Source organism: Phoca vitulina, unplaced genomic scaffold (genome assembly GCF_004348235.1).
Source record: "Phoca vitulina isolate PV1807 unplaced genomic scaffold, GSC_HSeal_1.0 scaffold43, whole genome shotgun sequence".
NCBI classification, from domain to species: Eukaryota; Metazoa; Chordata; class Mammalia; order Carnivora; family Phocidae; genus Phoca; species Phoca vitulina.
Window position 1 is genome coordinate 4,034,256 of NW_022589746.1, and position 128,947 is coordinate 4,163,202.

General features: G+C 40.6%; 2 protein-coding genes across 4 annotated transcripts in view; one reads left to right on the forward strand and one right to left on the reverse strand.

Annotated features, from left to right (window-relative positions):
* Window positions 1-35,834, reverse strand: part of PCNX2 (pecanex 2) — a 304,545-nt gene extending 268,711 nt beyond the window's left edge. For all 3 annotated transcript variants that reach the window (XM_032430306.1, XM_032430305.1, XM_032430304.1), the window contains exons 1-4: window positions 35,440-35,834; window positions 7,255-7,460; window positions 6,540-6,660; window positions 5,821-5,857 (exon numbers count right to left, since the gene is read on the reverse strand). In XM_032430306.1, the coding sequence (XP_032286197.1) occupies window positions 5,821-5,857; window positions 6,540-6,660; window positions 7,255-7,460; window positions 35,440-35,592 (517 nt within the window). In that variant the 5' untranslated portion in view covers window positions 35,593-35,834. The remainder of the gene's footprint in view (window positions 1-5,820; window positions 5,858-6,539; window positions 6,661-7,254; window positions 7,461-35,439) is intronic.
* Window positions 35,835-57,616: 21,782 nt separating this feature from the next.
* MAP3K21 (mitogen-activated protein kinase kinase kinase 21) lies at window positions 57,617-115,325 on the forward strand. The gene is made up of 10 exons (XM_032430317.1): window positions 57,617-58,692; window positions 74,774-74,954; window positions 79,115-79,263; window positions 80,065-80,240; window positions 87,956-88,196; window positions 95,504-95,626; window positions 106,921-107,071; window positions 107,427-107,524; window positions 110,462-111,247; window positions 112,574-115,325. Exons 1-10 carry the CDS (start codon window positions 57,864-57,866, stop codon window positions 112,972-112,974), a joined length of 3,135 nt encoding a protein of 1,044 aa, XP_032286208.1. The 5' UTR covers window positions 57,617-57,863; the 3' UTR covers window positions 112,975-115,325.
* The last annotated feature ends 13,622 nt before the right edge of the window (window positions 115,326-128,947 follow it).

Here is a 128,947-nt window from a genome sequence, read left to right on the forward strand (position 1 = left end):
TCATAGATTTTTCAAAACATTTCTAAATTGTATCTGCAATAATACATACTTATGATGGTGGCTGAAAGTGAGCTCTGTCCTTCTCCCAGCTTCCCTCTATCTGTTAATGACCCTGCCATTCCCTAAGTCTCTTAAGCTTGAAATCTTGGGGTAATCTTTTCGTTGTTCTTTCTTGCTTAGCCTTATTGTCATTCAATCAATAAATATCCTCAATTTTCGTTCACTTCTATCATGAAGACTATTCTCTGGGGGCTTACTTACTCTCCTCTGCCACCAGGCGCACTTTGTAGAAAGAATTGAGTACAAACTCTGGACATAGCTCTCCCACCTGGAGTGCTCTTTTTCTTCACCCACTGAAGACCCCACTCAAGGCTTTTTTCATATCCCTCCTTCAACATGTAACTTCCCCTGATCACCTAAACCAGAAATAAGCTCTCTTCTGAACTCCTTAAGCAATTAATGTCTATAGAACTAAACTTTACTTACCATATACTTTTTAAACTATAGCTTTATTTATATAAATTATCTTCCTAACTGGATCGTACAGAGTTCTAGAAAAACAACCATAGTTCGTACTCACTGAATCCTCCAAAGAAACCAGCCAGTTATTTTATCCACACTCAAGAATGTTAGCTGACGATAACAGTGAAGATCATTTTACTTTGTAGCAACCCTATGCAGGTTTTCCTACTATACAGAGTAGATACCTTTTCATGGAAATAGAAGAACAGAAGGGTCAAGAAACTTGTCCAAGTTTACCACGCTACTGATGGAGCTGAGTGTAGAGCCCAGATCCTCTGAGTCTTGATCTGACCCTCCTCTACTCCCTCACATGGCCTCTCTCTCTATCTATGTGTATGCCTCCTTTACTTTGCCATTCAGATCTCAACTTGAATATTGTCTCATCAAAGAGGTTGTCCTTGACTGACCAATATCAAGTGCATTTGTTGAGAATATTGCATGAGAAATCCAAACCACCAGGCAGGGCCTCAGGAACAAGGTATTGGGTTGGGTCTATAGAACACATTCATAATGCATTTTTATTGCTTCATTACCTCCCACACCACACAATTATGATTGTACAGATTAATAAGCCAATAGGACCATTTCCTGACATAAAGATGAGAAGAAAGAGCACCCCAGGTTTTAAAACAAATAAGGACTTAATGCAAAGACCCTGTGATGGGAACTCACTTGGCATGTTTGGGGAAGAGAAAGAAAGTCCGTGAAGCTGGAGTAGAAAAAGCAAAGGGAGAATGAGAGCAAGAGAGATCAACAAGGCCAGCAGTGTGGAGCTTGGATTTTATGCTAAGAATAATGTGAACCCAGCAGGAGTTTTTCAAAGGAGCACATGATCTGAATTAGGTTGTTAAAAATAACCCTGCCTACTGCATGAGGGGTAGACTGTGGTGAAGTATGACAAAATTGGAAGAAGAGAAGGGCACTACAAGACCTCTTCTTCATAAAGAAAAAAAAAAAAAAATGGAAGAAGAGAGACCAGGGAAGAAGCTGTTGCAGTTGATGAATAATGGTGTTTTGGACTAGGGCAGTAGTGGTGGACATGGAGAGAAATAGACAAATTTGAAATATGTTTTGGAGTAAAATTGACAGAACTTGCTGATGAATCAAAGCTAAAGGTAGTGAGGGAAAGACAAACAAAGGAAAACTCCTTGATTTTAAAGCTTTGATAATGGGATTGGTGCTGGGACTGTTTATTGATAAGGAGAAACCCAGAGGAAGTACAGATTTAGAGACAGCAATGGAGAGATAAAGTGGTGATCCATTTAATATGACTATCAGACATCTTATCCAGGAGGAAATAGGTGTAAGCAGCTGGATGCATGAGACTGAAGTCCAGACAGAGGTCAAAACTGGAGAAACAGATTTACTCACCATCATCACATAGATGGTATTTAAAGCTAGATATGAGATCGCCAATGGAGACCTAGTATCTAGAGAAGAGAAAGGGGCCCAAGACCAAGACCAAGGATACTCCAGCTTTTATATGTCAAACAACAGAGGAGGATCAATCAAAGGACACTGAGAGGGAAGACAATCAGGAAAATGTAAAAAGCCAAGAAAAGAAAGCCAAGAGAAGAAAGTTGGTCAACTACAACTTATTGCATATACATGAATAAAGTCATACTGTGGCCTATAAGTGGGTCTTTTGTGAATACATTAGCACGTCACACCTCAGTACCTGCTTAACCCTAAGTAAAAATGCAATAATGAATTTCCTACCTGGAAAACCAAGAAAAATAGTTGCCCAAAATGACTCCACCAAGATATTGCTTAGCAATGAAATCTAACCAAATGTAGTCATTTGTTTTCTATCCTTGACACTTTAACTGTAAAAACATACTATATTACTAAATATATATATATGTCAAGAAAGACACTATGGCAAAACTATATGATTATGTCACTAGATGCAGAAAAGCCTCTGACAAAATCCAGTACCCTCTCATGACAAAAATATTCGACAAACTGAGATAGAAGAGAATTTTCTCAACCTGATAGAGGCTATTTATGAAACACTCGAAAACTAACATCATATGTAATGGTGAAAGACTGAATGCTTTTCCCATAAGATCAGAAACAGACAATGATATCCACTCTTACAACATTCAATAAACATTGTACTGGAAATTGTACACAGAGCAATTAGTCAAAAAAAAGAAATAAAAGGCAACTAGATTAGAAAGGGAAAAGCAAAAGATTTCTATTCACAGATGATAATCATTCTGTACATAGAAAATCCTAAGGAATCCACTAAAAAAACTTAGAACTAATAAACATTCAGGAAGTTTGTACAATAGAAAATCAATGTGCAAAAATCAATTCTATTTCCATACACTAGCAATAGACAAGCTAAAATGAAATTAAGAATACGATCCCAGTTATAACAGCATCTAAAAAAAATAAAATACTTAGGAATAAATTTAACAAGAGTACAAGACTTGTGCACTGAAGACTACAGAACATCATCAAAAGAATTCAAAGATCCAAATAAATGGAAAGACATCCCAAGTTCATGGATTGGAAAACGTAATATTGTTAAGATGGCAATTCTCCCCAAATTTTTCTACAGATTTAATACAATCCTTATAATATCCCAGATTCTTTTTTAAGAAATTGATAGTTCACATGGAAATGTACAAGACCCAGGATAGCTAAAATAAGTTAGAGACTCACAGTTCCCAATTTCAAAACTTATTACACAGCAACTGCAATCAATATGGTATGATGATGGCATAATGGTAGATATATAGACCAAAAGAACAGAATTGAAAGTCCAAAAATAAACCCTTATTGTATGGTCAATTGATTTTCAATAGGATGCCACGACAAGTTGATGGGGGGGGGCGGGGAAATAGTCTGTTCAATAAATGATCCTAGGACAACTAATAAACATTATGCAAAAGAATTAAGTTGAAGCCTGACCCCACATCATTCACAAAAATTAATTCAAAATGGATCATAGACCTGATTATAAGAATTAACACTATAAAACTCTTAGAATAAAACATAGGGATAAATCTTTATGACCTCACATTCAGCAATGGTTTCTTATATATGACACCAAAAGCCCAAGCAACTACAATAACAAAAACCATAAAGTGGACTTCATGAAAATTAAAAACTTTTATACTTTAAAGGACCCCAATAAGAAAGTGACAAGACAAACCACAGAGTGGGAGAAAATACTTGCAAATATATCTGATCAGGGACTTGTATCAAAAATATATAAAGAACTCTTACAACTCACCAATTAAAAGACAACCTGATTAAAAACTGGGCAAAATACTTGAATAGACATTTCTCTAAAGATAATGATGATGATGAAACATCAATATCATTAGTCATTAGAAAAGTGACTAATTTCATGCAAATCAAAGTCACAGTGAGATACCATTTCACACCCACTAGAATGGCTATATTCGAACACATAGTCAATAACAAGTATCATCAAAGACATGGAGAAATTGTGACCTTCATATATTGATGATAGGAATGTAAAATGATGCACCTGCCTTCTAAAACAGTCTGGTAGATCCTCAAATGGTAAAACAGAGTTACTACATGATCCAGCAATGCCATTCTTAGGTATATAGCCAAGAAAATGAAAACACATGTCCACACAAAAAACTTGCACAATGAATGTTCACTGAAGCATTATTTATAATAGCAAAAAAAAGTGCAAAGAACCCAAAGTTCATCAACTGATGAATAGATAAATAAAACGTGGTACAGTCATTTAACAGAATGTTATTTGGCAATGAAGTGAAGTGAAGCACTGATACAAGCTACAACATATATAAACCTTGAAAACATTATGCTAATTGAAGGGAGCCAGTCACAAGAGATCACACATTATATGAAATGTCCAGAATGGACAAATCCATAGAGACAGAAAGTACATTAGTGGTTGCCTGGGGCTGGAGAAGACGGGGAGATTGAGGAGTACGGCTAAGCAGTCTGGGGTTTTTTTTCCAGGTAATGAAAATATTCTGAAATTGATTGTGATGATGGATATACAACTCTGTGAATATACTAAAAGTCATTGAATTATATACTTTGAATGGGTGAATTGTATGGCATCTGAATTATATCTCAATAGACCTGTTTAAAGAAGAACACCATTGTGCCTTTAACAACGAAAAGAACTGAATACTAGGATGGTGTATTATGAGATTGGTCTAAGGAAAAAAAATTGCTCCAGTGCAGTGTTGTTGAAAAAACATTGGACTTAGCAGTCAGTTGTGGGACTAAATGCCACCTGTACAGTTGACTTGTTATGACTCAGAATGAAATGATATATGCAGAGCCTCTACTGTAATTCCTAGTACAAGGAAGGAAGGAAGGAATTGTTTCAATTGGAATGGTGAAGTCAAAAGCCCAGAACAAACATTGAAAGGATGTAGAGTAATACTGTTAATAGCTTGATCTGGAATAAGTAGTCTAATATGACAAAACAATGTGTGTGTGTGTGTGTGTGTGTTATGAAACTTTGTGGGTAACTAAAATAGCTGAAACCTAACTAAAGTTCACTTTTTTTCAGTAGTAGTAATATAGAAAAAAGAATTTGAATAATCCTTTACACATTATTGTCAGGGAAATTAGCTGAGTGATGACAAAAGAAACTTCATTTTAGGTTTTCAGACCCAAGTGCTAATTTCAGCTGTTTTCCTGAAGATAAAATTTTACACTACTTTCAAAATTTAAATAAAGCATACATTTCTCTTTACAGTAGCACTACAAAAAAATAAAAATGCAGAGAAAGGAAGTAGTTAATTCAGGCCTCCAAAAGCTCTTTTCTGAGTCTTCTGAAGGCAATCAAAAGATAATAAAATGAAATCTTTGTGAAAATGGAAAATAAAAATCTGGGGGCTTAAAAGAAAGTTCCCAGAAACAAAATTGGCAACTTGAAGGAGATGCGGTATACGGAACACAATATCATTTCCTCTGTCATTTTTCAATGCAAGTACTAAGATAAGAAGTTTGTATGCCAATGGTGAATTAATCCAGTTTTTTATTTGCCATTCTGAGCCACATGAAATAAGCACAAACTGGAGAAAGGAAAATGACATAGGATTCGATAAAACATTCAGTTTAAAAGTAGGCGCAGTGTACAAAATCTGATGAAAAACAATTAAAATTAAGAGTTGAAGAAACAAAGTTGAAATAAAACTATGCAATCTTAGGTACGGTTCTTATTTTGAATTAATTCACTGGCATTCTGTTTTCCAAAAGTTCTTTTTCACTTCACTGAAGATAATGCTGTGATCAATTATTAAATGGTGATAATAAACACTCTACCTTTGAGATCTTCCACTGTTTCCTGTGCCGGCAACTCCTAAACAAATGGAAGAACAAAAATCAATATGTGACTCAGCTCAGTGCCCATTTCCAGGCAGTCAGCAGGCGCGGAGTGGCAAGCTACTCGTTTTCCTAATGGCACGTGGGGAAGAGACTATATAGTGTCCACTCTGCGTAAGCCTCTAATAAAATGGATAGCAAAAACGAATACAGAATATAGGTAAGTGCAGATAACCAAGCAAGACCACTGTACTGTGATAAAAGGCGTTTGATAATTAAGAAAGTAAAAAGGAGAGAGAAGAATGTGCTACCGTGCATGACCATGAATAAAGCCCAGTAAGGTTCATCTAGAGCAAAGGGGTTTATTGACTTCCCAAGGGACAGCTGTGATTTAATGTGGAGTGGTGCAGTTGATTCCAGGGGAAGACAATGAATGACAGCAGAGGGGAGAAGGAGGTCAAGGTCTGCTGATAGGTTCTTCGGGCCAGGGTGGCAGGCCCGGCAGGGGTAGGCCGAGGCGGTGTGTCCAGCACCTGACTGGGTGTTTATCTCATGGTCCAAGGGCTCCCCTGAGGTCACTTCCATACTCTGAGATGTGGCACACCACCAGCCCAAGGGCAGTGTCGACAACTAGAACTGCTACCCTTGCACGCTCCCATTTTAGGCATGATCAACACTACGTGACAAGAACAGCATGAAACAGAAAAACACACACTGACCAGTGGCCCAGATGAGTGATGAGAGTTTATGCTTTGCCCTCGGGAGCTGCAGCGGAGGGGAGGCGTGGAGAGGCTTCGATGAGGCTCTTCCTTTTTGCCATTGTTAATCTGCCTGTTATTGCTAATGCACAGAAGAAACACAAGAGCGGTGATATTATCAAATAGAACTATGACTTTGTATTAGTCCTTAACCAACTCCTTTTCCTAGAATCTATTTTGTAATATTCATGGTACACAAATTTTGTATTTAAGGGAGAATAATAAATATTCTTTTAAAATAAGACATGCTTTCTAAAGGAACTATCAGAAATAAAGACAAGAATAGTGACAGTGACACTCACGAATCACTTTTAATTTTTCAGTCTGTGCAATGTATTACTTCTATATTAACAAACACAAATGTTCTTTCTGAAAATACTCTGGCATGCACTAAGCACTTAGATGACAAGATAAAAACACTGAAGTCAAATATTTGGCTGTGTTAAGCCTAATGCAAATGAATTCCAGAGCACAACATAAGGTCAAATGAATAGTTAAACCATCTTGATTATCAGTATCAATTTTATGCTTAAGTGTATGCTTCAAGAGAAGAAAAATGTACATATTAGTGTCTGCCTATACTGGTGTGTTTTCATAAACCACTAATAAATGAAAAAAAATTTAACCAAAACTAAAACATTTGAATTATGAACTGACACATTAATAGAAATGTTACCTTGGAATTTTGTGATTAGTTATATGTTCCTTGTTGGCCTCTTTGTCTTTATTTGGCTTTTCTTTCTTTCCGGAGGGCCTCTGCTGAATTAATTCTCCTTTATCAAACATGAGGTGTAGGCGATAACTGACCAATTTGATTATTGTGAAGAATATAGTCACTGAACTGCAGTAAAAAAATGCAGTGATAGCATTTGGAGGAAAAGCCTAAAGAAGAGAAAAGAAAGAAAAAAATTCATTCGTTTGCAGGATGATCTTTTGTTTTAAATCTGAAAGCATTGTTGGACTATTTATTGAATACAAATTGGGCAAGATTTCAAATTTTATTGGCTTTACAACTTTTCCTGGTTGCGATACCTGAGGAGAAAGAAAGAGCTGCTATCTTTTTTATCTTTTTAAAAACATCTTTCTTGTTTCTCAGGTTCTGGTACTAGTCGAGCTGATGACCAACATTTCATTTGCAGGCAAGAACCCCACAGAACAGAAGGTGTTTTATATTCAGCCTCTCCATGTCCTTCTAGTTCTTTTCCAGAACCTGATCTGGCCTTCCTGCACGCATGCTTGTAGCAAAGCCCGAAGAAAGGCCTTTGAGATGCTGTTTCCTTCAACAAAGCACAAAAAGCCTTGTTGAGAACAGAAGAAAGAAGGAAGGGAAAAGGTTAATGTAACATCTCCTCCCTCCCTCCCCCCTCCCTCCTTCCTTCCTTCCTTCCTTCCTTCCTTCCTTCCTTTCTCCGTCCTTCCTTCCTCCCGTGCTCTCCTGTTGGGTTAACACCATCAGGACATGTATTCCCCTAGTGGTTTGATGCAGGCAAGGGGCCACAAAAGGGCACATTGCTTCTAAAAGGAAGATAGTTACATTCGTGTAAAAGGATCTGAACATGGAGATCATGGTGAAGGTCGGTTCAATTCTGGCCAATCCCCTCAAGAAACAAAAAGAATCACTAGCATCCATGAAACTGTCCTACTCTGTAGGATCCCCCACATACCTTCCTAGTTCTCTCCCAGGACCATGGACGATTGCAGGTTCTCTAGTCCTTCCTAAACTAAATTCTTATCTTTGGAGATTGAAATAGATCCCAGGGTCTCAAGATGATATGAAGGACAGCCTCAATAAAAAGCAAGACCCTTTTATCAATGCATCTCACTAAAGGATCTCAAGAAATCCAGTGATAAGTGCAGTCTCTCCTTCAACCTGAACCTGCTGGGCCTGTGAACAACATAGCCCAGCCCAAGTCTGCTCCCATGCAGCCCCTGCACAACCCACCATGGTCCCATGATAATCCATCATCTAGGTAAGACCACTCCAAAAACCACATGGCCAAACAAAAAGAATAAAGGAAAAGGAAAACTGTCACCAACAAGTAAAAGCTGGAGTGAAGAATTTTCACCATCACTAACTTGCTTTTACTTCATGGGAAAAAGGTCCACTAATAAATATAAATTAATAAATAAGTGAATGAAAGATTGATTAAATAAAACAAATAGATAGATGATAGATAGATAGATAGATGATAGATAGATAGATAGATAGATAGATAGATAGATAGATAGATATGAGAGAGAGAGAGAAATAAAGTCAGGTTCCCTACCTGGAAGCAGATAAGTTTCCCATTGACACACATACCTCCTGAGGAGAAGCTGTGATGAACTTCAAGCAATACAGAGAGGAATTAAAAGAGAAAGAGTGATGGGGCCACTAATAGTCCCCAACACTTTTTCTTAACATGTCTATATATTTCGGGTCTAAAAATTTCAGGCTAAAGCTAGAGAGTGAGTTTGAAGAAACTGATAAAGGAAGAATAAAACCCAGCAAATGTCCAGAGAATAGATTAGCATCCTATCATACACAAATTATATTCAAAAGTTGTTTAGATTATAAAAGTTGTTTAAATTATAATGTAACTTGGGATTCATAGTACTCTGATTAGCGGGGGCCACAGAGAGAATTCGTACTCACTAAATATTTCATGTGGCCCCATGCATTTCCCAGCTTCCCTTGCAGTCAGGCTGGGGTCATGTGACTACTTTTGGCCAGTGGACTATGAGGAGAAGTGGCTGGTGTCACTTCTAAGCCTAGACAATTATGAGCTAGGTGCCTCCTCCATCTCACTCTTCTCTTTAGTTGGCAATATCAGAGGCTGTATTTTTAAGATATTCTATCTGCAAGATGACAGAGCTTCCTTCAGCCTGGGTACCTGGGTGACATTGGAACAAGGCCCTTACAGACCTGAGACAGACATGTCTAGAAGTGAGAAATAATCCTTCGATTCATTAAACCTCTGAGATTTGGGGGTTGCCTGCTGTGGCAGCTAGCACTGATTCACGCAATACTGGGGGGTTCCATTTCCATGAGGAAGCTTCCATTCAAATTATATTAGAAAAAAATGGGGGAAAAACCCTCAGGTATTGGGAAGAGAATGCTAGGGAAGGTGAGAGAGGAAAGATTAAATATGGATATTTGGATAATTCATTTGGAAAGAAACTGACTTGCTACAATAAGAAGAGGTATTACTTTTCAGTTTACCCTAATAAATATGGAGGTAGCACCAGCTTGGTAGTGTTGAAATTAAGAGAAGGCAAGACAACGTGGATGGAACTGGAGGGTGTTATGCTGAGTAAAATAAGTCAATCAGAGAAAGTCATGTATCATATGACCTCACTGATATGAGGAATTCTTACTCTCAGGAAACAAACTGAGGGTTGCTGGAGTGCGGGGTGGGGTGGGAGGGATGAGGTGGCTGGGTGATAGACATTGGGGAGGGTATGTGCTATGGTGAGCGCTGTGAATTGTGCAAGACTGCTGAATCACAGATCTGTACCTCTGAAACAAATAATACAATATATGTTAAGAAAAAAAAAGAAGAAGAAGATGAAGATAGCAGGAGGGGAAGAATGAAGGGGGGGAAATCGGAGGGGGAGATGAACCATGAGAGACGATGGACTCTGAAAAAAAAAACAGAGGGTTCTATAGGCGAGGAGGGTGAGAGGATGGGTTAGCCTGGTGATGGGTATTAAAGAGGGCACATTCCGCATGGATCACTGGGTGTTATACGCAAACAATGAATCATGGAACACTACATCAAAAACTAGTGATGTAATGTATGGTGATTAACATAACATAATTTAAAAAAAAAGGTAGATATAAATAAAATAAATTTAAAAACAAAAAAAGAGAAGGCAAGAAATTACAATGAGGTTTAGTATCTAGTTTGCAACCAGGTGAGAAAAGGCTCTTGTCTCCTTTATAAAGGACCACTGGCACTTTGTCACATCCCCAAAAGCCCATAGACCTCACCAGGCCATAGCAAAAGACAGCGATTTTACTGAAAATTTCCAGGGAGAGAGGAAAAAGTTTTACAACATGCTAGAGATGGCACATTATTCCTCCCCAAACTCCCTGATCTCCTTTAAAACCTCTCCCTTCAGAAGACCCTGCAAACAGAATCTAGAATCCTCCCAAATATCCCTTTTTTAATGTCATGTACTTAAGCTCTGCTCAGGCTTCTCCAATTGTACATTTCCAGGGACATCACTGAAAATTACTTTCAAGGTCATTTTACTGCTGACATCATCATGCTCAGTCAACAAACGATCCCCAGCTCCTAGGATTTTCTGTCCTTATAAGTATGAATGCAAGGAGAGGAGGAGGATTTAGGAAGAAATATGTCAGGAATGAGCAGCTTTTAGCTCTCTTTTAATTTATATCACAGATTCCACACACACCCCCATATTAGGTATATTCAGATTTTGAATAGAGGTTTGTTTCAGGGAAATCACAATTTTTTTGTTTCCATGAACTTATCATTTTAACACATTCTAATTAATAATAGGAGGCAATATTTTTTCAAAATTATATCCTTGGCCAAAGAAAAGTTGTATGTTGTTCCCTGACACATTATTTTTTTTTTTTTAAAGATTTTTTATTTATTCATTTGAGACAGAGAGATACAGAGAGAGAGAGAGAGCATGAGCGGGGGAGAGGCAGAGGGAGAGGGAGAAGCAGACTCCCCGCTGAGCAGGGAGCCCGATGTGGGGCTCGATCCCAGGACCCTGGGATCATGACCTGAGCCGAAGGCAGACGCCCAACCATCTGAGCCACCCAGGCGCCCCTCCCTGACACATTATTAAGATAACTAGTGGTATAATAACTCATTTTACCAAACTTTTTCTGACAAAATTTCATGAAAAAAACAACATGCTGTTACCAATTAAGCAATTACAAATATATCTGCACGGTTCAGAAAACTGGATTTCTTGGGATTTGGCGCCATCTAGAAGAATCTGTCTGCGTGAACACCCAGACCATCTGCAGTCCCCTCAGATGGAACCCACCTCTGTTCCTTGAGGTTCACAGCTCAGGCTCTCTCATAGAGTGTACCCACTCTTTTTTAAAAAAATTGTATTGTGGTAAAATATATATAACATAAAACTTACCACCTTAACTTTTCTTAAGGGTACTGTTCAGTGGCATTTAGTACATTCACATTGTTGTGCAACCATCAGCACCATCCATCTATGGAACTTCTTCATCTTTCCAAACTGAAAGTTTATACCCATTAAATAGTAACCCCATTTCCTCCTCCCCCAGCCAGTGGCAACAAACATTCTATTTTCTGTCTCTATGAATTTGACTCTTCTAGGAACCTCATATCATTGGAATCATACAGTATTTGTCCTTTTGTGACTGACTGGATTATTTCCCTTAGCATAATGTTCTCAGGGTCCAGCCGTATTGTAGCATGGGTCATAATTTCTTTCCTTTATAAGGCTGAATAATATTGCATTCATTCATTACACATTTTGCTTATCCATTCATCTGTTGATGGACATTTGGATTATTTCCACCCTTCATTTATTGTGAATAGTGCTACTATGAACATGAGTGTGCAAATACCTCTGCAAGACCCAGCTTTAAATCCATTTGGATATATATCCAGAACTGGAATTGCTGGATTAAACAGCAATTCTATGTTTAATTTTTTGAGGAACCTCCATGCCGTTTTGCATAGTAGCTGTGCCATTTTACACCACTCTGGTTTTTCACTTCAGGTTAATGGGTTATTACTGTCCATCTCTTGAGTAGCCTGGAGAGATTGATAATCTGGTTAAGTGAGTACTACCCATAAATAATGCTGGTATCCAGTGAGAATAAACCACTTCTGAGGGTTTCCGTGTGCAGACATAAAGAAGGGCCCTCTTGAGGATTCAAACTTTATCAGTGTGTATTTCATAAAGGTACCTCATCAATGTACTTTCACAAACTAATTTTGAAGAAGACTTCTGGAAATGCTTTTTTCATCTTAAAAAAAAAAAAAAAATGAGGGAGCTAAAGCATAAGTGAGTCATCCTTCCAAGCTGGTAAGGACATGTATCTCCTCTCACCTGGAAGTTACTTACCTAGCCACTTCCATGACCTGACAGAGAACCAAGGACTCAGAAGAAAAAAAATGTTAAATGTCTTCTGGGCAGTCAAAACACATCACTGTTATAGAGAAACTCCTCTCCACTCCTATGGTTTCCAGGAAAGGGAACCGTTCCCTCTACATGCTAGCCTCTGTGCTTCTGGCTCCTTCCTCAGTGATTTCTGACCAGTGTTTTGGGGAGCAGGAACTGGGCATGCTATCCCTTCTGTCTCAGAACTAAGCCCTGATCGAGGAGATCTGTGCCTGGGTGGCATCTCTCCATACTGCATGGTTCCAGCACGGTTCCTAAGTCAGAGAGGCTCAGTGCTTCCCACACTGCCCCTGAACAGCTAGGTAAGGCTCCATGACTCTAGGGCTCACAATTAGGAAGTCCACCTACCTGCAGATATAACACATTTCCAAATAGCTTAATTTGCAATAAAGGTGATACCTGAACTCCATCTGCTTGACTACTGTCTCCCTGGAGTGGCTCAGAAAAAAGAGGGGCTACTTACTGGACTGCCAAGTCTATGCACAAAGGTTATGACCTTGAGTGGAAGGGTAGTCACTCAGAGCATCATGTGGAAGCTTTGTGCTCTTCCTGTAGGCATAATTCATTTATGTGGCACATAATATGCCTAATGGTATCCTAGCCCATAGCAGAAATTAGAAGGGGAAATGAGGAATGAATACAAGTAACCACAATAATGTAACAAGACATGCTAAATGACTGTGTAAATAGTGTTGGGAAATTACAAAAAAAAAAAAAAAAAAAAAACCTATGAAAAAGCAAGTCACTTGTGTGGTCATTTTCTGAGACACAAACACGCTTCAGTCATTCCCTGAGGACATCATTACAAAAACATAATGTCCAAGAGTACAAAGAAAATGTTCAATGGTATTCAGTATCCTATCAGAGAAGGCAGGGAAATGTAAAACTATCAATGTGGTTAAAGTAAATTGAATTTTCCTGCTTTTAGGTTAAGCTTCAAGTAATTTAGAAAACGTTTTTACTCAGAGTATGTGGCCTAATGAATAAGGCATTAATCCGCTAAACATAACATGCTGTCTCTGACAGGGATCCACCACCAAGGAGTGCTCAGATGGTTCTGCCCTGTGCCACTGTATTCCCTCTGGCTGTGAGGAACTGCCCCGTGTGGGTATCTGTGCCATCTGGGGTAGAACCTCCTCTTTCATGTTTCTGGAAGCCTAACCAGCTCTCAACTATTAGAAGATCCTAGGTCATTCTAAAAAGACAGGGTGCAGACTTAACAACTGAATTTTCTTATCTGCTTCAGAGGTAAGAGAGATACCCCTCTTGTTCATCCATTTTGTCAAATTAGGAGAGAAGAGCTTTGTCCGTCCAACCATCCATTCCTCATTCATTCATTCAATAGACACATGTGGAGTGTTGTGTCAAGGCATGAGTTTCAATGACTTCATTCAGGCAGGATTTTTGAGTCCTATTGAAGTAAACTATAACTCCTTCGGAAGAGGGAAAGTCAGGCCACAAGACAGAGAAGCACAGTCATTTCTCCGCATCTCTATATGTGAAGGAATGTACAGGTTTTCACATCCTAAATAACAATTCATTACCTATTTCATGAAGTTCCATTATGAAAAAACAACAAAAAACACATTGAATACTATCTCAGAAAATCTGGAACTTAGGATTTTATCTTGAAACCAGAATGAGCTCAGCATTCCTGTGGGTACCAGGTAGAAGAGGCAGACCTCTGAGAAGGCATGCTGGTGTCAGAAACTCCTGACAGAATTTCAGGCGAGGTGGGGAGCGCCCTCCAAGCAGTACCCTCAGAAGTAGACCACCCTTGCAAATAAATACTTGCCGAAAAATGGTGAGGTGAGTAGAATCAAGAAATCTGACTGGTTCTCAAAAGACAGCCCTCCTCGTGCCTCCATCTTGCTGAGTAAGATGCACAAAAAGGAGAACGTCACACGTTCTCTTGGGCCTGCTACTTGACTGCTTTGGGGTCTGCTTGCCTGTTTATCAGATCTGCCCTGATTTCTCTGAGCTCCTGGGCCTCCTTCTTTGTGTGCAGCTTTCACGAGGGCAATGTGCTGGGTACAGAAATGGCGAATGTTTGGACTGACAAGGCAGTGCTATAGAGAATGGTAAGAGGGAAAAACAGCCAAAGGTTGCAGAGGCAGATTTGAGGCAGGGGCATTAAAATGAGAATCTCTGTGGGCCTGAATGCTTTGAAAACCATTTAGAAAGCTGGCACCTGCAAGTGCCTACTCCTTTCTCTCTCTCCTTTTCTCATAAAGAATATTTATGGCGGACGGCTCAGTCAATGGACGCCTAGCCCAGTCAAGAAATCTAGATGCACATTGTCTTTTCCATTTCAGATGGTCACAGTAAGAGATGACACTTCATTTCCATGTTTAATGTGCACTGAGTTAAATAGGATGAACCAATCAGTAAACTCACTGAAGGCAAAGTGATGTCAATCTCGATGCAGTGATAAGCTCAACCAGGAATCTGTATGGATAGTGAGTTTGAATATCATTGACTATCAATGCCGTGTGTTTCTAAATAGAAAGAAAAGTGTGATTTCAAATTTACAGTGAGATTTAATAATGCAATCTAAACTATACCTGATCAATTCTATATTTGATAGATAAATCTAAGCTTACACATTCATTTTTCATAAGTAATTTTAGATTCCTCTGAGTTTTTAAGTACCCTCAAAACCCAAATGACAGAGAAAATGTTTAGTGTCAGGAAATTTCAAATGTGTTTCAGTTAATATTTAAATTTAATGAATCAAAATATTACATCTCTTAATTCTCAAGCAATAATCTTCAACATCAATTATATGAAAAGATTAAAATCAGTCAGTAATACAGATTTTTAAAGGGAATAGCAAGACAAAAATGAATTGAATTTATAAACCTTTTCTTTATGCCCTCGGCTTCACAAACACGCAGAAGCTGCAATACTGTCTGAATCACAGAATGGGGGGAGCTCACACCTCCAGGTGAGAGGCTGAGCTAGAAGGGATCCCTGTGCAGGCTCCAAGCCCACCTGCAGATTTTGCATACCTTCCCTTGCTCAGGCTGCTTTTCAGCATGCTAGGCAGAAACTGGGCATTGTATGTCTCAGAATCCTTTCCCTCTACCCAATGGCAAGTGTCTTCAGTTTAATTCTTCCATAGCCCATAGCTACCAGGGACTGCCCAGTGGGCTTCTGCTCCTTCCTGTGCAATGGTGTTTTTCAATCAAATGGAAGTTCTACTGGCATCTGAGGTCCAGCAATTTCTCATTGCACAATATGTTCAGCATGTCTGGCCCCCACTCTTTAAATGCTATTGGTACATTTACTTGAAATGCCACTGTGATAAAGTCATTGAGATGAACTTCCAAATGTTCCTTACAAAAACTGCCAAAGCTTCTCGGGGGCAGTGACTTCTCCCAATCTAGGACCATTTTGCCTACTTAACTATAACATAAGGAGTAGATATCATCACACTGCAGTGAGGGCCACTAAAGTCATGGACATCACCCGCTGGTATCCTATAATGATCCACCTCAACCTTTTAGCCTAGAGTTTCTCAACCCCAGTACTACTGACACCTCGGGCTGAGTAATTCTCTGTTGTGCGAGCTATCCTGGGCCCCGGAGGATGTGGCAGCTTCCCTGGCCTGGACACACGAGGCACCAGTAGCAAGCCCTTCAGTGTGGCAGCCCAAATCGTCTCCACACATTGCCAAGTGTCCCTGCAGGGGGTCCAGACTTGACGTCCTCACTGAAAACCACTACTTAGCCCATAAATGTATATGTGATTACCTCGTACCAAACACAGAGATAAAAACATTGTCCCTGTATTCACAGAGTTCAAAGTCAAAATAGATGAGGAGACAATTACAAGATAGAGCAGGAAATGTGCCATTCTGGTCCACTGAGGTGCATCTAACTCAGACTAAGAGGTGGGGGTAAGAGGCCAAGGAGATCATTCCAGAGCAAGCGGTCATCTGTGAGAACTTAAAGGACCCTGAGACAAAGCAGGCAGAAGGCATACCGCGTGGAAGCACAGAGCCTTCCAGGAAGAATACACATTCCAGAATAAGACACGTGGGGCACTCCAGTGGGAGCACAGTGATAACACATGAAGAGTCTCACACACCACATGCTTAGGAATTCCGTCATCACTATGAAACAAAGAGCGTAGAAGACATGGAAGCCAAAAGTTGCTGTCTGTAGTCTACAGAGTCATCAGAGTGCATGGCAGGCTGGATGGTGGAGCAGTACTAACCACGGAGAGACCAGACAGGGGCTGACCTACTTCAGAACTGTTGGAGAGTTTAATGAAATCATCTGTGTGCATGCCCACCGTACAGCATAAACTGTGATTTTCCACAGAATCGCTGCAAAAACTGGAAAGTACAATCTAAAGTATAAACCATTATCTCTGCTCTCCTATGTCAGCATTAGAAACTCCAAAGACATCTCTAGAAGAAACATCTGAGACCACCAGCATCAATGGCAGGATTGTTGGAATAAATGAATAATCTTGTAAGGTAACTACTGGGAAGGAGCTACCATATGGTAAGTTGTCACATTTTTTTTTTATTTTAAAAAGTTATTATTTATGGAAAACAGTATGGAAAACAGTATGGCAGTTCCTCCAAAAATTAAAAATAGGATAACCATATGATCCAGCAATTCCACTTCAACCCAAAAGAAGTGAAAGCAAGGTCTCCAAGAGATTTTTGTGCACCCATGTTCATAGCAGCATTATTCACAATAGCAAGAGGCGGAAGGCACCCAAGTGTCCATCCAAAGATGAATAAACAAAATATGGCATATATGTATATACAATGAACTATCATTCAGCCTTAAAAAGGAAGGAAATTTGGATACATGCTACAGCACAGATGAATCTTGAGGACATTATGCTAAGGGAAATAAGCCAGTCACGAAAAGCCCCCAAGTACTGCGTGATTACACTTACATGACGGATCCACGGTAATCAAATTCATAGGAAGGGAAAGTAACATGGTGATTACCAGGGACTCAGCAGAGGGGAAGAGGGAGTTGTTGTTTAAGGAACACAAGAGTTTCAATTTTGCAAGATGAAAACATTCTGGAGATTGGTTGCACAACCATGTGAATATACTTAACACTACTGAACCATACACTCAGAAATGATAAAGATGGTTGGGGCGCCTGGGTGGCTCAGTCAGTTAGGCGTCTGCCTTCGGCTCAGGTCATGATCCCAGGGTCCTGGGATCCACTGGGCTCCCTGCTCAGCAGGGAGTCTACTTCTCCCCCTCCCTCTACACCTCCCCACCCCCTGGCTCATGGTCTCTCTCTCTCTCTCTCAAATGAATAAATAAAATCTTTAAAAAAAAAAAAAAAGAAGAAATGATGAAAATGGTAAGTTTTAAGTTATGTGTGTTTCACCACAATTTTTAAAAGTAATTATTATTTTATAGCACTTGAGATTATGTATAGCATTTTCCACCTGGGAAATATGAACACGTGAGTATCCTCTGCCTAAAAATAGAAGTTCAGTGGGACCAGTTCCTCGGAATGCCTGCTGATTCTCCCGAAGATCTCTTCAAGATCAAATTGCATCCACTCAAGTGTCCACTGCCCAGAGTAAGGTAGAGGTAAAAGACCCACATAGTTAGCTGGACCACAGAAGGGACCAAGCTGCCTCCCTATTTACTCAGCCTCTCACAAGTACATGCTGAATACACATTCTGTGCCAGGCGCTATGTTTGGTCTGAGGGAGGGAGCCGTGAACAAAACATGCAAACGTCTGTCTGCAAGGAGCTTCTGTTACAGCACGGACTAATTACAGATAATTACAAAATGAATTATTTTGGTCCAACAAGGGGACCTAACCTAGTTTGGAGTACCAGGGAATAATCCTATATGAAACTGGTATTTAACTTGAGCACTGAAGAATGAACTAGAGGTGGGGCGCCTGGGTGGCTCAGTTGGTTAAGCATCTGCCTTCGGCTCAGGTCATGATCCCGGGGTCCTGGGATCGAGTCCCACATCAGGCTCCCTGCTCAGTGGGGAGTCACTTCTCCCTCTCTCTCTGTCCCTCCCCCCTGCTCGAGTGCTCTCTCTCTAATAAATAAATAAAATCTTTTTTAAAAATGAACTAGAGGTAACTTGGAGAGGTGAGTGGGGAAATTTCAGGTCATGGGAACAGGTTCAAAAGCTATAAAGCTGCCTCAGAGATATGAAGAAGCTCTGTGGAGCTGAGCCCTGGGGAGAGGCGGGAGGAGAAAGGAGTGAGATGAAGACAGGAATCCAGGAAGAGCCAGAGGCCAGCCTACTGCTGGGCCCCTTCACGGCTGCCTCAGCCCTGCAGGGAGGCCCCGGGGCACTGGCTTATTCCTCTCCCCTCCCCTGCTCCCCAGTGCACCAGAAAGTCCCTCTCAAGCACCATTTTAACCACATCACTACCCTATGCAAACACCGGCACTCAACTCTCTGCAGCACTTCTTAGAATCCTTCCAAAACTTTTCATGGCAAGGCCCCCTTGAGCCTCCAGGCTCTCGATCACTGTATGACAAGGGTGTGCTCTGGGGTCCTCCACTGAAGGCAAAACCCCAACCAACCTGGCCTCAAAGAGTAAACTGCCTAGACGGTGAGATGAGATGAACAGACATAAGGTGGCATACAAACAATACAGACCGGCACACAACTGAAGGGCTCACTCAAGTCAACTGTCCTACAGCGTGCGGCTGTCCAGTTAGGGGTAGTGGAGAAAATGTTAGAGAAGGGGAGCTGTTGTCAAGGGCCTCACAGGGAGGCTGGGCTTCGACCATGATGTCGGAAATAGATAACACAAGACATGGGGCAGGAGTCTAGGGAAGGGCGGGTGCTGGGCACATTCCATTAACACAGACTCAACAGGCAAAGCCATCAGAGTGGTTTGACTCTCAAGGGAGAGAGAAGATAATGAACTGCAGAGCTAGACTGAAGGAAAAAGAGGGAAATGAAGCCATGCAGAGAACACTGAGAAGCAATGAATGACAAGTGCAGGATGAGGAATGCCAGAATATCTTTCTTTGCACCATCCCTGGTTATGTTTACCATTCTTTATTGATCAGTGGGTTAGTAAACGGTGCAGTGTACACTGGGTGTCAAGCACACTGACTTCCAAATCAGCTATTATTTGTGCCACTCACAGAAGGTTATCCCACTTTCATGGACCCTCCTTACCAGTCATTCTAAACTCCGTGAATGCAAGGGCTGAGTCTCTCTGTACATCCCGCACTGCCTGACCCAGTCAGCACCGTGCCCTCTCTTGGCTTCAGCAGTTATGCCCGGCCCTGGTCTCCCTCATGTTCTAGGCTCCCAAACAATGGCAAGGACAAACTGTGCTTTCCTCGGGAGCTGACAAAGCCAAGTGCAGGGAGAAGTCACAAGAAGCAGCTGACTCATGGTAAGCTGCTGGGGCTTCCACCCTGGGCTACTTTAAGGTCCTCCTGAGATGACAAGTATGCAGAGGGAGAAAGGATCCTGCAGCCAAGACAGCACATCAAGGAGACCAGCGCCCTGAGAAGCAGTTTACGATCATGATGGAAAGGGGGACTTAGGCCCCCATCTCATGAGTCAGAGAGAGAAAGAATTCTTAAAGAATTGTGCTTAGTGGTGGGACTATGGAGTACACTTCTGTGAGAAGGAGTGCAGATATCTAAGACCTGAAGGTTTTCTGACAACCAAGAGATATGAAAAGGATTGTATGTCTCTTCTTTGGTGCAGCTCTGCTTCTCCATTTCTTTGCAGCTGGACACATGGATGCCCTCCACTCTGTTCCATTCTGGAGCCAACCACAGTCCAGTTGCAGGTCTGGGAGCAAGTCTTGTTCACAGAGCAGCTGCTCTAGGTAGTAGAGATGAGCTTTTCGGCATCCTGTATAGCTTCCATATTCCAGCATTAACGTCTGGTCCTCCTATAGGATGCATCCCACTCCTAAATGCATATCAATATATTATGATCTCATGGGTGCTTAAATGGACCCATCGTTGATGGGCACCTACAGGTTTGCCCCCATAGTCTTCTAACATAACTCTAGTATTCTACAATAGCTTCTTTGACTTTAGACTCCTCTTCTACATTTTCTGGCCCAGACCTGGGATGTGCCATTTCTCCAAAGAGCCCTTGTTCATTTTGGAAGGAAATGGCATTTAGAGCCCAGAATCTGAGTGTGAGATTCACACATTCTTATTGGGTTATCATTGCTTCTAGGTGTTTTATTTAATAGAGCTAAAAAATACATATTTTTAAGAAAAAAATAAATCATGATTTCAGTTGGGTATTTCCAATTCAAATGAAAAATTATAAGGTTCTATGTAATTTTTGGGATTTGATTTGTATGTTTTCTTTTATTGTCAAAATCTTGATTCCTCAAAATAATAACATAATTTCTTATTTTCTTTACATATATATATAATAAAATTTCAAAATAATAATACAAAATTTTATTGAGGGCAGTAAGAAAACTAAATTCAATTTAAGATTTCTTTGTGGTTCTCTTATCTTTAGATTATACCCCAGTAGCCTAGAAGCTCTGTGTTTATTTTTTTAACGATTTTATTTATTTATTTGAGTGAGAGAGCAGATCGAGAGAGAGAGAGCGAGAGAGCACGAGCAAGGGTGAGGGGCAGAGGGAGAGGGAGAAGAAGACTCCCCACTGAGCAGGGAGCCCGATGTGGGGCTCGATCCTAGGACCCTGAGTACACAACCTGAGCTGAAGGCAAACACTTAACCGACTGAGCCACCCAGACGCCCCAGAAACTCTACGCTTAAAGTCATTTGAAATATTTTTTGAGTGTGCCACCAAACTATGAAACAAGTTCATTTCTTGTTTCTAGCTCTGTTGCTCTCCCCCATTCTTTCCCTCTGCTTATTTTTTATTAGTTTTTTAAAATTTATCCTTTTGTTGTGTCTTCTTGAAACATAAGCAACTGGATATATGCTTCATATTTCCCTCCTCCTTTTTAGTCTATACATAGCTTTCCTTTTTTTTTTTTTCACAAGAGTGGGTCCTAGAGATCATTTTTATAGCGGCCTACTTCCTCATCCACATTTTTATAACTGTACAGCACTCTGCTATGTGGACGTATCATAATTCCATCAACCAGCTCCATATCAATAGAGATCTGTTTCTAGTCTTTTGCTATAACAAATAGTGCTTTGGTGATTCACCTTGTACATATATGCCTCTAAATTTTTGAGAAGGGCTATTTATTTAAAATACATTAGGTGGGGATTGCCTGGGTGGTTTGGTCAGTTAAGCATCCAACTCATGATTTCAGCTCAGGTCATGATCTCAGGGGCTTGAGATCAAGTCTCACATGGGGCTCCCCCCTCAGCAGGGAGTCTGCTTGAAATTCTCTCTCTCTCTCTCTGCCTCTCCCCCCAACTCGTGCATGTTCTCTCTCTCTCTCTCTCTCTCTCAAATAAATAAATAATTATAAAAAATAAAAAAATTAAGTAATTAGGTATTATCTTTTAAATCTCTGCTATCTAGATATGCCAAAATCACGTTATTTTAATGTGTACTCCTTGGATTATTAGTAAAATAATCATTCACATGTTTATTGGTTATATGTGTATGTACCTATGTATATTTCTGTGTCAACTCTCTGTTTATGTCCCTTTTCAAGGCGTTTATATTTCTTTATTTATTCTTACTTATCCATAAGAGCCATGTAAGGATGATAAGTGCCATGAGGACAAGAGCCAGATCCAACTTGTTCTCCATTATACTCTCAACACCCAGCCTGGTATCCAGCAAATAGTTACTCAAAAATATTAGTGAATAAATCAATATTTATGATAGCAATGCATGTCTATATGTTTTAAATTTTTCTCATCTTAACAATTTTGCCACTTGGGGAAGTTATTTGACCTCTGTAAATCTGTTTCTTCTGTGAGATGAGAATAATAGTTCTTAACAGGGTCGTTAATTATTTTATTAATACATTTTCTAAAATGTAATAAGCACTCAAATGTTAGTGTCACTTATTCTCACCATCATCATCACTCTCAGCTATGCATCATTCATCAAACCGTGGAATAAAAAGTCCAGATATGATGTATTCATGACAGAGCAAAGGGCAAAAGAGCAAATGTCTTTATTGTCTGTATAGGCAGTTAGGAGTGTTAATAATAATACATAATAAGAAAAAACAATTCTGAAATAAGCCAAGACAGTTGTTTTTTTGAGAAAATATTTGTGTCAGGGATATTTCCTATAGGCAGGGATTTTGTTCTTCCCTGATTGTCTAGTATCTAATTGCCATCTTGAAAGGAAGAAGACATTATCAAAAGATGAGGAAGACCAAAGGCAAAAAAGGATTGGTTCTATTGATTTTCTTTTGAGAAGGTAAAGATTTGGGGGAAGAGCTAAAACATATGCATGATCCAATACAAAAAAATTACTCAGGTCCCTCACAATCCAAAACTTCCATATTTAAGAACAATCAATATCAATAAATGAGTTAAAATCATTTTCGTTTGATCCAGTGGTCTTTTTAAAGTACAAGTTTCCCATGATGGGGAAAAAGTTTATAATTATTACACAAATGCCACAAAAATACATAATTGCCACATAAATAATAAAACAAAGATTATCCTGGAAACAACAGCAATTTGAACTTCAATGAAATCCAGTACAAAGAATAACACCTGGGTTTTCAAACTCCATTTTTAATGATCTGGATCCTGGCCACAACGTTGCAGTGAGTATACTGAAATAAGCCTGACCACAAACTGTATATGCACTACCAAAACTGTATCTTTTCTTACCAATTAGATTCCATTAGTGGAAAGAGAAGTTTGATCATCCCTTGTGTACAAAGTACTACACCAGGGACAAAGGGGAAGTCAAACTGCATCCCCACCCTCAAGATTCCTGCAGAGTTGGTGGAGAGATAAGCCTCTCTTGAATCCAAACTTCTCTCCAGATATTGTGCCATTTCTCTGCTCCCTGCATGAAAGAACCATCCTTACCAGCTGTCTTCATTCCTTCACCTCCCTTTGCCTCTTAAACACACAGCAATCTGGCTTCAACTCCCCAGCACTCCACTGAAAATGTTCTTGTCAATGTCTCTAAAAGTCAACATTTAATGCAAGACGCCATGGTCTCCAGTCTTTCCCTTGCCTCACCCATACCACCTCTTTGCCCTATGTCTGCATAGAGAGCTCCTTGGACCTCACCTTCTGAAACGTAATAAGCACCCAAATGTTAGTATCACTTATCATCACCATCACCATCACCATCATCTATGCATCATTCATCAATACCATGGAATAATAAATTCAGATATGGTGTTTTGAGAAGAAGCAGAGAACAATAGGGCAAATGTTTTTATTGCCTGCATAGAAAGGTAAAGATTTGGAGATCAAATCTTCTCTCTTTCTACACATCTTCTCTAGGAGCTCTCACTCAGTCCCTTGACAGTAAATATAATCTCTACATGGATGATTTTCAAATTCTTATCTCTAGCTACTATTGCTTCCTTAAGGTCCCCACACCTGTATCTGACTATCTACTCAACATCTCCACTTTGATGTCTAAAAGAAAACTCCAAACTAACATGTCTAAAATTAGATGTTTGGTTTCCCAACCCTTTCCACCAACTCTCCTGTCCTACCTTTCCCATCTTAGGCAATGGTAGCTCATACACCTGCTGCTCAAACCAGATAACCTTGATTCCTCCCTCATCCTCACTCCTCCACCCCCAAAACAAACTTATCACTAAATCTTATGAAAATACATTCACATGTCTCCATCTTAATGCCACCACCGTCTCTTGGCTGGACTACTAAAAAAGGCTGCGAACTTCCCCTTCTATTCCTGCTCTTTCTCTAATCTACTTTCTACCCAGCAGCCAGAGAAAATTTTTTATAAAGTAAAACAACGTATCTTTGAAATGTGTTTTCTGAACCATGTTAAGGTTTTATACTTCCAAAAATTATTAAATCAACAAGGATGAAGGGAAAAAATTAAAATTATATACCCACAGGTGGACATAAACATTCATCAAACTGACAATATACCTACAAAAACAAATCGAAAAATAAAAGAATGAATCCTATACAAATACCGAATCATTATGTGGTACACCTGAAACTAATACAATTTTAAATCTGAATTTAAAAAAAAATTTCAAAGAATTAATCCAATTAACTTTATTTTTTTTAAAGATTGTATTTATTTATTTGAGAGAGAGAGAGAGGGAGCTCACGAGTGGGGGAGGGGCAGAGGGACAAGCAGAATCCCCACTGAGTGGGAGCCCAACACGGGGCTCAATCCCAGGACCCTGAGATCATGACCTGAGCCTAAGTCAGACACCTAACCGTCTGAGCCACCCAGGCGTCCCAATCCAAATAATTTTAGAACACAATACTCTCATTAGCACACTACTCATATATTCTTAAAGAATAATAATAAAAACTCAAAGCAAGCTTGAACTTTACTGAAAGATTTTGTTTTGGTCCTGGTATGGGAGTAGTACTTCCTGTGTATATTTCATGTTGAAAAAATGATATTTTTGGCAACCAGAGTTCTCCTTGTGGGAAAAAGTAGATACAAATGTGAAAGGAGTAAAGAAGAGGAAGAATCCTTTGATTTGGATCAGATTAAAGGTTTCAGAATAAACTCTCAATAGATAGATGGATAAAGAAATACATAGATAGACAGACAGACAGACAGATAAGCTCCCCCAGCTCTGGGACCCAAAGTAAAGAAAATCTAGCAGTAATGAACACAACTACTGCTGCCCTCAATCTTGGTTTCCAAATGTCATTCCCCACTAAAAGGATCCAGATTCCTTAGAAAAATGGCTGCTTTTTCCAGGGCTGGGTTGGGAAAAGTATAAGCTAGACCTGGACTATCTTGCTGAGCCAGAAAGCCAGAAAGTACTCAGAACCTGCTGGGGGCATATCCAAAGGATGCAGGAACTGCTCAAAGTCCCACTTGCCAAGTTGTGTGTAATTTGAATATCAAAAAGAATGATCATAGGAACAGATTTTAACCCATTGAATTAAAAAAACGAGTCTAGGAGCACTACCAAGCACAAGAAAACTACAGGGGCAGGGGGAAAGGGAAAGCTTTTCTTTACAGAAGAATACCAATAAATAGAAAATCACTATTTTGCAACCACCGTTGCAATAATTATTTTAGGCAAGAATCAATATATATTACCACCACTGAGTGAAAGATTTGGGTGAATACAATAATATATACAGCCTCTAGATTTCTCCTCACAGATTACTTATTAAATACAAAGGGACAAATAGGTACCTTTATAATAGATTAATGTAGGTGACAGCCCCTTAACCAGTGACCAAACTTAACAGCACTAACAGTCGGAGGAGGATGTCACATGCCAGTGATGTTATGCATGACAAGGATACATTACTTATGCAGATTTCATGCCAAAAAAAGCATAATCACACATCTAATCTCAAGGAAATGATCCAAAATATCTAAATTAAGGACCAGTCTACAAAACATCTTTCAATGCCACAAAAGAAAACAAAAAGGCTTGAAGAACTCATTCTAGAATAAAGTGCGATTTAGAGACATGACAACTGGAAGCAATGTATGATCCGTGACTAAATCCTGGATACAGAAAAACAAAACAAAAAGCTCCAGCTATGTAGGGCACAATTGGGAAAACAGGAAACTGGATGGGAATTATACATTAGACAACATTAGATCAATAAAACTTCTTTTGTGCATGATAATTATGTGGGAGAATGTCCTTCTCCTTAAGGAATAGCTGCTGACGTTTTTAGGGAGAAAGTGTCCTTTTTTTAGAAGTTTTTTTTTTTAATTCACTTATTTAAGACAGAGAGAGAGTGCACATACAAGCAGGGTAAGGGCAGAGGGAGAGGGAGAGGGAGAGAATCCTCAAACTCCCCACTGAGTACAAAGCCCAACACTGGCTCCATCCCAGGACTCCAAGATCATGACCAGAGCTGAAATCAAGAGTCGGATGCTGAACCAACTGAGCCACCCAGGCGCCCCAGGGAGTGTCTGATGCCTGCAACTTATTCTGAAATGATACAGCAACTTATTCATGAAATTATCATGAAATGAAAAAATGGATAAATATACGAAGAGAATAATGAAGCAAATGTGGCAAAATATTAAGAATTGGTGAATCTAAGTGAAGAGCATATAGTATCCATTCAGTATTTTTGCAACTTTTTTATGCACAAGAAACTTTTTGAAAATAAAAATTGGGGAATAAAAAAAATAACACACTACTACAAATTTGACCCAAAAACACAAAAGAAAACAAAAATGAAAAACCAGCATCAGTGTGTCTCACTATATTGAGAATTTGATCCAAATTCCTCATGGTCTACCCATTTTCATTTGGCTAACTCCTTAGGCATTTGTCAGGTCTCAGATCAGAAGTCATTTTCTCTGAGAAACCTTCCCTAAATACGAAAGCCAGGATGGGGTCTCCCATCTTTACTATACAGCACTTTGTACTTCTCGTATAATAATGATTATCATTGTTTTATTTATGTCTATTTGCCTCTATCTGCTGACTTCATGAGGAGAGATACTAATCTATCTTTTGTCTGTTGTTACCCCAATATCTATCAGAACACCTGGCACTTAGTTTGCAATCATAGACATAAGTGCTGTCCAACAAATACGTCCAATTCCTCCCTGGACACATGGTACGACTGCCCTTTCCTCTCCCTTTGGAGTTAGGTATGACCATGCAACTTGCCCTGACCAAGAAGTCTGAGTGCAGAGGTAGTTGCCATTTCCAGGCAGGATCTTCAAGAGTGACTGCACGGCCTTCTCTTTTTCCCTCCTTCCATCACGGTGACTGGCAATGATCAGCCAGGGTGAGGATGATGGGGAGCAGACCCTTAGCCAACCCAAAATGGAGGTTCTATTAGCCTAGGTGCCTACATGCCTACAATGAGCAGGACCCCCAGCTAACCATGCCCCCCACCCCCTACTAATCATGTTGGACATATAATGTGAATAAAAAATAAACTTGGTAAAGCTAAAGAGATTTTAAGGTTATTTGTTACATCAGCACAAACTAGAACATCCTGACTGATACATATATGTTCAAACACTCAATGAAACTTAATACAAATAGCCAAATATTCACATTAGGGTAAAGATCATATGAAAATCTAAGTATTTCATAGGAGACAGGTCAAATAAATTACCCTTTATGCCTACAGTGGAACTATGTAAACATTAAAAATAATGATGTAGCTCTTTATGTATTGATGTCTGAGATGTTCCATAAAGCGGAAAAATAAGAATATATGTCCAGACAAATGACTGCATACGTATATAACAAAATACTCATTTGGAAGTGTTGATCAAAAAGCCAAGATAGGATAGAAATTGGATTCCAACCAACTTCTGGATCAAACCACATCTAGAAACTTCTAAATGGGTTATGAAAATGAATTAGATGACTCTAAAATCTCTCACCCAAAATGAGGATGCAATACAACCCAGAAGGAGAGGACTTGTGGAGATTTTTCGAAGGGACCAATGGTATTCAGTGAGTCCTGTGTCTGCATCTGCCCCAATCAACACAGAAAGGCTACAGTGGGACCACTCAGAGACCTACTATGGGTCCCCCCACAATCTGGGTGGGGAGTGGGAAGGACAATTTGAGTAGTGTCTGACTCCTTCCCAAAAGAGCTAAAAGATGCGAGACCAGCTGGCTCACTGCTCTGATGGAGGGACAAAGGGGAAGTTGCTATGTGTGAGCTTGGCCTCCCTCCCAGGGTATGATGGGAGAGGGTATGTGAGTGTTCACATGGGCTCTGTGTGCAAGTCTGCAGGAGTTTGCTTTAGAGAACGTCCCAAAGGGCTGCCAGAGTGGGGAGGCCCTGCAGAAGCCACTTCGGTGAACTGCCAATTCTGAGAGACGGGAGCAACCAGGCAGAACACAGATGCAGCCGCCTTCCTCAAAGAACTGAAAGGGACAGAGCACTGGCAAGAAGAACAGGGTCTCTGAAGGACCCGGGGAAGGGCCTTGCCAGAGAGGTTCAGCTGAGAATACATGCCATACTTCCAGAGCCCAGAGCCAGCTTACCACTGTGCCAGTCAACAAAGAACTTTCCAGCTCATCAAGACTAAAGGCATCAGAAACATCAACCAACGTGTGAGGGAGGAGAGTGGGACACAGCATGCCATCCTTAGACCCATTCCTGCCAGTAGAAATGACTGAATGGTTGGAGCTTTGATTACCGTACGGAACTGGACATTCTGAAATCTCAGTCAAGTCTGTGGTTTGTTCCTTAAAGCAACTATACGACTTTTATTACTTGTGAGCTAAAGTCCTCGGGCTTGCGCATGCTTTTATCCAGTAGAGAAAAAACCCTCTATAGAGAGCAAACCACAAGGGCAACAGAGAACAAAGAAGGTTGCTTTATGATTCAACCCAGTATCCCCACACCAAACTTGCCCCACCTGTGTATAAAATGTCCTTGGAACAACACACAGGAGGCTGTATGTGGTGCTGGCCTCTCGGACAAGAGGCAAGTTAACTTCTCACTAGATGGTCTTGTGCACATTTTCAGAGTTTGTATCTCTTCATGCCAACGTGCAGGATGTAAATGCCCATGTTGTGAAATTACCCATTATTAGGTGGCTGGCTGGCTGGTAAGAGCACCAACGGCTGGGACTCTCACTTTGGTTACGTCACAACTGCTCACACATCCTGATGCATGTTAACTACCCTCTCTGTGCCAATACCATCACCTGTAATATGGGAGTAATGGCAGTGCCTCTCTGGGCTGTGGGGACGAGATGGCTGAATGCACGCAGAGCTCTCATGAGAAGGCCCGCCTTATACGTGTTTGGGGAGCATTGGCTGTTGCTACCACCTATTCCAACAGCTTATAATAATACACTAAACGTTAAAGGGGAAAGATTCATCAGAAAACAAGGGAAAAATCTGAGTACCACTAAGAACTGTCCATTTTATTCTTCCATCGGATGTGGGAAAGAGATTCAGACAGGATAAAATGGTTAATACTTAAAAGTAACCATCTGAGAAACCAAGAGCTTAAAATCAGGAAAACAATCATCACTTGATAAGTGTCAACTTCCCTGCAAAAAAACAAACAAATAAACAAAAAAATAAACAAAAACAAAACAAAAAAAACCCATCAAGGGTATTAAAGTATTAGACATCACAACTGGAAAAACTAATGGTATATCTGAGGAGAGCAGCATCCAAATATAACTAGTTACTAATTGGGGAGAAATCTCAAAAAGCTCTAAGGGAAGTGGGGGTGGGTTGGGAGACATAAATTTAACCACCAGAAAATTAGTCATGAACTTGAAATACTGGAACAGAAAGAGAGGGAGAAAGAGCACTATTTTTGGAGGGTGCTTCAGAGGCCGACATCCCAGGACGAGGCAGGCGCTAGTTCCGTGGCCACAGACACAAAACACAACCTGCCCACAACATCCATGTGGCTAAGTGGCCGAGGACAAGGATGAGCAGGAGGCATTTCGCAGAAAGGTGGCAATCATCACTCAGGATAGGGGTTATTACCCTGGAGAGACCGAAGATGACTGCCCTGGGATACCCCAGGGATGGACAGACCCCCCTAGTAAAAGGGCTGACATCAGGAAAGCAAAGCCATCGTGGATCCCAGACCTTTGCATACATAGTCCAAACAGCCATCTGGAGCAGCAAAATTTTAAAGACAACTGCATGGGATGGCGTTGAGCCCAAATCTAGAAGGCTTGGGTCTGCACTTCTTCAGAGGCCCAGGGCCAGGAAAGAATGCCTTTAAGCATCTGCAAGGTGTAGCTGCCTCACCTTTAACCCCTGTTTGTTGCAGGCAGGTGAGGGCAGGAGGCAGGTGAGGGCGGGAGGCAGGTGAGGGCGGGAGGCAGGTGAGGGTGGAAGGAAGGAAGTTCAGACATGCAAGTAAGTTATGGGAAAGTACAAAGGATCAGATGAGAATAAATAAGCTCCCAAAGGTAGAAAGACCAGATAACCAGCTTCTCAGAGTCAAAAGAGAGAGAGTATGGTCCATGTGATTCAATAGCAGAAAAAGCCTTTACGGAGAAATTGAGTATAAATACTAGGACTGACCAGGATGAGAGGTAACCTTTTGGGAAGAGCAGCAATGTCAGGTACATGTAACAAAGTGACAATGACCAAGCAGACCCAGCCAGGCCTGCCATGTAAGGTTGTGCAAGTTGTGTTTTGCACAAAGGCTTCCTCCAGTTGACAGGGTCAAATGGTGACTGAGGTTTAGTCCCCAAGTCCTGAGCCAGGAAAGGGTCACTTTTTGAACACAACATCTTTTCATAATTCATGCAAAGGCATTTTAGATGTTAGAAGTGGGAGTGGAAGGAGGGGTACAAAGAAATATAAAACCTAAGGAAAAATAATTATGTACCCGAATGGAGGACTGGCTCCAGACTATAATAGCAGAGTGGTTGACCAGTTGTAACAATACCAGGCAGCAGACATAGAATGCTTACTTTATGTCTAGTGCTACACTGACACATGATAGATCATTACAGCAATTGGAAATGAAGTGGTTCCTATCAAAGGAAGACTCCAACACTAAATTAAAAAGCAGAACTGGAAACAGAGCAAGAGTAGCTAAAATAAAAGAGAATGAGGGGCGCCTGGGTGGCTTAGTGGGTTAAGCATCTGCCTTCAGCTCAGGTCATGATCCCAAGGTCCTGGGATCGAGCCCCGCATCGGGCTCCCTACTCAGCACAGGAGCCTGCCTCTCCCTCTCCCACTCCCCACTGCTTGTGTGCTCTCTCTCTCTCTCCCTTCTGTCTGTCAAATAAATAATAAAATCTTTAAAAAAAAAAAAAAAGGAAATGAAAATGAAAGGCAACATAAAGTTAGAGTCATAAGATAAAAGACAGGCTTTCTCTTTGAAAATCGAATATAATTTTGCCCTGCAAAGGGTCTTGAAGAATATCAAGGTTCCACCCCATTTTTTCCACTACTCAACACTTCGTCTGCTTGGGTTACTCATACTGCCACTGGGATAATGAGAATGCCACTTTATGTGGACCTACTGTTTCAGGGAATTCAAATGCTCTCACATGTACCAAGTCTAGCAGCACAGTGTTGTGCGAAGGCCAAGAACTCGGTTACAACAGGACCTCAACTAAAATTCCAGATTTTACCCCCTTGTCTAGATGACCTTAGGCAAGTAACCCACTCCCTCTGGATTTCAGTTGCTAAATAACTAAAATGAAACACACACTCCCCATTTTACAGATGCTAAAACTGAGGCATGCAGAAGTGAAGTAATTGACAGGTGGTAGAGCAGGGATGCCTTTTGACACTAGCCTAGAGCTGTCAGAACATACACAGGGTCAGAATCATACCCGTGGTATTACTGTTCTAAAGCTCCATATGAATTTCCATTCATTATCTCAAAAGAATTAGTACAAGAACATGTGTAATAAATGAAAGTTTAAGTATCTCTAATGACAAATGCATCTTTCAGTTTGTCCAAAAGAAAGTCACACTGATAATAAATCAAAACTCTTTCCAAATTGTCTTAATGCTTTTAGTTGAGCATTTCCCCAAAATATGTAAATAGCTTATGAATGCTAATAAATAATCTACTTTCCACATTATCAACCAGGCCTACGTAAACTCTAGGGCTCAGAGATAAGTTTGCCTCAATAGTTAATAATAAAGTTTTAATTTACAAACTCAAAGTCCCCATTAAATTAAAAGGTGGATTTTCCCTACAGTAGAACTATCTTGATTAAACATGTTTACACTCAAATTGTGCAAAAACCAGAAAAGTCCAGGGCCCCTTAAATAACAGAACTTCAAATAAGCCCTTGCTATCAGTGAGCAGCGAGGTAGCTTTTCTGGACTAAGTTCCTCTAAGTGGAACAACCTGAAAAAGATGTTAACAATCGCAGGCAGGCACTGAAGTGCAGAAGAATATATTTAAACATCAAGACCTAGAGAACAGAACCCTCATCTGGAGAAGGAGGGTCTTTTATTGCCAAAGTCACTTTCAGAGACCAGACAACCAGAGAAATAAAAGGCTAACTTGCATTTTTGGGAAGATATATTAAAAAGTAGCATAATGACAAATGCACTCCCATAAAATTATTCTGTAATACTTGAAAGCACACTGGCAAAAAGATACAAAAATTTTGGCATAACTGGTTTGATCCAAAAAATCCAATGTAAGAGTAGCATTATTTAAGGTATCGGGTTTTTACTTTCTAAACTCTTGAGATCTAGACAAAAATTATTTTAAAATAGCATTAAAGAGAAACTTAACTAAGGACAATTTCCTATTCACAAATACAAGTTAGAAATCAAGCTACTCAATAAAGCATAATTAGGTAGAAATTAAGGGTTCTGATCACATTTATACATCAAATCTCAAAAGGAGTTACATAAAAATGAGCCCATATGCCTAAAAAAATCTGTAGGAATATACATTAAATGCTAATGTGGTTGTTGCTGAGGAGTGGGATTGGAAGTAGAATATATATTGCTTTCATGATCAGAAATACTCAAAATATATAGTAAGGTAGAAAATATCATGCTGGATGGAACAGGAAGAGAGGCAGGTTGATTTTATTTCCACCAGTTTATTATATATGAGCTAACTGTTAACCAAATGCAGGGCACTTCGCTAGATGCAACAAGAAAAACCAAGATGAATCAACAAAATCAAAACACATGCCCTCAAAAAGCTCATGATCTAGGAGTAGAGGTAAAATACAGGTTCCAACAACTAAGTACAAAGCAGAACTCAAAATGTGCTATTGTACTAACAGTAAATACAGAATGGTAGAAGGGCAAGAGAGAAAAGAAATTAATTCTAGCTGAATGGAAATCAGGGAAGCTGAGACAGAGAAGGATGGAGAGATTCTGGCAAGTGAATGATGAGAGAAGGGGAGGGAAAAAAAGCCCAGTTCATATTGAGCAGTCGCTATGTGCCAGGTACTGAGAAGTACTTTCATTCATTCATTCAATCAACTATTCATTTATTCAATCAATCAATCAACGTTCATATTTGCCCTATAAGGAGGTACTATTATCCCTGCTTTACAAACCAGGAAGCTGAAGCTTGCTCAAGCTCACATAACTAGTAAGCAGAAGAACCAGGACTGAACCCAACTTTGTGTTCCTCATCACTCAGTTATGCTGCCCCTCTAGACAAAGAAAAAACATCAAGATCTATAGGCCAGGAAAAAATAATGAACAAGGTCATAGGAGAAGAAGTAAACTTAGATTTATTGAAGGTATCTATGGATCAGCTTCTGTATCTCCATACCTTTTATATGAAAATTTACTCACTTTTCCTGTGATATGATCATGATCACATCCATTTTAAGGCTGAGAAAACTAAGGTTTAGATAGGTCAAACATCAGGCCAAACAGCTACTATGCAGCAAAACAGAAATTTAAACCAAGTCTGAGAATCCAATCCTGGGGCAAGCCAGACAGATGGATAAAAGTGTCTCATTTAAGCTCCAAAACAACACTGTACATCTGGTAACATTATTTTTCTCATTTTACAGCTAAGAAAATGAAAAATAAGATAAGGTATGTAAATTCTCCAAGTTCACCAGAACTGGTAAGAGGTGGACCCAAAATTTAAGCCTGATTTCAGAGCCAGAATTCTGACCCTCTGGATAAAATGCCAGAAAGAGTAAACAGGAGCCAAATCATGGACAGCCTCTAATGTCACACTTGGAATCGATCAGCTGTGCAAACTTACTGAAGATTTTTGGTGGGGAGAACATGATTAAATTACATTTTAGGAATAAAGTTCTTCAAGACACATATCAAAATTAGATTCCTTGGCACACAACGTTTAATAAGACATGGAGCACCTTACCTTTACAGCTTCTCAAATAAGGTTAATCACTGTTTCAATTAGGTATATTTAATTTACCCAAGAAGGTTATCTCTGTAGTGGTTCTGCAAGCACTCAATTATGGTAACCCTCTTAAAGCATCAAGCCCCAACTAGGTACTGTAATACTTGGCATAAACTACATTAGATTTTCCCATTATTCTATCTTTCTATAGATTTCTTCACATAGTGGTGTAGAAATTGGAAGTTAAGTAATTGATAATTGAAACTGCCTTCTCAAAGCAAAACAGGAAGAGAGGGAGGGGGCAAGAAGATCAACAACTGAAATAGGTTTGCTTTTCACAATTCATTTTGCATTTTGGCTATCATGCCCAGCTAACCAGCCAGGAGGCCTAGGATTTTCCACTTCCAAAACAGGTTCAACATCCCCCAGCGACAAGCAGAGTCTGACTCATCCTAACAGCCAGCATCAATTCTTAATGAGTCCCAGAGCTCCCAAAGTCCTTTCTACTTTTCCTGCCAGTGAGTCCCTGGCCCCCTTTCCCTCTGTCCCAAATTCCTTAAGACCTTCCTCATTTCACCTCTTTTCTTTTAAACTGAGGTGTAACTGACATACAGTGTTATATTCGTTTGTGGCGTGTAACATAGTCGACATTTGTATACATTGCGAAATGGTCGTCACGATAAGTCCAGTTACCATCTGTCACCTTACAAAGTTAATACCATATTATAGACTGCATTCCCCATGCTGTATATTGCATCCCCACGACTTATGTATCTTTTAACAGTACGTTTATACTTCTTAACCCCACCCCTTAAGAATCACTGCCAAGCCGTTCCACCAGGAGGCAGACACGCAGGTTTTGGTGGCTTTCTCCCGTCTTCCCTCCATCCTCACGTCTCCCCGGCTCGAACCTCCCCACTCACCAGATGCAGGGCCAAGGGCAGCAGAAGCAGGAAGAGCCACAGGTAGAGGTGGCAGCTGTTGGTAAACTCGCTCTGCTCCGGGTCGTGGTACCAGCCGCCGGTGAGCGCGGCCCACACGCCCTGCCGGAGCAGCTGCAGCGCCTGGGACACCATGCCTGCGGCGACCCGGGGCCGGCGCGCCCCGCTGCACGCCGCCCGCCGCTGCCGGTCCCCGGGCGCGCTCGGCTCTAACACCCAGGCCCCCGGGCGGCGCCACCGCCGCCGCCGCCGCCGCCGCCGCCTCCCCCTCCTTCCGCCCCGTGACTGAAGCTCGAGCTGCTCTTCGGCCCGGACCCGCGAACCGCGGCGCCGGACTCGGCTGCTGCCGCGGGGCAGGTGGGCGCCATGTCCGAGGGAGGAAGGATTTTCCCATAGTTCTCAGAGGCGGCCGCTTAGAGGATGCTCCACAGGCTCCGCCCAGCGCCCGCCCAGACTCCTTCCAATAGGCCTGCCGGCGGGGTGGAAACATTTCTGAGTCCCTCCAGCCTCTCTTCTTTGGCTCTGCCCGCAGCCCCCTCTTTTCCTCCCCATCCTCTTATTAGGGGGTCTGAACGGCTGAAAAAAATCAAAGATGTTCTCATGCAGAAGAGACAAACCAAGACCCGTTCTTTTCCCTTTTCCCCTTTTGCTTCCTGCACCAAAAATATTTATGTAACCAAGATCCTGCCACACATCATTCAATGTAATTTCTCCCCCCTGAACACTGCCTGCACAGGTTCATTCTCCTTAATTAACCGCTGACCTCAGACGTTCAACTAGTCAGCCTACGCCCTACCTGTGCCTTTGGCACTGACCTTTTCGCCTCCCCGACCTTTTCCCCTCTTCCCCTCTGTTGTCCAGCTTGGCAGATAAAGAAGATAACCACCTTCCTGGAATAATTTCAAGAGCCTCAGTTAGACTTGTCTTTTTATATTTTGCCTAGAACATAATCCCAGTCATCAATCGACTACTTACAATGTTAGCCTAAGTCTTTCTATACTGTTTAGATAGGAAGACCCACTAGAAGACATCAGGGAACTAATAACCTTTAAGCTTTTATATTATTTTATAATTTATAGTAGATAAATTTCAAATTCTCTTCTGAAAGTGGGTTTTGGACAAGAACGAGATAAATGGGAACTCATCTTTAGAGTGAGGAAAGGAAACTCTCATTATTAGTCATTGATAACTTCAAGTACATGAGTTTCAGATTCTTGCAGAGAACAGGTTTTGGAAAGGGAGGAGATAAAAAGGAACTTGTCTTGATGAGGAATGAGCAGAGGAAGCCCTGTGTGAGTTAGGGCCTTTGGGCAAGAGCAAGGATTAGAAGGTTCTGTGGTCCCCAAACATGCCTTTCCCGTGTCCTCTGTCCCAAACACATCACATCTCTTCTCTGATATGTGCACCTGTGTATGCCCTGCCTATGTTTTGGTCTGCAGCAGCATTTGCTCGTGGCTGCCTGAGCCAGGCCCATGAAAAGGCATGTCAGGCTTCCTATGCTGAAATGAAATAAGAGGAGGTCCACCCTGAGGAGCAGGTCTGGAACGTGAAAGTCCACAGGGTGACAGCAAAAGTCTCACACTGGCATGTATGCCATCAGGCTTAACAACTTTTTCATCTGCTCTGCATTCATCTGCAGGAATGACTAACCAAAATGTAATAATGCTGCTTTCTGTGTTGGAATAATAATTTTTTCAAAGCCAAGAGGACACTTGTGATATGGCTCGATGCTTGAAACCTACCAGGTGCTCTATAAATATTTAATGAACAAACGAATCGATCAACTCCACAGGAAGCCCCACACTAAAGGATCACTTTCATGTGCATGGGTCCAGGGGGAATGGCCGTGCAACAGGTCTGTTCCTGCACCGCAGGAACATTCATTTGCACCTGATTCATCAAATATTTATTGAGCACCTTCTTTCTGCCAGTCATTTTGTTGCAGACTGCGAAAGCAAATATCAAGAAAATATAATTCTTACCATGAAGGAGTGCACAGACTACAAGAGGAATCAGGCAAATCAAACAAGACTTGCAACAAAATGTTCTGTGTACTATAATAGAAGTGTATTTATGTGTCCTGTGGTAGGAGGTCATCGAGAGGTCGTGATCCCTGATTGGACCTGAGAGGAGGGCCAGGCTGGAGAAAGCTGGAGTCTGGAGGATGTGCAGCTGCCTCAGCAAGCCCCACAACAGGCAATGGGGGAGGGGGTGTAACAGCGGGGGTAACACAGAATACCCTGACTTCTCTTCTCCAGACTTCCGGTCTCCTACTTCTCCCTTCTGTTGGCCAAACCTACCTAGAAGTCAGAGTGACCAGAAGCCCCGGGAATGTAGTTACCTGCAGTAAAGATCTGAGCAGGTGAAGGGAAAGGCAAAGTGATTTCTATAAAATGTAAATCGGACCTGGTTACCCCTTCTTAAAATGTTTTCCATCACATGCAGAAAAAACAAACAAAAAAACAATTAAGCCCCCTCCAAGCCTTGACTTCACCAAATCCCTACAACTTCTCTCTGGAACCAAACTACTTACGTTATCTTTGCACACACCGTGTTCCTTCATGCTTTTCTGCTTGTGCTGATACTGTTCCCTCAGCAAGACAACATAGGCTCAACATATCTATCACACACACACACACACACACACACACACATGCATGTGGGATCTTCATTGGGATTGTAGCTGAGTCTACTAGCCAATTTTTAGAGAATTGACATCTGAATATTGAGCTTTTCCACTGATGAACAAGATGTATCCCTTCATTTATTAAGACCTTTCAAAAACATTTGACAGATTTCTATGTAGAATTCTTGCACATTATTTATTGGCACTCCATGTGTGCCATGATCTAATTGGCTAGGGCTGAGGGAAGCAATGTAAAACTGAAATATTATGGAGCTGGGATTAATTGGGGTTGAAATATTAAAATTTATATGGGAACTGGAACAGCACCCCTTCATGGCCAGAAGCATATCCAGGCTTCCTTCCATAGGAACTGACTGCTAAGTAAAGTGTGTTTGTCTAGCAGTCCCTAATGTGGGCCATACAGCTGGGACCAGGGCAGTGACTCAGCTATGTTTGAGTTACCACAACATAAGCACTGAGGTTAGGTGGATGGCTTGGCAGAGCAGTAAAATTCCTAATGTCCTTGGCTTCCCAAGGCTCTTTCACTACCTTGCCCACCAACTGCAAAATGGATACTGACACTCTAAAGATTGTTCCAGCAGAGGATGACAATATGGCTATGCCAAAGAGCAGACCCTAGTGAGCAAGAACTAGTAGTCTAGCGCCCTGGACAAGGAAAAGCTGATAGAAGCATCCATGCTAGGCTTTACCCTGGTGTGCCTGCCCACTGACCCTAGTGAAGAGGTCATTTTGCTGCTCAAGGATCCATGTTGTTCATCTGCCAACCTGCTTCTGGTTCATGGGCCCCAGTGAGGCTCATTCTTGCTCACTAACTATTCTGGATAAAAGACTCTTTGGGCTCCAAGAAGGCTCTGAATGTGGGCAAATGGAAGAAACTGTATCAGCTATTGATTAATAGGATTTGTCATAGAGGTAATATTAGCTACTTTTCACAGTGGTAATGAGGATTAATCCTCATTAATTTAGAGAACCTCATTTATAAATATGAGCAAAAAATAAAAATGTCTAAATTATCAAAATAATTAAAAAAATCGAAAGCTAACCATTCTAAGAAAATGGTCCCCCCTAAAATAGGACACATGAGAAAACAAGAGAGCTCCTTAAAAATTATAATTAATAGGAGCACCTGGGTGGCTCAGTCGGTTGAGTATCTGACTCTTGGTTTCAGCTCAGGTCATGATCTCATGGGTTGTGAGATTGAGCCCCATGTCAGGCTCCGTGCTCAGCAGGGAGTCAGCTTGAAGTTTCTCTCCCTCTCCCCCTCCTCCCCCACATTTTCTCTCTCTTTCTCTCTCATCTCTCAAAGATAAATAAATAAATCTTTAAAAATTATAATTAATATTCTCCGTGAGATTTAAGGGAATATGGGATTGATTAAAAACAAAATAACAAGACATTAATAAAAAGGAGAAAATGGAAAGTAGAAGACAATTTTGGCTATTAACAGAGCTTGTGATCGTCACATACAAACATTTTCAGGAAACAGAGAAGGAAGAATGCTATCAACTCATTCTATGAGGCAAGTATTTCCCTGATACCAAAACAGATGAAGATATGACAAGAAAAGAAAGCTACAGAGAATTCTTTATTCCTTTATAACCAATTAAGCATTTGAGTGTGACCCTAATGTCTGTGTTGCAGAGTACCACAAATACCTGCTACACTCTGGTGTACTCATCCTCAGAGCTACTGGAAAATACGTTTGATCAAAAAGCATTATGGACCACAGGGAACAAGCTCTGGAAAAAAAGAAAGGGAAAATAAAAAAGAATTAGTGCATAACAGCTCACAAAACAGCCTAGAGAATAACCAATCCAGATGGAGAATCAAGAATACTGCATTTTGAATGCGGTATCTGTAACAATTTTAGGTCTATTTGAATATTTCACTTCTTTCGACTTTTTGGTAAATTGAATTTTGAAAAAGAATTTGTCCATCCCATCCACATTTTCTACTTTATCAGCATAAGGTTGTTAATACCATCCTTTTGTGATTTTTTTAATACACAGTGATATGTGCCTTTTCATCCCTAAAATTCACTCCTTATTCTTTTAGGTTCACTCATCAGGGATTTATCAAGTTAACCAGTCTTTACAAAGAACAGATAGTTGATTGTGTTGATCTTCTTTATCAAATCTTTGTGATTTTGTTAATTTACATTCTTAATTTGTTTTCCTGGCTTTTATTGTATTTGAGCTTAATTTGTTCTTCTTTTTTCTAACATCTTGAGGTGGATGCTTGGCTCATGTGGTTTTTGCCACCCCTCCTAATATAGTTGAACCTATGTAGTTATATATATAGTTAAAACTATATAGTTAAACTTATGTAATTAAATCTATAAATTTTTCTCTAACCATGGTATTAGTTATATATTTTATTATTCAGTTCAAAATACTTTCTTGTTTCCATTGGGCTTCCCTTTGCCCATGGGTTATCTAGAAATATATCGCTTTAGAAATATATATGTATAAATATATATGAACATTTAGTAATAATCTATGATTTCGCGTTTAATTCCAGAGAACATACTCTGAATGATTTCAGTCACTTGTTGAGACTTGATTTATCGCAAAGAATATGGTCAGTTTTGTAAATCTTTGTAGGTACTTTAAAAGAATGATTTATCTGCACATTTAAGGTGCAGTGTTCCACAAATGTCCATTGATTAAATCTGATGCTCATGGAGTAGGCATTATTCTTTTTTTAATTTTTAATTTAAATTCAATATAGTTAACATATAGTGTATTATTAGTTTCAGGGGTAGGTATTATTCCATTGTGAAGGAAGAGAAGGAGGAGGAGAAGGAATAAGAAGGAAAAAAAAGAAAAAACACAGAGTAGCCTTTACTCATTTGTAACACTAGGTGGCACCAGAACACTGCTTCAAATACAGTAAAAATAAAGTACATTGTCATTATCACAAAGCAGGAGAGTTTAAACAAAGGGTGAATTCAGTACTCCAGAAATCATGTCCCCAAAATAACAGTTCTACTTTTCACCTGTTTAGTTTGTTCATGTCCTGTGAAAGTCAGTGTGTATTGTGCGTGTTTTTGTGACTATTATTATTTAGTTATTAAATTACTGTTTTTCTTAATTTTCTGTGCAAATTAGTGTCCCTAAAGAACAGAATAGAAATACTGGAACCCAAGGTATATTCTAAATTAATTAAAGAAATTTTTAGGAAAAAAAGAGGATTTTTTTCCCTAGACATTTAAACAGTACATCAGGGCCCCACCCCAAAATGACCAAAAAACAGTAACAAAAACAAAAAACCTGACGTTAAGATGGATCCTAAGGCAGTTGATATCTGCAGCCACATAGTAAGGACCTTGGTGAACTCACCCTCCCACAAACACAATGAAAACAGAGGCACAAGCGAAACGGTCATTTCAGAACCCTGGAAATTAACCAAAGCCATGGATTGAATAGCAAATCACCTATCCAAGAGAAACTCTTGAACTTCGGTAAGATAGTGGGGTCTGTGATATTTTAACAGGGGCTATTATCATCCCTTCTACATCCCAGGCCCAGTGACCTGCCCTACAGAAAGAGAAGAGTGTCCTTTAGATTTAAATGAAAGGACACCAGACAATCACTTGAATCCACCCAGAGAAATAAGGGACACCAGCAAAAATAACTACCCGGGTAAATATAAAAACAGTATAAACATACTTTCATTTATAATTCCTTTACACTCCTATCTGTTTTAAAAGGCAACTGGAGGGGCGCCTGGGTGGCTCATTTGGTTAGGCAGCTGACTTTGGAATTTGGTTCAGGTCATGACGTCAGGGTGGTGGGATCAAGCCCCATTTCAGGCTCCACGCTTAGTGCAATCTGCTTGTCCCTGTCCCGGTGCTCCTCCCTCCGCTCACTCTCGCTCTCCCTCTCTCTCTCTAAAATAAATAAATAAATAAATAAATAAATAAATAAATAAATAAATAAAATCTTTAAAAGGCAACTGTATAAAGCAAGAATTACAAAACTGTGCTAATGTGGGGCTTACGATAAAGATGTAATTTCTATGAAAAGAATAGCATAAAAGAAGTGGGAAGGAACAGAGTTATACGGGAGCCAAGTTTTATGGTGGTGATTTTAATCCCTAGTACAACCACTAAGAAACTAAATTTTAAAATTACAGTAAAAGAGGGGCGCCTGCGTGGCTCAGTCAGTTAAGCGTCCAGCTCTTGATCTCTGCTTAGGTCTTGATCTCAGGGTTGTGGGTTTGAGCCCTGCATTGGGCTCCATACCCAGCATGGAACCTGCCTAAAAATATATATGTATACATATATATTTTTTAAAAGATTTTAAAATATAGTAAAAAAAAGAGTCAGGGAATTAAAACGGCACACTAGAAAATATCCATTTAGCAATAAAGAAGGCAATAATGGAGGAATAGAGTCACAAAAAAGACATGGAACATATAAAAACAAATACCAAAATGGCAGATATAAGTCCTACCTTATCAGTGACTACACTAAACACAAATAGATTTAGCCTGCAAACAGAAGGCAGATGGGCAGAACGGATTAAAAAGAATAATCAAATGATATGTTAATACAAAACACACCTCAGATTCCAAGACAAAAATAGGTGGAAAATAAAAGAGTTGAAAAGGATATAACATGCAAACAAACAGAGTCTGAGTGACTATCCTAATATCAAAGAAAAAAATAGACTTTGAGACAACAATTAAATGATTGTTACTAAGAAAGAGATGAACATTTTACAATGATAAAGGATTAATTTAAGATTTAACAAGTATAAAAACATATGCACCTAACAACAGAGCCCCATCACATAGGAAACAAAGAGTGACAGAATTAAAGAGAGAAATAGACAATTCAACAATAAGAGTTGGAGAGTTCGGTAACCCACTTTCGGTAATGGATAGAATAACTACACAGAAGATCAACAAGTAGATAGAAGTCTGGAATAACAACATGTTGTGGATGTCCTATATAGGCAGCATCAACTCCCATCCGGAATTTGGTCTGGATGTCCAGATCCATGATGCCACACAAACACCAAGAGAGCGTGAGCATTTTATTCTATAATTAGGTTTTCTGCAGAAAGCAGAGCAGGTCTCCCCAAGCAAGTCTGTAAAGGGATCCAGAGAGTGGAGAAAGGAGAATGCATTTGGGTTTTTTTTATGATGAACGAGTGGGACCAGGGTAAGAGTCCCCACATATGGGCAAGAGGCTTGCATGGTTTGAATCTCCTGCTGTTGCCAAAGGAAGGACTCCTAGTCCTTATCAGATTGCCCAGATGTAGGGAAAGCAACAGTGAGGGTGAGGCTTAAAGGCTGTGAGCAGTCAGTAACAACTGTTGGTAGGGACATGGAGGAATTGTAAGACTCATACACTCCTGGTGGAAACTCAAAATGGTACCACTGCTTTGGAAAACAGCCTGGCGATTCCTCAATATTAAACATTAAATACCATATAACCATCTGTTAATTACCATATATACCAAATACCATATAACCCATCTATTCCACTCCTAGGTATATACTGAAAGTAAGTGAAAACATATATCCACATGAAACTTGTACATGAACGTTCATAGCAGAATTATTCATGATAGCCAACAAAATGGAAACAAACCAAATGCTCACCAATGGATGAATGGATAAATTAAATGTGATATATCCATACAACATTATTTGACAATAAAAAAGAATGAAGTACTGATACATGCCACAACGTGGATGAATTTTGACAGTACTATACAAAGTGAAAGAAGCCAATCACAAAACACCACGTATTATATGAGCCCAGATCCAATGACATGAAATGTGCTGAATGAGGAAATTAATAGAGAGAGAAAGTGACTTAGTGGTTGCTTGGGGTTGCGGGTGTGAGATCAGGTAATGCAAAATGACTGTTAATGGGTATGGGGTTTCTTTTCAGGGAGATGAACATGTTCTAGAATTAGAGAGTGGTGTTGGTTGCACAACTTGTGAACATACTAAACATCTCTGAACTGTGTGCTTTCAAGGGGTGAATTGTCTGGTATGTGAGTTATACTCAATAAAGTAGTTTTTAAAAAAACACATAAAACTGGGGCGCCTGGGTGGCTCAGTCGTTAAGTGTCTGCCTTTGGCTCAGGTCATGATCCCAGGGTCCTGGGATCGAGCCCCACATCGGGCTCCCTGCTTGGCGGGAAGCCTGCTTCTCCCTCTCCCACTCCCCCTGCTTGTGTTCCCTCTCTTGCTGTGCCTCTCTCTGTCAAATAAATAAATAAAATCTTAAAAAAAAATAAAAATAAAAAAACACATAAAACCAAACCAAACTATACGCTTAAAGGTCTCTGACCGTTCACACTACAGTGAAGAATTTGTTTCGATTCTGAGGTTTCATTTTCCCTTGGGGTGTTTACCAATTCTGGCAAAAGTAACTTTGAGGAAGCTGTGATGATAATGGGCACCCAGGGGGCTCCCGGGACGTGAAAATGTTCTGTATCTTTACCTGGGTCATGATTGCAAGGGTGTTTGCTTTCCGGTAATTCATTATGCTGTGTATATATGTTTTATGCATTTCTCTCGATGAGTGCTCTACCTTAAAATAGTGATTTTTTAAAAAAGAAATAGATTCTAGTAAAGTTATCAGATGTCAAAGATGAAGAATCTTTGGGCAGCTTAGCCAAAAAAAAAAAAAAAAAGAAAAGAAAAGAAAAGAAAAGAAAAGAAAAAAGAAAAGAAAAGAAAAAGACACCTATTAGGGGAAAATATTAGATTGGCCTCAGAATTTTCTTCAGAATTAGATAATGTGAAATTTGATGACATCATGGTTACAAAGTTCTTTGGAAAAGACTGATGTAAGTTTTTGCTACCATCTCAGAATTTTATATAACACACAGTAATGGCTTTCACTGAATAGTCTCCTTGGGCCAGGCACTATTATTAGCATTTTATATGCATTAACTCATTTTGTCTACAAAGCAACTCTTTGAGGTAGGAGCTATAATTAGCCTCATTTTATAAATGAGAAAACAGGCATAAATAGCATAACTGATATTTATCAACTAGGTACCCCATTTAGATAGAATATATCACCATTTCAGACATTCACGGAGCATTCACAAATCATGAAAGAAAATCTCAGTAAGAAGAGGAACAATACAAACAGTATTTTCTGATCAGAATTTAATAGAAGTAGAGGCTAAAAACCCATCTAGAGAACAAAACAACCTCTGTCATCCAGAATTTTTAAAAAATTACTTCTTAAAATCCTGTTGGTTCAAAAACAGAGGTAAAGGTCACAATAATGGAATACCTAGAAAATAATAAAAACACAGTGTATCAGGGGTGCCTGGGTGGCTCAGTTGGTTAAGTGTCCAACTCATGATTTCTGCTCAGGTTGTGATCTCAGGGTCGTGGGATTGAGCCCTGCATTGGGCTCCCTGTTCAGCAGGGAGTCTGCTGGTCTCCATCTCCTTCTGCCCCTCCCCCTGCTAACTATCGCTCTCTTGCTCTATCTCTAAAATAAATAAATATATTTAAAAAAAAAAAAAAACATGGTATATCAGAACCAATGGATACAAAAAAAGTAGTGCTCAAAGACAAATTTACAGCTCCAAATAATTATGCTACTAAAAATGTGTACAGGAGACCACTGGTTGTCTATGAACAATGGTTATTGTCCCCCTTCTTCTGAAACAATGTTACACAATGTGTTTGTAATTCTAACCTCATATTTAAAACCCATAGATAAGTCATGTAACATACACGACCTCCAAAAAACCAACAACAAAAGACCAACCAGAAATGGGTAAAGGAAAAAGAACAGATAGTTCACAGAAAGAGTCATTCAAACGACTCAAACATTTGAAAAGATGTTCAGCCTCAATCACAGTAAGAAATAGAGTTTAAAACTGTGGAAGATGAGCCATCCCTATCAGCTGTCCCTTGTTTTTTGCAAAGAGCAAAGTTCCATGTCACACTGTGTTGAGGAGGATGTGGGGAAACATTTACTGATGGGAATGCAAAGTGATAAAACTTCAAGGGGGGACCATTTAGCCAAATCCATCAAAACAGCGGTGAACACATCTTTCATTCAGTGATCCACTCCTAGAAACGGATCCTACTTGTGTGCTGGCACTTAGGCGAACGGTAAAAGTATGAGAATAGTCCCTGCAGCACTTTTCATGACAATAGAAAATAGGAAGCAACCTAAATTTCCATCAAAGGATGCCATTAAGGTACAGCATACAGTGAGTACTATGTAGCGGTCAGGGAGAAAGAGGCCACTTTCAATGTCCTACTACTAAATGATACCCAGGATATACTGAGAGAAAATAGTTAGGTATAAAATAATGTATAAATAAATGTATATTTGTATGACTGTATGTCTTTACAGTTTAACGCTTTGGCAAAGAAATGGGTGGCTGGGGGACTGGAGGGTGCGGGGGAAATTTAGCTCTTCCAAGTATCCTTTTGTATCTATAACTTTAAAAAAATATGTATGCAGATAATAATTAGAACACACATGGAGGATTTTCTAGATTCCTTCTAGATGGATCCTAAACATGGCAAATGTTAAAAGATAGAGGCATCTAATCAAGAGAACAATAAACTGAAAGAATATTAATGTCACTTGAAAAAGCAGGCTTGGAATCCATCTAAGTAGGAAAAAAAAACAAGGTTTCCCATACAAAGGTTAATATTAGGGAAAATCAAAATCCAGGACAAGTGGAAGATGGGGCTCGTATTTTTTCAAGATGTTTAATTTCAAATCTTTGAGAGGCTGAGGTTTTGTTTTGTTTTGTTTTGTTTTAAGGGCATTCTTACTGTTAGTCTAGAAAACCAGTTTGCCCAAGAGCATTATCAGATAAGAAAACACCCCTGAAAGAGATACTTACTGGAAGCATTCCCTCACTGAACCCTCAACTTTATCAAGTGACTTGAGAAAAGATTAGAAAGACTTTAAATAATCCTGTGATTAAGTGGCAACCACAAAGCCATGCTTTACAGGGCACAAGACCGTTTTCAAAGGATTTCACATTGATTAGCTCCTTCAGGATAACATAACCAACCCAACAAGGTAACAGTAATACCTATAAAATCAGGAAGTCCCCATCATGACGCAGATCCTGTGGCTTTGGGCCCTGGAAATTCTTGCTGAGAATTGGCAGCAACAAGAATGGATTAAACCAGAGTAGTTATAACTGGTACGTTCCACATTTGTGTTTAAAGCAAGGAGAGGTCACCTGGGCTAGTTGAAGAGTTCTGAAGACATTTCTGCAGAGATTTTCAAAAGACTGAGAAAAGGTCTTCACGAGAGAAACCTGAACTACATGGATCAGAGCTGAATTAGCCTATGCTTAAGCACTAATTAGAAAGAAATGCTTGGATTTATTTAGTGTTACTCTTCTAAGAATTTCAAAAGAGCTGTTTCATTTTGTTATTTCATTAATGCTCATGGTATTCATCAACTTCTTAAGGGAGCAGGTTAATAGTCTTCCAATCTTATATATAGATTAAAAAACTGGAGAGTGGAATCAAAAGTTGAAGGTCACTACAAAGGTCAGTGGTGTAAGTTGGCTTTTGCTGTGTATCCCAGTCTGGTTTAGGAAGCTTACAGATCTGATAACACAGGAAAATAGATCTGATATGCAGGAAACCATCATTTTCATAATGAATAAGATAAAAGAGCACTACAGAGTAAGTTTGTTCAGAGTAGAAAAGGCAACTCACAAAAGGAGACCCATGAGTCAAAGAATCAGACATTCTGATCAAGAACATTAATTTACTGTATGTTTTGTAATGTAAGTAGCAAGCTACTGGCACTTACTAAAAAGTAAACGTGGCAAAAATAAACCTATTATTCTACGTTTTTTTCACTATGATCTTAGAATGATGACTTGCTCTTTTTTTAAAAGTCATCTCTACCCTTTGTGTCCTCTGTTTAATATTTCTAGCAGCTTATGAAGAATTAGTCATTACATTTGAAAAGAGTCCAGTAAATTATAAATAAAACTAATTTTGATAGGACAACATGTACAAAAATGGTAACTCAGAGTGGAATGGCAACCTTCCTATCTCGGGTCCAAGGTCATGAGCTTTGTAGCTTTACTTCAGAAGAGATATCTTCAAGGGTTCAAAAAAGACCTTGGCTTTGGGAAACGACTCAGATTTTTACATTGTTGTGTTAGTCGGTGAAGCAGTTCATTGTCCATTCGGGCAGCCCTGATTGTAATCTGTAACTTTCAGCATGGACAGGCAAGATTCCAGTCTTGTCCAGTGAATAAAGTTACACAAATTCTAAAACTCACGATTATGCTAAAGCTGAAAGCCAACGGATACTTGGAGAATGTCTAGTAACCCGACGCACAGACTGAATCCAAAGCTTCACCACTTACAATACACGTCAATAAATGTTAACTTATCATTGTTGCTATATCATCATCATCTGCTGTTATTATTACTCATTGAACCCCACATCTGTAAGCTCATGAAAAGGAAGCCAGAGAACCAGATGCAAGACAAAAATGCTTCATTGACAACCTCAACACATTCAAAAAGTACATCTTGATGCTTTTTACTCACGCTTCATTTATACTTACTCAACTACAATATTGAAGTCATGAGTTGGGCCTTCCTGAGAGCATGAAAGTCAAAGTGTACTGTGAACTCCCTTGTGGTATATGTTCAAGTGATCTTTCTCCAGATAATTGTTGTCCGATTCCTTTATCTCCATCCAGTTTTGTTCTGATCTGATTTCACCTTCCGAACAAGGCCACCCTGTCCACCCTACTGAAAATGACATGCACCTGTTCATTCTGCCTTTGCCCCCATTCCTGATCCATGTTTTCTTGTTCTCCTTTTTATTTTTATATAGCAGTTATCGAATTCTAAAGGACTATGTAATTTATTTATGTATTCTATTTCCCATCTACTGCTTCTAAGATATAAGCTTCATCATGATAGAGAACTTTGTTATGTTCACTTCTATATCCCAAGTACCTTGATTACTGCCTGATACTCAAAAAAATCAAGTGTTGAATGATAAGTCTATTCATTCTCTGTATTCTTTCTATCTCAACGGCAACTTATCTGTATTGTTGCTTGGTTTTATTGTAGCATAGTTCATGATAGATAAATAAGAAATCTGATGACACCAGGATAAAGTTATAATTTATGGCACATGCGCATAATTCTGTTTGCTCAAAAAGCATCATGTTTTGAGATGCGATATTCCCAAGAGCCTTGGCAATTACCATTCCAACTTTTAATTCTGACCACCTTGTGAAATTTTTAAACTTTTGTTGGCAGGTGAAATCGATTTGGGGTATAGGAAAATAAACCAAATGGAAGCAGAAAAAAAAGGATAAATATACTTTCTGTTTTTTCTTCTAATGCGTCCTTCATGAACAGTAACTAATATTAAAATAATATGAGCTAACATTTATTAGCCCTAATGAAGTGCCAATGCTTTAATATGCTAGCTCAACAGATCTTCAAAACATCAGGGGTAAAGATATATTGTCCTACCATATATTGTCCTACCTCCTCCTCATGTTGGGAGGAGACAATGGAAGAACAAAGATCCAGTATCATCTAGCAAGTGATGGCAAAATCAGGATTGGAACCCAGGACCGGGTTAACGCTTGCTGTCAATCACAGTGGTATAGTCCCTTTTGTTGCTCAGCAGTTGATGACAGGTTATACCAAATTATACCACATTAGTAAAACATCACACACACCATCTCCTAAATGTAATTCGAGTAAGTAACAACAAGCGGGATTTGCAAAATTCCAGGATATCAATCAAAACACTTGTTGTCTTAAAAAGATTGGCACAGGGGCTCCTGGTTGGCTCAGTTGGTTAAACGTCTGCCTTCAGCTCGAGTCATGATCTCAGGATGATCTCAGGTTCCTGGGATCGAGCCCCACATCAGCTTCCCGCTCAGCAAGGAGTCTGCTTCTCCCTCTCCCTCTGATCCTCCCCCGGCTTGTGCTCTCTCTCACTCTCTCTCTCTCTCAAATGAACAAATAAAATCTTTAAAAAAATAAAAAAGATTGGCACAGTACCGGACAGGAGCAATTAAATTGAGCTGTTAATAGTCTTCCTAATATTCTTTTTTTTTTTTTTTAAGATTTTATTTATTTATTTGACAGAGAGAGAGAGAGACACACACACAGCGAGAGAGGGAACACAAGCAGGGGGAGTGGGAGGGGGAGAAGCAGGCTTCCCGCTGAGCAGGGAGCCCCATGCAGGGCTCAAACCCAAGACCCTGGGATCATGACCTGAGCCGAAGGCAGATGCTTAACGACTGAGCCACCCAGGCGCCCCTCTTCCTAATATTCTTTATTTCACATCGCAAAGTATATAGGTCTGAAAAAAAATAACTAAAAATTCTGGGAAACAATTTTTGAATCCCAAATATTTTTCCATTTTTTTAAAGAATTCACACACACAGTTCTTGGAGGAATTTTTTTTTCCTCTCCCTGCCTTCCCGCCTCTCCAGGGTTTGTCACTTCTCGTCATATCCAGACACCCCAGCCCATTTTTGAACTTCTTTCTAATCTGTCTTCCTTTCTCAGTTCCTCCCAAGAAAACACCCTTTCCTGCAGTTGAGTAATCTCAATGGCCAGTGTCTGGGAACCTGGAACAGCCAGTCACCTTGCAAACAACCTCTCTTCTCACTGACCCCCACTAGCTTTCAACTGCTCTGTCATTCCACACATTCCACAAAATATGGCCCTTTCTTACATGCTGTTTTCTCGTATCTGTTAGTCTTGGCTCTCAGACCCTTGATGGCAGGGGCAGCTGTAGATGAATTTTCACCACCTTACTTCCTCAACCCTTGTTTATTCCACCGTAGACTACATTTCAGCTCTACTGAAGCTGAATTTTTAAATGTCAGCGTATTTCATGGGTAGATTAGACAACCCCCGTGCCGCCCCTCCCAAGAAAGGGATGATCTTCTCTGCTATTAGCTACTGAAGTTCCTTCAGGTAGGAAACTGGAAGTGAAAGCAGGTGGGAGAGTCAACATTACTCTCTCAGCATTTTTTTTTTTAAGACTTTATTTATTTACTTGACAGAGAGAGAGAGAGAGCACAAGTAGGCAGAACGGCAGGCGGAGGGAGAGGGAGAAGCAGGGAGCCCGATGCGGGGCTGGATCCCAGGACCCTGGGATCACGACCTGAGCTGAAGGCAGATGCTTAACCAACTGAGCCACCCAGGCGCCATAACGCCCCTCATTTAAATAAAAGCCTAATCAACAGAACTGCTTTTTTTTTTTAACCCTCCCTTTAACTAGGACAATTCTAAACTTCTCAAATCTCAGGACCCCTTTACATGCTTATAAATTATTGAAGACTTCAAAGAGGTTTAGTGTGTCTGCATATATTTTGTGTATTTGTGTTCCAACTACCAGTAATTTCTGTATTGGAAATTAAAACTGAGAAAATTGTAAAATCTGCATTTATAGTTTTATTTTAAAGTAACAATAATAAACCTATCACATGGCAACATGTAACACACTTTTAGGAAAAAAAATTTTTTTTTCCCAAACTGAGACATATAAGTAAGTTGACCAGTATCACTTCAGATTTTTCTAGATCTTTTTTCTACTTGGCTAAATAGGAGATAACTGCATTCACTTCTATGCTTCTGCACTCAACTTGTTGCAAAATATTGTGCTGCTTGAAACAAAAGGAGAAATTCCAACCTCAAAAAGATAAATGATTAGAAAAAGCAGAAGCATTTTTCCACTTTTTATTCTGAGGTAATTATAGATTTACATGCAGTGGTAAGAAATCATACAGAGAGAGCCTGTGTCCCCCTCTTCTAATTTTATCTAATGGTAGCATCTTGCGTAACTCTAGTACGATATCACAAGGACAGCAACACTGATAACATCCAATCAACTGACTTGGGTTTCATGTTTTACATGCATTCATCTGTGTGTGCATGTGTATGTGCTTCTGTGTACGTGTGTGTGTATTTAGTTCTGTGCCATTTTTCCACATGTGCACAATCGTATGACCAGCACCCCAGTTAAGATACAGAACAGTTCCATCCCACAGGTCTCTCCTGCCACCCTTTTATAACCATAGTCACCTTCAGGGTGCCTGCGTGGCTCAGTTGGTTAAGCATCTGCCTTCAACTCAGGTCATAATTCCACGGTCCTGGAATCCAGCCCCACATTGGGCTCCCTGCTCAGTAGAGAGTCTGCTTCTCCCTCTCACTTTGCCCCTCGTCCTGCTCATGCTTTCTCTCTCTCTCAAATAAATAAAATCTTTAAAAAAAAATAACCATAGTCACCTTCCAATCTCTCTCTCCAATGCCCTAACTCCCAAACACCACTAATTGTTTCTAAGGCAGAAGAATTTTTCATAGCCTTCTCAGGGAAGATACTCTCTGATACTGTTCAAAAACTGGACAAGTGGTGCTCTTTTAAAGACTTCAGCTACAATGTAGAATCTGAAGTCATTATCGGTGAATCATAATCTGCTTTGAATGGTCTTTTTTCCATTCATGATTTTGTGTTACCAAAAACATATTGGTCTTTGGGAAAATATTGGTTCACTGAACTATACAGATCTTTCAAATGTTGGCTTAGTTCCTTATACAATACCAAGAAAGCACATTTGTTAATGTCACTACCAATCCTATCAGAAAAGGCTTTAAGTGTTTGGAAAGTTATGGAGCTTATGAAAGCAGCTACAAGTTTTCCAAAATCCTGATTTTTGCTTGGAAGCTTAAATTTTATCATTGGCAACAGATACTATCAGTGGTTTTCCATGAAATAATAGTCTTGCTCTGTTCATTTTCTAGGAAATGTCTCTGAATAACTACAATTTGTTTGTCACGCATTCTTTCAAGTAAAAATGGTATTCCATGAAAAAAAGTGACTAGGTTGACATACAGCTCAAAGGATCACCCAAGTGTTTTTTCTTATACAGCGATCATATTTGGGTATGCAGCAGAATTGTTTTATGTTTCCCATTATGTCACAGTGAATCTTAAAGACCTATACTCAAGAGTGAAGATTTGGGGGTACCTGGGTGGCTTACTCGGTTAAGCATCCAACTCTTGATTTCAGCTCAGGTCATGATCTCAGGGTTGTGAGATCCACCCATGCATGGAGCCTGCTTGAGATTCTTTCTCTCCCTCTCTTTCTGCCTGTCCCCGCCCTCCCCACCCCCACAAGAGTGCACACGCGCATTCACACGTTCACTCTCTAAGAAAAAAAAAGTGAAGATTTAATTTAATTTTTAGTTTTCACTGCTTTATCAAGGACATTTCAAAGTAAACCTAACATTTTTTTTTTCTTGATTTGCTACACTAACCGTCAGTGCAAATGTCAACACAGTGAAAAAGGCAAATAATATTTTGGTATAATTATGAAAATAATTTTGGCCTTGTGGACCCCCTGAAACAGGGATCTCTTGGGGCCCACAGACCACACTTTGAGAACTGCTGACCTGATAATAGGGGTAGTGGTAATTAATTAGAGCAAGATTCCCAAAGAGAAGATGATCCTTAAGGGCTGGTTCTTCTTCCAGAACCAACCCTGATAGATAGAATTTTTCAAGAAAGCAATTCCATATAGCCATTCCCTGTTTTCCCTAACACTAACCTGTTCTACTGATTCCTTTTAATTTTTTCCTCTTGCTTCTTATTTTTGTCACCTTCCATTTAAATGTGTTTGGCACCAAAGTTCTGTCTTAGCTCTCTGCTTTTCCTGTGTTACTACCTTCTTGGTAGAATGCGCTGGGCTAAACAGAGTGGGCATGGTTATAGCACACATCTCTAGGTAGTGCTCTTTCCCCAACTGTAAGATTTGGGGGGTTAAAAAGAAGACAAAACAGTTACAAGTGATGAATTTTAGGATCATCAAGCCCCATCAGGACAGTCTGCTGCTGAGAGGTCCCAAATGGGGAAAAGGTCCCAGGGGATCACAGTGCTGGAGGTTCCAGGAGGGTTTAGAGGATGAGTCTTTGAATTGTGGTGTGGACAGTTATAGTCACTTGGTCTCCTGTTAGTATCAGGTGTGTGAGTAAAACGAGGGCTCAAGTTTAGCTGAGTTAAAAACCTTCACAGGAGCGCCTGGGTGGCTCCGTTGGTTGAGCGTCTGCCTTCGGCTCAGGTCATGCTCTCGGGTCCTGGGATCGAGACCCGAGTCAGGCTCCCGGCTCCCTGCTTCCTGATCAGCAGGGGGGAGGTGAGGAGTCTGCTTCTCCCTCTGCTCCTCCCTCCTCCCTGCCTGTGTTCTCTCTCTCTCATAAATAAATAATATCTTTAAAAAAATAAAAGGCTTCACAGACTCATCCATCTGGAACTGGAGAGGGGGTTCCTGGCAGGTAGCAGGGTCCCTGAAGGGCACAAGGAGACTGCTAGGGTGAACAGAACTGTCACATTGCTCACACAGGCCTTCCAAATAAAGGGCACACACGGGTCCTCCTGCTCTCTGCGTGGCCTAGAATATTTCTCTACAGTGTGAAACATTGCCTTAGAAAATTACTTCCAAAACTCAATTCCCTCCAACCCCGGTCTCCTGAGTCCCTGATTCTCTGATATTCCCACTGTATGACTAGGTGCCCCCAAGTCATCCCAAATTCAACATGTCAAAAAATAACCCTAAAACCATTTTCTAGGTCATTTGACATCATTTCCTCCCACCTACTTGCTTAAGTGAGAAACCTGGGTAGGGTTCCCGTGAACACTTCCCACAAGCCCTTATCCACAATTCTAAAACCAAAAAGCTCCGAAAACCAAAACTGATTTGGTAAGGTGGCATCAGAACTCATTTGGCAACAAAACTTAACTTAAAATGACATGAGGCTCTTTGTGGTCTTTATTTACCTCACTTGGTGAGATTATTTTAATATTTGGGGGCATAAATATCAATGTGTTTGTTCATGGGGTGCTGTCCCATCCCCAATCGGAAGAGTTAATATTAAAATATGTACTATATTATTAAATATCCCGCAAATTCTAAATTCTGGAACATACCTGGACCCCTGAGTTTGGGATGAGGGGCTGTAGGCCTGTAATTGGTGATGAAGTCCTTTCGATTCTTCTCTGAATATTGCACCTGGCACTTGTCTATTTCTTTCCCAATACCAGCGCCATAACTTCCAGGCCCCCTCAATTCTCCCTTTTACTGTCTCAGTAGTCTCCCTCCTGGTTCTCTTGCTTCTCACCTTGCCCTAGTCAAACCTATTGCTTCCATGTTTGCTAATTTCATCTCTAGACAGTTTCAATTTAATCCTATCACCACTCTGTCCTAAAGCATCAAGGCTCCCCACCACCCCCAGCCATGTTATTCCCCACCTCATTCATTACAGTACGACCTTCTTGATATTTGCCATATCCATGTGCCGACTGTACTATTTTAATTATGTTTTAAGTTGACCCATTTTTTTTTTTTTACTTAATATGTTTGCGTAAGAATCTTAATTTCATTGCTGCAAATGGAAAACCCATAAGGCTAGTCGTACACAGAAGCCAACCATAAGTGTAAGTACCAGAAAAACTAAATGATTAGAAACTGTGTTTGCCAAAAGGTCTGACCACAGACTGGCTCATTCTCATTATTGAAAAGGGATATCAATAATAAGAGCTAATATATATTGAGAACTTACTATGTGCTAAGCACCATCCACCCCTTTACATCCATTACCTCTTTTAGTCTTCCCTATCACCCCCTATGAGGTAGTTACTATTTCTTATTATTCCCATTTTACAGTAAGGAAATAGCCACAGAGAAGTAAAGCAACATGTTCAGGGTCACACAGCCAGTAACAGTATAATTTGAAGGACTGAAAGTAAACTGGAAAGGCAGTGACTTTCTCATTGTGTTATTATAGGGCCTATCTTCATAAAACCCAAATAGCCACTCCATTCGCTGGTGGTGAAGGACCCACACGTCAGGAGACTCTGGCCTACTACAGGACATTCTCTTTTCTTTAGAATTTTTGTAATTGGGCTTTCTTCTTTCTAGTCCCATCGCTTGCCATAGTGATCTCTCGGGCTCTAGCAGCACCCTGAGCCTGATATTTATTTGTTCTCTCTTGTCTTTGCTCACACTGCTTGGGATGACCTTCTTTCTCTTTTTATTAATCCTAGTCATACTCTGCTCAAATGACACACCACAAGGCATTCCCCAGCGACCCCAGGCAAAATGAAGTGCTTCTTTACCTTGAGCCCAGGAAAACTGGTTTATTCTTCTGTTGTGGAAGTTTCTCTTTTCTCTTACCATTCTCTAGAGAAGGGGCTTCATAACCTCCAATCCTTAGCATAGGGTCTTACACAGGTACGTGCTCAATAAACATTAGTTAAATGAGAAGTATTGACACCTGGAGGGGTCCTTCCCACATCTCCATCAATATAGACAGAAGATCCACGTCTGTATAGGCCTGTCACGATCAGAGCAGAAACTGTAAATGGGGGTAGAACGGGGATCATGGGGCGGAGGAGGGAGTCTCCGTGAGTCTGGGCTGGGCACTGCTGTCCTTTCAACAGCGCAGGGAGGGGAGGTGGGCTATCTACCCCTCAAAGATGATTTCAAAAAAATAATAATGGAAAAAATGACAGAGAAGAAAACATGTGCATACAAGAAAAATCCCAAAGTTCCTCCTTATCGCTAGACTTGAAATGATACCTGCCCCCAGACATAAAAGTTTCACTTCCATCTGTGTTAGGAGGCTACCGTTCCCTGCAGAGAGGGAACGGCGAAGGGTGGAGGCCCGGCTTCCCAGAATGTTTCTGTACACAATTGGTCCCGCGCGCTGCGGGTTAACACCGGTAAATGAACAGTCAGCACACCAAGGACCCCTGGAGTTTCTGTGCACGGACTCTCTTGCTCTATTCCCCGTTTCTGGGAATATGTACGGCCCAGGACTCTAGCACCCAGTCGTGGCCAACGCTTCCTAAACCTGAACCTATGGGTTCACAGGGGACAGGCAGTCCTTTCCCACTCTAGGAACCAGTAAAGGCAAACGCGGGATGATGTGTCACGAAGAACGAGCTTCGGGGTCTATACAACCTGCAGCTCACGGCGCGGTGATGTGTAATCTAGTCAGTTCTGGGCTGCTCGGTGGATTTCGACCGCTCGCAGTCCGGTAAACCTGTCTGGAAACGCGCTCCGATGCGTTCCGCCCCCAGTTCTGGGATGCACAGTGACTCTCCCAGAACTGCAACCTACTCCCTCGCGTCACGCCCCAGCGCACCGGGTCCTCTTCAGCCGCGGCACTGGTTTTTAGAGAATCGTGGACTCCCCAAAGCCCTTCCCTTGGCTTAGTTTAATTTTTCTCGAAAACCTCGTGCAGCCCGGCTCCGCCTCCCGGGCCGAAGGGGCGCGGCGCACCCTAGCCCGGGAGCGTCAGCAGCGGGGCGGCCCCGGGCCCGGGGGTCTGGGCGGGCCCCGAGGGGGCGGGGCTGGCCGGCGCGGTGGGCGGGTCCTGGAGGGGCGGGGCGGGCGGGCGCGGTGGGAGGGTCCTGGCGGGGCGGGGCGGGGCGGGCCCGGAGGGGCGGACCCAGGCGGTGGCTAGGCCCAGCCAGCCGCAGGCCCGCCGCAGGCCCAGCGCGCCACCATGGTGCGACAGCGCCCGCGGCTGTGGGGACCGCTGCAGCAGCAGAAGCGGACGAGGCGGAACGGGGGCTGAGGCCGGGGCCTCCGGGTAGTGGGCCCGTGAACCCCAGCGTCCCCGACTCCCCCTCCTTGCCGGACCATGCACGCCCCGAGCTGCCCCGGAGGCTGAGCCCGTCGCCCAGCTCCGCCGTCGCCCTCCCGGCCGCCCCCCCCATGGCCTTGCCGGGCGCCGAGGGCGCGGCTGACAGGCCGGTATCCCCGGCCCGGGGGGCCCCCGCCGGCTCCGCGTCGTCGTCGTCCGCCTCCTCTGGCGGCTCGGCCTCCGCCTCGGCCTCGGCAGGAGCGGGGCTGTGGGCCGCGCTGTACGACTACGAGGCGCGCGGCGAGGACGAGCTGAGCCTGCGGCGCGGCCAGCTGGTGGAGGTGCTGTCCCAGGACGCCGCCGTGTCGGGCGACGAGGGCTGGTGGGCCGGCCAGGTGCAGCGGCGCCTCGGCATCTTCCCCGCCAACTACGTGGCGCCGTGCCGCCCGGCCGCCAGCCCCGGGCCGCCGCCGCCGCCGCCGCCGCCGCGCCCCGGCTCGCCCGTGCACGTCGACTTCGAGCGGCTGGAGCTCAAGGAGCTCATCGGCGCCGGCGGCTTCGGGCAGGTGTACCGCGCCACCTGGCAGGGCCGGGAGGTGGCGGTGAAGGCGGCGCGCCGGGACCCGGAGCAGGACGCGGCGACGGCGGCCGAGAGCGTGCGGCGGGAGGCGAGGCTCTTCGCCATGCTGCGGCACCCCAACATCATCGAGCTGCGCGGCGTGTGCCTGCAGCAGCCGCACCTCTGCCTGGTGCTGGAGTTCGCCCGCGGCGGAGCGCTCAACCGCGCTCTGGCCGCAGCCAACGCCGCCCCGGACCCGCGCGCGCCCGGGCCGCGCCGCGCGCGCCGCATCCCCCCGCACGTGCTGGTCAACTGGGCCGTGCAGATCGCGCGGGGCATGCTCTACCTGCACGAGGAGGCGGTCGTGTCCATCCTGCACCGGGACCTCAAGTCCAGCAACAGTAAGTGGGCCGGAGGTGGTGGGGTGGTGGGGGTGGGGGGACGCAGCCTGGCCCCGCGAAGCCCACCTCGGTGCCAGCCCTGGGCCGGCCCCTCCCGGCCTTGAGCCAGGTGGAAGGAGGCGGGGGTCAGCCTCCCAGCGCCCGCAGCACCCTCTGTGCTGGCCTTCCAGGGCCGGGAGCTTCAGCTAAACCTTGGTTACTTGCCTTGGGGCAGGTGACACACTTACCTTGACTTTGCTTTGTTGCTTTTTTGGGTGCCTTTAAAAAAAAAATGCAGATCAGACTTGCTTGCTGACTAAACAATCTTCTGGAAAGCTCACGGTGCAATCTTTGGCCTTTAGGTACAATAAGTGGGTCATTTTAAGTGGAACTGCAAACCTGAGCCTTCCTCGGATTATGAGGAACCCATGGCCCTCCTCGGCTTCATCAAACCCCTCCTTTCCTTCAGCTTTACAAGTGCTGAATTGAGGTCGCTCTTGGCTTCATGTCCTTTGACATTTTCAAAGACTTTTCATTCAGACATCTCTGCACACGAAGTATGCTTTTATCATTGATTTGGTGGCTTGGGTGTTGATGGATCGTCTCCAGACAAGAAACACCAGTTTGTGCCAACATGCACATGTAGGCTTAGAGCGAGCTCGTGGTCCTTTGCACAAGTACTTGAAATCTTGAAGACCTGGCCTGTATCGTTTACTTTGTTGATAAGTCAGGGTGGATTTTCTAGCTGTCAATAGAGAACTGACAAATGAGCTAAACCCGAATCCTATTAAATTTCACCTTATAAAAGAGCTAATGGGATGGCCGTTTAAAGTTGGTTCTTCAGGGCGCCTGGGTGGCTCAGTCGGTTAAGCGTCTGCCTTCGGCTCAGGTCATGATCCGGGAGTGTTAAGCATCTGCCTTCGGCTCAGGTCATGATCCGGGAGTCCCGGGATTGAGTACCGCATCGGGCTCCCTGCTCAGTGGGGAGTCTGCTTCTCCTTCTGACCCTTACCCCTCTCGTGCTTCCTCTCTCTCTCTCTCTCTCTCTCTCTGTCTCAAATAAATTTAAAAAAAAATAAAATCTTTAAAAAAAATAAAGTTGGTTTTTTAACGTTGAAGATCACTTCGTGTTCTTAGGATGGGATGAAATCGCATGAAAGATTAAAAATGCAGCCGGAACTGGCATTGGCCTACCACAGCTGCATGTCTTTCAATCTGGTAAAACCTGCTAGGACAGGCGCTAACCCAAACGGAAACAGTGTCCTTCCCCAAGTCTGAAGGAAGAAGAGTGACAAGAAGAAATGATGTATTTGTTTTGTGTTTGTGTAGATTCTTTTTCCTATTCAAAATTCTTCAGCACTGAAAGCTACTTGAAAATGACGAGGGTGGCATTTTCATTATGGGAGTCAGAATATTTAAGTGTTGGTAACTACATGTAGGCATTGGATACTTGCTTTGGATTTTATTTTGTGCCCCCTGCTAACCCCCAATATAAATTATAACCTTATAATTTAGAGGACAACTGCTCAAGTGTCAGAAGCAGATTCAAACAAGCTATGGCATAAAAGAGTGGCATGGTAGCATGTGTTCTTAGAGTTGGAACAGAGGCCACATAAAGGACTCCAGAATTACTTACTTTTGGACTGTGTTACGGTAAAGACATAGCACAGTTTTCAATGTACTTTTTTTTTTTTTTAAAGATTTTATTTATTTATTTGACAGAGAGAGAGAGAGCGAGAGAGGGAACACAAGCAGGGGGAGTGGGAAAGGGAGAAGCAGGCTTCCCGCCTAGCAGAGAGCCCGATGCAGGGCTCGATCCCAGGATCCCGGGATCATGACCTGAGCTGGAGGCAGACGCTTAATGACTGAGCCACCCAGGCACCCCTCAATGTACTTATTTTTGTTAATGCTTCAAACCCTACAAACTTCACTCCCAGTTGGTGCTTATTTCCTAAAATGTGCTTTCAGTGAAAGATGTGTTTAACTTGCTGCCACAGAACAAGGCCTGTGTGCCCTGTCCTGGTCCTATAGGCTCTCTCCGCAGTGATGTCCTGCAAGCCCTTCTCTGCTGGTTATTTTCTGCAAAACCAGGTTATTTTAAGGACAACAAAAAAGAGCATCATTGCTTGCATTTGTGGCAGTTCTGTGATACACATGGAACCTGGCTTCTACGACTGATTCTGTTGCAGGACATCAAATTACCAACACAGGCAAACGATCTGGGTTAGATTGATCCTTAGACCAAAAAAACAAAAGGGCCTGTAATGATTATTTTTTTCATTACGCTTACTTGGTTTTGTTGGGTTGTGATAATGCGTGAGGTCCATACAGTCTGTCCATTAGCATGTTTGCTAATGTTGGTAAATGCATAGAAGGGTAGATTAACCCATGTTCCAATCATAAACCTTTTTATATGAATTAAGAACTTTCAAAGAACTAATACTATTAAAGAGGAAAAAGAAATAACATGACCCTGGAATAATAACATGGTTAAATAGTTTTTATTGACAGCAGGAAACTTGAACAGCAGAACAGAGATGGTAGATATGTCATTTGGAGGTGCTTATATGGTGCAACTCAGTTTTTTGAAAGCCTTTCCATGCTCAGAAGAAATTGCCAAACTTCCTGGAGCATTTTAATTTCCATAATTGTCAGGCAAGGTCACCTTTGCTTTAAATTTTTGCACTTTAAAAAAGACATAATTGGCTTGGTCACTAGCCTAGCCAAATATTTGTTACAATATGACCATTACTATAGTTTTTAAATGACTATAACAGGAACATTTTGCATAGGGCCTAAAATATGCAAATCACAGTGCCTTGCACATTGCCTTATCCTCGCTCTCTGGTGTTATTTATTCAGTGAATAAATGCAGACACTTTGGAACTTCTTTTGTGGTACATGAAACCATGACTTCTTGTTTAGACTTTCGAGAACAGCAGAAACCCTATTACAGTGTGTTTTGTTTGAATTTATTGGTTATTTGCTAATGGTGGTAGTGAGTTAATGATAATGTAAACAATTGATTTTAAAAATCAATATTGAATTTTATCTTCATTCTGGAGTCCACAAAGAGCCAGTGTAAAACTACCTGGAACCAAGTTAGTTGAAATTACCGTTTAAAACAAATGTTTAAGTTTGGCATAGGAAGATATGGTTCTTGACATGTTTTCTTTCCTCTTTTCTCATTGGTCTACTTTTAAGTTTTATTGTATGTGGGAGACAATGTTTATGTTAAAATAATAGCTGTGTTGTGATGGTACAAACAACTTTGTTCCTTTTCTAACAGCAAAAGATTGAAAGTTGAACCAAATTAGCAAGTTTTAAGCATCATTTATGTTGTTAAAATATGCCAGGCTCTGGCACTCCCTGGATGTAAAGTGTGTAGAAAGTACTTTGCCAAGTCTATCCATTTGCAACAACTAGAGAGGAGTATGAAGCAACTTTGGGTTCCTGTGAGCATGACCAGTTTTCTGTGCATGCAGAGAAGAGAGAAAAATCACCATGCATTTGTTCAATATATCTTGAGCCCTTCCCTCACCCCCAGTCACTTCTGGACCCAGGGACACAGTGGCGAACCACATGACAATATCCCTGTTGGCACTGGGCGTAGTCTAGCGGGAAAGATAGATGGTAGCCATGCAATGGCAAATACTAGTAAGCATGGGGGGTAGATGGTGATGGGGCCAAGGGTGAGGGTCCCTAACAGACTGGGGTGGTGGACAGAAAGTGCTCTGAGGAGTGACACGGAGATGTGGGTGAGGAAGAAGAATGAGTCAAGCAAAGATCCTGGCAAAGAGAGGGTGAGGGAGAATGAGCCTCACTTCCCGGGGAGCAGAGGGAAGGCTGGGAGGCTGAGGCAGAGGGAGGAGTAGAGGTAGGCATGGTGGGGCTTGTGGTCATGACCCACATGGGTCCCACTCTGAGTGCCATCTGTCCAGAGCCTGGGAGCATTCTGTGCAGAGGAGTGGTAGGATCTGATTCCATGTTTACAAGATTCCTCTGACCGCTCTGGAGGATGGACTTAAAATTGGCCAACGTGAAGGCTGTCGATGTTGCTCCCTTCAAAGAACTCGGTGGTTTCACCCAGGCTGGTAGGAACAGGGAGTGGTTTTCAGGGAGGTTACCAAGAAGGAGTGAAGATAAACTAGTACGATATGTGAATTACTGAGGATGGTTTGAATTATTAGAATTTAGTCCATGTTTTGTTTATTCCGGCATAATTCAGTATTGAAAAAAGATTGTGTGGCATAATTTTTTTTTTAATATTGCATACTGTGTTGTGGTGGCGGTGGTGGTTTTAGCAAAAATAAACATTCCAGGAGAAACTGAGCCACAAATTCTGGTAGCTACTTACTTTTATATTTTTTATTTCAATGAGTAAGCATCTTTTTAGCTTGACATTTTTGTAACCTTCTGGGGAATAATTATTATATGTATTATTATCTACAATGGTATTTACAATAAATAAATAGGCATAGTTACATTTAGTATCAAATGCAGTTTAGAGCTCTTAATAAAACTACAAAGGAATCTAATTTTTGGAAAATTTTTTCTCATTAATACAGTGTAAATAAAGGAACTATTTGAGAAAATTATAGGAAATGTTAATCTCCAACTAAGGTGCTTAAATTGCTCATTGGAGTGATTTGGAGGAGCTATTAATTGCGCTATTATCAGTTAAAAGACACACATCTTCTTTCTCCTCTCGTCTGTTCTTTTATTCCAGACGTGTAGCTTCATGCCATGGCCTCTTCCCACTCCAGGGGGCACAGGGAGATCAGTACAGATACCCCAATGGTGGCAAAGGCTAATCTGCTTCTGACACAAAAAAAGCTAAAGGATTTATTTTTAGAAGAAGAGCAATGACAAACGGTCCCCACATCATCCCCTACCATTTTCATACTTGCATATTAAAAATAACAGGCCACCACTCATTTTTTTCCAGTTGTAAAGGGGGGAGTCAGTTATTTGGTTCTGGATTATGCAAACTCACTCTTCACTCTACACATCTGAACGTGTTTGTAGTCATCATCAAGTGTATCAAAGCACGGTGAAGGAACGAGGAGAGGGGAAGACCACTCCATCCATTTCAGAAGGTGTCTGTGAGCCCTGCTTTCTCTTCTCGCGCAAGCATGCAAGTGTTGAACTTCTCCAGAATGGTGCAGTTACTGGCAGGAGCATCGCCTTCAAAGTCCGTCAGACCTGGGTTCGATTATTGCTATCGTCATTTACAAGCTGTGTGACCTTGGGCAAGTTGTATAACCTCATTGAGCCTGAATTTCTTGATTTCTGAAACTGTCTACTGAAGTCCTGTCTTGGAGATGGACAGAGTCCCAGAGGGAAAATCTGTTTGATGTTTCTTTACCCCATCAAAGGCATTCGTGGAAAAACTGGCATAAAAACATAGGGCTTTTTTTTTAGGGAATCAAGAGTAGTTGGGTGCAGCTAGAATGAAAGATAGACAAGGGGTTTTCTGGGAAGGAAACAGGCGTTTAGCATGTGGCCAGCAGTGAGTGGGTGACTTGAACACCATCCTAACACGGATAGACTAACAAGAGACAATCACTGGAGGTTTTGAGGAGGAAAGTGGTCTGCTCTGCTGAAAGATTAACATCTATACAGAAAAAAAAAAAAATACAAGCTTGGGATAATTTGCTTTATGACTCTACTATCGTAGGTTATCAGTGGGGCAGTAAAAATTACAATACTTAGACATTGGTTTGACGTAAGTTATTTATCGTTTATGACCGGGACCTAGTTTTTATAATCAATATTCATTTGGTCAGTTAGTAAAGGGCATTTTCTCTCTCTGATTCACCAGAGTTAGAAAACAGTGACCAGATTTACCATGCCAGGCTGATGATTTTCAGTCCACATATCAGAGTGACTGTCCCCAAACCTTCCCCAGCCCTCAGGACCTCCAAAAAAGTGATACACCTCCATAAAGGAGTGTTGGGGGGCAGAGGAAGGGTTCCTAGACAGGCTGGCAGAGTTGTGCTGGTTTTATTTTGGGGCTTGAAACAAATTTGTACAAGTGACTTCCAATGTGTGTGAATTTAGTTATTTTTAAAAAATTCATCTTTTTCAAATACTGCTTCATCTCAGGTGCTTTAACTAAGGAATAGTCATATCAGGCACAAGGGCTCACTCGTATCTAATGCTCCCAAGGCACCGGGTACTGCCCAACCTCGATCCACACTTATTCTTCACAGCTCCTTTTTGAGGTAGGTACTTTATTCCCATTTTACAGATGGAGAAGCTGAAGCCAGGGTTTAATTGCCTTTATCAAGCTCACTTGGCTTGTCAGAGAATTGAATCAGAGCCTCTAATCCTGGAACTTGAGCATTTATCTTCTCCATCTACTGCCTGGATGAACAGTTCTCAAATATTTGTTATCAGGACCCCAAAGAGCTCTTGTTTATGTGGGTTATAGCTATTGATATTTACCAACTTAGAAACTTAAAATGATACATTTAAAAATGTTTAATAATATAAAAACAACAGACCCATTACATGTTAACATAGCATTTTTAATGGGGAAAAAAATCTTATTTTCCAAAAGAAATTTAGAAAGGGGAGTGGCATTGCTTTACCCTTTTGAAGCTCACTTTGAAGGCAGACTTAATAGAAGACAAGTGGATGTTCATATCTGCTTCTGAATTTAATCTGTTGTTACCTTAGGGATGCCCAAGGGTCCCTACTTTGAGACCCCCGAGGCTAGATGATCAGTTCTATTGGTATAGAATGGCACTCTAGAGGAGTTGTTCCTACGCCTAATGTAGCATCAGAAGCTCCTCGTGAGCTTTTAAAAAGTAAAATTCCCTGTCTCACTTTTGGATGTTCTTATTTGGTTGACCTTGGTTGGGAACAAGCAATGAATTTTTTTTTCCTACCATTTTATTTAGAAAATCTTGAAATATAGAATTGAAGGAACTTGAAGTGAGCACTGACATACTCACCACCCAGATTCTACCATTCATGTTTTACTGACTTGTTTTAACACAAATCTAACCCTATCCATCCATTAATCCATCTGAGCTTTTGATGCAGCAATATGTATTTTTTATAAAGCTTCTGGATGACTTAAATGCAGAGCCAAGTTTGGAAACTGCTATTCGAAGGACCAGATTTGTGGGTTCCTTCTTAGGGTTATCTGGGTTGATCTATAAATCCTTCCATGAACCCAGACTGTATCTCAAATCCAGTTAAGTGTCTGATGAAATTGCACAGTTGGTCATGGAAGGCACCAGGTGAGAGTATGGGTAGCTTTTTCTGGGCTTGTGTCTCTGGGGAAAGGAATCTCTCTAAGCATTTGTTCCTTTAACATTGGGTGACAAATAGTGTCATTGTGGCGTCTGAGGTTTGCCCTCTGACTCCACGAATCACCAGCTATGGATTCACAGGCCTGACTTCCTGAATAGGGTGATGTGAGGATAAAGTGAGATAGGTACTCTGGGGTTGGCACACTTTTCCTATAAAGATCCAGATAATAAATATTTTTGGTTTTGTGGACCATAAGGTCTGTGTTGCAACTGGTCAGCTCTGCTGTTGTAGCCAAAGGCATCTACAGGCAGTATGTGAGCAAATGACTGTGGTGTGTTCCAATAAAACTTTATTTACACAATAGGCACTGGGCTGGATTTGGCCCATGGGATGTAGTTTGCCAACACCTGGTATATGTCAAAGTATTTAAAAACTGTAAGACACAATCTAAGTGGAAGTTGGTGACTATGCTCATTTTTATATATTGTTTAGAAACACTTTGAGTGCTTTAAATATCTCCTAATTTGTGTGTGTGTGAACTCATTGATACTTAAAAGTTTTCTACAACTCTTTATAACCTTAAGAACGTTATCATTAGTCATTCTGCAATATATAGTGCCCTGTAATCACATGTTTGTTCATCTTGCATAGGGGTGAGGGTCTTTTTGATTTGGCTAATTTGCTTGATTGGGGCCAGCCAGCAGTATGAGGAAACAGTCTGGAGCTTTGTTCTCTGCAGGAGTGTTGCCATCTGTGTGCTTTGGCAGGTCTGCTTGTAACTTGGGTTGATAAGTTGAGGGTCAAGGAGGAGGCATGAAGTACTATGTTGCTATTGTAACTGTTTCACTACCAGGTTTCATTACTAGTTGCTTTTCTAAGCTATTGGAAAAAGACCAAATCACATGCCATGTGGGGAAGTATCTTGATTGCATATAGGAATGTTTGAGTTATTACTGGCTTAAGGCGATTTGAAGGAGTCCATTTAGTTTCAGGTTTTCTGCAAATGTTGAATCAAATAATATCAGATATATGGCTTTCTGTTTACTAATACCTTAGTGTAGAATATTGTGGAAGACTTCCTCAGTTTGCTTTGCATCTACCTTGTGAAAATACTAAGGGGACACAAATATTGAACTAGATTTGCACACACAATGAAGTGTAAGAAGTTTTCTCATTAAAGCTGAGCATTGTATGCATCCATGAAAAGGTTTGTACAGTGACTTTTCTTTGTGGCGCAAGAGCAAGATGAAGCTCTATTTTAACCGACCACATCTCTATTTTCTTTAGAGAAGTCCATCTTGTGCACTATGCACCAGGAACCCTCTGAGGCTTTTGGTGTTCAGTAGTGAGCAAAGCAGAAACACATTACTCCGCTCCCGGAAGTTACATGCCAGTAAGCAACACAGACGTTCAAACAAGAAATAATAAAAGATGTAGCATGTTGGAGAGTGGGTAAGTGCTTTAGTAGAAAAACTAAAAAAGTAAGATCGAAGAGGGTGAATCTGTTGAGGTGAGCAGTTGAAATTTTAGGTTGGATGGGTAAGGAAGGCCTTCCAGAAAGGGTGGCTGATCAGGAAAACCTGAAGAAATGAGGGAATGCGTCATCTGGGGAAGACCACTGTGGTAGGGGCAACAGAAACTGCAAAATCCCCAAAGCAGGAGACCAGTGTGACTGGAGAGAACTGAAGGAGAGCAATAGGATGTGAGGGGGTGGGGGGTCAGGTCAGGCAGGGTCTGGTAGGTCTTGCAAGACCTTTGACTTTACCATGACCCTGGAGAGTTTCGAACTGGGGACTGGGATCTGATTTGCTTTCTAGCAGGATTGTGCTGGCTGCAGCGTTGACAAGAGATCGAAGGGAAACCAGGGCAGAGGTGAGTTTGGGAGTCATCTGCATCCGGCTGGTATTTAAAGCCCGGAGGTGGGCTGAGATTATCTGGGGAGTGAGTAGATAGAAAGACCAGAGATCCAAGGCCCTAGTCCTGGCGGTCTGCAGTAATTAGAGATCAGGGAGATAGGAGGAATCAGAAAAAGGAGCAGTTAGAAAAGAAAGGGAGCCCCAGAGAGCCATGGATGCTCTGGAGGTCAGTGAAGAACGTGTTTCAGGGAAGAATGATCAACTGGGTCAAATGCTGCAGACGGACAGGAATTCAAAATAAGTATTCTGTTGTAATTCTCTTTAAAATAGTCTTCGTTTCCTAATACTGTTTCGGGAGTGCAGAGGTGAGTTGGTTTTCTGTAGTAGCAGCTGACTTCATGTGAGAAAGCTCATAACTCATCTTCTTTGTACTCATTTTTCCCCCTTATAGTATTTATGTACCCATTCATTTAACAAATATGAATGGTTGCCGTGTAGCATCAGTAAATCAATACATAAAGTTAATTAGGTGCAAATTTTATCCTCCAGTTGCTTCTAATTTAATCAGAGAGATGAGAAGAACAGGTAGGGTAAACATGATGATAGAACTTCAGGGCATTAGAAATGGGAACTTCTAGCTGAGGTCATGCAGGAAGGCGCCCAACGGGAGAAGGTATTTATTGACTCCTGTAATACTGGAGCAGGAGGGGAGTGAGGAAGTTGTTCTTTTTTTTTTTTTTTAGAGAAGGGGCATTAGAGATTCCAAAGGCTGATGGACTTGAAGTGGTCTCCCAGTTAACACCATGGTGGGAAGGCAGTGCCGGTCCCCTGATGCTCATGCAGGAAGTGGGGTGCCCGCCCCATGTGGTTTTCATGGAGGATGGGATGGGAGAGTGTTCTATATGGCAGGTGCCCAGATGCAGTGCTGTGTTTTTCAGAGGTGGCCAGTGGTACACAGAATTGTTAGGATGCAGGGTTCATCGTAGAGGACACGGGATCTGGAGAGGTCATTTCGAATGAGGTCCAGAAGGGGCTTGAAGGCCACGGGGAAGGTTTGCCTTTGCCTCCACAGACTGGTGAGTGGGTGAGTGGAGTGTGTGTTGGGGGAGGCAACATGGTGCCAGTGAGGGATAGATGGAGAGAAATACGCGAGATGTGGTGCTGTTTGGTAAGCTTAGCACTTATTCCTTATAGGTGGTTATTTTCAGACTTGAAATTCTCAGAGTAACTTTCCTTAGGCTGAGAAAAGTGTGTTCATTAATACTATAGTCTTCCACATTTTGCTTTTCTCAGACCTGTTTTCTTTCTTATGACTTTTTTTTCCTGATAATATATTCCTAGTTAAAGATTAATTGAAACTAACCCCATTTGACTCAAATGGAATTTGGACACAGCAATCCCATAAATGTTGAGAAAATAGAATGGATACAGTGTAATTGCTTTTAAAAAAATATACATTATATGCTATAATTCTGAAAATAGCAATGTGGAACTTCAAAGGAGCCGGAAAAACCACGTGCCTCATGGTTGAGTAAGTAGAGTAAGTAAAGGTTGTAAAGGCTGATTGTTCAAGAACAGGGCTAACAAGGGTCAAAAATCTTCACTGAAGTCTCACAAAAGGGGGCTCAAACACCCGTCGCTAGGTTACCCACAAGAATTTACCATTTCTGTGGCCAAAAAAGTTTTATTTGCCTGGTCTGTACATTATAATTTCTGGTGGCAGGCTGCTGTGCTTGGGCTCTTCCTGGAGAAGGGCAGGAAGCGGAAGTTGGCGCCAACCTGGAGTCCTCAGGCTGAAACCTGGCCAGGTGCCCGAAGCTACCTGTCGGGACACTGGCTATTTTTGGTTTCGGTCACTTTGCCCAAAAGATAAGGAATTTCAGGAATTCTGCTGAACACCTCTGAAATAGAATCCAAAACAATGGGCCTTTCATGGACCTCTAAACGTTTGGCATTCACGGTGTTATTTTAACTTGTTTTCTGTGCAAAGTGTGGAGGCACTTAGCTCCTGTGGAAATTTGGACTGCGGGGGGGTAGGGCTGACGCTCTGAAACCATCAGTACAAATGCTGCTCATAGCACATTGTGCCCTGACATTTATTTAGAAAGCGATCAATTTTAAGTATTTTGTTGTTAGTTCTCACTTTTATTTCTGTTTTCACTTATTTTCGGGGCATTCTTGGCCTTTGCTTCTCAAGGGCTGCCAGGTCTTCCTGGGGTCTGGGGGAGGGACAGTCATTTTTATGCCTGTTTTAATCAGTGCTTCCTCATGCCTTCCTATGTGGATGTTTGTAAGGGTGAAGGACACATGGGAAAATGTCTTGGAAAACAAAGTTTGATAGAACTACAAGCCATTTTGAGCATTAATTTGGGGTTCTTTTTGGTGGTAAAAATAACCGTTGTTTAAAAGTGAAATTAGTAGTAGTGTGAGTGGAGAAATGTAATATTGTTGATGAAGTAGCTGATTAATTTGATTTTTTTTGTTTGTTTCTGTGGTTTAAGTATTTAGGGTTTTAAGGGACTAGATATTTGTTTTTCTTGATATTCATGAGGAGTAAGGACTGAGAAATATACCTTAAGCTGATGTGGAAGGAAGGAACGTTCAAAAAATTAGTCTCTTCAGCAATCTACAAAATGAAATATCTGGTTGTTTTGCCCCCTTCTCACAACCAGTAGCTTTATCAGTTTTGCAGAAGATGGGAAATCGTCTGCAGGTGGGATCTGAAATCTGACTCTGAATTGTAGCCACATGCTTTTGGATAACATTTCTAGACTGAACTGGAGATTACAATTCCCACTTCACAGAATGGTGTGAAGGTGAAAAGAGATATTAAATGTGTGAAACGACTATACATAGAAGAGGATCAGTAAGTGGTAGGCAATATTCTTAGTATTAGAACTGGTGATAATTATCACTAATATCAACTATTTCATTGAGCAGTCAATGTAGAGGATATTTTGTTAGGTGATATTGGGGGGCACAGGGGAAATCTGTAAAATTCAGTTCCTAGGAGTAATATATATTTATATATATTCATATATAATTTAGGGCAATTAGTCTTATGTAAAAAGATAATGGACAAAACAACATAATATGTGGGTAATGGATGATTGGGAAGATGAAATAGTCCCTATTTTGTACTATGCTCTGGAAGGTTTTCCTAAGGCATCTGGGCCTTGAGAATAGGTACAGTATAGATGGACAGAAAGAATAAGAGGCTATTCCAAACAGAAGTGAGTCTCCCCCCCCACCACCCCCCTCCATCCTTCACTTTATAGTATAGCGTTGAGATTACAAGCAGGAAAAATGGTAGAATTTTGGCCTTGCTACTTATCAACTGTGTAACCGTGAGCAGGCATATAAACCACCTTAAAGCTGATCATCATCTATGTAATGGATATAAAAATAGAATGGGTGGGGGGCGCCTGGGTGGCTCAGTCGTTAGGCGTCTGCCTTCAGCTCAGGTCATGATCCTGGGCTCCTGGGATGGAGCCCCGCATCGGGCTCCCTGCTCAGCAGGAAGCCTGCTTCTCCCTCTCCCACTCCCCCTGCTTGTATTCCCTCTCTCGCTGTCTCTCTGTCAAATAAATAAATAAAATCTTTTAAAAAAAATAGAACAGGGGCTTCTTGCTCTCTAAATCTCATCTTTAGAAGGTCAGTGGGGAAAGAAATGTTACAACACAGCAATATTTATTCAGTATTGGCAACTTATGCAAGTCCCCACTCATGTTTAAATCTAGTGTTGGCTCTCTCCAGTTGCATTAACTCTTTGACTTTTATGACTTTAATATTATAAACATTTGATGATATAATGCAAACACAATACGAATCCATTGCAAAGTGAAATTTCAAGTCTTGAAAAAGAGGATTCCCCAAAGTCCATGAAAGTGATTTCGAAAGACTTACTAAAAACACTTTCAAGCCTATTGATAAAGGGTGTGTGTGTGTGTGCGTGTGTGTGTAATCTTCACAAAATACTCTTTCAGACACTATTCTAAGCACCTGATATGTATTCGTCTCTTGCTCACTACAGCCTCATGATGTACCTACTATCACAATTCCCGTGACAGGCAAAGAAACAGAAGCAGGGAATCCGAACCAAGCAGTGTGGCCCAGGAGTGCACGTCCTTCCTCACTCCACCATACTGCCTCCACTGAGATCAGGTAGTAATTCTCCACTGATAGGAAATCAGAAAGAAGAGAATGGGCACCTGAATGGAGAGAGATTTCCAAAGGATAAAGAAAGCTCTCCTGAAAAACTGATAAAAGCTATCCTCTAAGCAATGTTGACAGTAGTTAAGAGTATATGTCTCTGGGGTCAGACTGCTGGAGCTTCACTGCTCCTTAGCCATGTGACCTTGGACAGCTTACGCAACACCTATGTCTCAGCTTCCTTATCTATAAAGTACAGATAGTAAACAGTAAATACCTATTGTATTGCGGCGTGGGCTTTATGATTAAAATAGCCGTAAATGCATTTGACAGATAGAATATACTTGGTAAATGTTCATTATTCTTATAACTAACATTTGGGAAAATGGTCCTCTTTATGATCATGTTCCAAAAATCAAAAAAAGAAGAATGTCTTATGCTATTCTCCAATTTTGTTTGGATAATTTATTCTAAAAGACCTCCCACACATGTTTTGTTTTTATCCTTCTAAGAGTTAGCACATAGTTACAACAGTGACGCAAACGTCCTTTTTTAAAAAACCAAAAGATGAAATAGACTTATTTTCATTTTATTTTTCAAGGTAAAACCTGAATAATAATCCCACATATGCCCTCTTTACTCTGAAATTTGGATTACTGTTTAAGTGGATTCATTCTGTTGCTTTATTTTTTTCAGTACTAATTATCTTCAGATAATGAAGGCCTATCCCTTGGGATTTTTGTGACGATTGAATGAAATAATGGATATGTGCAAGACATCTAGGAAAACGCCACACTTGTTAGCGACTCTCTTATTCGTTTCTTGTTCATTTCAATTAGATGGGATTGGCATGAGCAAAGGGCAAGTATAAGAATGTGCATGTTGTGTTCATTTGAGAGCATTCAGCACGTGCTCTGAATAAGATGAGACACAGAGTAGATACGTGAACAGGAATGTGAATTGAACATTTTGTCCCCATCGTCCTCCTCTCCCTACCAACTTTCTCTCTCTCTCTCTCTCACCCTCACCCTCACTCATACACTCACTGTCTCAGAGCTAACAGTCTGGAGAAGTCAGAGGTGAAAACAAGTACTCCTTGTACCTTATGCTTTGTAAGGGCTGCAATAGAAACACAGGGTCACGTGAGTGTGGAGGCAGGAATCATTTCCTTTGCTTAGGGGTGTTTGGAAGGTTTCACCAAGAGGGCGCTATTTGGGCTGGATGAGCAGTTGAAGTGGAGGAAACACATGGTGTAGGGTGAAGTGTAGGTTCTTGTGCAGATGTAGAGGCTATGGTGGCCGCAGTTTGGGAGAGAGCCATTCTCTCTGAGTTACGCGGAACCGTGGAAGTTGGTGTGTCTTTAATGCAGGTTTATTACCTGCATTACATACAGTAGAATTCACCCTCTCAGGGTGTTCGGTTTGATGAGTTTTGACAAATATGTATATATATATAATCCTGTAACCACCAGCACCACCACCACCACCAAGATAGAGAGTTTGCATCACCCCAGAAAGTTCTCGTGTGTAGCTTTGTCCTGAGCCTCTGGCAAGCCCTGATCTGATCCAGAATACACATAGAATCATCATCTGTAACCTTTGACATCCGGCTTCTTTCACCGAGCGTGATGGTTTTAAGATTCATCCATGGTGTTACGTATATTGGTAGTTTGTGTGTGGAAGGTTTAAAAATTAAGGAAAGCCCTGCCATTTTAGGACAGTGGATCTGCTGGTAGATGCATTATGCTGTCTGGTTAGGATGATCGTCATGCCTGCGTGTGGCAATGAGGCCAGAAGTGATGTCATGGCAGGGGAAGTGGACGCGGCGGGGATTCGGTTGAAGTGGAACAGTGGAGCTGGGAGTTGGAATGCAGGATTTTAAGGAAGGAGTGAGAGAAGGTAGCAAAAACAGTAGGTTTAAAGCCATCACTTTGTAGCAAATGGGAAGGAGGAATCTGGTTAGGGGGCTGCATTAGAGCCCCATGGAAAACCCAGGCAACTTTCTGCATGGTTGTAGGCAGAGGAGAATCAACCAGGGAGAGGAGAGAAGAGCCCCAGGCGCTGGGAAGGGCGGAGTGTGCGGGGGCAGGTGGGGAGACAGGGAGAAGCATGGTTATTTTAGCTACTGTTGCATGAGAGCTGAGGCACTGACTCTGGTGGAAGTTCTGCTCCCGGAAGTTGCTCTTGAGCTCTGGATTTTGTCAGGAGGCTGGGGGGCTAGGAAAACAGGCATCCGAATGATGTTTCTCTAAAGTTTCTACTTCTTGCTATAGTTTGAGCTTTACTAAAGCAATCATATCTCATAAAATACCTTTAGGAGTTAAAAATCTATAAGCATTTTGCAAGTTTACTATAAGATACTGTTTGATAATAAGGATTTATGGTGACATGTCATCTGCTTGCGATACTCTTGAATAGCTTCAGTAGAAAAGGCTCTGCATTTAGATCAGGACCTAACTTCTAGGAAGAAAACAATATATTCTTACCAGGGAAGCTCTCACAGACTTCTGACCCTATCCATGACACCTCAGTAAGTGTTTCTTGCCCCTAGAAATCACTTACTTTCTCATGAAGAGAAGCATTCATAAAGAGTGCTAAGCCATGTTGTGCCTATGGATTTAAACCAACCAAACAAACAAAAAAACTTGTAACTGCAGGCACCAATGACCCAGTAAAGGTGATGATTTGGTGATGTAAGGAAGGCCAGATGGTAAAATACTCTGCTGACTGAGGTGAAGGCTCTGTCTTAAATACCAAGGAAACAGTGTGACTAGAAAATTATAAGAATATGAAAATAGCCCACCTTTGATTTTTAAAAAATTTTTTTAGTTTTGCTGCTTGAGAAGATAGAGCATGATGACTTCTGCAATAAAACGTTGAAGATTACAGATTTCGGGTTGGCAAGAGAATGGCACAGGACTACCAAGATGAGCGCAGCGGGCACCTATGCTTGGATGGCGCCGGAAGTCATCAAGTCTTCCTTGTTTTCTAAGGGAAGTGACATCTGGAGGTAAGCACCATGCTTTTTGCTTTTGCAGATGGCTGCAGAAAATGGTTGCTATGCTTCCTTTAAATGAGTCCCAGAGTTTTTAGAAACTGAGCATGACAGAGAATACAGGCCTTTTCTTCAGTACACTCATTGGAGATATCTTCTCTCAAAATCTGTTTCTTTTTTTTATGGTGATTATATATCAATAAATAAATATTTATTTATTTATTTATTTAGGTTTCAGGAGTAGAACTTAGTGATTCATCACTTATATATAACACCCAGTGCTCATCACAAGCACCCTCCTTAATGCCCATCCCCCATCTAGCCCCTCCCCCATCCACGTCCCTCCATCAACCTTCAGTTTGTTCTCTATTCTTAAGAGACTCTTATGGTGCCTGGGTGGCTCAGTCAGTTAAGTGTCTGCCTTTGGCTCAGATCATGATCCCGGCGTCCTGGATCGTCATGATCGGCGGGAAGCCTGCTTCTCCCTCTCCCTCTACCTCTCCCCTGGCTTGTGCTTTCTCTCTCTCTCTCTCTCTTTCTGTCAAATAAATAAACAAAATCTTTAAAAAAAAATGGGGGGTCTCTTATGGTTTGCTTCCCCCTCTCTCTTTTTTTCTCCCTTCCCATATGTTCATCTGTTCTGTTTCCTAAATTCCACATATGACTGAAATCATCTGGTACTTGTCTCTCTGACTGACTTATTTCACTTAGCGCAATATACTCTAGCTCCATCCACCCCATTGCAAATGGCAAGATTTCAATTTTTTGATGGCTGAGTAATATTCTGTTGTGTATATATACCACATCTTCTTTATCCATTCATCAGTTGATGGACATTTGGGCTCTTTCCACAGTTTGGCTTTGTTGATAATGCTGCTATAAACATTGGGGTGCACATACCCCCTTTGAATGTGTATTTTTGTATCCTTTGGGTAAATACCTAGTAGTGCAATTGCTGGATCATAGGGTAGTTCTATTTTTAACTTTTTGAGGAACCTCCATACTGTTTTCCAGAGTGGCTGCACCAGCTTGCATTCCCACCAGCAGGACAAGAGGGTTCCCCTTTCTCTGCATCCTCGCCAACACCTGCTGTTTCCTGTGTTATTAATTTTATCCATTCTGACAGGTGTGAGATGATATCTCATCATGATTTTGATTTGTATTTCTCTGATGATGAGTGATGTTGGGCATCTCTTCATGTGTCTGTTGGCCATCTGGATGTCTTCTTTGGAAAAATGACTGTTCATCTCCTCTGCCCAATTCTTAATTGGATTATTTGTTTTTTGGGTGTTGAGTTTGATAAGTTCTTTACAGTTTTAGACACTAACCCTTTATCAGATACGTCATTTGCAAATATCTCCTCCCCTTCCATAGGCTGCCTTTTAGTTTCGTTGATTGTTCCCACATCTGTTTATTTCTAACTGTTTTGCAAGTACAGTTGTCTGATTTTCAGTAAAAGCAGCTAGTTGGAAGAGGGGAGAGAGTTGCTAAGTTGGTAAAAGTTGACAGCTGAAAACAAAGTAGGTATTCGGAAGAAACAAAGCATGAGATTCTGTGGCAAGGAGTAGAAACTAGCGGCCACGAGAGCCACCTAACTGTGGAGCCAAGGGTCCGACACACCTGGAGCATGCATGAATCTGGGGAAGCATACTCGAGCCCTTGGACGTCAGGGTGTGGAAGCGGGGGTGGCCCCCGCTCTGAATTGCACATTGCTTTCCTCTAGGATCTCCCTTTATAACGTTCACAGAAGAATAATTTTATTCCAGAGAGGTTACTTAACTCTGTGCAGTGGACTAGTATTCTGGGATATGGACTGGTGCATTAAGTAGCATGTTCACTGGTCATCTCTCGCCCTTCTTCCTCCTTCCTGGTTATTACAGCACAAAGTAACTCAGACGCTGTCACTGAATTTTTACAATATCTCCTGAGATTACCGCACTTCCACAGAGTAGGTAACCAAGGCACTGGGACATTAAGACATTTCCTCGGGTTATAAAGCTAGTAAGCAGTTATACTCACATCCCAGGCCTGGGAGCCAGGTTCCTGCAACCACAGCCCTTGCTTATCAGGCTACCTGAGTTCTCAGGAGACCGCTTTATTTATACTGTATCCTACCCCGTTTCGGAGAACAAAAGAAAATGCATTACATTCTGTAAATAGCCCCATCAAAATAGTTCTGTTTTTTCCATGTTTGTTTTTTTTTTTTTTTAACACATGGGTTTTTAACATAAGCCGTCTGCTCTCTAGAAAAATGACCTGTCTTGAATTATTTGTTCGCTGAAACTCCCAAGAAGCAAAGTTATGTTGTTATTGTTTATTTTAGTTTTGTTATGTGCTAAAGAGAATAGCAAGGAAGTGGCTTTGAATTTAGACAGTTTTCAGTTATCTTCAGGATTTTTTTTTGTCCCTTTCTCTGAGGTGATTTTTGTTGATTGATCTATGAGTTAAATTTACTTATTCTTACAATTAAAGTGTCTCTGCTAAGGCACTGTAATGTAGGTAATTTTTAAGAAACTAAACAGGTAATTACCTTTGGAAAATACTGGATCCAACTTAATTGCTAATAGTGATAGCATTATATAATTTAAAAGCCCTGTATTATATATTCCCCTTTTTTTCAATATAAAACAGTGCTTTGAGATGGCAGAGCAGACATCACTTTTACTTTATAGATCAGTTAATTCATGATCGGCTGTTAAGGGTTTTGTGAGTGGAGACGTAGCTAGTAAGTAGTGATACTCCCCAAACTCAAGTCTGCAGCTTCCAGATGCAGCTGCCTTTCACTGGTGCCCTGGTCCTCCACCTGCTCAGGGAAGGAGCCCTGGACCCAGCACCCTCAGGACTCAAACACCTTCACTTAGAGCTGGTAGAACATCAGCTGGAGGATCCCTGAGGCCCCACTGATTGGGCACATTCTGTCGTTTCTAAATTCTTATTCTGAAAGTTTTCAGTAGATAGCCTAGGATCCAATAGGCACTGATGAAGAGCTTTTTAAATGAGAGGTTATCATATCTGGGATGACCTGAAGTTGGAGTCTAGAGAGTTTCCAGCTCTTTGCAGACCAGGTCTTCAGAGACGGCTTGTTCTATTATAGTCGTGATGCTCCGAGTCCCCATATCTCTTTAGATCAGAAGATAATCAGATGAGACTCAGACATCAATTCCATAGCCAAATTTAAATGCTTTTTTTGGTGTTATTCTGAGCTGTTCTGCCTTTCCTTTAGGTGTATTTTACTACCTTCTGTCTGCTATCTTTAAAATGATGCTTTAATGTTCTATATAAGCAACAAGCTATGAGAAATGAGAATTAAGTTACTACTCTAAATTTCAAACTTTTTTAAAACTTAAAGCTAATGATGTTTTCAAAAATTAGAAAACTAAATAGGAATGTACTAGTTATGTTAGTAAATTAAAAAAAATAAATATGACTGTTGCTTATATGCCTGTGTGTTTCCATTTAAAATCACATAGGATGTCTGGAGTGAGTGATATTTTATGTATTAACAAAAGATAATTTGTACTTTATGTTTTGAAGAAGATAAAGGGAAACTAAGGTACTAACGGATACAGAGTTACAAAGAAGATGTGTTTTGTCCCACCAGCAGGCACAAGAAGGCCCATGCTGATTTTTTTTTGTCCATAACTATTAAGCAATATGGTAGAAAATATGAAGGGAGAGGCAGAAAGATAAACAGTTTCAAAAAAAAAAAAAAAACCATTTAAAAATAGTCAGCATGGTTTGATCTAAGTCCTGTGGTGCATAGGATGAGATTTCTGTCAGTGTCCTGACAATCCTCAAGAGGTTTAATTCCAGTGTAAAAAAATGAGATAGAAGGAGAAACATCAAAACCACCACATTAAAGTGTGACCTGGTTCTGGACCTGATTTGATTCAATTATGTACTGCTCCTATACTTTCCTATTCATTAGGTAGTTTTAATTCCTGTCATGAATGCATAACTGATTTCTGGGAAGGTGTGTACTTACATGTGTTTGGGAGGTTCGCTGGAAGAGCCCACTTCCCACCTTGGGATAAGTGGCACTTAAGGGTTTTGTTGGAAGAGAAGATTCTTAATCGGAGCTGGATGAGGGCTCTGACGCATTTATCCTACCATTTGTGTCATAAGGAAAAGACATCACTTAACCCATGTGACTTTATGGCAGTTTTGCTTTGCAGCTACGGAGTCCTGCTGTGGGAGCTGCTCACGGGAGAAGTCCCCTACCGTGGCATCGATGGGCTCGCCGTGGCTTATGGGGTAGCAGTCAATAAGCTCACTTTGCCCATTCCATCCACCTGCCCTGAACCATTTGCCAAGCTCATGAAAGGTCAGTTTCTGTGTGTCTGCGGAGGCAAGGGGATTTGCTCAGGAGAATGTCTGTATATTTTTTAACCAAAAGAATAATTTCTGTGATTCTAATTTTCAAATGCTTGTAAGCAACTATACTATTTAATGAATTAGAAACCTTGTCTTCAATCTAAGATGTCAGGTAAAGTATTGACAGATTAAGTAACTTTTTAAAAACCAATCTAGTTTTATCAGTGACACGTTTATGTACAAAATTTAACCAACTGGTAATAAAGTTTTCACCAAGTTACACCAGTAGCACTCAAAGACAGAATTGAATTGGCTTCATTCTGCTATTTTAAGTTCTACCTCATGATCAAAAATGTTTAACGATCTTAACCAGCCCTGTTTTGCCATGACCTTATCTATTTGATGCTTGTCTTTTAAAAATTAACTGACTCCTTTTGCAAGCAGCTAGTTACCTTCCTTCATTATTAGGCTATTTCTTAGAACCTCTCTTGTGGTTATAACCTTTTAGAAACTTTGGTTTTCTTGGGTCAAGTTCGAGAACTCTGTATCTGTAAATCACCTGGCTAGCGCAGCTTAGGCCCCTGAAACAGAGTTCGTGGTAAGGCATGGACCACAAAAGATAAACAACAAGAGCCTTACCTAATAGTAAATGTTATGCATGCCACCAGCCTGGTCACTGTGTAAAATAAAATGTTCAAAACCATTATCAGTTGATTTTTAAAATCTTCAGCAGATTTTAAACCCATCTGCATGGGCTGGTAATCTGAACTATGCCAAGAAACAGAATTAATGGGGTTCTTGTTGATTTTAGAGTGCTGGCAACAAGACCCTCACATTCGTCCTTCATTTGCCTCAATTCTTGAACAACTGACAGCTATTGAAGGGACGGTTATGACCGAAATGCCTCAAGAATCTTTTCATTCCATGCAAGATGACTGGAAGCTAGAAATTCAACAAATGTTTGATGAACTGAGAACAAAGGAAAAGGTGAGAGATCTGTATTAATTGCATAATGTACCCACATCTATGAAGATTATGGAAAACGTGAGTCAAGAACACTGTTAGCGTTACTATAAAAGACTTTCAGGCATGAATCTTTATTGATTCTTACCCTCCAGTTTAAACAAAACAAAATGAAACTGGACTCAAGATGTGTAATTAGACCATAAACAACCTTTTATTAAGGGAATTTTCAAAAGTAAAACAAATTAAAAAAAGAGAATAGCAAACTAAACCCTTTGCACAAATTAACCAACTTCAGTAATTGTCAATATTTTGTCATTTTGTTCATCTCCTTTACCCATTATCATCCTTTTTAAAAAATGGGAACCTTAAATTAAATCCTCGACTCATGTCATTTTACCCTTAAGTCTTCAATGTGCATCTCTAACTGGTAAGAATTTTAGAAATAACTTTTTACCATTATTACCTTAAAAAGTAACAGCAATTCCTTGATATCATGTAATATTCTATATTCAAATGTCGCAGTTTGTCTCAAAGGTGTCTTTTTATAGTTTTTGGTTATGTCTTTTAAAGCCCTTTTTTATGCTAGACCACCCCCAACATACACACACAAACACATACACACACACACACACACACACATCCTTTTATCTCCAAGGCATTGCTTTGTTGGAGAAAGTGGAAAAGTGTGTAATTTTTTAACTTTTTACTATGATGAGATAAGCTCTGGTTGGTTTGTATATTTTAAGAAGAAGCACAAAATAAACATGTATGTTAACTGTGCTGGAACTGCATGTATGCCGCCACATGCCGAGTGACATGTGAGAAGTGAAGGCACACGGATCGGAGGGCAGGCGAGTTGGGAAGTGAGTTCAGTCGGCATGGTCTCCCTTAGGTCTAGCCCGACCTCACAGCCCTGAAGGACCCACCGTTACAGCATGGCTGGGTGCTACCAGGGCAGTGCTCACTTTTTTAAAGATACTTCCGTAGCACTTGAGCATTTTGATGAATCAAGGTTTATTCTGCTCATCAAGTGTGTAATTGTTCAATAGGTTAAATTCTGTTGTATGTGCAATAAACGTCTCGACAAAGTCCAACATTGCAGGCTTTTGATAACCTTTATGAAGCCATGTAATTGTCCAGGAAGGAATTTTTATGCCTCATACATTTGTGATTCTGAAAGGGTGGAATTCTTTTGAAGAGGGCAGTAATGCTTTGCTAAATAGAGTCCACTCACCGATCCCAATTTACGACACTGAAACATGGTGGAGCATCAGTCCCCCACATTAAAGTTACTTGGCCTTGTATGGTGTGCCTCTCTGTTACATCTCTAGACTTTTCCACTGACCATAACACCAAAGGCTTGCAGTCAGCCCAAGTGCAAAGGTCAGGGCAGAAGAGGGAATAACAAGTTGTGGTGTGGATGTATGTGCATAAGCATTTCTTGAGCTAGAATATATAATACTGTGCGCGGTGCCAAGACACCGTATGCCCACATTCTGTTCTTGAGTAGCTGACACTCACCATTGTCTTGCTGAACTGGAAATTAATACAAGGCATGTCGTAGGTATTCCCCAAAGTGCAAATCGTTTCCTTAAAAATACATATAATTTAAAAATGTGTCTCTGGGGACCTTGGTCTGAGTTTCAAGGTCATGTTTTGTTTTCCCCAGCAAACAAGTGTTGACTGTGTACCGTGAGCTGGGAGCAGTGTTAGAGTCCTGGGATACAAAGATGGATATGACAGTCTGTATCCTTGAGGTCCTTAGAAGGCCAGGCTAGGGATTTGGGATCTTGTTGACAGGTTTTTAAAAGGGGCCGGCTATGTATCTTGGCACCATTTTCCCGCTGGACACTGAAGTCAACCTACTCTCACCCCCTGCCCAATCTTCCTTGATTCTACTTCTTCTTCTTCTTCTTCTTTTTTTTTTTTGTAATAGGATTGCTGTTCTCATAGGTACCCAGTCTTAAAGTTCTTAGAAGATGTTTCTGGTGATCTCCTATGTGACAGAGCCCAGCAGTGGGAATCCCTCCCTCATCCCTTCCCACCTGCCTCAATGTGGCAGCATTCCACCTGGGTGCTCTGCATCCAGTCTTGCTCCCCTCACCATCACCTCCAGTGACCCTTCTACAGTGCAGATGCAGAGCTGAGCATCCTTCTTCAATGGCCAGTCCCTTCCCTTATTAATTTCCTTTGTCCTAACATATTTAGCCTCACTTTGTCACAATCATACTGAATTTCTTTTGGTTCCTCTGATGCCATGCTCTTGACCTTTGGTCTTGGTATACATTCTCTTCTCTGTCCAGAATACTGTTCTCTTCCTCGCTTTTGGTCCCACCTCACAATTGCTGGATCCTTTACTGTCAGTCCTTCATAGCTCCCTTCCCTTACCAGGACACACTGTGTCATGGCATCCCACACTTCCCTTGTTGGGGTTGGCGCTGAGTCCTGCTTCATTACTATTCACTTGCTTAATTGTACTTGGTTTGCCTTTTCTGCTAGGTAATAAGTTCATCAGCTGTGCTATCTTATTCTTGGTCATTTCCATCCACAGCATTGAACAAAGTACTCAGCACAAGGTAGATATGAAATAAATTAACCTACATAAAGTTTCTTAATATGCTCCTGATAAGTATTCTAATAAGTGAGTGATATTAGCAATTATTGTTATCACATTATTACTGTTTTAAGTAAAAAGGAATTTAAATCTGTTCTGAATCTTATGCCATCAAAGAGGTGTACAACTCAGCTGTTTAACTGCTGCTTATGTGTTCTTGAGAGACTCCCATATGTGTGCACAGGGAAATTTTGGTTGTTCACTTCAGCATGGTTGGGGAGAATGAAAACCTGGGAACAGCTTCAGTACCCATTAACAGGGAAGACACCTCAACTGCTATATATTGATTCAGTGGAAATCTGCAAACTAGTTAAAACAAATGGATTCTAGCTACATGTTTCAACATGGATAAATCTCAAACATAAGTTTGAGTGGGAAAAGCAAGTTGCAGAAGAATAGTTACATTAGATACCATTTATGTAAAATTATAAAACACATAAAACAATGCCATTCAAATGTACAAAAAGACTGAACATACAGATAAGGGATGGACAGAAAGCAACTGAGGCACAGCAGATCTGCAGAGGGAAGGGAGAAGATTAGAGTCAGCCGCACGTAGGACTTTAGCAGATCTGAGACGGATCAGGTTAAAAACTTAGCCTCTATTAAACATTGATGGTGAGTGCATGGGTATTTGCTATTCTGTCTAATTGTAGTATATTTTAAATATTTCATAATTTTAAATGATTAAAATAAAGACTAGAGAGAAATATGTAAACAGCTAAAGTCATTTTTTTTCAAGTAGTAGATGTGTAGGTAATTCAGTCCCTTCTTGGATCTTTCAGTATTTTGTAAGTTGTAACAATATAAAACAACCAAATGCAGCCTTAGATGGTGGGTTTGATTGTTGGCACCAGGTTTTAAAGAGCCTCCCAAGGAGGATGATCTGGAAGACAGGAGAAGGACCTGGGAATCCATCCAATCTGAGCAAAGAACAGAAGGGGTGCAGACAGGGCTGGTACTTTCAGGGGCTACCTTGGAATACTGGAAGAACTTGAAGGGAGGAAATATGCTTCCTGTTGTTTCAGAGTTTGGCAGTAGGACTTCTTGGGTGAAAGCTCCAGGGATTAAAATGTGGTCTCCGAATCAATGACTTTCCAACGCTTAGAGCAGATAGCAGTGCGGTAGACTGTATTCGGCTTCCTTCCCTTGAGGGATTTGAGCAGACTAAGGGGATATCTAAATGGGATTCTAAAAACTCTGATAGATCCCCTCCCTTTTTTAAATATACGTTTATAGCAGAGTGCCAAAATCTATAGCAGTCTAGCAAAGTGGTTAAGACTAGAGCCAGACAGCTGGCTGGAATTGGGGCTCTACTGTTTGCTGACCCAGGACTGCTCCCCCCCCCCCCCCTCCTCACCATGAAATGTCACAGAGAGGCTGCTGTCTCCCTGGGGGTGCTGTGAGGCTTGCTGAGTGCTGTATGCAGCGTGCTTAGAGCGGTGCCCGTGCTCGGCAAGTGCCGAAGAGAGTGGTGATTTTGATTGGAAACAGAACGGGTTCCAGTGGCCGCTACCATTTCCTGGGCCAGACAGGAAACTGCGCTCCTCTGAGCAATAAAATGCTTGAAAACGACCCGACCGGATTACTTTTTAAATCTTGCATTGAGTTGAAGGATTACTTTCAGTGATATTATTAATACGTTTCTTGGAAACTTTAATACTTTTCATTGACTTAATATGATAGGGAAAATACTGACTTTTTTTTTTTTTTTTACACTTTCCCAAATTGTTCTCAGGAATTCTAAGGTTAGATGTTTAATAGCAAAAATAAAAAAGATTTGGGGGCATGGGAGTGGACTTTGAGGAAAAATAAATCATAGGATTTATAGTTTAGAGGTGATATTAATAATTATGATTTTTATCTATTTCATTTATTTATTTTAAATTGTTGGTAATTATGACACTGCAGGATAGAAGCATATCCAGTGAGTTAATTCTTACTATATATGTGGTATAAAAGTCAAAAAGCGTGCTTCAGAAATCATGTCTGCTCTTTCTCCATTTTGGGGGTTTATAGTAGTTTGTTTATTATTCTTTGGATTCATTTTTGAGCTATCCTCTGGTGATGTCTTTGCTTTTTCTTTTTATATTCTTTTTGTACAGTGCCCCTTGAAAATATAGCATTCGTGGTATCTTGTGAGCCTTTGACTTAAAATTAAAGGGAATATATAATGCTTTTTTTTTTTCCTTAAAGGTTTCTAACTGCCGCTTTTTTGACAGAGTCAAAAGCACAGTGTACGTGCACTATCTCCCTTTCTTGTTCACTGATTGCTTAAGGTAGGAGGCGTCAGACTTGGAATTAATGGTCAGTAACTTGGCTGTGCTCTGCGTTACTCAGTAAACTGCAGCCTCCACAGATAGCAGTTCCTCCCTAAATTCCTGGCTTCTTATCTTCATGTGTCTGTCTTTGTGCATTGGGTGCACGCACCTGGTTTTGAACCACTATTAGAAGGCATGTCACCATTAATGATTAACATCTACTGCCAGGAATCTTGATTTGCCATTATTAGAATGGCCCGTGCCAAGCAATTAAACAAATATTACTGCTTAGAAATCTCAGCAACCAAAAGAATTTTTGTGTGTGCTTCATAATTTCAAAGTATTCAAAGGGGTGCCTTTTTTTTTTTTTCTTTTACTTTTGAATGTTTTAAAATTCATTCAGAAGGAAGAATACTTCGGCTGCTTTCTTTTTGATCATTTTTTTTTTCTTTCTCTGATGAAGTCTTGGGCAAGTGATTTTTTTTTTTTTAATTTATAAAGTCATTGCCAGAGAATTCACATTTTAGCTTGGGACCTGGAATTAAACAGGGTTTCTTCTTCAATTATTGTTGTAGTAACACACAAAAAGCCTAATTGAATTTGCTGCCCTTATCTGTTCCCCATGCCATTTCATTTCACAATAGCTAATTGGATTGACACCAACACCACTGAAAAGTAATATCTTAACAAAAGGGCAGACAGTAATGAGTTAGAAATTGGAAGTTGACTGGAAAGTATCCTCTGTCCCCAGATACACGACGGTAAGATCTCCAGTTTGGACAAACTGGTTGGAGAAAGCCATCAGTTAAATAATGGATTCCAGAATTTTTTCTAATATGTACCATTTTCTTTTCTTTTTCTTTTTTTCCCTTTTCACGTAATAAATAGTAATTTCTGTCTGGGGCAATATAATGAAAAAAATACTGATCTGCTTATAAATAAGAATCAGTTGGTAGATATCACCAGAAGTGACTTGAATATCAACTGGTCTTAAGTAAATCTTTGCTTTTGCAATTTTATGAAGTTTGTTTAGAAAAAATAAATTTAAAGAATGTTTCAAAGGCAAATTTCAGCCCACTTTGGTAAATTTACAATAAATTCAGAATTAGTTTGATCTGATTAATTTTTTGTTTTGTTTTTTTTTTTTAGAGCTCCCTAGTCTCTTCTTGATATTATTATATTTATTTGTGGAAGGAGGGTCTTCTATGTTTTCCTCTATGATAATTGTACTGATGAATAGCCTCCAAATATTCTTGGAGCCCATCTATAAAAAGTCCAAGGGATTAGTAGACTTGAGTTGATATTTTAGTCCCATGGTTCAGCTCTGGTTTCTCCCATGAGCTTTATTTTATAGTGTCCTTTCATGCATCAGTACTCTTGAGGTGGGCTGTGTAAAGTGGCCTGCCTATATATGTGTGACATGTTTGCCCGATGCTCAGAGCTCCCAGAGTTCCCAGCCCAAAGCTGCATCTGAGAAGGCATCTACAGTTTCTAACAAAGATCTTGGTATTAGGATGGTCTAAGATTAAATTCTCTGGAGCAGTGTAAATAAAAGTTTGCAAATGCCTTGATTTCTGTGGGAGTGCTTGATTTAGTAGCAGGGTAATCAAGAAGAGAAAGTAGCTCAGCCCTGAAAGGAATATTTATGTCTCTGGTATAGGACAGATCATTTTATACAAATGAAATAAGAATGGAGATGTGATTTAGAAACTCTGTAGAGCTCTTGGTTTTACTATTGAATACTTTTTTCCTAAAGGAACAAACGTACAGTTGATCCTTGAACAACATGGGTTTGAACTGTGTGGGTCCACTTATACATGGCTTTTTTCAATAAATAGAGTACTGTAAATGTATTTTCTCTTCATTGTTATTAACATTTTCTTTTCTCTAGCTTACTTTATTGTAAGAATACACTATCTAATACATAGAACATACAAAATACATGTTAATCGGCTATGTCATCCGTAAGGCTTCCTGGCAACAATAGGCTATTATTAGTGGTTAAGTTTTTGGGAAGTCAAAAGTTATTTATAGATTTTAGATGGCCTGGTGGGGGGGGGGGGGTCAGTGCTTCTAACCCCATATTATTCAAGGATTAACTATATTCCTCTATATTAACTATATTCTTCAATTCATAGATTTTTCTATCAAGTTAAATAATTCTGAAACAAAAACCAAGAGGAAGTTAGACTTTAATCAGGAAGCATTGAGGCAGCAGGATTTTATGAGCTAATACATGAGATCTGTGTATAACCTGATACTTTGCATTCATCCATGGGGTCCTGAAAAGTTCATTTTCCATTGACTTTTCATTTTAGAGATGCTCATTTTCATTTCTGATGGGCCTTCAGCTAACTTCGAACACCTTAGCTTTGTTCTTCCTTTAACCTCTCCACCATGATGCTTCAATCTCTGAGCAAATTCTTAAAGAACCTAAAGAAGTTCTTCCAAAGTAAAGAAATCTGAACTGCAGTCTTTTGTAAGGAGAATAATTATCCTTTAATTAGTCGAGCTTTAACTTTTGGCTTTATTTGGAAAAGGGTTGTTCCCACCTGTACTTTGTTGCTCTATGTTAATGTACATTTTATGTGCCAAGTGATTATATTATAAAGGCTAGAGGTGAGAGAGAAATGTTAAAATCGGGTGTAAAAAATTTTTGAGGACCGTAAGACTGAGAGCGCTTGCTGGAGCCCGTGCAAGGCTTTCGTTGTCGTCTAAGTCAGTGCTGTGCTAGAAAGATTTGCGCTCCGACCATCCTACCCGCCAGGAGTGCGGTCCCAGGAGCCCTGGAGTGGCCGGGGCTGAGCCGAAGAGTGGGAGACCCAGCTTCTTGCTGACGCCAGGTGTGCTCTCTGCCCCAGGAGCTGCGGTCCCGCGAGGAGGAACTGACCCGGGCTGCCCTCCAGCAGAAGTCCCAGGAGGCGCTGCTCCGGCGGCGGGAGCGGCAGCTCGCCGAGCGGGAGATCGACGTGCTCGAGCGGGAGCTGAACATTTTGATATTCCAGTTAAACCAGGAGAAGCCCAATGTCAAGAAGAGGAAGGGAAAGTTCAGGAGAAGTCGGTTAAAGCTCAAAGATGGCCATCGAATCAGTTTACCTTCAGGTATGATTTTCGTCCTCCTGTTTCGTAAGAGTTTTGAATGTCGCCTCTGTAATCGGCTTTGCTTCTTTAGCGCTGGGAAGAGATGGGAGAATGAGATTTTAAAAACATTACGTGAAGGGCGCCTGGGTGGCTCAGTCGTTAAGCATTTGCCTTAGGCTCAGGTCACGATCCCAGGATCCTGGGATGGAGCCCCACATCGGGCTCCCTGCTCAGCGGGAAGCCTGCTTCTCCCTCTGCCTCTCCCCCCTGCTTGTGATCTCTCTCTCTCTCAAATAAATAAAATCTTTTAAAAAAATAAAACATTATGCGAATAAGTATCTTCACTTGCTTGCTTCAGTCCGTGGTCATAAGATAATGACCTAACTCATGTTCGCGTGCAAAAAGCATCAGTCGTGCCTTTACAGCACATGGTGTGCTGAGAAGTTAGCTCTTGGCATGCTTTCCTGTAAAGGGATTCAGAGATTTACTCCTTTTAAAATCAAAGCAGGATTTCTTCTTAGTTCAATGCACTGAACCTGCATTGCATGGCATGGTGAAAAAATCCTGAAAAACAGAATTACTGCTATTTTGTCATTCCACAAAGATCTATAATGTCATCTGGTAACTGAGTTCATTTGGGACATTGAAGATGTTGTTTGCACCTTCAACAAAATATATCAAGTACTTCAATTACATACCTGTCAGTTTTCATCTGAGATGCAAGTATTTTTAAAAGCTTCTCTAGATTTACTGGTTCATTTTTATACCTCCTGGATTTTAAAACATTGTGACAGTTTTAAACATTGTAATGTGTTAGAAGAAACTAAACAGAATAGAAAATAGCACACATAGATCCATTCACGAAATTAAATTCTTTAACAGTACATGTTATACTTGATTTAAGGAAAAACCAAATACCCCTCCCCTGCCCCCGTATTTTATGATTCTTCTAATACTGGGGAAGAATGGTGACAGAACAAGAGCTGACTGCACTTTTACGGAATGTGCATTAAATATCTATTTATCTGTTCTCCTTATCTCTCCACCTCTCTCTATATGTATTATAGAGTCTCTTTAAGGATGCTAGTGTTGTCCTAAGATGTTTGTTAATGGCATGAAAACTGATTTTAAATAACAGTATCAACAGTTTTGTTTTATATATAAAGTATGTACAAATTGTCTTGTAAAATTATTTATTACAAAGTACTCAAAGGCTTGCAACATAATGTGACTTTCTAGGTTATTGCAGAAACCCTCAGTTGATCAGAAAATCGCTGATATGGGGCAATATACAGCATACATTATTGATTATTTGGTTTGCTGAAGTGAGACTAGGCTGTGGGTCCTTACTCATTTTACCTTTGACCTCTCTGACGGGAAAAAAAAGATACTTTTTCAGGTTCTCTTCTCTTCAGGTTTGCTTTTTAGCCAAAGTGTAACTTGGGGGACCGCGGACTGTGCTATCTTGTATATCAGACATAATTTAAAATAGACTATTTTGTTTATGATGAGGTTTCTGCTTTCAAGTGTAGATGATAGAAAAATTCAGAGAGTCACTCCCATGTGCATTTTCTCCAGTTCTTAGCTATATCAGCCTTCTAGTTTGTTGTGACTATGTTATCCTGATTAATATTCACTGATTCCTTGGGAAACTTTGGAGGGGGTGGCCAATGAGAAACTGATAGAGAATAAACTTGGGAGAAAAAATTAAATCATTCCAGTGATTCTTTAATCTTCAGTGGTCAAATGATTAAAGAACATATCTCAGGATTACTGAGGTCACTTTCACTCCTGTTTTTCTTCTCAAATCATGTTTGGCCAATATCTTGTATTCATTCAAAGGAAACTGAATGCATTTGACTATTTTTGCTAGATTTTTTTTTTTTTAAAGATTTTATTTATTTGACAGAGAGAGAGATAGCAAGAGCAGGAACACAAGCAGGGGGAGTGGGAGAGGGAGAAGCAGGCTTCCCGCCGAGCAGGGAGCCCGATGTGGGACTCGATCCAGGGACCCCGGGATCATGACCCGAGCCGAAGGCAGACGCTTAATGACTGAGCCACCCAGGCGCCCTATTTTTGCTAGATTTATATTATTCCTGGATTGCACTATTTGGCTTTTCTCTCTCTGAGAATTTTAGTTACACATTTATTTACCTTGTGGCACTTAACAAATGATTCCATTTAAAACATACCCCTCAAAATCTGCTATAATCCGAATCCATCTTGAAGGAATGAAATTCAGTTGCGGTAATTTAGCATGGCATTTACCTCTTCTGGCCACAAGGTGACGCTACATTGTTGTCACACTGTTACCACTGTGGAAACTGTTTCTATTTAGAATCCCCCAACTCTTCACCCTCCCCCCCACACACATATACACGCATACACACACACACACATTTACTTGCACAATGTCGCAAAGCAGGATACATATCCAAAGATGCAAGGAGAAGAATGGCAACTATAACAATACTTACTTTTCTCCTTCAGGAATTTTGCTTAGTGCAGAAGGGAAAGCAGTTATTTGTGCCTTAAGTCCAAGAAAGTTACTATCTGCTAGAAAATTCTTTGAGTTACCAGATGTTAGTACTATTTAATGGTAAACTATTAAGGAAGAAACATCTGACAGGCAGTAGGTTGAATGGCAGTGATACTTTCTTTTCATTGTACCAAATTACTCCAAGCCCTTTTGCAGGAATTTTCCCCATGTATAACTAGCTTAAAGATTTTCTCAGAAACATATTTGAGACTCCTACAAACTGGCTTTTAGTATCTGTGCCTGTACCTCTTTCAAAACCTTGTTATTAAGTGCGAATAATTATCATAATTTTGTCCTTCAGAATCACAGAAGATGACTTTTAATCTTATGGCTAGTTATAGCTATGATGACTTACTGCTAGAAAACTCAAATGTAGTTCTTCCCACTGGCAATCCTTCATGGGGACCTAACCAAAGAAGGATAGATGCTTACAAAAGGAGGCAACATAATCTAAGACAAGAGTTTTTAAATTATATTTTATGAATTCTTGGAATTTGCAGGAAGAAAAAGTGATCATGGTAGATATTTTTCTATTGGGACCACTTTCCATCGCGTGCTCTGCATTATGTTTATCTTAAACCAACGTTGTATTTTTAGAACATATAAAACAAGGCAAAGAGGTTTTGAACCTTCAAAATGTTTCTAAAGCAATGGCATTCCAATTTCAACCACTTCAGAAATGCCGTAAGTCTGCCACAATCATCCCCCTCATGTGTGCGAATGTGAGAGTGGGTGTATGTACATGCAAATACAACTACTTTCAGGGTCAAAATGATTATTCCCTCTGAGACTATCATGAAACCTTGCCAATAAAAATACTAGTGTAGGTTTTACCCAAAAGACTGTGGACCTCACGATAATCTACCACGAGAAAATTATTCTCTCAAGTACAAAGAAAAATAACGCCAGCCAGTTTCATAATCATATAACTGGGACAGAGTCAACCTTTCCCCACTTTAGAGGGACAAGGATATTTATAATAAGAAATATTTTCTCTATGTTTAAAAACATAAAGAGTGCCCTTTTTTTGAGGGAGAGAAATTAGACTTTTTTAGAAGTAGGTATTGTTGAAATCCAGTTTTGTATCTTTGCTACTCTTCCTTGGCCTCACAAATGTTCTATGCTGGTTACCTGGCCATCATCTGTTCCACTTGGTTTATGGTTCACATGCTATGGGTTGGCTCTGTGTTCTAGTTCTGAGGGCGGCAAGAGCACACCCGCCTTCTGCCCTGGGCTGGAGTGTCTCGGAAAATTTGCTTCCAGAGTGTTATGACATGTCATGGGCTAGTTGAACTTTCACAAAGCACTTCAATCTAAAGTAAACTCTTTTGTATCGATGGGTAAGGGTATTTCTTTCTTTTACTCTTTCCCCTCCCTCCCAATCCAGTCCATTCCCATGTCCTGCTAAACTGTTTTCTTGCACCCATTCTTCACTTAAACTGCTCTGCCTGGTCAGATCTTCCATTTTTCTTACTTGGTAGATGGAAGAAGCCTCCTATGTGGTCCTTCATTTCCACTCGCTTTGTCTTCCAAACCACCAAATCACCATACACACTGCTATATATATCTCAGCAGTTAACTGTAAGCTCCAGTTTGATTCTACTGCAAAGCCTTACACCATCTTCTCATTCAACAAATACTTGCGGATTTACCGTGATCAAGTAGTAGGGGTTACGAGAAAATAAATACAATCTCTGCCCTTACTTTACTTACAATCTTAAACAGAGAAAATACTGACTCAGCAGAGATTCCCTAAGTACCTTTTCTGGGTGAGGTGCTGTGCCAGCCCGCAGTGGGGTGTTGCTGGGATGGAGATTTCTGGCCCCTGCCCCAACAGAGCTGACGTTGTCCTGGGGGCAGGGGAGTGAGCCCTAAGCTAATAATTAAATACTTATTTACTTGCTAAGATGATTAACTACTATGAGGGCAGGGTCACATGACTGATTAGCAGAGAGGTGTCACCTGCTCTAAGGAGAACGTAGAAGGCTTGGTCCTTCCCAGGAATTGAAAAAGACCGCTGTGGTTTGTGGGGGGTCAGCAAGCCCAGCCTCCGACCCGTTCTGTGCAGTCCACAGAAAGGTTCGTGCACTTTTAAACACTTGAAAAGAATAAGAAGAATGATATGTGGGGTGCCTGGGTGGCCCAGTCATTAAGCGTCTGCCTTTGTCTCAGGTCATGATCCCAGGGTTCTGGGATCGAGCCCCGCATCGGCCTCCCTGCTCCGCGGGAAGCCTGCTTCTCCCTCTCTGACTCCCCCTGCTTGTGTTCCCTCTCTCGCTGTCTCTCTCTCTCTCTGTCAAATAAATAAATAAAAAAAAGAAGAACAATATGTCATGGCATGTGAGCATGATATGAAATTTAAATTGCCATTTCCATAAATAAAGTTGGATTGGAACGCATTTATGTATCACGAACAATTGATTTCTCGCTACATCGGCAGATTTGAGTAGCTGTGACAGAGGCCGCGTGGCCCACGGTGCCTAGAATATTTCCTCTGTGGCACTTTACGGTAAAAGTTTGCTGACCCCAGGTTCAGACCATAGCAAGTGACGGGAGAACAGGGCAGGATGAGGCTGGAGGCATGAAGAACCAGACTCGAACTTGAGGGGCTTACAGAGTGTATGACGGTTTTGATCTCTGTAACCTAAGAAGTAAGGCAGAGCCTTTGAAGACTTGTCAGCAGGGGAGTGACATGGGGTGGCATACATTTTTAAAATGCATCTGGCTGCTGTGAGCTAGACCCGAGGGGCCCAGTGCAGAGGCAGGAAGATCAAAAGAGGAACTAGGGCAGCTCATGGAATGGGGGTGGCAGTGCAGAGAACAAAAAGAATCGCTAACATGCATCCAGCACAGAGTCTGTCCTGAGCCCTGAGCTGAGTATTCCCTATATTTCTTTATAGTTAATTGTTCAGCGCCGCCCTACAGAGTAGGAATTGTGATTTATTTCCCACTTTTGTACATGGAGATACTGAGGTGCCTCCTGAAAATTCATGTGGCTGGTAAGTGCTAAGCTGGGATTCACATGTGGAGTTTACTACTTCCAGAAGCTAGAGTATAAGTTTCTCAACTATAACTCTCAGATGAATCTGTAACACAGAATTGGCAACGTATTTTGTGTTTGTGTGGGTATGGAGCGTCAGGGAGAAGAAGACAATATTAAACATTTTCGGATGTCCAGCATGAATGATTGGAGAGATGTCTTGCTTACCGAATTACAACTCCTCCTCATTTCAAATACCAGCTGGTTCTTTAAAGTTCTTTACAGTGTAAAGTATAATTTTCAAAAAGGAAAATTATAGTTTGCTTGCAAGTATGAAATGAACGCATGTCAAAGATTTTTATCCAACTCACTAATAATTAGGACAACCAGTTAAAATTGGTTTCAATGAGAATTTGAGGAGCTAAGTATTTGTGGGCAAGTTAATAAGGGAATGTTAGGGTTAGATTGCTAGGTTAAATACAAACCTGGTTAGGGCCCAGTGTGGCCATAAACCATAACCTTTGGGATTGTCTTTCACACCAGACGGAAATTGTTTGCATCATTACCAGACAGAATCTACAAGTTACCCTCTGCCCCCTACCAAGTTGTAAAAACAGCCACTAGAAAATCAAAGGTTAAGCTGAGCAGTGCACTGAAAGAACACCCAGTAATTTCTTTTACCTGTGCCTGAGGTTTTGATAACTTTCCAACAGTTGACAGAGTTTTCCCAGGCACTCTCTTCTTCCCTCTGGTAATATTAACTCCTCCTTCCATATATTCCTAGTTGTTGGCATTCACTTCCACAACAGCTGCCCATCTTACCGTTAGGTCATAGGACTACAGAATGCTTTTAACTGGGGCAGGGTTGGGGGAGTTTTCCTGGACCCTCTTAGGGTCCCTGGCTGGGCCTGAAAATCAGACTGTCAAAGATGGATTAACGGGGGGAAAAAAAAGCATAAAAATTATTTAACATAAGTTTGATACGACAGGGGAGACTTCATAAGGAAATGAAGACCTAAAGAAACAGACCGGAGTATTTTTCTACTAGGTTTGATGAAGAGTGGACGGTTGTGAAGAAATGTGATAGGTTAAGGGAAGTGTTTTGGGGGATAGCATGTCCCGAACCCCCTGTAACCTGCATTTTCTGTTTTAATCACCACAGCAACGCTGTGCAGTATTCATTGTTTCTGTCCAACAGTTGAGGAGACAAGCTCAGAGGGTTCCTTATGGTTTGAGGTCCATACTTTGTTCATGACAGAACCAGGACTCATTGAAATCCAAGGTGTCTCCTCTTTCAAATTTGTTTTCCACAATGTTAGACTACACGAAAGTAACTTTTCTTCCTAGAAGATGGTTAGGTTCTACAAGTACTCAATAGTGTCCCATTGGTCTGTGACCATGTGCCTGACTGTACCTAACATATCCTAGACTCTGATTATTTTTTTTAAAGATTTTATTTATTCATGAGAGACAGAGAGAGAGAGATGCACAGGCAGAGGGAGAAGCAGGCTCCCCGCGGAGCAGGGAGCCCGATGAGGGACTTGATTCCAGGACCCCGGGATCACGACCTAAACCGAAGGCAGATGCTCAACCAACTGAGCCACCCAGGCGCCCTCATAGACTCTGATTATTATTGACTCGAGCCCTGAATGGAAGATAAGAAGGAAACCAAGAAACAGACCCAGAGATGCTTCCTTCTTACCCTCTGGCAGATTTTCCTCTTATTGCTTTGTGCTGACGAAGAGCCTGTGAATATGGACAGCCTAAAACCATGAAATCTCAATTCTCACTTCTTTGCATATCCAACAGATTTCCAGCATAAAATCACCGTCCAGGCCTCTCCCAACCTGGACAAACGGAAGAGTTTGAACAGCAACGGCTCAAGTCCACCCAGTAGCCCCACAGTGATTCCTCGGCTCCGAGCAATACAGCGTAAGCATTCGCCCCGGGCACACGGGCTCCTGTGGGGATTTCTTCCCTCAACTGACTTGGATTCCATCTAACCAGAGGTGTTATTATAGCTCACTGTAACTAACACATGACATTAACAGGTGTCACAGCTATTCAGAAAACAAAATTTGGTCTTACATTTCTTAGTCTAATTTTCTTCTTTTTTTAATTGAGATATAATTGACATATAACATTATACTAATTCCAGGCATACAACATAATTATCTGATATTTGTATATACAGTTGACCCAGAAACAACATGGGGGTTAGGGCCGCTGACCACCACCACCCCCCACCACCATGCCGTGCAGTTGAAAATCCACATATAACTTTTGACTCCCCAGAAACGTAACTGCTAATAGCCTACTGTTGACTCGAAGTCTTACCGATCACATAAACAGTCAATGAACACATATTTTGCATGTTATATGTATTATATACTGTATTCTCATAATAAAGTAAGCCACAGAAAAGAAAATATTAAGAAAATCATAAGGAAGAGAAAATACATTTACTAGATCGAAAAAATCCACATATAAGTGGACCCATACAGGTCAAACCCATGTTGTTCAAGGGTCAAATGTATTGCAAAATGATCACCACTCTAAGTCTAGTTAACATCTGTCACCATGCATAGTTACAAAATTTATTTTTCTTATGATGAGAACTTTTAAGATAGGCAACTTTCAAATATGCAATACAGTGTTATTAACTATAGTCACCACGCTATACATTATATCCCCATGACTTATTTATTTTATACCTGGAAGTTTGTTCCTTTTGACCACCCTCACCCATTTCGTCCACCCCCTGCCTCTGGCAGCCACCAGTTTGTTCTTTGTATGTATGAGCTCTTTTTTTAAAAATTTAATTCCACATGTAAAGAAGATCATACAGTATTTGTCTGTCCGACTTATTTCCCTTAGCAAAATGCCCTCAAGGCCCATCCATATTGTTGCAAATGGCAAGATTTCATTCTTTTTTCTGGCTGAATAATATCCCATTGTATAGTTATACCACATTTTCTTTATCCATTCATCTGTTGATGGACACTTAGGTTGTTTTCATGTCTTGGCTATTCTAAATAATGCTGCCCTGAACGTGGGGATGCATATATATTTTAGACTTAGTATTCTTGTTGTCTTCAAATAAATACCTAGAAGTGGAATTGCTGGGTCATATGGTAGTTCTATTTTTTTTCCAGTTTTATTGAGGAATAATTGGCATACATCACTGTATAAGTTTAAGGCATACAGCATGATGGTTTGATTTACATATATTGTGAACTGATTACCTCAATAGGTTCAGCTAACATCCATCTCCTCATATAGATACAATAAAAAGAAAAGAAAAAAAGAAAAAGGTAAAAATTTTTTCTCCTTGCAATGAGAACTATTAGGATTTACTCTCTTAACAACTTTTCTTTATATCATACAGCAGTGTTGGCTATAGTCATCAGGCGCATTACATCCCTAGTACTTATTTATCTTATAACTCAAAGTTTATACCTTTTGACCACCTTCCTCTGATTCCCCCTTCCTCCACCCTCCACCTCCGGTTACAAGTCTGATGTCTTTGTCATTTTTCTTTTTTTTAGATTCCACATATACGTGAGATCATATAGTATTTGTCTTTTTCTGTCTGATTTATTTCACTTAGATTAATGTCCTCTGAGTCCATCCATGTTGTTACAATGGCAAGCTCTCATTCTTTTTTATGGTTGAGCAACATTCCATTGTATGTATATACCACATCTTCTTTATCCATTCATCCACTGATGGACACTTGGGTTGTTTCCATGTTTAGGCTATTGTAAATAATGCTGCTATGAACATGGGGGTACAGATATCTTTTCAAGTTAGTGTTTCCATTTCCTTTGGGTATATTCCTAGAAGTGGAATTGCTAGATCATGTGGTAGCTCTGTTTTTAATTTTTGAGTCTCCTCCATACTGTTTTCCACAGTGGCTGCACCAATTTGCAATCACACCAGCAGTGCACAAGGGTTCCCTTTTCTCCAGATCCCCTCCAGTATTTGTTATCTCATGTCCTCTTGAGGGTGGCCTTCTAAAAAGTGTAGGGTGATATCTCATTGTGGTTTTGACTTGCATTTTCCTAATTACTAGTGATGTTGAGTATCTTTCATGTGCCTGTCAGTCATTCATATGTCTTCTTTGGAGAAATGTCTGTTCAAGACCTTTGCCTATTTTTTAATTGGGTTACTTGATTTTTTTGCTATTGAGTTATGTGTTTTTTATATATTTTGGTTATTAGGCCCTTACCAGGTATATGGTTTGCAAATATTTTTTTCCCATTCCATAGGTCTTTCCACTTTGTTGATGATTACTTTTGCTGTACAGACACTTTTTAGTTTGATATAGTCCACTAACTTATTTTTTATTTTGTTGCTTGTGCTTTTGGTGTCATATCCAAAAAATCATTACCAAGACCCCTGTCAAGAAGCTTTATTCTTATATTCTAGGAGTTTCATGGTTTCAGGTCTTACATTAAAGTCTTTAATCTATTTTGAATTAATTTTTATGAATGGTATAATATATGGATTCAATTTCATTCTTTTACATGTGAATATTGAAGAGTCTTTTCTACATTGAGTATTCTTGGCATCCTGGTCAAATATTAGTTGACCATATATGGTTGAGTTTACATCTGGGCTCTCTGTTCTGTTTGTTGGTCTATTTGTCTGTTTTTATGCCAGTACCGTACTATTTTGATGACTTTAACTTTATAGCATTGCTTAAAATCAGGGAGTATGATACCTCTTGCTTTGTTCTTCTTTCTCAAGATTTCTTTGGCTATTTATGGTCTTCTGTGATTCCATATAAATTTTAGGAGGGGTTTTTCTACTCCGGTAAAAAAGGCCACTGGAATCTTGATAGGATTGCATTGAGTCTATAGGTGGCTTTGGGTAGTACTGACATTTTAACAATATTACTTCTTCCAATCCATGAACACAGGATACATTTCCATTTATTTGTGTCTTCTCTGATTTCTTTCATCAGTATCTTACAGTTTTCAGAATAGAGATCTTTCATTTCTCTGTTGAATAGGAGTGGTGAGAGTGGACACCCTTGTTCCTGATCTTAGAGGAAAAGCATTCAACCTTTCAGCATATAGATGATGTTGGCTGTGGGCTCATCATACGTGGTCTTTATTATGTTGAGATATATTCATTCTGTGCCTAATTTGTCAAGAGTTTTTAGCATGAATGGATATTGAATTTTGTCAAATGCTTTTTCTATGTCTAATGAGATGACTATATGATTCTTTTCTTTCATTCTATTAATGTGATATATCACATTGATTGATTTGCATATGTTGAACCATCCTTGCACCCAGGGATAAATCCCACTTGATCATGGTGAATGATCCTTTTAATGTGCTGCTAAATATTGTTTGCTGGTATTTTATTCAGAATTTTTACATCTATGTTCATCAGGGATATTGGCCCATAGTTTTCTTTTCTAGTAATGTCCTTTTCTGGTTTTGGTATCAGGGTAATGATTACTTTATAAAATGAGTTTGGGAGTGATCCATCCTCTTGGATTTTGGGGAAGAATTTGAGAGGAGGGATTAATGTTAATTTTCCTTTAAATGTTTGGTAAAATCCACGAGTGAAGCCAACTGGTCCTGGGCTTTTCTTATTGGGAGATTTTTGATTACTAATTCAATCTTCTTACTAATAATTGGTCTATTCAGATTTTCAAAATCTTCCTGATTCAGTCTTGGCAAGTTATATGTGTCTATGAATGTTTCCATTTCTTCTAGGGTGTCCACTATGTTGGCACAGAGTTCCTCCTGGTAGCCTTTTATGATCCTTTGAATTTCTGTGGTATCAGTTGTAATGTCTCCTTTTTCATTTATAATTTGTTGATTTGGGTTCTTTCTCTTTTTCTATTGGTTAGTTTAGCTAAAGATTTGTCGATTTTGTCTTTTCAAAGAACCAGCTCTTAGTGTGGGTAATCTTTCCCATTTTTTTCTCTATTTCATTTATTTCTGCTCTGATCTTCACTATTTCCTTTCTTCTGCTAACTTTTGGCTCATTTGTTTTTTTCTCTAGTTCTTTACAGTGTAGAGTTAGGTTGTTTATTTAGGATCTTTCCTCCTTAATGTAGACATTTATTGCTATGAACTTCCCTCTTAGAACTACTTCAGCTGCATCGCATAAGTTCTGGTATGTTTTGTTTCATTTTTGTTTGTCTCAAGAAGCTTTTTTCCCTCTTTAATTTATTTTTTGATCCATTGGTTGTTCAGGAGAGTGTTGTTTAATTTTCATATGTTCATGAATTTTCCAGTTTTTCTTTTGTTACTGATTTCTAATTTCATGCCATGTGGTCAGAGAAGATACTTGGTAGAATTTCAATCTTCTTGTATTTACTAAGACTTGTTTTCTTGCCTAACATATGGTCACATAGGCCTGTTGAATGGGCTATGAAGCTTCCTGTGGTCTGGTTGGACTGGCTGAAGGCTGTATTCAGTGATGAGCAGGACAATGGATTAGATTCCCTGCCTGGGTGCAGCAGGAGAAGCAGCTCTAAAGCTAGTAAAGCCCTTTGTTTGTTGTCTTACCTCAAGATGACCCACACCCTAAGTTGCCTGACTGAACGGGGCCACTGGCTTTGCTCCGCAAAGTATCAGCTCTGCCCTCCTGCCTCTTGGCTCAAGTTCTGCTTGGCTACACAGCTTCCAGGAGTTCTTTCCAGTCCTTCTGGTCTAGGGGACTGGAAGACACTCTTTTCACTGGATGGGGCTATGATTCAGATCCTTCCCTGGGTGTGGGCAAACTGGGCCCAAAGGCTGACAAAACTCCTTGTTTGAGAATCTGAATCAGGCAGATCTGCACACCACAGAACTCCATGGTCAGAGTGCACCCTGACTCAGTTGTGCAGATGAATGAAGCTGATGGTTGAGATGACTGTTTGGGCACTGCTAGTATGAACTCCCTCTGCCAAGATCCATGTGCTGGTTGTTGCAAGCCTCTCTCCCCATCTCCACAGATTCCTAGTGGTTGAGCCCCACAGACACCCCCTATACTCCCCCTGGTACAAGATCAGAATAGTGGCTCCTGCAAAAGTGACCCACAATTATGGGAGGGTACTCATCCCCTCTGGGTTCTCTTTGTCCACTGGAAGAACTGGAAGGTCAGGGGAGACCTCTCTTTGTGGTGCTGCACTGGCCTGGGGGAGGGGCAGCACACTGCATGTGTAGCTGCTTCCCTTGTCCTTATGATGCAGTCTGTCCTGGTCTCTGAGGTGTAAGGGGAGTGCTGTAGCCTCACCCTTGTGTTCGAGGATCCTCTCAGTGGTGTCTTATTCTCAAATAGTTGTTTGATGTTCTTGTGAGGAGTAACAAAGTCAGGTATACCCTACGTCACCATCTTGTTCACAATTTGGTGGTTCTATTTTTAATTTTTTGAGGCACCTCCATACCGTGTTCCACAGTGGCTGCACGAGTTGACATTCCCACCAACAGTGCACAAGGGTCTCTTTTCTCCACACCCTCACCAACACTTACTATTTCTTGTCTTTTGGATACTAGCCAGTCTAACAGGTGTGAGGTGATACCTCACTGTGGTTTTGATTTGCATTTTCCTGATGATGAGTGATGTTGAGCTTTATTTCATGTGTCTGTTGGCCATCTGTATGTCTTCTTTGGAAAAAATGTCTATTCAGATCTGCCCATTTTTAGTTGGATTATTTGCTTTTTGTTATTGAGGTATATGAGTTCTTTATACATTTTGGATATTAACCCCTTATCAGTTATGTGATGTGCAAATATTTTCTTCCATCCCATGGACTGCCTTTTCATTTTATTGATGGTTTCCTTTGCTGTGCAGAATTATTTTCTTATTTTCACAATAATGGTTTTTAGATTCTATGCAATTGGTGATCTGACCAGGCCACAGAGTAGAAAGTGGAATACCATATCTTGAGACATTTTGTTAAATACTTGTAAGCAAAATTAGCATAACCTAATTATATCAGTAGCATATTTATGAATATTTTGAAAAGTGAAATCAGGAATTCAAGATTACTTCCATTTCTTTCCTTGTTTTATAAAGAAAAAATATTTGCTTTTTGAGATTTAACTTTCATCTGGTCTGTACTGGCCGACCTAATACTTTAAAATACCATGTAGTATTTTGATTTTTTTTTTTAAGATTTTATTTGTTTATTCGACAGAGAGAGACACAGCGAGAGAGGGAATACAAGCAGGGGGAGTGGGAGAGGGAGAAGCAGGGTCCCCACCAAGCATGGAGCCCAATCCGGGGCCCGATCCCAGGACCCTGGGATCATGACCTGAGCCGAAGGCAGATGCTTAAGGACTGAGCCACCCAGGCGCCCTAGTATTTTGATTTTAGAAAGAGTGTTCAGACTGGTGGAAAAAAAAAAAAAAGACATATAGCTAATTTGCCTAGTACCTTTGCATTGTGAGAGTTTTCAGTTAGACCCTGACTCAAAGTTTAGTGGAATTAAATAGAACTATTGACTTTTATGAAAAGTGAGTCCAAAAAGTAGGCAAAGCAAAACAAGAATGTGTTTTATATGTGTATATGCAAGTAATGGGGTAATCAGCCTATGTTACCCTATTAAATAATTGACTTGCATCTTCTCCTTTCTTCACCAAACTTAATTCTTTGCTTTGCTACTTACTATAGTTATTTGGAGAAAAAAAAATCCAGAACAATATTTTCCCTAATCAGGCCTACAGTCAATTTCTTTTTTTGTTTGTTTGTTTGGTTTTTGGTTTTTGGTTTTTGGGTTTTTTTGTAATGAAAACCTTGACACCAGCAGAGATTTGTTTTTTTTAAAGCTCCCAGGATCCCAGTATACTAGTCTCCTCACAGTTAAAGAGAAATAATCTAAACAAATGTATGATGACCTGAATGAACTTAAGGGGCCATCATTTTATCAAAGCTAGTATATCTTTCTGAAAAAGCATTTCTTATAAAGCCATACGTTGCCTTTGCCTAGACAGAGTAAGGGCTTAATTAAAGGAATAAAAAGGATAGCAAGGCTTACGTCGTAGCTCAGTTGAAAGGGCAAGGGAACAAGAAGTCATGATTCTTCTGTTTTTGCCCAGCTGTTTCTCTATTCTCTTCCATGTTTTCATATTCTTTTTTTTCTTCTTCAGACTTGACTTTTTTAGAGCAATTTTAGGTTCACAGCAAAATTGAGAGGAAGGTGCAGAGATTTCCCTATCCACCCACCACACACACACACACACACACACACACAGAGCTTCCCCCACTATGACTACAGTGGATGCTTTGTTACAGTCAGTGAAGGTGCACTGACAGGTCGGCAATATCACCCAGTCTTTAGTGTACATTGGAGTTCACACTTGGTGTTATGCATCCTGGGCTTGGACAAGTGCACAATGACATGTATGCACCATTATAGTACCGTACAGGGTATTTTCACTGCCCTGAAAATCCTCTGTGCTCCACCCGTTCACCCCTCCACCCTCAGCGCCTGGCAGCCACTGATCCTTTCACTGTCTATAGTTTTGCCTTTTTCAGAATGTCATACTGTTGGCATCCTTTAGCATGTAGTCTTTCCAGATTGGCTTCTCTCACTTAGCAATGCGCATTGAAGTTTCTTTCATGCCTTTTCATGGCTTGGTAGCTCTTTTCTGTTCAGTGCTGTTCAGTGAGTGGCATTCCATTGTCTGGACAGAGCACAGGTTATTTTTATTTACTCATCTACCAAAAGCCATCTTTGTCACTTCCAAGTTTTAGTTTTGACAATTATGAATAAAGGTGCTGTAAAGTCATGCGCAGGTTTTTGTGTGAACGTAGGTTGTCAACTCCTTTGGATGAATAGCAATGAGTGTGATTGCTGGTTCGTACGGTGAGTGTGTTTAGTTCTAGAAGACACACCAAACCGCCTTCCGGAGTGGCTGTGCCATTTCGCATTCCCACCACAACCAACGAGAGTCCCTGTCTTCATGCTCCTCAGTCGTGATTACAGCCTCATGGAAGTGGGGAAGTCGTAGTACGTGGATAAGCCTGGCTCGGCCCAAGACTTGTACTAGTTAAATGGAACACTTTTGGGATTTCACATAAGTTTGCACCTGGTGGGGTTGCAGTGAAGCCAGCTCAGAGAACATCCCCACTCTCCCCCAAACAACAAGGAGCTCGGCATTCATTCTCGGAAGTGACAGATGAAAGCATTTGAATGCAGATCTTTCAAACAGGACCAGTTCTGTGTGCAGAACTGTGTGTTCACGTTCTTTGTCCTGAATCATCGTCCTCTTGTTTCTGACCCCAGGTATTCCCAACAGCTCCTCTTGTCTTCGTGTCTGTCCCTTCTGGTCATTAGCTGGCATGGATATCCTGTTTCTACAATTCAGGAGAGCATGCCCATTAAGAGCATAGACTCCGGAGCCACTTTGCCTGGGAACAAATCCCAGCTCTGGCCCTACTACACTATGATTTTGGGCAACCTTCTTAACCTCATCATGCTTCAGATTCTGTTTCTGTAAACTGGGGACCATAGTAGTTTAAAAGGGTCAAGTGTATACACGTGGTAAGAGCTCTGTGTGTGTTGGTAGTTGTTTTGATCATTATTTTTATTATTATTCTTACCCTGAAGCTCATTATGGCCTTTAAGTCTCTCACTGTGGTCTGCCTTTTGTAGCGTTAGCATACATTCATCATGAGGATTTTGCCTTTCGGGTGGATCAGGTGCATCAGTAGACACGTCTGATTCAGAGGAATGGACTTCCTTTTACTGTGACTTGTAGATGTTGTTGGGCACATTTCCTCTGGATCAAAGATGGGGAAATGTGAGTAAACGTAGAAAAATTTATTGTAAAAGCATTGTAAAAAAAAAAAAAAAAACCCCAAAACCTCTGAAACTGAAGGAGAGAATAATTATATGTATTGAGAGAGATGAGAATCATTTCAGTGAAATTGAGCAAAAGAGATTACCCCCAAATTGTTTAAAGACTAAAAGAGTAAATACCAAAATAAAAATACAATATAAGCTTGACTTTGGATAAAAATATGAGTATGTCACCATCATGCAAAGAACCACTGTCTGCCAAAGACATCTGATATTTGCACAAAATATTTTCTTAGTATTTTTTTCTTCCTGTAACTTCCTCTGGCTTTCTCTAATGGTTGGTATTATTACATGATACCATATGTAGGACGCACTTCTCTTTGGGAATAAGAAAAAAATTTTACTAATCCTCTGAGAATTCAAGTTTCAGGGTGTGTCTTAAAGCAAGGGTAAAACACACCTTTTCTGTGTTGTCAAATAGAATCAAAGGGTGGAAAAGCCCATCCCATAGAGTCCTGTTACTCCAGGAACCTGCAGCCATGGTACAGCCTTGGCGTGTTTTTCAATAACCGAGTATCACAATCGATGGTTGACTTAGAGCTCCTATTTTTCCAAAGAGATGAGTGATACAAGCTGAAGATGTCAGCAACCCTCCCTCCTTCCACCCTGTCCTACTTACCAATCTGCATAACAGACAAAAACCAAGAATGTTCTGCGAGCCAAATGTAGTGATGACTAGTCTGTGATGGTTTTGTGGAGGCAGAAATAGCAAACCCAGGAGCTCCATACCGGCAGAGACCTTGCGACCCAGCCCCAGCCCAGCTGGGATAACAGTTCCCATCCGCTCAGCGCTTGCTGTGCTCTGCACCATTCTAAACTCTTTCCATCTGTTAATCCATGTAATTCTCAAAATAACCTCATGAAGTAGCTACTACCGTAATCCCCCAATAGGGCACAGAGAGGTTATGAAACTTGACCTAACTCAGGAGCTCCGAAGCCATGACACTGGATTCAAAGAGTCTCCAAGAGCGTGGACTCTTCAGCATACCCTTTCCAGCCTCTTAGGACAGTAAATGTTTGGTAAATGTCCAAACAGAAGAGACAACAGAAGAGCAAATGAAGACAGGGAGGAAGAAGATGAGGGAACTAAAGCTCTAAGATTGTTGCTAGCGCAGGGGCCGCAGGCTGCAGATTGTGTAGGTGAGAGAGAGTCCCATGTGGCGGTCCCACGGCCTGCAGTCCACTCCAGCCCACTGCTCCCACGGCCCTGCAGATGCCCAGTGTTCCTCTCTGACTCGGGGATGACGCTCTTAATAAGAAGAGTGAACGACTTATTCTAGACTGTCGCACACACACATATACGTGCATGCACACAAACACCTCTGTACACATAGATACGTATATTTTAAAATGTGTAAATACTGAAACACACAAATCAAGCATCATCCATAATGCGGCCAGTTTTAAAAAATGATTATAAAGAAGTTAAATTTCCATCTTTCCATAAGCAGACGTCTCCCTCAAAGGTCAACACTTTAATAAAAGTTTGATACCTATGTTTAGACACATGCAGGCATAATAAAATGGGGTCTATGTAATATATGTAATATAGACATTTGATATTACTTTTATCTGAACCTCATCTCTTAAGGCCATAGAGTATTCCCCTCTGTAGATATGTCATGATGTTTTACATTGTGCTTTGGACCATCTACTCACGGGATTGGTTTTCTAAGTGTATAGTAACAGTAGCCACTTTCCCCAGTGATGTCCAAATCCATTGCAGGCCCAAGTGCAAGCGCACTTCAAGGCTAGAAGGATAGCGTGGAAGTGTGTCAGCAAAATGTGGATGTTAAATGTGGCTACAGAACTCCCTGTGAGGCCAGGAGAAAAAGCAAGGAGGGCGGGGCAACTGTTAAACTGTCTGAAGTTTTAAAAAGCAACTGTAGCCAGGGGCGCCTGGGTGGCTCAGTCCTTAAGCATCTGCCTTCGGCTCAGGTCATGATCCCAGGGTCCTGGGATCGAGCCCCGCATCGGGCTCTCTGCTTGGTGGGAAGCCTGCTTCTCCCTCTCCCACTCCCCCTGCTTGTGTTCCCTCTCTCGCTGTGTCTCTCTCTGTCAAATAAATAAATAAAATTAAAAAAAAAAAAAAAGCAACTGTAGCCAAACTGTGGTGATGACTGAGCAAAATTTGTGACGACTAATGAAAAATCCGATTAAATTGCAATGTAAAAATAGACTTTTGTTCCTTAGGTTCAGTTTATCTTTTCTTTTAACTCATTCCACTCTTTGGCTAACTTAATGACAAGAGGAAGAAGTTTGCCCTCGGTAGGGCAAGAAAGAAATCATTTCTGCACCTTCACGTTTCTTCATTGTTGACGTATCTCCAGTGAGGTAGTTGTACGACAGATTTGATTCGTCTAACTTCAGGTCTTTTGTAATTGGTTAATGAGTGATGCTCTCCGCCTAGTGACTTCAGACGAAAGCAATAAAACCTGGGGACGGAACACGGTCTGCCGACAAGAAGAATTTGAAGATGTGAAAAAGAATTTCAAGAGAAAAGGTTGTACCTGGGGACCCAATTCAATTCAAATGAAAGAAAGAAGTGATAGCAAAGAAAGGTAAGTGTGTGATATCTGGGGGCTCTTCAGCGTAGACTGTGATGGGTAGCAGTGAATTTCCACATTGGCCAGACTTCACTTTTACAAAGCGATTGGAATGGTACAGAGATATCTGAATATTAATTTCATTTCTAGGATGAGTTTATCCTCCTAAATTGTTATTATGTGTTAAGCGGTTAAAAAACTTTGATATATTTCCTGTCTCATTTCAAGGTTTTAAATTTGTACTTTTTAACCCTTCAGAACAATACAAATGTTGTCCATTTCCTACTTAAAAATGTTGTTGGCATTTATCTGTGAAAACCTAGTTTGTGTGTCACGTGGTTCCATCAAAATAAACGTTTTTCTCTTTTAGAATAAGACCTCTCTCAGATGGTAACAGTCCTTGGTCAACTCTCTTAATAAAGAATCCGAAAACCATGCCATTGGCTTCATTATTTGTGGACCAGCCAGGTAAATGTGCTTCAGGAAGTAGAATTTGTTTGAGTTAGACTTAGCATCTGAGCGTTCTAGAGGCTTTGTTTTAATAGTTTCATGTGGTCCTTCAAGTAGCATAGGGTAGCGTTGCTTATACCTTTTCTTAAGCTCAAAACTTACTTGCTGTCCTTTAAGTCTTTATGACGGAAAGTAATTAGGCTCCACATTATTCGTTGGGAATTTGTAACTCCTATTCTCTACCAGAAAAATTAGTATCATAATTAATTCTGTAGAATCAAATTAATGTAGTATAGGAGATAGCAACCATGAAAACATAGACATCCTGAAATTCTCCTGAGATTTCGGGGTGGTCTCCTGGCTGCCTTGCCACCTCTTAATAGGACGAAATTTTGTCAAGCAGGTTCTCTATGGAAAACCACCACTTAGAGAGAATTACATTGGAATCTCTTTAATTTAGATGAATCATAATTGTTTTTAATATTTAGTATGCCTATTCAATATTCAGATATTAAAAGGTTGCAGAGACATGTTGTTGAAAAACCTCAAGGATTGTCATCACCAAAGAAAAGAAAATTGGTCTTTAAACTTGACAATTTACGATAGCCCTTTGACACTGTGGCCAAATTAAAGATGTTTTAGCAGAACACGGTGTCCATTTCTTGAATTTGTCATCAGTGCCGTGCTTAATTTTACAAGCATCCAATCACTCACTACCCATGTTCACTTTTCCTCTTTTGCATTGTCATGACGATGTGGTTTCAGTATAAATATCTGCAAAAGTACATTTGGGTATATGCAAGACGGGTGCTAAATGCTTCTTGTTGTCACATTCATGATGGTATTCTGACTCTTGCCTATGAAGGTAAGAGGTTCTCCTCTTATTACATGTTACAGTTTATTCTCAAATATGGTTTGAAGACTAAGGAAGAACAACTAATTGTAATAAAACTGTTCTTCCTATAGTGTATTTTTCATTATTTGTGACTAATCAGAGAGATTAATCAGAGAACCCTTTTTCCCTCAATTCTTTTATTATTATTATTATTATTATTATTATTATTATTATTATTTAGAATGTTCTGACCCATTAATAAGTCCTCCAAAGGACAGTTGGAGGAAATACAAGGATATATTTGGCTGACTCAGCTTAGTCTCCATTAAGTTAACTCTTGAAGTTCACGTGATGAGTTAATGAGAAGGTTTACACTTGTCTGTCCCACCTGCAGGTCCCTTCCCACCGCCCATCTGTGTGGTCCTGTCCTGCTAAGCATTTGTGTCTCAGCCCGAGTATTTCCTAAAAGCTTTCCCTGACCACCTTCACTGAAGCAGCATCCCACCCCATCCCTGTGGCTCATGACCCAGTCTTATTTATTCATAGCTCTTATCTGAAATTCTTATTTGTCTACATTGATGCCCTTAATGTTTGTGTTCTGTTTCATTCCCAAACTGGAATGTCAAGGATTTTATTAGTTTTGTTTACCACTCCCAATGCCTGGAACACAGCAAACACTCACCGTCTGTCAAATGCCTACATGAATCCCAAAAGGACACATTTTGATCTTACGTAGATATTTACCTTGGTTTGGGGGCTACAGATGCGTGTCATCAGTAATCAGAAAGGAAGGTTACAATGGATATTAGGAAATGCTCAATATACTTTTAAGCCAATGAATTTCACTTGTTGATAGCATCCCCCACTCTTGTTTTTTAAATGATGGGTTGGTAATTTGTTACCTGTCACGTGTCCTGGCACATATGTAATACATATTCATTTCACCCAAATGCATTTCGTGCCTACATGATGAAAGTACTATTCCAAATTTAAAAAGACAAACAGGTGGTCAGCAGCCTACCATCTGCAGGCATGCACATCTGGATTGTGATCTAAAAGTACAAAAACAGAAAGATGCAAGGGTGGGGGGGGCTTCAGAGGAAGCTGAGATTGTGTGGGGGGATGGGCCGCCTTAGGCAGCGTTAGCATCAGGTGGTACTTTGAGAGAGGGCTTTCTGGGGGAAAAGGGAGCTTGGGGTCAGTGTGAGAGGGTGGAAGGAGGCCAGACAGAGGAAGAAGAGGGCACCCCGAAGCACAGCAATGAGGGGAGAGCACCACCAGCTTGTTGGGGGCGAAGCCGGTGTCTTGGCTTGTCTGCATTCCAGAGCACACTGCAGGTGTAATAGGACATAATACTGGAGAAATCACTGGAGGCTCTATCGTGGATTGCTTCGAACATGGATTAAAGCGTTTGTTGTTTTTGTTCATTCACTGCTAAGCACCTCTGTGATAACAAAGGCCTCTTGTTCTTCAGCTCATCTAATTTGTTACCCTTTGGGACCTCTTTGGAGAACCGTCCTCTATGACAGTGGCTCCCAAACTTGAATAAAGGCTTATTAAAACACAGACCCCTGGGCTGCAGCCCTAGAATTTCTGATTCCATAGTCGGAAGTGGGTCAGGAATTCACATTTCTACAAGTTTCCGGGTGATGCAGGTGCTCGGTCCCAGGCAGCACACTTTGAGAACCACTGACCTGGGGCCTGTCGGTTCTTGTACACACAGCGAGCTACAGATAACCGGGCCTGACACACTGAGAGGAGACAAAGGGCACGTTTTGTCTGACACGTTACGGGGCCTGCGTGGGTGTGTGTGCATTTCTGTATCTTGATGACTTTTTCCTATAATAATTGTATTGCCCGTGCCAGTGAAGAACGATTTCCTGAAGGATAGGGAACAGCAGATGATGTGCTTGCTGGTTCCTCTGTAGGGAACCTTGAGTTCTGTGCCCTAGGCCCCCTTTCCTTCGGGTACATCTGAATGAACGGTTTGCTGAACTGAAATGGACTCCATGTGCTTTGACTTAGAATATTTATTAGATTTTAGCCTTATTTTATTGTACAGTTTTAATGATTTTTCCTGTAAATTATACTTAACGTGTGTATTTATTATCTTTGTTTAGGTGCTTCCGAAGAGCCAAGACTTTCCCCTGATGGATCAGAACACAGAAAACCAAAGCAAATAAAATCGCCTAGTCAAGCCTACGTTGATCTACCTCTTTGGAAAGATGGCCAGAGAGAGAATCCAGTGGAACCTGGAAGCTGGGAGGAGGGACCGTCTTTGAGCCCTGCTGCCGGCACGCCTCAGGTGACCCCTACAAATAATCGGAGCAGATCCCCCCAGAGGAAGAAGACAGAGTCCGCTCTGTACGGCTGCACCATGTTGCTGGCATCAGTCGCTCTGGGGCTGGATATCAGAGAACTCAATAAAGCACAGGCTGCCGAAGAACTGTTGCCCAAAGAAGAAAAGAAGAAACGTGAGGGAATCTTCCAGTGGGCTCCCAAGTCCCGAGGTGGGGCCAGTCCTTCCACAAGGCCACCGTCTACGGGCGAGAGGGCCAGCAGCCCACCCTTACTCCCTCCGCCGAGCGCCATGAGCCTTCTGTCCATGCCCTCTCTTTCCACAAAGTGCTTGCTACAGAGCGACAGTGAAGAGTTGTCCGAGGGCAGCTCACACATCGCTTCGGACCCCGAGATGCCCACTCCAGATTTTTGCGTTGCCATCGGAGGATGTAGTCATGAGCCAATCTCCACGCCGAGACTTGAGACTGATCATAGTCGATGCAAAAACCTGTCTCCTCCTTTCCTAGAGCAAACATGGGGGAATGTGCCTTATTATGCTTCTTCGAAAGAACGAGCATCACATCACAGACGAACCCTGTCTGATGGAAATGCTTTTCAGACCCCAAGTAGGTTGCATTAGTTGGATCAAAGTACAAATCACCACTATAGAGATTAGAATGTAAAGTTGTGTGGATATCTGCTTGTATCTTTTCCAAGTGATTACATTTACAAGCTTGTTTGCACAGTTAATACAGCTCCTTGAATTTTACCCTGCTCTTTTATTTGACTTTATTATTTCCAGGAATAGCAGGAATTCCAGGAAAAGCATAATTTGATCTCAGCAACGTCAGTATATAATAGCAAACTGAAAGAGAACGAGCAGGTGGGGGATAACTGCCCCAAGCCCCTCACAGTAGAGAGGACAGGCCATTTGCCCACATCTGAACCAATGATTAGTTGGGAGAGCTGGAGCTGAAACTGGTCACCTAGCCTCCCCTGTGATAGGCGGTCTTCTGCGTCACCCGCCGTCATTGCTCAGCTTACCGTTAGGTGGAAATTTAGCAGGGGGAAGAGTCAAATGGCACGCTGTGCAGGGGTTGACTGTTATTTCTTTTGTATATAAAGATAATTACAAATATATATCATGAGTATTAAATGAGGTCATGTATATGAAAAATGCTCTTTAGGTTGTACAGTGTTATCTATATGGTTAGTTGTAAAGTATATTAAAACTGAAACTGTTTCCATTCTCTTTCTTTTCCTCTGCTCTTTCAGCGCCCTACCCAGAAGTGATTTTTTTTTTCAGTTTATTGTCGATTGTCTTTAGATAAATGTATTACTCTTTTGTAATACAGTAGACTATTAGTAATTGATGACTGAACAAGGAGAAATCCTAGGACAGTAATCCCATGGGAAACCATTCTTTTTCTCTTACTTATAAGCCAATAATTATTTGCTAGAGTGGTGATGAATCTGGTCTTCATGACAAGAAAGAAGGGGCAACATATAAAATCTAAAATCTAACTGCTTTCTTGCTGCCATCCATTTTTTCAGATCATAATCTGAAAAATCTGAAGTTTCATCATGTGCCCTTCATTTAAAAACAAAACAAAACAAAAAAACCTTTATTCTCATCTAATCCATCTGGAAACCTCCCCTGTTTCTAAAACAGTTACAACGATCATTGGTCCAAGCACTATGAAGGCGATGCAGTTGTGTTTATGGTTCTAGTTTCCCTGGCGGAAACACTCTTTCCAACCTTGCAGTTACTTCTTCATAAACAAACAAACACCGTATCCCAATAGTTTTAAAAGGTGTGTTTTGAGGGTGTTTTGTTGAAGCTCACTTGAAAGTGACTACTTAATTGATCCGGTCTCCTAGTTGCTTGTCTGGATGTTGACGGGCTTAGAAGTCACGGTCTAATTGCACACCGTCTTTGCTTTCTCGAGCAGCTGGTGCAACCCTCAGCTCAGCCCCCGGAGCCTCGGACCTGCCCCCGGAGCGGGCTCTGGGGACGCCCCGGTGCTCCGCTGGTCCTCACGGTGACCGGCCAAGAGAGGCCCCGCCTGAAAAACAAAGAGCCGGCACCCCCGTGCCTCCGCCTCGCCTTGCGTCCTCCCGAAGCCGCGCGGAGTCGCAGCCCGGCGCGCAGGCGCACTCTGCCGGGCGGGGTCCGGGACCCACCGGCGCTGGTCCCCCCGGGGCCGGGGACAGAACTACACCGCACGTGCCTTCCCTCCTGGACGCTGACGCCGAAGGCCAGAGCAGGGACGGCACGGTGCCTTTGTGCAGGACGAAGAGCCGAGCTAGCCGACCGTCTGTGCATCACCTGGAGGAGGAGTTTCTGTCTTAAGTGCCTTATGTTGTTCGAGCATTTCTTTGTTTTGTGTTTAAGGTGAACAAATTAAAACAGCGTGTCTACCTTTGAACTGTTTCATGCTGCTGTGTTTTCGAAAGCTGTGGCCATGTTACTAAAGTAGTAATGGATGTCAACCTTCTCGGAAAAGTGTATGAGATTGCTGTTAGCTGTTGTTTTTTTTGCCACTGGATCCTTACCTAGTAACTTGAAATGCACACGCGTGTAAGACAAGAAACGTGCAGCAATGTAAAGCTGTGCTGGGTAGAATTACCTGAAGCGTCGTTGTAATGCTTCATTGGTTCTCATTGACATCCCCCAAAACCCAAATCGGGACGAGGTGCGCCATGTTTGTCCCTCCCTTCATTTTCTTCCCATTTGCCTTTCCTTCCTTCTCTTTCTTTCTTTCTTTTTTTTTATTTCTTTCTCTTTTTTTGTTATTTGTGCAACAAAAAGCCAAGAATAATGTGATATTAGTCACTAAAGGTATCTATTTAAAAAAAAATTAAAGACTAGAATAGATGGAGAGCCAGTGACACCCCTGACCTGAGCAGTAGGTTTGTCGTGCATGGAGATGTCCAGGTGTCACACGGATGATGCCTGTTTCTCTCTTTGAGGAAATTTTGCTGAATGTAACTTGTAAACGTTTTACTGAATGTAACTTCTAAAAATGTTACCCATCAGAAGCCCAAAACAGATTTTTGAAAGGTCAGTCATGGGCATTTGGCTAAAACCACATTATGTCCACCTGAGCGAGGCTAATCTGTGGGTTCTTCCCATAGAAATGGTTCTTGTTTTATCAGTAGCCACTTATTTGGTATCCAGACTATAAAGCTTTTTCATTTCGTAGTAGGATTTTTAAAAATTAAGTGACATATGTATTCACGTATTGTAAACATTCATGTCATTTAATTTTATTTTTCTCTCTATAAATGTATGGTTATTCTAACAATCCCAAATACCATTAGAGAGAAACACTGCCAAATCAAGAAACAGCAACACTGTTAGAATTTAAGTATCTTGTAGTTATCTTCACGTTTTAGTAAATTGTGGATAAAAGTTAGACATCTGCTAAGATAAGCTGATATGGTGGAAATGACAAACATGGTTTATTTTCAGATACGGGCTTTTAAATGGATTTAGGGTAGCAGATCAGGATTTTAAATGATTTTATGAGTCATTTTATAAAATCATACCTCTATGATACAAATAGACTACTGAGTTATTAAACTACAGAAATGCTATCCAGGAGCTTGTAAATTTGTCTGGGTTCTTTGTTAAATTCATTATGCTTCCCTTCTGTCACTAGAATGTGGTTATTTTGGATGGCAATAAATACTTAAAATTTTGCACATAAGGAAAAACTAAATTATAAATATCGCTTGACATTTCATTTAAAATTTTACCTTGGTTAAGGTTTACTGAATAACTGAAATGTCAGCAATTTAAATCAGCTGTGATAAAATATCTACCTATAGCAGAAAAAAGAAAATGATATTATTTGGCCACTAGAAACATCAAGTGACTTGGCAGGTATGCCCCAGAAGATGGTGAACAGAGCATGAAAGGATTATGTTAACATAAGTGCATTCTACCCCAAGGAAAACAATCTTGGGTTCAAAATTCTTGCAGCAAAATCTCAGGTACTTAACTTTGTTTTGTCATATTATGGTCCATTCTCTGATTTGGCTTCACTTTTGGGAGATTGTTGAAGTACGAAATCAAAATTTTATTTCCTCAAAACTGTATCACATTTGAAACTATGGTTGGCTGCTTCATTATATATGCAGTCATTTGAGGGCATTATTTCCTGCTAAAGGTAAAGGAAATACATGCCTAAAATAGCACATGAGAGAAGTATAGAAACTCGCAGTTTCGCTTCTGCCAAAACATCGTTTGTGTGTGTGCGTGTGTGTGTGTGAGTGAGGGGTGGAGGGTAGTGGTGGGTCTTCATCAGTCTCGTCCCTCTGCCCTGTTCCTGCTCCCATGTAGCTTCATTTTAGTCAACTCTACATTATGATGAATTTAGAAACGAAGCTACATTAAAAAGATAATTGCGATACAAGGATTCAATCTCACGTGATGGCAAATAGTTGTGTTTTGCTGAGATCTGTTGTATATTTGCGATTTTCTATGTGTATTAGTATATTTAGCAGAATCTGGTTATTTATTTTCATGTAGACTTACTAGCTCGTTGAAAGAAAAATTAAGCTGATTACTATTAGTCAACGTTGAAGGTGCTCCCACTGCAGAAATTTAAGGCCTGAGCCTGTTATGCTGTATTATGAAGCCTTGTGACTGAAAAAGATGTTTACATATGTTGTCTATTTTTTTAATAAACTCTTTTTTTTATAGCTAATCTACTTGCTCAGTGGCTTTCATCTGATGATTGTGACTATAGTTTGTAGTGGTTTATTTTGTATTTAATAAGGAAAAGTACGTTAGTAAAGATCATTGATGCTTAATAAGCCAGGTATTAGCCTGCTAACTTCATTAAACTAAAGATCGCTAAGTGAGTCATAGGATTAAATACTTTTTAAAATTTTATTTATTTATTTTTTAAAGATTTACCCATCTATCCTAGAGAGAGAGAGAGAGTGCACGGGTAGGGGCAGAGGGAGAAGGAGAGAGAAACTCTAGCAGACTCCTCGCTGAGCTCAGAGCCTGACACAGGACTCAGTCTCATGACCCTGAGATCAGGACCTGAGCCGAAAACAAGAGTCGAACGCTTAACTGACTGTACCACTCAGGGGCCCCTGGGATTAAATACTTTTTAAAAAGTATAATGAAATTCTTTATTTAAAATGTTTGGTGTACATATGCATTGAAAAGTTGCATTTCATTGAGAATTTTGCAGTTCCATCTTTTCAGAAGGCACGCTTTTGCAACATGAAATTAGTATGAGCTAAATCTCTGTTGATGCAGCAGGAATGTGATTAATGAGACATGCTAATTATTAACATGCTTGAATCAGAAGAATTTTAAGAATCATGAAGCATCCAGTAATTCTTACTTAGCAATGGAAGCTTGGGTGGATCAAGAAACAGATCATAGTATCTCATGCAGATCCAAGCATCACCGTGCCACATGAAAGGGATGGAAGTGTGACATCCATTGCATATCTGTGTTAGTGACCCTCCTAGGTGCCTGTAAATATCTTCAATAAAATTTATGAGGCAAGTGTAGTATCCTTATTTCATTAGGAATGAAATAGACACAGAGAAGTTTGTAGATTTCCAAAGACCCAACCTGTATCTAGTCCCTACCATCTACCTGTTCACACCTGTTGTAACCAACCATACACATAGTAAAGAAGATGGAGATGTCTGAAGTGTAAGTTTTGTAAATGGAATCCAAAGCTAAGGTAATTTTTCATCAAAAAGTTCAGAAGTCTAGAAATGTATGAGTACTTAAAAGCAAAGCTAACAGTGGTTAATACAGTGGGATACTTTTTAAGTAAATGTGAAATGAAACCGAAAATACTAAAACATGCATACCTAATAGGTCAACTCGGAAAAATGGCATATTCTGTTCAGTAGGTCTATACATATGAAGTTATTTAAGAACAGCAATGTAAATGTATAATAATCAGGCAGAAGCCATCTATACTCTTCTGAAAAGGCCAACATGCTAAAACACAGTGAAAGATGAAGCTTTTATAAATGAAAAATGTAATAATTTCCATACAGTGGAGCAATTATTACCTATGTTTTTACATCCAAACAAAACAGGTAGGCTGAATTAGGGAGCTTCCGTATGCTGACAAACTCACTGAGTGGCCCCTGAGGTCCTGGGAAAGACAAAAGGATTTAGTGGTGAGCAAGAGAGACAAACCTATGGACTCTGTCTGCATGATTCTTAAGATCTAGTAAGAAAGACATTGAATGAGCAACTAAGCAGGGCCAGCTTCGTGGGCATGTGACTTGTGCCATTCAGAACTCAGTGCCCAGAAGTTTCCTGAGCTTGATGCTAATGCTTTGCTACCATCATCTTGAATTCCTTAATAAATTTAGAACAGGGACCCCTCATTTTTGCACTGGATCCCACAAACTATGTGCCCAAACCCATCTACAAGTGAAATGAGTTATAAAAGGTGAAGTAGTCACTGCTTTGTTAGCACTGGAAGAGTGATCTAATCTGAGGGACTCAGGGAAGGTGGAAGGGAGCCAGACCCCAGCTGGGGGAGAGGTACTCCCCAGTCACTAGCTTGTGGGAGGCCCTTGACTCCTTTTACTCTTGCTGCTTTCCAGGTTTCTCTTTGTTTTTGGCTTTCAGTATTTTTACCTACCATGATGGGTCTTGGTGTAGATCTTTTTCTAGACTGTGTATCCTGCTTGGACTTTGTTTAATTACTTGGATGTGTAGGTGAATGTTTTCAGCAAATTTGGGGCTTTCAGCTGTCATTTACTCAAATATTTTTTATGCTCCTTTTCCTCTCTCCTTCTGGTACTCCCATTACACATATGTTGCTGTACTTAATGGTGTCCCACATTTCTCTGCAATTTTCCATTCATTTTTATTCATTCTTTTTTTTTCAGATTACATAATCTATATTGATCTCTCTTCAAATTCTCTTATTCTTCTGTTCATATCTACTGTCAAGCCCATCTAGTGATTTTTCACTTTAGTTACTGTATTTTTAACTCCAAAATTTCCATTTGATACTCTTTTTTATAATACTTATCTCTTTATTGATTCTCTTGCTGATGAGAGTCATCATATCTTCCCTTACATTAATCGTGTTCTCCCTTAGTTCGTTGAACATATTTATAATGGCAGCTTGGAAGCCTTTGTGCAGTCTGAAATCTTTCACAGGCCATTTCCATTCCCTCCTTTTCCCCCCAGTGTGTAGGTCATACTTTCCTGCTTCTTTGCCTATCTCATATTTTTGTTGTTGTTGTTGAAAACCAGACATTTTAGGAAATGCATTGTAGCAGCTGTGGATAATGATGTCCCTCACCCCCTCTCCAGGTCTTGCTTTCTTGTTTTTGTTTGGTTGTTTGGTTGGTTAGTGATTTGGCTAGACTATTTTAGTGAGGTCTCTTTTCCCCTACAGTTTGAAGCCTTTGGTGTCACTCCTCAGAAGCTGTAGCCTTGGTGTGCACACAGCCACCCTGGGATAACACAGTTTTAGCACGATTCTCTTTGACCTTCTCTCCCACTGATCTCTCAGTTATGCTGTGTGCTTCATTTGGTATTACACCCAGCTGTTAGGCTCCAATAATTGCTGACTGGTTGCTCTATTATTTTTTATTATGCCTGGGGCACAAATTGCTCTGCAGTCTATTCCAATTAATTTCAGACACGGGTAGTTTGGGGGCCGGTCTTTAAAGCTTTGTTCTGACCCCAGGCAGGATCTTATTTGATGCCTTTTTGCCTGATTTTCTCTGATAAACCAGCTGACCTGTGGTTTAGCTTATTGCTCTTATTTAAGAGGAGCCACGGTTTTTGAGAATGCTCTTAGGCTTGAACATCCCCACACTGTGTTTTAAATAAAATTAATTCCTTTGGTGAAAAATTTGCAGCTCTGTTCTTGTGTAACATCTCCTGCCCTGAGCAAAATATCTGAGCCATACTCTGGGCACTGGGTAGAGTGGTAACTGTGATCTTCCTGGCTTGCTTCTTTCAGAGTAGAACCAATGTCCTCCAAGTGAACTCGTGTAAAAATATTTAGGAATCCAATATTCTCACTGGGGTAGAGCCTTACCCTGTAAGTGGGAGCTGGATGGAGGAAGGGAACCCTTGACCTCTTGGTCACACTCAACTAGGAATTTAACCTCTTAAACCCAGAGTTGGAGAGGATGAGAAATGCTGGTGTCCTATGTCTCCCACTGAAATACCTGCTGCCTTGATTGGAAGCTGGCAGAGGGAGACAGGAGGGAGTCCTGTCTTTTTGGCCAAACCTGATTGGAATGGAGCTTCTGCCAAGCTGAGCTAGGTGGGGGTGGGGTCAGGTGGAGGGACCAGGCCATAGCTCAAATGTCACAGGCTCTCACTGTTCTTACCAAGATTTAGTGTATTTTTGAATAAATACTTATTTATTTGCTATATGCCCTTAAGACATTTCCAGAGGCTTTAAATTTTTTTAAGGTAGTTTTCACCAGTATGCTTCTCATATAGCTATCCAATAAGTGGAATCTCTCATTATATTTCACAAAGCTGATCATTAACTCCTTTAGGAGCATTTCCTCCAATTGGCTTATATAATACCACACATCAAAATTTATGTTTTTTAGCCCATGGCCCTAAATGCATCTCAAGGCAAATCACTCTGGGTTTTCTATCACCAGCCTTGTCCTAATCTTAGAGCTCCATTTAATATATTTTCTGCGGCTTACTTCTCATCTCCGCTTGTATGTCTAAGGGGCATCTCAACCGAGATGTGGCCCAACATTCTTGATTCACTGCCTTCCCTAAATCTGCTCTTCCCTCAGCCTTCCTCCCAGTAAACAGCACCAGCATGGAGGAGTTAGAGGACAACCCTGAACAGCCATTCTATAATGTCCAGCAATGTCATGACTGTACTTATGTCACTTACAGTCATTTAATAACTATTTGTAGAATTGGATGAATGATTCCCATTTTACAGATGAAGAAACTGAAGTTTAGGGAGATCAAGTAAATTGCTGGATCTGAATCCAGTCTGAGTCCAGTTTATGCTTTTAGGTTTAAAAAGTTCGTTAACTGTTAAATAGTTGATTTTCAATAAATGTTACTGTTAACATATTGATCAAAGGATAGTTGAAAGAAAGTAGTATAAACTATAGTTGGAATGCGACTTTGGGGCATTATTGTGGAGGACTTTGAATACCAGGCTAAGGATTTGGCACTGTATTTTGCATTATAAAGGAACAATTATAGGTTTCGATTTAGAATGTGTATTAGGGTTCTCCAGAGAACCAGAACTAACACACACACACAGACACACAGACACACACACACACACATGCACGTATAAGAAGAGATTTATTTTAAAGAATTGGTTCACATGATTTGGGGCTGGGAAGTTTGAATTGCTAGGCAGGCCAAGCAGGCTGGAGACCCAGGGAAGAGTTGTTGTAGCTTGAGTCAGAAGGCTTTCTTGGAGGCAGTATTCTGAGACCAAGGTGTTGGCAGGTTGGTTTCTTCTGAGGCCTCTAGTTGGCTTGTAGATCTTCTTTCTGTGTCTTAATATGGTCTTTCCTCTGTAAATATCGGTGTCTCAATTCCCTCTTTTAGTAAGGACACCCATCATATTGGATTAGGGCTCACTCTAATGACTCATTTTGACTTAATTAACTCTGCAAAGGTAATCCCTAATACAGTCACATTCAGAGATATTGGGTGTTAGGGTTTCAACATACGAATGGGGGGGGACACAATTCATTACATGACAGACTGGAACATGTTTCAAAATATTAAATATGACAGTTGTGCGTAAAACAGAGGGCAGAACTAGAGCCACAAAGGAGATCTCATCAGATATACCAGCAAGACCCAAGAGGAAAAGGAGCACATGAGAGCAAGTTTCCAATCTCCAAATTGGGGACTATTGGCTGCGGAGGGCAAAGAAGAGCAAGAAGTCAGGTAGGGCAGAAGAGTTAACTGCATGGGAGGTTGAGGGCCATCCACAAGAACTGAGGCGCTGAGAGGAGAATTGGCACTTAGATAAATTGAGGGTGTTTTTTGGACAGGTACAGTTTGCAGTTCTGAGTGACCAAAAGTTCTGGAGATATCCAACTGGCAGGTGCAGCTGGAATTTGACACAGAGGCTGGAATTGGAGAGAGATTCTGGACTCATCTAAATTTTAATGGTAGTGGAAGGTGCTGAATGGCTCTGAAGAAGAATGTAAAGAGAAGCAAGCTGGAGAAAGCTCTCTGGAAAAAGTGAAAAGAGCAAATAATGCAAAGAGGCCAGGCAACTCATGGGTAAAAAAGACCCAGAGAAGAGAAAGCAGTGGAAGCTCATGTCGCAGCTTCTCAAATACCTCCCCTGATCCATAACAAAACTTTATAGGTTAATATTATCTGAGAATGGGCTCATTCTTGGGTGGTATCAACACAGATATTCCTCCTAACCAGAAGTGGGTGCTCATCAGTTGTATTAAAAGAAGCAGCCCTGTTGAGTTCTGCCTACCAACAAAATCCCAAAGGGGCTCTGTCAGAGGAATGCAGTACCATGACCCAGAGCCCACCACCCTCTGTTACTTTTCCTCCTTTCTGTCCTTTCCTAGAGTGTAAAGATACAGCATAATGGCACAAACCACATATAAAAGTTCTCTATCCCTAAAACTGTAGGATAGGAAACTAATACTATTTTTACTACTATTTGATCTCAGACAGACTAATATTCCAGGCCTCGATGGCCATCTTGCGTCTTGCCACTCCCTACAAAATGGCCACTGGATCTGTTCAGTGATGTCATTTTCCTGCTGGTGATGGTCCAGTCTAGCCCTTTTGTTTAGTAGCAGGAGATACCCCTAGGACACATCTGTAGGGATCAACAAAAATGGGCTGCTGACAAGGAACAACAAGGAGGTACAATGTTCTCACTCTGGATGTCAAAAAGTCAGAACACGTTCTCGCATCTCTCCAAAAAGTTTTAAGTCAATTATTAAGGAATGTTTTCCAATGGAAATACATATGTAATTTTATTACGTAAGTCTATAGAAAAGTATTTATTGAAAAAAAAGACTCTGCTATAAGAATAAAAGGGTTTTCTTTTTAAGGTGTTTGATCATGTGAGTTATAGTGATCCTTGGTCATGTAAAAGCTCTAAAAACTAGAAAAATCTCTGCATCTTACGGCTTAATAAGTATTGACATTTTCAATAAGCCAAGTCTTTTCTCTGAAATAGGTAGTTATTTACAAGAGGTGCAAATGTGATTCAAATCAATGAATTGGTAATTGTTTCTCCAATCTCTTCATCACCCAAAGCTAAAGTACTTGTTTCAAAAATTGAATTGTTTGCATTATTTGCTTTGGATTTTCTGCTTTCTGCACACTAGATGGCACTATATACAAACTATTTCACAGACAGGGAAGGCCAACATAGCTTGATTGTTTGAAAAATTGTAGCCAAATTTATACCCTTAGAAGAAAAAGGAAAAATAATGGATGTGATTTGGGTATTAGGAAAATGAAGGGATCAAAGGAAAATTATTTTTTCAGTGATGGTTACACTAGAACAAGAAGGTGATCTTTATAAAGTGATCTTTTAAAATATGTCTATTCCAAGTAGGGAGACAAGGAAGTTTTATAGCTGCAAACTACATCAAATCTCCAAATGTTTATATGCAGCCCAGGCAGAATTGAACCAAAATGTTCCAAGTAGGTGTTCCACCATCATTAGACACTGGCTGAAAACAGAATTCCTCTGCTGCTCAAACACATCCAGAACCCATAAAAAATATCTACTTAAAACCCATCTCAAAACCCATCTAAAAATATCTACTTAAGAAATGTTCCCCATTGGGGCACCTGGGTGGTTCAGCCGGTTAAGCGTCTGCCTTTGGCTCAGTTCATGATCCCGGGGTCCTGGGATCGAGCCCCAAGTCAGGCTCCCTGCTCAGCAGAGTCTGCTTCTCCCTCTCACTCTCCCCCTGTCCTCTCTCTCTCCCTCTGCTCCTCCCTCTGCTTGTGCTCTCTTGATCCCTCTCAAATAAGTATAAATAAAATCTTTTTTAAAAAAGAAATATTTCCCATTGTGCGCCAGAAAATAATATTACACGGTATGTTAATTATACTTCAATTTTTAAAATCTATTCCCTAATATTCACTTAATTAATACAAACTAACCACATACTGTATCCTATAATGGACACTGTGGGAGCACATGACACACACACATACTTAAATATACAAAATACAATAATACTGATTCAAAGGGGCACATCACCTGGATGTTTATAGCAGCATCATCAACAGTTGCCAAATCATGGAAAGAGCCCATCAACTGTCCATCAACTGATGAATGGATAAAGAAGATGTGGTATATATATGCAATGGAATATTACTCAGCCATAAAAAAGAATGAAATCTTGTCCTTTGCAATGAGGTGGATGGAGCTGGGGTGTATTACACTAAGCAAAATCAGTCAGAGAAAGACAAATACCATGTGGTTTCACTCATATGTGGAATTTAAGAAACAAAACAGATGAATATAGGGAAAGAAAAAAAAGAGGTAGGCAAACCATAACACAGACTACAGAGCAGGAACTGAGGGTTGCTGGAGGGGTGGGGGGGGAATGGTTTAAATGGGTTATGGGGCTTAAGGAGGGCACTTGTGATGAGCACTAGGTGTTTTTATAAATAATGAATCTCTAAACTCTACTCCTAAAACCAATATTACACCATATATTAACTAATTAGAATCTATATAAAAACTTGAAATGTAAAAAATAAGTATACACAACAACATACCTATACACCCAACATGTGCATACTTATACACACAATACACACAACATATAACATATACACACTTATAATACATACCACACACAACATATTTACATACACAAACACAACACGCTTAAACACACAATACACAAATACATAACTCATACAACATATACACACAACACATATTTAAACATATAATACATACTCACACATAAATATATATTCATACACACACTCACAACACCTAGTATGTACACACAAAAAAATACACACACACACACACACACTCATACACCCAACACCCAACACCAACACCTTCAAAGGAAGGTACCACCCAAAACAAAGAAAGGGTACAGAGGGAATCCTCTGGATCACAACTCGCCTTGGCCTCTGGTCATTATCTTATGCTTATAGGATATACGAAGGGTGATTTTAAAACCTTTAATTTTAACATTTTCCTCATTAACAGAGAGTAGTAAAAATAAGGAATACACTAATACTTTTTACAGTTTAAAGACTCCAATCCCTCTTATGCGTCGTAAAAATATATAGGAGATCATGGTAGGAATCTCAGTTTGTTTTGGTCATGACACTGTGTTTACAATACTCTTCAGTGCATTTAATTATCGCAAATTATCCTGAAATGTTCTGGGCAAGTGTAGTTCCTGTCCCTATGGAAGTTAGCTTTTTTTAAAGCGTGCCCAGTGTTAAAGCCTATAAAATAGGCGTCCAAGGGTGTTTTAATTGTTGGCATCACTGTTTTTTTAGGCCGACACCCCATGTTCTACTGATCTGACTCTGTATATCAACTCTTTTAATTCCATTATGTGTTCTCAAGACTTTTACCATTATTAAAAGTAAAGTCAAGCAATACCTTTCTTCTTTTAAAGATAGATACTGGCTTTACATGTGTTAATTATATTCACCTTTCTGTGATGGACATCACATCTTAAAGGTCTATATCCATACACTTCCTCCAAATCCAGAAGGTTCGAGAAGTGGCAGGGTTCCATAAACCACATTTTTTAAAAAAGATTTTATTTACTTATTTGACAGAGAAAGACACAGTGAGAGAGGGAACGCAAGCGGGGGAGTGGGAGAGGGAGAAGCAGGCTTCCCGCTGAGCAGGGAGCCCGATGTGGGGCTTGATCCCAGGACCCTGAGATCATGACCTGAGCCGAAGGCAGACGCTTAACGACTGAGCCACCCAGGCGCCCCATAAACCACATTTTAAATGTGCCATTTTGTCCCCACACCTTCCCACTGTCCCCTGAGATGGAGGAATTTTGTGAAATAACACTATTGGTATGCTCTATAAGACTTGATTGGTAATCTTAATTGCTTAATAAGCTCTTTATGATTACAAAAGAAATACAGGCTTAACTGAGAAAACATGGAACCCACGGTAAAACACAAAGAAAATAATGCACAGTCATGTCACCCAGAGATAGCCACAGGTTACCATATCATCCAAATTTTCCAGTTTTCATTCCACTTATCAAGAGATACAAGAACGGGTATATGAAAACAAAACATACTGTACTCGCCTTTTCATGCAGCCTTCCACGCAGTACATTTCCACTGTCAATAAATGGTTTCTTACAACATGAGTTTTAGTGGCTGTAGAGTATTTCTATATTATGACTGTATCATAATTTACTATTTATCACCATTATGTGAAACAGTCTGATGAGCATCCTTTTTTAGCATCATGTGATTGTTTAGAGTACAGATGTAAAATCAAATTGCCTGGCTTCAAATCTTTGCAACGCTACCCACAAACTAACTGGGCACTCTTTTTTTTTTTTTCCAATTTTTTATTGTTATGCTAATCACCATACATTACATCGTTAGTTTTTGATGTAGTGTTCCATGATTCATTGTGCATAACACCCAGTGCTCCATGCAGAACGTGCCCTCTTTAATACCCACCACCAGGCTAACCCATCCTCCCATCCCCCTCCCCTCTAGAACCCTCAGTTTGTTTTTCAGAGTCCATCATCTCTCATGGTTCATTTCCCCCTCCGATTCCCCCCCTTCATTCTTCCCCTCTTGCTATCTTCTTTTTTTTTTCTCTCTTAACATATATTGCATTATTTGTTTCAGAGGTACAGATATGTGATTCAACAGTCTTGCACAATTCACAGCGCTCACCATAGCACATACCCTCCCCAGTGTCTATCACCCAGCCACCCCATCCCTCCCACCTCCCACCACTCCAGCAACCCTCAGTTTGTTTCCTGAGATTAAGAATTCCTCATACCAGTGAGGTCATATGATACATGTCTTTCTCTGATTGACTTATTTTGCTCAGCATAACACCCTCCAGTTCCATCCACGTCGTTGCAAATGGCAAGATCTCATTCCTTTTGATGGCTGCATAATATTCCATTGTATATATACACCACATCTTCTTTATCCATTCATCTGTTGATGGACATCTTGGCTCTTTCTACAGTTTGGCTATTGTGGACATTGCTGCTATAAACATCGGGATGCACGTACCCCTTCGGATCCCTACATTTGTATCTTTGGAGTAAATACCCAGTAATGCAATTGCTGGATCGTATGGTAGCTCTATTTTCAACTTTTTGAAGAACCTCCATACTGTTTTTCAGAGTGGTTGCACCAGCTTGCATTCCCACCAACACTAACTGGGTACTCTTGAGTGAGTTTTGTAAACTCCAAAGCCTTATTTTCCTAGTCTGTAAAATAATGTAACAATAGTAGTACCTATCTTAGTTCAGAAAGGATTAAATGAGATAATGCATGCAAATGTGTAGCACAGTACCTGGCACAGAGTAATCTGTCAATAAATGTTAACCATTATTCTTATTAAACATCTTTTGCATACATCAAATGATTGCCTTGAATGGGAATTACTGGGTCATAGGTATGCACAATTCATAATTCTGAACACTGATTTGAAAGCTAACTCTTTAATGTTAAAAAGTGAAAGACACCTAACATTCTGGGGCACTGACTTCTCGGAGTATCTAATGGAATCCATGGGCCTGCTCCCCGGAGAAAGTATCCATATATACAACATTTTCATATAATTGGGGAAATTCTGAAGTGCATTTATGGATCATAAAATATTTCTTAGATCTCATATAAAGATACATTGATTTTAATGTGTAATCAATGTATCTTTTCCATTTTCTTATTCCATATATTTCTATGGAATTTTATCTATTTTAATTGTTTAAAGGCATTTATGTGACATTTACATGACATCAACATAATAGCTTTCAGTAACTCTGAACCATCAATGCTATTTTTTCAATGATTATATAATTTTCTTAATATCTCCTTTTCTCTAGCTTACTTTATTATAAGAATATAGTATATAATACATACAATTTACAAAATATGCATTAATTGACCATGTATCAATAAGGTCAACAGCAGGGTATTAGTAGTTAAGTTTTTAGGGAGTTAAAAGTTAAATGCAGATTTCTGACTATGTGGGGGTAACGCCAAACTTGCTCAAGAGTCAACTGTTTTTCTGATTATTCAAATCATGACAAGCAAGCATTTTTTTTTCTATTTCTTTTTCCCCAGTTATGGTGCCTAGAATCTTCCTCAAAAACAGTCAGAAATTAAAGATTTCAAAGAAAGCAAATTGAGGTTCCATATTTTCTAACCTTTTTGTTTCAGCAGTGAGACCTTTTTATTAAGCAAAATTTTACTTAGAACTTTAGTAATACAGATTTAAAAAATTTTTGTCAGTAAAAATATTGGATATTGTAAAATTAAAACATGTATTTGTTATAAAACCAATGGATGAGAACTATAAGTCCTCCTTAAAGAAAACAAAATTTTAAATTGGAGTTTCAATGACAGTTGCTATTTTAAATTAGTAATAGTATACAATTTATCTCAATAGTTCATTTTGGTTGAACAGAAATTGAGAAAATCCTCATTCACATATAAGTGGCAGCAAATGGAATTTTTTTGCCAAAAAATAATCCTTGCAATCTCAGAATGCATTTTAATTAAGTTGACTTAGTAACCTGAGAAAGGAATGATAGAAATTATTTTACTTTAAATTGGCTTACTAATGATATCGAATGATTACACCAATTTCATATGATAAATAAAAAAGATAGGCCCAAAAGAAACTCCAAAACTTACAGGAAGTGCTGAAGTTATTATACTTTGAATTATCTTAAATTAATCTGCTGAATTTTCACTTTAATGAGAATAAGAGCTGTGTAGATACTTTTGTCAAGAAACTATTTAAGCATAAAGCATGTGTGCCATAATAATAACATGATTTTATTTATTTATTTGACAGAGAGAGACACAGCGAGAGAGGGAACACAAACAGGGGGAGTGGGAGAGGGAGAAGCAGGCTTCCCGCTGCGCAGGGAGTCCGATGCGGGGCTCGATCCCAGGACCCTGGGATCATGACCTGAGCCGAAGGTAGACACTTAACAACTGAGCCACCCAGGTGCCCTATGCAAAAATTGATTTTAAAAATACAAAGTACAAGATCATAATCCTCCCAAGTAACATAACAATTAGGAGAAATTCAAGTACAGATGCACAGATGTTAGAAGTTTATGCCCTAGCACAAAATAAGCTAATTTCTGTGTGGCCTCCAAACTCCTCTTGAGTGTTTGACTAAATATTAGTTTGTATATGCATACAGTAAAGGTCCATGAGGCCAGACCAAAAACAGCTTCCAGGAAAATAGCAACTGCTAGGAAGGCTAGGTATCCCCCCCAGATCACACAGAGAAATAGGGCTGAGAATCATTTATGTTCTCACCAGCTGCAGTGGAGAGACCTTACTGAAAACAAAGACATTCAGTAGAGACCGTAGAAGGGCAATCCTTTAATAAGGAAGCTGAACTAGCCCTAGGGAAAGGCTCTTCTAGAGCCATCCTAAAAATGTTTAAAAACAAGTCTCCAAAGGACCAAACTGATCTGCAAATAAAGACCTGACAGGACAAAGCCCAATACTCTTAAAAAAAATACAACAAAATTCAGAGTTCAGCAATATAAAATCCACAGTGTCCAGAACCCAATTTAAAAAATTAACACACATGCTAAGAAACAGGAAAATACAACCCATCACCAGGAGAAAAAATAACGAATAGAAACAGATCCATAAATGACAGAGATGATAGAATTAGCCAATAAGGATGTTAAAACCTTTTATAAATGTGCTCAATATGCTCAGTGATTTAAAGGAAAACATGAACATTATGAGACTAGAAAAAAAAGATATAAAAGTACATAATAGACACTATCAACAGAATGAAAAAGCAACCCACATAATGGGAGAAAATATATGCAATCATATATCTGATAAGGGGTTAATATCCAGAATATATAAAGAACTCCTGCAACTCAACAACAACAACAATTTTAAAAAGGATGCAAAAACCTGAATAGATGTTTCTCCAAAGAAGATAAACAAATGGCCAATAAGCACATGAAAAGATGTCATTAGGGAAATGTAAATCAAAACCAGAATGAGATTTCATTTTACTTCTATTTGGATAGCTATTAGAAAGAAGAAAATGAAAGGAAGAAGAAGAAGAAGAAGAAGAAGAAGAAGAAGAAGAAGAAGAAGA

Coding starts and splice junctions, on each gene's coding strand:
- MAP3K21 (XM_032430317.1), top strand. CDS start 57,864: ATGGCCTTGCCGGGCGCCGAGGGCGCGGCTGACAGGCCGGTATCCCCG. Junction 107,525..110,461: donor ATTATTTGTGGACCAGCCAG/GTAAATGTGCTT, acceptor ATCTTTGTTTAG/GTGCTTCCGAAGAGCCAAGA. Junction 111,248..112,573: donor AAATGCTTTTCAGACCCCAA/GTAGGTTGCATT, acceptor TTTCTCGAGCAG/CTGGTGCAACCCTCAGCTCA.